Source organism: Lates calcarifer, linkage group LG24 (genome assembly GCF_001640805.2).
Source record: "Lates calcarifer isolate ASB-BC8 linkage group LG24, TLL_Latcal_v3, whole genome shotgun sequence".
Classification (NCBI taxonomy): Eukaryota; Metazoa; Chordata; class Actinopteri; family Centropomidae; genus Lates; species Lates calcarifer.
In genome coordinates, this window is record NC_066856.1 from 19,688,412 (window position 1) to 19,811,778 (window position 123,367).

Here is a 123,367-nt window from a genome sequence, read left to right on the forward strand (position 1 = left end):
TCTGTTCATTAAAGCTGATACCTGCCATGTTTACAGTGGTGATGAAGAGTTTCGAAGTCAGTGTGGACAGACTGTGATCCTTTTTGTCCAATCAGAATCCTCAGTCTGTATCAGTACCAGACTCCATTGACAAAAACAGTAATTTTACTGAGCAGAACACGGGAGCTGCTGGAATACCACTGTTAGTGTGTTTGTGTTGCTGTGTGACTTTCAGTGGTGGAGGAAGTAATCAGATACTTTACTGAAGTAAAAGTACCACACAGTAACACAGACACACTAACAGATGGAGGCAGTGGTATTCCAGCAGCTCTTTATCTTTCTTTATCCTTATTTCTCTTCCGTTTAAGCTGCAGTTCTCTTAGTGGCCACAAGATGGCCGAAAGTAAACTCTTAATTGATGGGAATGGAAAAATCCCAAACTTCTCTCCTGAAATTTAAAGTCTGTGCTTTTTTCCCACAAGAATTTAAATTTTTACTAGGTAATTTTACGTCTTCTGATGCAACTCCGGAAATCTAGGAAAATATCTTTTATTTATGAAGATATTAAGGCTTAGAAAGAAGTATGTTTGGACAAAGGACAGTTTTTATTACATTTTCAAAACTTGGTTGACCGAGATTAGATTATTTTTTCAGCCACATCTTGACCGCCTTTCCCAGCACTCTCCCTCTGTCAGCTCCTGAGCCCCCATCATGCCTTGCTGGAGGGCACGTCAGCATCACTCAGTCGACCAATCACTCCTCTGAAGTTCCCGGTCCTGATTGTGAGCGAACGTCAGGTTGCGGTTCGTCGTCCCGGTCACCGCTCGCAGACACGCTGATTGAATTTGGAAACGTTAGCGACAAGCTTTTAGTGCCACAGGCAGCCGATAAGACGGGAGGACGGGAATCCGATCCTCTCGTTATCAGCGCTCACTGACTCGGCGGATGATGCACTGCAACAAATAACAAGTCAGCGAGTGATCCCATCTGTTTCAGGCTTCATCCAGCTGCTTTCAGACCATCAACATGCTCTGTCTCAAGATATGAAATCAAACATACTGCTGATGTTTAATAAAGACACTGATGGTTTCTCAGGAACAGTGTACAAAGTTCAGTGGTGTACAAGATCTGTGCAGTTTATTAAAGAGGAAGATCCTTTTTGTTCAACCAGAAACAGTTGTTTTATCAGTACCAGACTCCATTGACAAAAACAGAAATTTTACCGAGCAGAACACAGGAGCTGCTGGAATACCACTGTTAGTGTGTTTGTGTTACTGTGCGACTTTCAGTGGTGGAGGAAGTAATCAGATACATTTCTGAAGTAAAAGTACCACACAGTAACACAGACACACTGACAGATGGAGGCAGCAGCTCCTGTGTTCTGCTCGGTAAAATTGCCGTTTTTGTCAGTGGAGTTTGGTGGCTCAAACCAGAGCTAAAAGAGACCTAATACTGGACTGATATTGGTTAGGTAAATGTTTATAAAACAATTATGTTATGTTCCCATCACGCAGCATTTATTTTTCCTTAAATCTAAAGAAAAGCTAAGGGAAATTTGAATGGGGGAAAAAAAGTTTAAGGAGGTTAAATACAGTGTTCGTCCACCTTCTTACAGTAATGTGAATAAAGTAAATATGAATCTGAAGTGAATGGTACAATCTGTTGTAATCATCACTCCATTACACACACACACACACACAGGGAAGAGGAAGCTCAGCATCTGTCAGATAGCCATAAGTTACGCAAGACAACACACACACACACACACACACACACTGTACAGAATACATGTTTTCATGCTGAAAGGCATCTGAACACAAGAAACACACAAATCAACCAACAGGATAGATGGAGCACTTTATGCTCAGGGTCATCCATGTGCGACAACAAAGCAGACATGACATGGCCCTGTGTGTGTGTGTGTGTGTGTGTGTGTGTGGTTGATACCAGTGTGCCCTGGAGCAAGGCACTGGTTGAAACCTACACACGCTCATATTGTTTAACTTCATGCCATCGAGACAAAAGTAGCTGAGGGGAGAAATGAATGGAGGAGGGCTGATAACAGAGGCCTGTACAGTAACAGATAACATGGAATATAAATATAAATAATACGCCTTCAGTTCAACTCTCTCTCTCTGTCTGTGTCTGTGTCTCTCGCCCACAGTCTGCGTCGCCAGGTTTCACTGCTGTGACATCGACACGACGGCGGGACTCGGTCAGATCTGGTGGAGGATGAGGAAGACCTGCTACCAGATCGTAGAGCACAGCTGGTTCGAGTCCTTCATCATCTTCATGATCCTCCTTAGCTCCGGAGCGCTGGTCAGACACAACACTTCAGTTTATTTAATTTATTTCACTCTAATTTATTCAGCGTAAATCACTTAAAACATATAGTTGAACCAGAAACATCTCTATATATCAATACCAGACTCCATTGACAAAAACAGGAATTTTACTGAGCAGAACTCAGGAGTTGCAAATCTACTACTGCCTTGATCTGTTAGTGTGTCTGTGTTACTGTGTGGTACTTTTACTTCAGTAAAGTATCTGATTACTTCTGAAGTCTCACAGTAACACAAACACACTAACAGATGGAGGCAGTGGTATTCCAGCAGCTCCCAGTAAAATCCCTGTTTTTGTCAATGGAGTCTGGTACTGATAGAAAGTGATGTTTCTGGTTTCTCTGTCTCTGTAGGAAATAAAAATAGATAATCATTCTGAAGCTCTATGAACAGAAAAGCTAATTCTAGCGTCAGAGCAGTACGCTGACAGCTGATCGCCGACTCTCTCTGCCGCCCCCTTCAGGCCTTTGAGGACATCTACATCGAGCAGAGGAAGGTGGTGAAGGTGGTGCTGGAGTACGCCGACAAGATCTTCACCTACATCTTCATCCTGGAGATGATGCTCAAGTGGCTCGCCTACGGCTTCAAGAAGTACTTCACCAACTACTGGTGCTGGCTCGACTTCCTCATCGTCGATGTGAGTCATTGATCGGTTTATTGGTTTATTGACCTGATGATTTGTTGTTGGATGATGACAGTGATAACAGAGAAGGTGAAGTTCTTTTTAATGTTGTTATTTAGCAGTGATGATGATGAAGGTGACGTTCAGTGATGAAGATAATGATTACAGCTCGTTTATCATGGGACAGATGAGACTCTTTTTCTTTTGACTCCACTGACAAAAACAGGGATTTTACAGAATTTTACCTTCATCTTTACCTGCAGCTTTAAAACGTTCTGATTCAGTCACAGACAGAGGAACGTCTTGTTATTTTAATCATTGTTTGCTTCTACTTCTCTGTGTTTTTCTTCACTTCCACGCCACAGTGAATGAAACTCATTCTTAAATAGATGTTTCACATTAAAAGGCACAGTACATTGCCTCTCCTAACAGGCTTTTATTTTGAAATTTAAGGTGGAAGTGTTGTGTTTCAGTGGCAGAAGCTTAACGCTGAATAAAACACTGATGAAGTAGAAGTGAATGAGAGTAAACAGAGACAGAACAGTGTTTGTTGATGTAGAGGAGACGTTCATGGAAATGTCAGAGTGGAGTCATGTGATGTGAAAAATGTCCTAACCGCCCCTCCGTAGATGAGAGTTGAACAGTAACTGTGTGACCACCGCCCTGTAGATCTCAGTGGTGGGTCTGCTGGCTCAGTTCGTCTCTGTGGACCAGATCACCACCATGCGGGTGCTGAGGACGCTCAGGGCTCTGCGTCCTCTCCGGGCCGCGTCCCGCTTCGCTGGTATCAGGGTAAGAACCAGCTGAACTCACCCGGAGCTCGACCGGCCGACCACACGTCTGCGGGGCTTAGCTGGGTGGCTGTAGAGGGCTGTAGAGACGCTGCTGTTTCTGTCATTCTGTCTTTGAAGGAAAGGGGACATATTTACTGTTCTGAGAGACAGGAACAGTCTTTAAATCGTTCGTCGTTACAGTCTGATGTATGAACTAAAGACACCCAGGAATAAAACTTCCTCTGCTCTCTCTGTGTCTTCTCCACACAGGACTAAATCTGGTGACGTTAACTCTTCACATCACTCCCACTCTCACAGGCTTCATTCATCCTCTGTTTTTTTTTTTACAGGAATCAGCTGATTATTAAACTAACAGCTCCGTCTGTCCTCAGCTCTGATTGGCCGGTGCAGGATCAGTCCTCTCCCCTTCTCTCTTTGTCTCTCATTAGTCTAGAAGTTAACTCTCCTGCTTCTCTCTTCTGTTTCTCCTCCTTCCTCTTCTATCCTCCCTCCTCTCTCTCTCTCTCCTCCAGGTCTCATTGGTCAGTCTGGTGGCCAACACGTTGGGTTATTCAGACTTTGCAGCCATCAAATCCCTGCGGACGCTCCGGGCGCTGCGTCCCCTCAGAGCCCTCTCCAGATTTGAAGGCATGAGGGTAAGAGTCAGTATTAAAGACACAAACACACCTGGGCACCTGAATGCAGCATCACCTGACACGGGTATCAGCACTGAGCTGTCAGGACAAACAGAAAGTATTTGGAAGTCACTTTAAAACAATATTTATGTGCCCAGGTGTGTTTCCAATAAAACATCTTTTTACCTTTTAACATCTCACCTTTCATTTCATCATCGTCTTCAGTATTTCCTGCTCTCTGATTGGTTCCAGATGTACCAGTATTAGAACCGTGCATGTCCGTAAATGACCTGGTTACGATCCAGTTCCTTCTCTGTGTTTCTGTCCCGTTCATCAGTATTACTGACGCCATCACAGAGTCAGAGTCCTGCAGAACTCTTCACTCTGCACGAGAAAGACAAGGAGACAGGAAAAGACAGAAGATAGAAAGAGATTTTACTTTAGATATTAATATTTTTTAAGTGAAAGTCAGTCTGCACTGCAGATGAAAATGTCTTTAAAAGAAATGAATAACTGATTTACAGCTCAGTCATTGTTGCTCCGTCCGGTCTGGAGCAGCAGTGTTTTGTAATGAAGCTCTTCAGCTCTTCAGAGGTGGAACGTGCAGACTGAGGTTTACAGGACGCTGACTCTGGTTCACATGAAGTTCAGGACCTGTGTGGCATGCTGGGAAAAAAACCATCTGAGCTTTCACTCTCCCACCATCCTCTCCTCTCCTCTTTGTCTGGCTAATAAGATTAGCTCTCATGTCATGCTCTGCGCTCAGCACAACGCTGCTCACTCAGCATGGGATTCTGGGTAGAAGAACTGCATTGTGGGTAGAATGGGGAGGGCTGGAGTGGCAGGTTGAAATTAGTTTTGTGTAGCAGTGACATTAGCTGACTCAGCTCTTATTCTCTGTGTGTGAACACCAACAGGAAGAAGCTGATTTACCTCCAAAAACCTTTCAAAATAAATCCACATTCCAGTCATTTCTTCTCTTTACGCAGAGTCAGTGTGTGTGTGTGTGACGCTGTGTGTGTCTGTGTCGGTCCAGGTGGTGGTAAACGCTCTGATCGGGGCGATTCCCTCCATCATGAACGTGCTGCTCGTCTGTCTCATCTTCTGGCTCATCTTCAGCATCATGGGCGTCAACCTGTTCGCCGGGAAGTTCGGCCGCTGCGTCAACCGCACGGGCCACATCTACGACGCCTCCTTCATCAACAACAAGTCCGAGTGCGAGGCGCTCAACGACACCTCGCTCTACTACTGGACCAAAGTCAAGGTCAACTTCGACAACGTGGGCGCCGGATACCTGGCTCTGCTGCAAGTGGTGAGACTCAGGGTTTTTAGTTAGTTTGGTTTGAGAGTCGTTCTACTTTGTGTTCTCTGACCATTACTGAGGCCTGAAAAAAGAGTTATGGAAATATTACATTTATTAAGATGGAGGTTTCTGCGTTGTGAAGCCCCCAGATTCTCATAATCAAACACATTTAAAACTCATTTTGTCTAAAAGACACTGAAACCTTTTCTTCAGCTGTTGTCGGTGGTGGTTACACAAACAACCTGAGCTCTACGCTCACTAGCTAAACCTCCCTGTTTCAGACTTTAATTCAGAGCTGATGTAGGTTCAGCTTTTCTCGTCCAGTGCCTCGTCTGTAACGTGAGTTTGGGTTTTTGTTGCTGCAGAATTCAAACACAAAGCAAACATCACGTCACACGTTGTTCTCCTGAACACACCTCCTTCATGTTTCCTCCTTTTCCACGTCGTCGTCATTGTCGAGAAGCTGATTGTGTGTCAAACAAACAAAACGAAGCTGCAGATGAAGATGAGGATGAAGGAACTCATCACAGCGTCTGTACGAAACAAAAAGCTTCATCAAGTGAAAAAATCCTGGACGACGACTTCAAATCAAATTAAAGCCGAGTGTCTCCTCCACAAACTGTGGGAGGATTGACTTTTCTGCCCTCCCTCCCCCACTCCTCCCTCCCTCCCTCGATCTCATCTTTTCTTTCGTTCCGTCCATTTGCTGTCTTCGCCTTAATTTTCCTCCCACACCTGTTCTTTATCACTTCTGACTTTTCCACTTGTCCACCCTCCCTCTCTCTCTTTGTCTCCATTTGTCGTGTTAGCTTTAATTTCTTTCCACTGTCTATCTCTCTCTCTCTCTCTCTCTCTCTCTTTAGTTATATTTTAATTCTGTTTTTAAAACTTCAACATGTTCTTTTTAAAACAGAAAATATGAAACAAGTGGCAGGTAGATAAAAGAGGAAAACCAGCACCGATTAGACGCTCCCTCAGGAGATTAACTGTTTATGTTCTGGAGAAATACATAAAAAACACATTGACATTAATGTATTAGCTGAGTTTTAGATGCAGTTGGAAGCAATGACAACATCATGGAGAGGATTCCTACAGAGACAGAGCTTTATATTAAAGAGAAAGATCCAGAAACATCACTTTATATCAGTACCAGACTCCACTGACAAAGAGAGGGATTTTACTGGGAGCTGCTGGTTCATCCATCCCTCCACACATCTTTCATTCTCTCAGATTTACAGCCACCAGTGATGAAACTGAGTTCATTCAATTAAACATAAACACAACGACACAACAAATGATGAAACTAAACTTTAATTTAATGAAGGAATTCATGATGTTTGATATTTTAGCTTGAATAAGTTTTATCCTTCAGAGCTTTCTCACATAAGCTGATAATACATGAAGGAAATAGACTGAAGTTCTTAGATAAAGATAGAAAAATGGACTCTTATTCTCTTCTACTTCATCTTTCTCTTTTACCTTATATCCCTCCATCACTTTTCTTTTCTGAATCTTCTCTCTCTCTCTCTGTCTCTCCATCATCTGTTATCAAACACAACATGGACAAAGCCAATTACATCCACTGCAACTCCACTTTTCCTCTCCTGCCTCCCCCTCTTTCCATCTCTCCATCACCTCGCTTTCGTTTCCATCCTCCCCCTTTTTTCTCTCCTTCTCTCTCTTTTCTTTCTCGCTCTCTGTCGCCCACCACAGGAGTCCTGAGAGCCTCCAATCAATCAGCGTCTGAGAGGCTTTTATTTTTAGAGCGACTCCAGCCAAGTGGGAGGGAAATGGAGAGAGGGAGAGAGAGAGGGAGAGAGGAGGAGGGAGGAAGAAAAAGTACAAGTGGAGTAAGAAAATTAAGGAAAGAAAGAGAGTGGTGAAGGGAGAGAGATGGAGGGATGATTTGAGGGGAGAGAAGATGAAGGGTGAGGAGATGGAGAGATGGGTGAGGTAAAGAGGGGATGAGGGTTTAAACAGGTGGAGATCAGTGAAGGAGAAGAGGGAGAGAAGGAGAGAGAGAGAGAGGGATGAAAACAAGGTAAAGAAGTTCTCCGTCTGCTACTTTAGCCGCTGAGAACTTAAGAGTTGCCAGACTACGGTCGCCCTGGCAACGGGTCGCTCAGCACCTCTCCGCGTTCGGCTGGTCGGCGCAGCAACGGTTGGCGGTGGCAACCCTTCCATTAGCATCTGGAAATAGCTCCACACTGCAAGAAATGATGCAGAGGAGAACAGAGGGAGAGAGTTTACTGAGCTCAGTCGTCAGGATCTGAAAACTGAGTTTGTTCTGTTTTCATCATGTGCTCAGAATATTTGTTCCACCTCTTCTTGTTTAACCTGAAACACTGTTAATTATCTCTACCAGACTCCATTGACAAAAACAGGGATTTAACCAGGAGCTGCTGGAATACCACTGCCTCCATCTGTTAGTGTGTCTGTGTTACTGTGTGGTACTTTTACTTCAGTAAAGTATCTGATTACTTCTTCCACCACTGAAAGTCTCACAGTAACACAGACACACTAACAGATGGAGGCAGTGGTATTCCAGCAGCTCCTGGTTAAATCCCTGTTTTTCTCTATGGAGTCTGGTACTGATATAGAGCTGTTTCTGGTTAAATAAAAGTGAATCCTGCACTAAAATGTGATTGAAAACTAAGTCAGCTCTGAGTTTAAAACCTCAGGGCGAGCTCGGCGTCTTTTACAGCGTGTCCCCCCCTCGCTCACATCCAACAGACCATAATAATAACAGGTGGTAACCTGTGGCGACGAGCTGCTCTCAGGTCTGAGTGACAGGCGCCCACTCAGACCAAAGTATTCTGTTTCTTCACATCTGCACCCCCCATCCCGAGGAAGGAAGCCCATAAAAGGACTTGTTGATGTTTCATTGAGGAAAAACACAGCGGTGGTGTTTCCATGGAGCTCTGACTCTCTCTGCTAATTTCCTTCTAAAACAGGAAGGTTGCTTCAAGATCCTTTTTGTTCAGTTATTCACTCAAGTGCAGGAAATGTGCAGGACGTCGTCTTGGTGACGAAACTCAGAACACACTTGACACAGATAGAAACAGGAAAACAGGAGCTGCAGGTTTCTCTGTCCCTGTGGTTAAAATGCTGCAGGTAAAGATGGAGGATGAGTCGACATTGAGGCCTGAGCATCTGCTGTACGGACAGGACGAGGACCTTTAGTCTGGGTCTTTATACAAAAACCATCGACGCTCGTCATCATCATCTGAGCTTCAGACTGATCTTACACACTCCCTCAGTATGTTATCTCATTTCAGGTTACGAGTCTTTAACTATCTGTTATTTTGTTTTTCAAGGCGACGTTCAAAGGCTGGATGGAGATCATGTACGCAGCGGTGGATTCACGAGCTGTAAGTTAAAGAGAAAAGGCAGATTTTTTTGGTAGGAACAAAAATAAAAAAGATAAAAACACAGACGTCAGTGAAATGAGACGAACCAACATGGACTGAAACAAAAAGCAAACACAGACCTCAGAGTAGGTGACAATAACAATATTAAAATAAAATAAAGTGTAAAATTAAATCATGTCTAATTCAGAGACTTTAACGGTTAAATGACAAGTTTTTCTGAGAAAATCAGAGAAAGGAGGCGACACAGTGACGTCCAGTCAGCTGTGGAGAAAAACATGAACAGAAAATGTAAAACAGACGAACACAGATGAAGAGTTAGAACAGACAAACAGCAAAATTCATGGTGAAACTAGACCGGTACAGATGACGTGGTTTGTTTGTCGCAGGTTGAGGAGCAGCCCATCAAGGAGATCAATCTGTACATGTACCTCTACTTCGTCATCTTCATCATTTTCGGCTCCTTCTTCACCCTCAACCTCTTCATCGGTGTCATCATCGACAACTTCAACCAGCAGAAACGAAAGATAAGTAGAGCGACCGGCGCTGGGTTCGCTGTGACGTCAGAGTGATGCTGATCAGTGAAAATAACAGAGTGTTTCTGTGCTGTGTGTTTACTTAGGAGGACAGGACATCTTCATGACAGAGGAACAGAAGAAATACTACAACGCCATGAAGAAACTGGGCTCCAAGAAACCGCAGAAGCCCATCCCCAGACCTCTGGTACCACCTTCACAATAAAAGCACTGATTCATTTCTGACTCAGATTAATTTAGATTTTAATTCCTGTTTCTTCTACGTTGCTGTTTTTACAGCCATGAGGCTTTTGTAGCTTCAAATATGTCACTTGCTGCCAATTTTTCACATTAAAAGCCTGACAGAAACTGGAGGAAATATGGCCTCCGAGCCCCTGGAAATCTACTTAAAATGTCTGCCTCTAATATTTCAAAGTAAAAGCCTGAAATGAAAGTAAAACCTCTCTCTCTGTCCAGAACGAGCTGCAGGGCTTCTTCTTCGACCTGGTCGGGAAGCAGGCGTTCGACATCATCATCATGGTGCTGATCCTCTTCAACATGATCACCATGATGGTGGAGACGGACGAGCAGTCGCCTCAGATGGAGTACATCCTGAACAACATCAACCTGGCCTTCATCGTCGTCTTCACCACAGAGTGCCTCATCAAGATCGTGGCGCTGCGATGCTACTTCTTCACCGTCGGCTGGAACATCTTCGACTTCGTGGTCGTCATTCTCTCCATCGTCGGTGAGTTGAACTGTGACAGATTATTTATTGGTTGAATAATGAACCTAATTAAAGCCTGACTGATGCTGGATTTCAGAGTTTAGGTCACATGACGTTGACGTCATCTGTGGAGATTATCTGATCAACTAAACCTGAAGGATCAGAAACTTTAGCTGCTCACTGTTTATTTTCTGGAATAATCCAAAACACAATGAAAGAATCCCAGATTGCAGCCTCCTCCTGCAGATCTGGAGAATCATCAGACCCCTGGTTGGCAGCCTCCTGATCAATATAACAGCAGTATTGATTATAGATGTGTTAGATATCAGTCGATGTTTACGTCCTGTGTTCGTGTATGGAAGTGAGTGAAACATCAGCACGAAGCGATGTCCTGTAATGTCGGCCTGACAGTTATCTGTCAACACAGTGACCATCCACACGGCCTTGATGTTTACCCTGCACCAAGGTCCACACACACACACACACACACACACACACACACACACACACACACACACATGATACAACAGTCTGCAGAGGCAGCACACAGCGACCCAAACAGGTAATTTAGCCATCAGTGCTCATATTTCGTGCGCTGCTCCTCCTGTTAGCCTGACAGGATTGTGTGTGTGTGTGTAATTAAGTGCGTCTGTGTGTGTGTGTGTGGGTGTGTGTGTGTGGTACCAGACGAGCCTGCCTGGGGGGGGGAGGGGGGGTGAAGGTAACAGCAGCAATCAGAGCTGCCAGAGGGCGGTCCCTGGAGACAAATCAAACATGATTGACCTGTTACATCAGCTGCTGTGTGTGTGTGTGAGATGGTGGGGAGTGAGTTGATGTATGACGTGATGGTGATTCCTCCTCAGCCCCCCCCCCGCTCATCCCCTCCATCACCTATAACTCAACACAGGGAGACTGGGCTGTGTTGGTGGAGCAGCAGCTCCTCTTTGAGTTTATCATTCCCGGGTAACAAGGAAAAGACGGATGAATCACGGTGTTTTAGAGAGGAAAAGACAGCTCAGCCCTCCACAACCAATTACTCAGGTTGTAATCGCAGCAGACCTGCCACATAAAGACTACAGCATCCAAACTGAGAGCTTTTAGATGATGTAACTCAGGAATGTCCTCACATAAAAGAGAATATTGGTCATCGATTTCAGGTGATATAACTGCTCCTGCAGCACGACTGATTTAATCGAGTGTATGTTTTCTGACCTACATCTTTTTTTCTGTTTCTGTTTTTCAGGAATCGTTCTCGCCGACATCATCGAGAAGTACTTTGTGTCGCCAACCCTGTTCCGAGTGATCCGATTGGCTCGAATCGGACGAATCCTGCGTCTCATCAGAGGTGCCAAGGGCATCCGGACATTACTGTTCGCCCTCATGATGTCGCTCCCCGCTCTCTTCAACATCGGCCTCCTCCTCTTCCTCGTCATGTTCATCTACGCCATCTTCGGCATGGCCAACTTCGCCTACGTGAAGCGGCAGGCGGGGATCGACGACATGTTTAACTTTGAGACGTTCGGGAACAGCATGATCTGCCTGTTCCAGATCACCACCTCGGCCGGGTGGGACAGCCTGCTCAGCCCCATCCTCAACAACTCCCCCGAGGAGTGCAACCCCAACATCCCCCACACCGGCACCACCGTCAGGGGGAACTGCGGGAACCCGTCGGTGGGCATCACCTTCTTCGTCACTTACATCATCATCTCCTTCCTCATCGTGGTGAACATGTACATCGCCATCATCCTGGAGAACTTCAGCGTGGCGACGGAGGAGAGCACCGAGCCGCTGAGCGAGGACGACTTCGAGATGTTCTACGAGGTCTGGGAGAAGTTCGACCCGGAGGCCACGCAGTTCATCGAGTACGCCAAGCTGTCCGACTTCGCCGACTCGCTGTCGGAGCCGCTGCGCATCGCCAAGCCCAACAAGATCAAGCTGATCTCCATGGACCTGCCCATGGTCAGCGGGGACAAGATCCACTGCCTGGACATCCTCTTCGCCTTCACCAAGCGAGTCCTGGGCGAGTCGGGTGAGATGGACGCCCTCAAGCAGCAGATGGAGGAGAAGTTCATGATGGCCAACCCATCCAAGATCTCCTACGAGCCAATCACCACGACTCTGAGGCGCAAACAGGAAGAGGTCTCCGCCACCGTGATCCAGAGGTGTTACCGCAGGCACCTGGTGAGGCGGCAGATGAAGGCCGCCTCCTACCTGTACCGCCAGATCACCACGCCCCGGCACGCAGGAGGCGACGGCGAGGAGGGCGGCGAGGTCATATTCGGGGAAGACGCTCCTGAGAAGGAAGGGCTGATCGCTGCCATGATGAGGGAGAACTATGGCTCGAGCCTGTTGGGGATAGAGCGCTCCGAGACGATTTCCTCCACCTCTTCTCCGCCGTCGTACGACAGCGTGACGCGAGCCACGTCCGAAATCTTTCACCCGCTCGCCGTCAAGACAGAAACAGTCGTTGTCGACACTGCAGGCAGCGAGCCGAGCGAACAGTCGCCATCAGTGCTCGACTCCGACAGACAGCGGGAAACAGGACCATAGCTGGAACCGAAACGCAAAAAAAATAATTTAAACAAATGAGGATTTTCTCATTGTGGGTTAAGCCTGTTTGTTCTTTTGTTTACTGAATGTACCATAGCTGAGGAGGCAGCAGACGGAGGCTATGAGCGAGGAACTGCCGGAGGAGTCGAGCGAAAGAGCGAACAAAGTGGAATATTTACTACCTTTAATGTTACTTCCTGTTCCCCGTGGAGATTCCTGGACCTGAACTCAACAGCGTTTTTGGAGTTTCTTAAAGGGAAGCAGAAAAACTGCAGCGACAGAGAGGGAAACCTCAACTCTGCCAGAAGCGTAGAGAAGAACCACCTCTGGGTGTCTCGTGTCGAGTCGAGCTGAGAGTTCGCAGCGCCGACCGACCTTTGACCTCAGCTACAGGGGCTCGGAGGGGTCAGAACAACTATATCACAGATGTATCCATCATTTATTGGCCTGGTGGGGGGGGGGGGTGTGCCTTCCCACAGATGATCAATATTCTCAGAGTACGCCTGGTTGAGAGAGCGACGGTGTTCCTGGTGGTGTTTCTCGACACCGACTGAGACTCGAGAGAGGAGGGAAAATAATGACAACGTGATTTAAAAAGATGTTTTCGTAGTAAGAGTATAACTTTGTTGATGTTACCAGTCTTTTAATAGCGGTACGATTATTACTATTTTTTATATTTTTTAGAGTAAGTTGAAGAAAAAAAATAAGCAGTCTCTCTCTTTGACTTTGGAGTGGCACTAGCTATGAAAAAGTGGCTAAACTACCACGTTGTAATAGATGAGAGGAGAGAGTGTGGTCAGGAAAAAAAAAATCTCAAAAACCTGAGAAGCAACTTCATCTGTTTTTGTTGGCAGTTTTGCACTTTTGAGTTTACATGTGCTGTCACTTTACTGCAACCAGGGGCAAAGTCACGCTGAAGAGGGAAGGGCTCTGGGATGTTATTTATTTTTGAGATAACACCAAAAACTGATACAAGTGCACAATGAGATTTTCTACACATTTTCTCCCGGACTCTTCCAGCAGGTGATTTGCCCCCGGTGGTGAACATCCTCACGTCCGTCAGTTCTTTGGCCACTGGGTGATTTGTGTAAAGGTCCAGAAACTTTTCCAGCTTCTGCTTCGTGAACAAACCTGAACCAGAGACTCGTACTCTGCTGCATTTCTGCATCAAATCTGTGGTTACTGACTTCTGATAACAGCAGAGAGATCTTTGATTGATAAGATTTGATTTGACAAGAGTTGAAATATTTTGTGTAACAGGTTGAGTTAAAAACCTCTTAAATAAAATGAGTCAAAATCCAAACTGAAATTATTTAGAAGTTAACCACTTTATTAATGAAATAACTCTCATATCATAATAATCTGAAGGCTTGGATTATACAAATATGAACTCACAGAAATCATCTGAACAAATAATCCTACTGTGGATAATGTTTTCAGGGATTGAACGTCGCCGTATGAACTTTGACAAATCACCCACAGTCATTAACTCTCCGTCTGGTCGGAGTCCGGCGCGGCACACAGGAGAAACCAGATCCAGGTTAAAACGGGCGAACGATCCTCGTGGTGTCGGCCGTTTCTGACCAGAGCGCGACAATCAGCTCAGCACATCACAGCGTCAGGATCTCACCACGTTTAGTTTGATGAAAAGCTCCGGCTGGTCTGTCGTCAGTGTCCTGGAAAAACCGTCAACACACCAGGAGAAGAAACACAGCAGCTGATTAGACTGGTCACATTTAAAGAATCAGGACCAGTTGTTTTTTTAACGACAGACTCGTCTGTTGTTGCTGCAGTGAGAAAACTATTCTGCCTGTTCACAGCTGACACCTCTGACCTTTTAAAGGGTAACGCTGTATATTTATCTCACTGTCAACAAAACCCAAACCAACACTGTTAGTCTGTCTGAGCCGGTTCCTACTGAAGATGTAAATCACTCTAAAAAAGCCTCAGTAATTTGATCAAACAAACAGGAGGAGGTGCTACATTTATTTGGGACTATTTTCAGTGGCGGATTAATCTACATCTGTGGCAGTGTTGTTGCTTTTCACAGGATTTGTTAACACACAGAATATCAGCAGGCTAATCCATGTTCAGGAGAGAATGTGGAAAGTTACTGGAAACAGTGTGCAGGTTGATCAGGTTGATTTTTCCGGAGCACTGACGAGACGAAGCTAAAAGCTTTTCTGCTTCCTGTTTCTGCGAAATGATCTGAAGAGTTTCACTTTAAAACACGGGGAAATGAACCTTAATTAAAAAATGATCCTGGTGCAGGTAACCCCAAACCACACGTGTTTGTATTTTGAAAATGTTTTGTACTGAAACTAAAAAAATGATTCCTCAGCAAACTTTATATTCAGCGCATTGAACAGAAAGTAAGTTTGAAAGGAAACTCTTCAAATCAAACGCAGCTTCATTTATTTATTTATTTATTGACTTTGTTTTCTGGTTGATCGCTTTATTTTATCTGTTTTTTTTTATTATTTTTGCACGTTTTAGCTGCGCCCTGGAGGAGGAGCGGAGGCCGAGCGAGACGGCTCTTTATCTATTTTGCACAGAGAAACGAAAAAAAACAAACCGCGTCTAGCAATAACGGTTTGCCGATACCTTTTAAGTGAATTCTTAGGTAACGCTCGACTTCACAGGAGCTTTTTCTCGCTGTGTGAGTCTGAGGATGAACTGGGAAAAAAACCAGAAACGCACAATAACACTGGGAGCGTTTGGTGAAATCTGATGTTGTGGTTTCTCTGACGCAGCACTGACAGTGTTACTGTGGATCACAGCGACATGAAGCTGCTGTGGAGCTGCGTCACCGCTTGTTTTTATTCAGATGAAGTGTCAAAGTGTGTGTGTACAGCGTTTGTTCAGTCTGCTTCGATATCAATATTTCGAACAACCTCTCTCTCTCTGTCTCTGTCGTCGTGGTCACCCGAGGGATCTTTACTAAACGCTTTACTAGACTAATTTAAAAAAGGAAAAAGGAAAAAAAAAGAATTTTACTGGCACCGTCTGGACTCTATTTCTACTAGATTCTATTGAGAATAGATAACCATATAAACTAGGTAAATACTTAAGACACTGCTGAACTCTGCTGCGAGGCGTATTTCAGGTTGCAGTTGTGCTGAAGGGCTGTTTTCAGTAGCAATAGACCCAGAGTGTGCCTGCTACATATGAACCCCAACACTCCAAGCCATGCTTTCCCATTGGTTGATTGATTGATTGATGGACTGGTTGATTATGTGGTAGGTTGATTGACTGACTGATGAATTGATTCTTATGACTTTTCTTTTTTTTTTTTTTTTTGATAATGAACGAGGTTCACGGCCCCCCCCTCCCCCCTCCGTCACTGCTCAGACTCTTCCTCAGAAGCTGTCGAACAAAGAGAGAGTGCAGAGAGCTGATTGGCTGATTGGCTGAGGACACTTTTAAACTGTCACAAAGGTTCAGATTCACTGAGGCCACGCTGGTCCCTGAACACAACACGTTTTTAACTGGAGAGCAGTAACAACACACTGCAACAAGGTTTTTATGTTTCTACATGAGGTCTACTTTAATATCACCACGTTTTCCTGATTTAAAGCAACATTATTGAACTGTTTTACCTTAAAATACAGTGGTTCAGTTCTGGAGCCTCTGTCATTCTCTGGAACTGTGGTTCTTCAGGTTCCATCTCCCTCTGACTGAGTGACAGTCAGCAGATTAAAGTGCTGGATCAGAGCCAGAGAGTTCAGAGTGAAGCTGAACTGTACGATCAGTTAAAAACCAGCGTTCATCTCTGAGATCCAGGAGACTGAGGCAGACATCAAGAGTTAGAAACAGAGTCTGAATTTTTCTCGCAGTGAAACTTTAGTGAATCTGAACCTCCAGTTTACACTGAGCACAAAAACTACACACAGACAGTAAATGTAAAACTGAAGCAAACAAAAACCAAGCAGCTCTGTCAGAAAGAAGAGATGGAAACCTTCAAAATCATCTCCACTGTGTCTGAGCAGGAGAGGAACGAAGGCCTCTCCTGTTCTGACAGACGTTTTATTCTGGAGGGGAACCCACCGTCTTCTGCTCTGAGCTGTGGGTCAGTCCATGTGGTGCTACTGGGGGGGTTGGAAGAGTCCACGTTCAGGTCGGAGGGGGGTGTCAAAACACAAACTCTGAGACGGAGAATCTCTGCTCCTTTATGCCTTCTTCTTCTTCTTCTTCTTCTTTTCCCTGATTCAAAACCAAAAGCTGCTTTGTCATCTTCAAAAAGGAAACGACAAACATCAACACGGAGGAAATGCACAGACAACGAGTGGTTTCATTGTTCATTATTATTACTATTGTTACTATTAACTGTGTGATAAATGCAATACAACAGTTCTGTAAACAGGCAGTGAGTGATGCTGTATCTTATTTACAGTATGAGGTTAATAATAACGATGATGTTTATTTTCTCGTCGTCATGGATTTGGTTTTTCCAGGCATCCTCTCACTGCTTAAACCACCGTCGCCCCGTTTACACCGCAGCTGGTTTCACAGTGGTTGTCGCTGCCAGGCGTCCGGCTTCATATCAGTCCTGTAGAAACCTCATATCTCGAGAAAGTTGCCTTTTTCAGGAGCGGAGGAGAGAACGAGTGTTTCCCCTCCTCACTCACTGATTCTGCTGAAATCAGGAAAGATTTCTCTCACTGTCGATGTCAGTTTTCAGTCTGATGAAGATTCCGTCACTAATACATCAAGTAGTTGGAGATAAGAGGTTTCTTGAAACAAGCAGTTTTAATGTCTCTGCTGGAAAAAGTCACAGATGGAAAACCTTCTAATTTTACTGAAGAAAGATCAGGATCTCAAATATGAGTCAAATCTGAGGGGTTTTCTCACCTCTGCTCGACTTGGTGACATTTTAAAATGTGTAAAGTTTCCATATTTTGTCCAAATTTGATTTAAAAATATCAAAAAGTTACAAGGTTTTCCTCTGACCTCAGTGGTATTCTGCAGCCGGTGAAACCTCGGTGTAAAGGAGGCGAAAGCCGTGCCTCAGTGACCCCACCCTGGTGTTTTAGAGACAATAATAATAACTACAATGATTATAATATGAATATATATATAAATATATATATACTTTTTAGTACTTTGAGTTGAAATACTTTTTAGTATTTTGCAAATACATGTCTCTGTATATAAAACGAAAGCCTCCTCTAATAAACGAGAAAAAAATTTAATACTGAATCTGTTGTGATGGTTTTATTTTTGTTTGTTTAATGTGGAGGTGGAGTGATGGAGTCAGGTAAAGTTTTCCTAACCAGTACAGTGGCCCTGTGTGACGGAAGTATAAATAAATAAATAAATAAATGCAAAATAAAAACATTTGGTAATGTGAAATGCTATTTCTACTTTATTTATTTCCACATGACCTCACAGAGCCCGCCTACTTAATTTGCATGTATATTTGCGAATGCAGAAATAAATAAATGTAGAAATAGCATTTTACATTACTAAATGTCTTTATTTTGCATTTATTTATTTATTTATTTATACTTGTGTCATTTTTTTGTCCTTCATATACAGTAACCTCGCTCAGCTACCAGACTCCTTCTCTCCTTCCGTTTTACTCAGACCTGGAGTGTCGTCACAATCACCACCAATCAGCGTTTCGTCTGCCGACGTCGCTGGCGTCTGTCGTCATCGAGAGTCGTCGCCTGTTGGCAGCAGAACTCATCGGTGGAGAAACAAACTCTGAAAATACACAGAAAAAAACAACCCGCGACTCGTCGCTTTGTTTCCTCGTCTGCTCTGGATTAAAACAACCTCTCCACGTGTTTTTGTCCAAACACACTGACGCTGGACTCACCGCCAAGGTAAGGCTAACGAGCTAGCTACTTAGCAGCGACCGTTAGCATTAGCATTAGCCTTCTCTTCTGATCTTATCTTTTGGCCGTTCACTTTTCACTTTAGCTTCTTCGTGTCATTATTCACGCTCAGCTTTCTGTCTCTGTGTTGTAGCCTGTAGATGATGCTGACATGGAGAATCCAGAGCACGTTACTGAGATATTACATGATAAACAAAGTGTTTGTGTTGTGTTTTAGTTCCTGCAGCTAATCCTGATAATGACAGTCCTATTAAACATCTTATACAGTGAAGAACTCATCAGTAGTTTATTAGTTTGTGACAAGTCAACAGACCCACAGCCGTCACTTCAGGAGGCTACGATACTACTGTTTCAGACAAACAGTCTGTCCCTTCCTCTCACATGACTGCAGACTTTCTGAACTCTGCTCTCTTCCTCATCACTCTGGACCAAAGATACTGTCATTCAATTCATTCAGCCTCAGCAGCTATAGCAGAAATATACTCTGAACACACACTGATTCACATTTAAACTGTCTTTAAATGAACATTTTATGTCTATGGAAAATGTTTTTGCATCACACTGACAGAGTAGCTAAAGTAGCTAAATCGTGTATATTTCTGCAGCTGTTGATGTTGTTGCTCTTCTCTTTTCAACATCAGTAAAATGTCAGCCTGTCTTCACTGCAGTATAAACCCTCCAATCGAGCTGTGGAGTTGTTTCTGGACGCTCAACACCAGGGACAGCTAACAGGCTAATTCATTAACATCATATTACTGTTTGGAGTACTACTATACCATGACTTTTTTTTTTTTTTACACTTTTTGACACTTTACTCTGACGTTTTTTTAAGAGTAGGCTTAAAACTTTCCTCTTTGATAAAGCTTATAGTTAGGGTTGGCTCAGGCTTGAACCATCCCTTAGTTATGCTGCTATAGGCCTAGACTGCCGGGAGATCTCCCATGATGCACTGAGCTTCTCTCTCTCTCTCTTTCTCCATCAGTATGGATTCATATCCCATATTACATGTTACTAACTCTATATCTTCTCTTTCTGCAGGTACTTCCACCTCTGGAGCTGTAGAGTCTGATCTGTGATGACAAGCCTCCTGCTGCTCCTACGACTCGGCACAACACCTGCCTTCTGTCCCGTCCCGTCCCGTTTCGTCCCCCCCATCTCACAACAGATGGCCGCCCACCCACAAGTCCATTCTGCTCGAGGTTTCTGCCTCTTAAAAGGAAGTTTTTCCTTGCCACTGTCGCCTAGTGCTGCTCATGGTGGGATTTGTTGGGTCTCTCTCTGTAAATACATATTTTAAAGAGTACGGTCTAGACCTGCTCTATATGAAAAGCGTCTTGAGATGACTGTTGTTGTGATATGGCGCTATATAAATAAAATTGAATTGAACTGAATTGACATTTCTTTGCACCTTACTATACTATCACATTTTTTAAAGCTGTATTATACTGATAGCGACATTTTTTGACCATTTTAGACATCGTATGTTTTTTCACATTTTTTGACGCCTTTTGACGCCTGTGACATTTTTTCACATTTTTTGACGCCTTATTATACTATGACATTTTTTGTCCATTTTCGACACCTTACTATACTATGACATTTTTTGACTGTTTTTGACGCCTTACTATACTACGACATTTTTTGACCGTTTTTGACGCCTTAATATACTATGACATTTTTTGACACCTTACTATACTATGACATTTTCTGACCATTTTTGACACCTTACATTTTTTGACCGTTTTTGACGCCTTACTATACTATGACATTTTTTGACTGTTTTTGATGCCTTACTATACTATGACATTTTTTGACGCCTTACTATACTATGAAATTTTTTCACATTTTTTGACGTCTTACTATACTATGACATTTTCTGACCATTTTTGACACCTTACTATACTATGACATTTTTTCACATTTTTTGACGCCTTACTATACTATGACATTTTTTCACTTTTTTTGACGCCTTACTATACTATGACTTTTTTTGACCATTTTTGACACCTTACTATACTATGACATTTTTTGACCGTTTTTGACACCTTACTATACTATGACATTTTTTCACATTTTTTGACGTCTTACTATACTATAACATTTTTTGACACCTTACTATACTATGACATTTTCTGACCATTTTTGACACCTTACTATACTATGACATTTTTTCACATTTTTTGACGTCTTACTATACTATGACATTTTCTGACCATTTTTGACGCCTTACTATACTATGAAATTTTTTGACCATTTTTGACGCCTTACTATACTATGACATTTTTTGACCGTTTTTGACACCTTACTATACTATGACATTTTTTGACCATTTTTGACACCTTACTATACTATGACATTTTTTCACTTTTTTTGACACCTTACTATACTATGACATTTTTTGTCCATTTTTGACACCTTACTATACTATGACATTTTTTGACTGTTTTTGACGCCTTACTATACTACGACATTTTTTGACCGTTTTTGACACCTTACTATACTATGACATTTTTTCACATTTTTTGACGTCTTACTATACTATGACATTTTTTGACACCTTACTATACTATGACATTTTCTGACCATTTTTGACGCCTTAATATACTATGACATTTTTTGACACCTTACTATACTATGACATTTTCTGACCATTTTTGACACCTTACATTTTTTGACCGTTTTTGACGCCTTACTATACTATGACATTTTTTGACCATTTTTGACGTCTTACTATACTATGACATTTTTTGACACTTTACTATACTATGACATTTTTTGACCATTTTTGACACCTTACTACACTATGACATTTTCTGACCATTTTTGACACCTTACTATACTATGACATTTTCTGACCATTTTTGACGCCTTACTATACTATGAAATTTTTTGACCATTTTTGACGCCTTACTATACTATGACATTTTTTGACCATTTTTGACACCTTACTACACTATGACAATTTTTGACTGTTTTTGACACCATACTATACTATGACATTTTTTCACATTTTTTGACACCTTACTATACTATGACATTTTTTCACACCTTACTATGACATTTTTTGACCGTTTTTGACGCCTTACTATACTATGACATTTTTTGACCATTTTTGACACCTTACTACACTATGACATTTTTTCACATTTTTTGACGTCTTACTATACTATGACATTTTCTGACCGTTTTTGACACCTTACTATACTATGACATTTTTTGACATTTTTGACACCTTACTATATTATGACATTTTTTGACAGTTTTTCAAACCTTACTATACTATGACATTTTTTCACATTTTTTGACGCCTTTTGACGCCTATGACATTTTTTCACATTTTTTGACACTTACTATACTATGACATTTTTTGACCATTTTTGACACTTTTACTATACTATGACATTTTTGACCATTTTGACACCTTACTATACTATGACATTTTTTCACTTTTTTTGACACTTTACTATACTATGACATTTTTTGTCCATTTTTGACACCTTAATATACTGACATTTTTTGACTATTTTTGACGCCTTACTATACTATGACATTTTTTGACGCCTTACTATACTATGAAATTTTTTCACATTTTTTGACGTCTTACTATACTATGACATTTTCTGACCATTTTTGACACCTTACTATACTATGACATTTTTTCACATTTTTTGACACTTTACTATACTATGACATTTTTTGACCGTTTTTGACGCCTTACTATACTATGACATTTTTTCACATTTTTTGACACTTTACTATACTATGACATTTTTTGACCATTTTTGACACCTTACTATACTATGACATTTTTTCACTTTTTTTGACACTTTACTATGACATTTTTTGTCCATTTTTGACACTTTACTATACTATGACATTTTTTGACCATTTTTGACACCTTACTATACTATGAAATTTTTTCACTTTTTTTGACACTTTACTATACTATGACATTTTTTGACCGTTTTTGACACCTTACTATACTATGACATTTTTTGACACCTTACTATATTATGACATTTTTTGACAGTTTTTCAAACCTTACTATACTATGACATTTTTTCACATTTTTTGACGCCTTACTATACTATGACATTTTTTCACATTTTTTGACACTTTACTATACTATGACATTTTTTGACCATTTTTGACACTTTACTATACTATGACATTTTTTGACCATTTTTGACACCTTAATATACTATGACATTTTTTGACTGTTTTTGACGCCTTACTATACTATGACATTTTTTGACGCCTTACTATACTATGAAATTTTTTCACATTTTTTGACGTCTTACTATACTATGACATTTTCTGAACATTTTTGACACCTTACTATACTATGACATTTTTTCACATTTTTTGACGCCTTACTATACTATGACATTTTTTGACCGTTTTTGACGCCTTACTATACTATGACATTTTTTCACATTTTTTGACACTTTACTATACTATGACATTTTTTGACCATTTTTGACACCTTACTATACTATGACATTTTTTCACTTTTTTTGACACTTTACTATGACATTTTTTGTCCATTTTTGACACTTTACTATACTATGACATTTTTTCACATTTTTTGACGTCTTACTATACTATGACATTTTCTGACCATTTTTGACGCCTTACTATACTATGAAATTTTTTGACCATTTTTGACGCCTTACTATACTATGACATTTTTTGACCGTTTTTGACACCTTACTATACTATGACATTTTTTGACCATTTTTGACACCTTACTATACTATGACATTTTTTCACTTTTTTTGACACCTTACTATACTATGACATTTTTTGTCCATTTTCGACACCTTACTATACTATGACATTTTTTGACTGTTTTTGACGCCTTACTATACTACGACATTTTTTGACCGTTTTTGACGCCTTAATATACTATGACATTTTTTGACACCTTACTATACTATGACATTTTCTGACCATTTTTGACACCTTACATTTTTTGACCGTTTTTGACGCCTTACTATACTATGACATTTTTTCACATTTTTTGACGTCTTACTATACTATGACATTTTCTGACCATTTTTGACACCTTACTATACTATGACATTTTTTCACATTTTTTGACGCCTTACTATACTATGACTTTTTTTGACCATTTTTGACACCTTACTATACTATGACATTTTTTGACCGTTTTTGACACCTTACTATACTATGACATTTTTTCACATTTTTTGACGTCTTACTATACTATAACATTTTTTGACACCTTACTATACTATGACATTTTCTGACCATTTTTGACACCTTACTATACTATGACATTTTTTCACATTTTTTGACGTCTTACTATACTATGACATTTTCTGACCATTTTTGACGCCTTACTATACTATGAAATTTTTTGACCATTTTTGACGCCTTACTATACTATGACATTTTTTGACCGTTTTTGACACCTTACTATACTATGACATTTTTTGACCATTTTTGACACCTTACTATACTATGACATTTTTTCACTTTTTTTGACACCTTACTATACTATGACATTTTTTGTCCATTTTTGACACCTTACTATGACATTTTTTGACTGTTTTTGACGCCTTACTATACTACGACATTTTTTGACCGTTTTTGACACCTTACTATACTATGACATTTTTTCACATTTTTTGACGTCTTACTATACTATGACATTTTTTGACACCTTACTATACTATGACATTTTCTGACCATTTTTGACACCTTACTATACTATGACATTTTTTCACATTTTTTGACGTCTTACTATACTATGACATTTTCTGACCATTTTTGACGCCTTACTATACTATGAAATTTTTTGACCATTTTTGACGCCTTACTATACTATGACATTTTTTGACCGTTTTTGACACCTTACTATACTATGACATTTTTTGACCATTTTTGACACCTTACTATACTATGACATTTTTTCACTTTTTTTTGACACCTTACTATACTATGACATTTTTTGACTGTTTTTGACGCCTTACTATACTACGACATTTTTTGACCGTTTTTGACGCCTTAATATACTATGACATTTTTTGACACCTTACTATACTATGACATTTTCTGACCATTTTTGACACCTTACATTTTTTGACCGTTTTTGACGCCTTACTATACTATGACATTTTTTGACCATTTTTGACGCCTTACTATACTATGACATTTTTTGACAGTTTACTATACTATGACATTTTTTGACCATTTTTGACACCTTACTATGACATTTTCTGACCATTTTTGACACTTTACTATACTATGACATTTTTTGACCATTTTTGACACCTTACTATACTATGACATTTTTTGACCGTTTTTGACGCCTTACTATACTATGACATTTTTTGACCATTTTTGACGCCTTACTATACTATGACATTTTTTGACCGTTTTTGACGCCTTACTATACTATGACATTTTTTGACCATTTTTGACACCTTACTACACTATGACAATTTTTGACTGTTTTTGACACCATACTATACTATGACATTTTTTCACATTTTTTGGCGCCTTACTATAGTGAGATTTTTTGACCATTTTTGACACCTTACTATACTATGACATTTTTTGACTGTTTTTGACACCATACTATACTATGACATTTTTTGACACTTTACTATACTATGACATTTTTTGTCCATTTTTGACACCTTAATATACTATGACATTTTTTGACTGTTTTTGACGTCTTACTATACTATGACATTTTTTGACGCCTTACTATACTATGAAGTTTTTTCACATTTTTTGACGTCTTACTATACTATGACATTTTCTGAACATTTTTGACACCTTACTATACTATGACATTTTTTCACATTTTTTGACGCCTTACTATACTATGACATTTTTTGACCATTTTTGACACCTTACTATACTATGACATTTTTTCACTTTTTTTGACACTTTACTATGACATTTTTTGTCCATTTTTGACACCTTACTATACTATGAAATTTTTTGACCGTTTTTGACGCCTTAATATACTATGACATTTTTTGACACCTTACTATACTATGACATTTCTGACCATTTTTGACACCTTACATTTTTTGACCGTTTTGACGCCTTACTATACTATGACATTTTTGACCATTTTTGACGTCTTACTATACTATGACATTTTTTGACACTTTACTATACTATGACATTTTTTGACCATTTTTGACACCTTACTACACTATGACATTTTTTGACCATTTTTGACACCTTACTACACTATGACATTTTCTGACCATTTTTGACACCTTACTATACTATGACATTTTCTGACCATTTTTGACGCCTTACTATACTATGACATTTTTTGACCATTTTTGACACCTTACTATACTATGACATTTTTTGACCATTTTTGACACCTTACTACACTATGACAATTTTTGACTGTTTTTGACACCATACTATACTATGACATTTTTTCACATTTTTTGACACCTTACTATACTATGACATTTTTTCACACCTTACTATGACATTTTTTGACCGTTTTTGACGCCTTACTATACTATGACATTTTTTGACCATTTTTGACACCTTACTACACTATGACAATTTTTGACTGTTTTTGACACCATACTATACTATGACATTTTTTCACATTTTTTGGCGCCTTACTATAGTGAGATTTTTGACTATTTTTCAAACCTTACTATACTATGACATTTTTTGACCTTTTTTGACACCTTACTATACTATGACATTTTTTCACATTTTTTTGACGCCTTACTATACTATGACATTTTTTCACATTTTTTGACGTCTTACTATACTATGACATTTTTGACCATTTTTGACACCTTACTATACTATGACATTTTTTCACTTTTTTGACACCTTACTATACTATGACATTTTCTGACCATTTTTGACACCTTACTATACTATGACATTTTTTGACCATTTTTGACGCCTTACTACACTATGACAATTTTTGACTGTTTTTGACACCATACTATACTATGACATTTTTTCACATTTTTTGGTGCCTTACTATAGTGAGATTTTTTGACTATTTTTCAAACCTTACTATACTATATTTTTTGACAGTTTTTGACGCCTTACTATACTATGACATTTTTTGACCATTTTTGACACCTTACTATACTATGACATTTTTTCACATTTTTTGACGCCTTACTATACTATGACATTTTTTCATTTTTTGATGCCTTATTATACTATGACATTTTTTGACAGTTTTTCAAACCTTACTATACTATGACATTTTTTCACTTTTTTTGACACCTTACTATACTATGACATTTTTTCACATTTTTTGACACCTTACTATACTATGACATTTTTTCACACCTTACTGTACTATGACATTTTTTCACATTTTTTTGATGCCTTACTATACTATGATATTTTTTGACACCTTACTATACTATGACATTTTTTCACATTTTTTGACACTTGACTATACTATGACATTTTTTGACCATTTTTGACGCCTTACTATACTATGACATTTTTTGACCGTTTTTGACACTTTACTATACTATGACATTTTTTGACCATTTTTGACCATTTTTGACGCCTTAGTATACTATGACATTTTATTGCATGGACCATTTTTCACTAGGTTCTGCACTTTAATTAATCTTAAACAGCTGCTATCAGTCATTTGCTGTGTGATATTCCATTTCATAATGTACAATACCTGTATTTAGTTCTGTCTCTATGTATGAAGTCCTGTGTATATTGCTCTTCTGTTAATATTTTTTATTACATTGTCATGTTTATACTGATCTTATGTGTATATTTTTTATAGCATTATCTTGTTTTTATCTTGTCTTTTATTCATATTTATGTCTTTTTCAATCACTTATGCTGCTGCAACAATGTAAATTTCCACACTGTGGGACTAATAAAGGATTATCTTATGACATTTTTTGAGCGTCCTTTGTATCTTATTTTAAGACAGGGTTAGGGTTATAACCCAGTATAACCCTAAACCTAACCCTACAGTATCAGTATAACCCTAACCCTAACCCTACGCTGTTATTATCAGTATAACCCTAACCCTAACCCTACGCTCTTATTATCAGTATAACCCTAACCCTAACCCTACGCTGTTATTATCAGTATAACCCTAACCCTAACCCTAACCCTACAGTTTCAGTATCAGTATAACCCTAACCCTAACCCTACGCTGTTATTATCAGTATAACCCTAACCCTAACCCTACGCTGTTATTATCAGTATAACCCTAACCCTAACCCTAACCCTACAGTTTCAGTATCAGTATAACCCTAACCCTAACCCTACGCTGTTATTATCAGTATAACCCTAACCCTAACCCTACGCTGTTATTATCAGTATAACCCTAACCCTAACCCTAACCCTACAGTTTCAGTATCAGTATAACCCTAACCCTAACCCTACGCTGTTATTATCAGTATAACCTAACCCTAACCCTACGCTGTTATTATCAGTATAACCCTAACCCTAACCCTAACCCTACAGTTTCAGTATCAGTATAACCCTAACCCTAACCCTACGCTGTTATTATCAGTATAACCCTAACCCTAACCCTACGCTTTTATCAGTATAACCCTAACCCTACGCTGTTATTATCAGTATAACCCTAACCCTAACCCTAACCCTACAGTTTCAGTATCAGTATAACCCTAACCCTAACCCTACGCTGTTATTATCAGATAAAAACCCTAACCCTAACCCTACGCTGTTATTATCAGTATAACCCTAACCCTACGCTGTTATTATCAGTATAACCCTAACCCTAACCCTAACCCTACAGTTTCAGTATCAGTATAACCCTAACCCTAACCCTACGCTGTTATTATCAGTATAACCCTAACCCTAACCCTACGCTGTTATCAGTATAACCCTAACCCTACAGTTTCAATATCAGTATAACCCTAACCCTAACCCTAACCCTACACTGTTATTATCAGTATAACCCTAACCCTACAGTTTCAATATCAGTAAAACCCTAACCCTAGTCAGTTATCAGTATAACCCTAACCCTACTGAAGTAGTCTAGTAAATAATTAGGTTAAGTAAATAGTTAAGTGACACACTGCACACACCAACACACTTCAGAATTCAGAATATCATTTATTGTTTCAGTAGCCATAGTAGTAGCAGTATTTATTGAGCCAAGTCATGATAATAATAACAGAGCAATAGCATTGTATCAATACATTGTGGTTTTAGTGAATTTTATGTTTAGCCTAGGGGCTGAATTCAATCAAAGGTACTGCTGAGTCCAACAGAATAATTTCTTCCGACTTCTAATAAAATGTACTCTTGTGAACATCACACAACACATTGAGCGCTGTTCTTCTTCACAGAGACTGAGAAGAGGGGGAGAAGAGAAGACCTTAAAACCATCACAAGCAGTCCAGCACGCCAAAGTGGGTCTGCAGCATCTACTGTTCTGTGGGCTCAGCATGGCTATGAGAGGGAGAGGACTGATAGATTCTGTGATAGCAGTTATGGAGAATGTAAAGTAGGTCATTGTTCTTTGTTTACAATATAATGATGAAACAAAGCAAGAAAAAGGACAGCACATCTGGATAATAATCCTTAAGTATTCTGACATGATCAATATTTTTGAGCACTAGCTTTGTAGTATATGTAAAGAAGGGTGCTCTCTTGGAGAGATGCTTTTTCACATTTTTTGACATCTTACTATACTGACATTTTTTTTTTTTACCATTTTTGATGCCTTACTATACTATGGCATTTTTTCACATTTTTTGGCGCCTTACTATACTGAGATTTTTTGACTATTTTTCAAACCTTACTATACTATGACATTTTTTCACATTTTTTGATGCCTTACTATACTATGACATTTTTTGACTATTTTTGAAACCTTACTATACTATGACATTTTTTGACTATTTTTGAAACCTTACTATACTATGACATTTTTTGACAGTTTTTGACACCTTACTATACTATGACATTTTTTGACTATTTTTCAAACCTTACTATACTATGACATTTTTTCACATTTTTTGATGCCTTACTATACTGTGATATTTTTTGTAAATTTTTGACGCCTTACTATACTGACATTTTTTGACGCCTTACTATACTATGACATTTTTACACATTTTTTGATGTCTTACTATACTATGACATTTTTTGGCAGTTTTTCAAACCTTACTATACTATGACATTTTTTGACAGTTTTTCAAACCTTACTATACTATGACATTTTTTGACCATTTTTGACACCTTACTATACTATGACATTTTTTGACCGTTTTTGATGCCTTACTATACTATGACATTTTCTGACTGTTTTTGATGCCTTACTATACTATGACATTTTTTGACCGTTTTTGATGCCTTACTATACTATGACATTTTTTGACTATTTTTCAAGCCTTACTATACTATGACATTTTTTGGCAGTTTTTCAAACCTTACTATACTATGACATTTTTTGACAGTTTTTCAAACCTTACTATACTATGACATTTTTTCACATTTTTTGACACCTTACTATACTACGACATTTTTTGACTGTTTTTGACGCCTTACTATACTATGACATTTTTTCACATTTTTTGACATTTTACTATACTATGACATTTTTTGTCCATTTTTGACACTTTACTATACTATGACATTTTTTCACTTTTTTTGACACCTTACTATACTACGACATTTTTTGACTGTTTTTGACGCCTTACTATACTATGACATTTTTTGACGCCTTACTATACTATGACATTTTTTGTCCATTTTTGACACCTTACTATACTATGACATTTTTTGACTGTTTTTGACGCCTTACTATACTATGACATTTTTTGACGCCTTACTATACTATGAAATTTTTTCACATTTTTTGACGCCTTACTATACTATGACATTTTCTGACCATTTTTGACACCTTACTATACTATGACATTTTTTCACATTTTTTGACGCTTACTATACTATGACATTTTTTGACCGTTTTTTGACGCCTTACTATACTATGACATTTTTTCACTTTTTTGACACTTTACTATACTATGACATTTTTTGTCCATTTTTGACACTTTACTATACTATGACATTTTTTGACCATTTTTGACACCTTACTACACTATGACAATTTTTGACTGTTTTTGACACCTTACTATACTATGACATTTTTTGACACCTTACTATGACATTTTTTGACCGTTTTTGACACCTTACTATACTATGACATTTTTGACTATTTTTCAAACCTTACTATACTATGACATTTTTTCACATTTTTTGATGCCTTACTATACTGTGATATTTTTTGTAAATTTTTGACGCCTTACTATACTATGACATTTTTTTGACCGTTTTTGACACCTTACTATACTATGACATTTTTTCACATTTTTTGATGCCTTACTATACTGTGATATTTTTTGTAAATTTTTGACGCCTTACTATACTATGACATTTTTTGACCGTTTTTGACACCTTACTATACTATGACATTTTTTGACCGTTTTTCAAACCTTACTATACTATGACATTTTTTGACAGTTTTTCAAACCTTACTATACTATGACATTTTTTGACCGTTTTTGATGCCTTACTATACTATGACATTTTTTGACCGTTTTTCAAACCTTACTATACTATGACATTTTTTGACAGTTTTTCAAACCTTACTATACTATGACATTTTTTGACCGTTTTTGACACCTTACTATACTATGACATTTTTTGACAGTTTTTCAAGCCTTACTATACTATGACATTTTTTGACAGTTTTTCAAACCTTACTATACTATGACATTTTTTCACATTTTTTGATGCCTTACTATACTCTGACATTTTTTCACATTTTTTGACGCCTTACTATACTATGACATTTTTTGACCGTTTTTGACACCTTACTATACTATGACATTTTTTGGCAGTTTTTCAAACCTTACTATACTATGACATTTTTTGACTATTTTTCAAACCTTACTATACTATGACATTTTTTAACACCTTATTATATTATGACATTTTTTCACTTTTTTTTGACACTTTATTATACTATGACATTTTTTCACTTTTCTTGACACTTTACTATGACATTTTTTGACACCTTAATATACTATGACATTTTATGACCGTTTTTGACACCTTACAATACTGATATTTTTTCACATTTTTTTTTCATGCCTTACTATACTATGACATTACTATACTATGACATTTCTTCACATTTTTTGACACCTTAAGGAGGATTAAGAAGGAGAAAGAGAGAGAGAGAGGGGACAATGTCTCTCTGAACACCGGCAATGCCAACTAATTGGGGACCAAGTCACCACGAGTCATGGACAATGTCTCTGATTGTGGACAATGTCTCCCTCATCCTCAACAATGTCTCTCCGATCGTAGACGACATCGTGGACGAAGTGCTGACACCTGGAGGACAAGGGCAAGGGACAAACATACAAGGGAAAATGATCAATATACTACTACCTATTCCTCATCAACAGTTTAACCATGAAAACAGAGAAATATTGAACATTACAGCTCAACTACATTTCACAAATCATTTTGATGCCTTAATATACTATGACAGATTTTGAGGCCTCACTTCAAGTAAAGCTTTTAATTACCTTAAGGTCTTTGTCCTGGTCTCAAAGAACATCTCCATAGTAGAAAGAGACTGTGATCGTGGACTACGTCGCTGTGATCGTGGACAATGTCTCTGAGATTATGGACAAAGTCTCTGTGATCATGGACAATGTCTGTGTGATTGCAGATAATGTCTCTGAGATCAACGACAACGTCTCCATGATCGCGGTCATGCCGTTGAATCGAGGAACCACAGTGTCTCTACCGATTCGTGCGCAGAGCTCTGCGAAGCATGGGACAATGTCTCTCTCGTCTTTAACAAGGTTTCTACAATCGTGGACAATGTCTCTGATCGTGGACGATGTCTCCCTCATCCTCAACAATGTCTCTCGGATCATGGACCATGTCTCTGCGATCGTGGACGACGTCTCTGTGATCGCGGACAACGTCTCTGAGATTATAGACAAAGTCTCTGCGATCATCGACAATGTCTCCATGAACGCCGGCAATGCCGACTTATCGGGGACCGAGTCACCACGAGTCACGGACAATGTCTCTGATCGAGGACGATGTCTCCCTCATCCTCAACAATGTCTCTCCGATCATGGACGTCGTCTCAGCAATTGTGGACGATATCGTGGACGAAGTGGTGACACCTAGAGGAAATCAAAGAGAAACACACGAAGGAAAATGATCAATATTCTACTACTTTAATACAGTATGACTTTTTTGACTACACACTACACTAAGATGTTTGTGTGGCATTTGTGACCACATGCTACAGTACGACATTTTTATTAAATTACTGACAACATGTTAGACTGTGATTTATTTTGGTTACAATTGTAATGCCTTAATATACTATTACTTTTTTGACATTTTTAAAACCTTAATTTACAATATTATTTGAAATATCTTTATTATGATCATTAATAATTATACTTTTTTACATGTTCAATGCTGATTACCTCTATTATTAAACTTTTCTGATATACTGAACATAAACAGTTTAATGTCAGTGCTCTGTGTTGGACAGTTGATGTAAAGCTGTTTGTGAATTACCTGGAGGCCTCTGTCGTGGTCTCAAAGAACGTCATTGGACGAAGATTCTCTGCGATCGTGGACGACGTCTCTGTGATCATGGACAATGTCTCTGAGATTATAGACAAAGTCTCTGCGATCATCGACAATGTCTCCATGAACGCCGGCAATGCCGACTTATCGGGGACCGAGTCACCACGAGTCACGGACAATGTCTCTGATCGAGGACGATGTCTCCCTCATCCTCAACAATGTCTCTCCGATCGTGGACGTCGTCTCAGCGATCATGGACGATGTCGTGGACGAAGTGGTGACACCTAGTCTTCTGTGATCGTGGACTACGTCTCTGTGATCGCGGACAATGTCTCTGAGATTATGGACAAAGTCTCTGCAATCATTGACAATGTGTCTGTGATCGTGGACCAAGTCTCTGATGATAGACTGTTTCTCTGTGATCATTAACAATGCCAGCTGATCGCGGTCATGCCGTCGAATCGAGGAACCACAGTGTCACTACCGACTCTTGCGCAGAGCTCTGCGAAGCAGAGACAATGTTTCTGACCATGGACAACGTCTCTCTCATCTTTGACAAGGTCTCTGCGATCATGGACAATGTCTCTGATTGTGGACGATGTCTCCCTCATCCTCAACAATGTCTCTCCAATCGTGGACGAAGGCTCAGCGATCGTGGACGATGGCGTGGACGAAGTGGTGACACCTGGTCTTCTGTGATCGTGGACGACGTCTCTGCGATCGTGGACAATGTCTCTGAGATTATAGACAAAGTCTCTGCGATCATCGACAATGTCTCCATGAACGCCGGCAATGCCGACTTATCGGGGACCGAGTCACCACGAGTCACGGACAATGTCTCTGATCGAGGACGATGTCTCCCTCATCCTCAACAATGTCTCTCCGATCGTGGACGTCGTCTCAGCGATCGTGGACGATGTTGTGACACCTGGAGAAAATCAAAGAGAAACATACGAAAGAAAATGATCAATATTCTACTACTTTAATATAGTATGACTTTTTTGACTACACACTACACTAAGATGTTTGTGTGGCATTTGTGACCACATGCTACAGTACGACATTTTTATTAAATTACTGACAGCATGTTAGACTGTGATTTATTTTGGTTACAATTGTAACAGCTTAACATACTATTACATTTTTGACATTTTTAAAACCTTAATTTACGATATCATTAGAAATATCTTTATTATGATTATTAATAAATGTACTTTTTTACATGTTCGATGCTGATTACTTCTATTATGACACTTTTCTGATATACTGAACATAAACAGTTTGAATGTCAGTGCTCTGTGTTGGACAGTTGATGTAAAGCTGTTTGTGAATTACCTGGAGGCCTCTGTCCTGGTCTCAAAGAACTTCACTGTACGAAGACTCTCTGCGATCGTGGACAACGTCTCTGCGATCGAGGACAATGTCTCTGAGATTATAGACAAAGTCTCTGCGATCATCGACAATGTCTCCATGAACGCCGGCAATGCCGACTTATCGGGGACCGAGTCACCACGAGTCACGGACAATGTCTCTGATCGAGGACGATGTCTCCCTCATCCTCAACAATGTCTCGCCGATCGTGGACGAAGGCTCAGCGATCGTGGACGATGGCGTGGACGAAGTGGTGACACCCGGTCTTCTGTGATCGTGGACTACGTCTCTGTGATCGCGGACAATGTCTCTGAGATTATGGACAAAGTCTCTGCAATCATTGACAATGTGTCTGTGATCGTGGACCAAGTCTCTGATGATAGACTGTTTCTCTGTGATCATTAACAATGCCAGCTGATCGCGGTCATGCCGTCGAATCGAGGAACCACAGTGTCACTACCGACTCTTGCGCAGAGCTCTGCGAAGCAGAGACAATGTTTCTGACCATGGACAACGTCTCTCTCATCTTTGACAAGGTCTCTGCGATCATGGACAATGTCTCTGATTGTGGACGATGTCTCCCTCATCCTCAACAATGTCTCTCCAATCGTGGACGAAGGCTCAGCGATCGTGGACGATGGCGTGGACGAAGTGGTGACACCTGGTCTTCTGTGATCGTGGACGACGTCTCTGCGATCGTGGACAATGTCTCTGAGATTATAGACAAAGTCTCTGCGATCATCGACAATGTCTCCATGAACGCCGGCAATGCCGACTTATCGGGGACCGAGTCACCACGAGTCACGGACAATGTCTCTGATCGAGGACGATGTCTCCCTCATCCTCAACAATGTCTCTCCGATCGTGGACGTCGTCTCAGCGATCGTGGACGATGTTGTGACACCTGGAGAAAATCAAAGAGAAACATACGAAAGAAAATGATCAATATTCTACTACTTTAATACAGTATGACTTTTTTGACTACACACTACACTAAGATGTTTGTGTGGCATTTGTGACCACATGCTACAGTACGACATTTTTATTAAATTACTGACAGCATGTTAGACTGTGATTTATTTTGGTTACAATTGTAACAGCTTAACATACTATTACATTCTTGACATTTTTAAAACCTTAATTTACGATATCATTAGAAATATCTTTATTATGATTATTAATAAATGTACTTTTTTACATGTTCGATGCTGATTACTTCTATTATGACACTTTTCTGATATACTGAACATAAACAGTTTAATGTCAGTGCTCTGTGTTGGACAGTTGATGTAAAGCTGTTTGTGAATTACCTGGAGGCCTCTGTCCTGGTCTCAAAGAACTTCACTGTACGAAGACTCTCTGCGATCGTGGACAACGTCTCTGCGATCGAGGACAATGTCTCTGAGATTATAGACAAAGTCTCTGCGATCATCGACAATGTCTCCATGAACGCCGGCAATGCCGACTTATCGGGGACCGAGTCACCACGAGTCACGGACAATGTCTCTGATCGAGGACGATGTCTCCCTCATCCTCAACAATGTCTCGCCGATCGTGGACGAAGGCTCAGCGATCGTGGACGATGGCGTGGACGAAGTGGTGACACCCGGTCTTCTGTGATCGTGGACTACGTCTCTGTGATCGCGGACAATGTCTCTGAGATTATGGACAAAGTCTCTGCAATCATTGACAATGTGTCTGTGATCGTGGACCAAGTCTCTGATGATAGACTGTTTCTCTGTGATCATTAACAATGCCAGCTGATCGCGGTCATGCCGTCGAATCGAGGAACCACAGTGTCACTACCGACTCTTGCGCAGAGCTCTGCGAAGCAGAGACAATGTTTCTGACCATGGACAACGTCTCTCTCATCTTTGACAAGGTCTCTGCGATCATGGACAATGTCTCTGATTGTGGACGATGTCTCCCTCATCCTCAACAATGTCTCTCCAATCGTGGACGAAGGCTCAGCGATCGTGGACGATGGCGTGGACGAAGTGGTGACACCTGGTCTTCTGTGATCGTGGACGACGTCTCTGCGATCGTGGACAATGTCTCTGAGATTATAGACAAAGTCTCTGCGATCATCGACAATGTCTCCATGAACGCCGGCAATGCCGACTTATCGGGGACCGAGTCACCACGAGTCACGGACAATGTCTCTGATCGAGGACGATGTCTCCCTCATCCTCAACAATGTCTCTCCGATCGTGGACGTCGTCTCAGCGATCGTGGACGATGTTGTGACACCTGGAGAAAATCAAAGAGAAACATACGAAAGAAAATGATCAATATTCTACTACTTTAATACAATATGACTTTTTTGACTACACACTACACTAAGATGTTTGTGTGGCATTTGTGACCACATGCTACAGTACGACATTTTTATTAAATTACTGACAGCATGTTAGACTGTGATTTATTTTGGTTACAATTGTAACAGCTTAACATACTATTACATTCTTGACATTTTTAAAACCTTAATTTACGATATCATTAGAAATATCTTTATTATGATTATTAATAAATGTACTTTTTTACATGTTCGATGCTGATTACTTCTATTATGACACTTTTCTGATATACTGAACATAAACAGTTTAATGTCAGTGCTCTGTGTTGGACAGTTGATGTAAAGCTGTTTGTGAATTACCTGGAGGCCTCTGTCCTGGTCTCAAAGAACTTCACTGTACGAAGACTCTCTGCGATCGTGGACAACGTCTCTGCGATCGAGGACAATGTCTCTGAGATTATAGACAAAGTCTCTGCGATCATCGACAATGTCTCCATGAACGCCGGCAATGCCGACTTATCGGGGACCGAGTCACCACGAGTCACGGACAATGTCTCTGATCGAGGACGATGTCTCCCTCATCCTCAACAATGTCTCGCCGATCGTGGACGAAGGCTCAGCGATCGTGGACGATGGCGTGGACGAAGTGGTGACACCCGGTCTTCTGTGATCGTGGACTACGTCTCTGTGATCGCGGACAATGTCTCTGAGATTATGGACAAAGTCTCTGCAATCATTGACAATGTGTCTGTGATCGTGGACCAAGTCTCTGATGATAGACTGTTTCTCTGTGATCATTAACAATGCCAGCTGATCGCGGTCATGCCGTCGAATCGAGGAACCACAGTGTCACTACCGACTCTTGCGCAGAGCTCTGCGAAGCAGAGACAATGTTTCTGACCATGGACAACGTCTCTCTCATCTTTGACAAGGTCTCTGCGATCATGGACAATGTCTCTGATTGTGGACGATGTCTCCCTCATCCTCAACAATGTCTCTCCAATCGTGGACGAAGGCTCAGCGATCGTGGACGATGGCGTGGACGAAGTGGTGACACCTGGTCTTCTGTGATCGTGGACGACGTCTCTGCGATCGTGGACAATGTCTCTGAGATTATAGACAAAGTCTCTGCGATCATCGACAATGTCTCCATGAACGCCGGCAATGCCGACTTATCGGGGACCGAGTCACCACGAGTCACGGACAATGTCTCTGATCGAGGACGATGTCTCCCTCATCCTCAACAATGTCTCTCCGATCGTGGACGTCGTCTCAGCGATCGTGGACGATGTTGTGACACCTGGAGAAAATCAAAGAGAAACATACGAAAGAAAATGATCAATATTCTACTACTTTAATATAGTATGACTTTTTTGACTACACACTACACTAAGATGTTTGTGTGGCATTTGTGACCACATGCTACAGTACGACATTTTTATTAAATTACTGACAGCATGTTAGACTGTGATTTATTTTGGTTACAATTGTAACAGCTTAACATACTATTACATTCTTGACATTTTTAAAACCTTAATTTACGATATCATTAGAAATATCTTTATTATGATTATTAATAAATGTACTTTTTTACATGTTCGATGCTGATTACTTCTATTATGACACTTTTCTGATATACTGAACATAAACAGTTTAATGTCAGTGCTCTGTGTTGGACAGTTGATGTAAAGCTGTTTGTGAATTACCTGGAGGCCTCTGTCCTGGTCTCAAAGAACTTCACTGTACGAAGACTCTCTGCGATCGTGGACAACGTCTCTGCGATCGAGGACAATGTCTCTGAGATTATAGACAAAGTCTCTGCGATCATCGACAATGTCTCCATGAACGCCGGCAATGCCGACTTATCGGGGACCGAGTCACCACGAGTCACGGACAATGTCTCTGATCGAGGACGATGTCTCCCTCATCCTCAACAATGTCTCGCCGATCGTGGACGAAGGCTCAGCGATCGTGGACGATGGCGTGGACGAAGTGGTGACACCCGGTCTTCTGTGATCGTGGACTACGTCTCTGTGATCGCGGACAATGTCTCTGAGATTATGGACAAAGTCTCTGCAATCATTGACAATGTGTCTGTGATCGTGGACCAAGTCTCTGATGATAGACTGTTTCTCTGTGATCATTAACAATGCCAGCTGATCGCGGTCATGCCGTCGAATCGAGGAACCACAGTGTCACTACCGACTCTTGCGCAGAGCTCTGCGAAGCAGAGACAATGTTTCTGACCATGGACAACGTCTCTCTCATCTTTGACAAGGTCTCTGCGATCATGGACAATGTCTCTGATTGTGGACGATGTCTCCCTCATCCTCAACAATGTCTCTCCAATCGTGGACGAAGGCTCAGCGATCGTGGACGATGGCGTGGACGAAGTGGTGACACCTGGTCTTCTGTGATCGTGGACGACGTCTCTGCGATCGTGGACAATGTCTCTGAGATTATAGACAAAGTCTCTGCGATCATCGACAATGTCTCCATGAACGCCGGCAATGCCGACTTATCGGGGACCGAGTCACCACGAGTCACGGACAATGTCTCTGATCGAGGACGATGTCTCCCTCATCCTCAACAATGTCTCTCCGATCGTGGACGTCGTCTCAGCGATCGTGGACGATGTTGTGACACCTGGAGAAAATCAAAGAGAAACATACGAAAGAAAATGATCAATATTCTACTACTTTAATACAGTATGACTTTTTTGACTACACACTACACTAAGATGTTTGTGTGGCATTTGTGACCACATGCTACAGTACGACATTTTTATTAAATTACTGACAGCATGTTAGACTGTGACTTATTTTGGTTACAATTGTAACAGCTTAACATACTATTACATTCTTGACATTTTTAAAACCTTAATTTACGATATCATTAGAAATATCTTTATTATGATTATTAATAAATGTACTTTTTTACATGTTCGATGCTGATTACTTCTATTATGACACTTTTCTGATATACTGAACATAAACAGTTTAATGTCAGTGCTCTGTGTTGGACAGTTGATGTAAAGCTGTTTGTGAATTACCTGGAGGCCTCTGTCCTGGTCTCAAAGAACTTCACTGTACGAAGACTCTCTGCGATCGTGGACAACGTCTCTGCGATCGAGGACAATGTCTCTGAGATTATAGACAAAGTCTCTGCGATCATCGACAATGTCTCCATGAACGCCGGCAATGCCGACTTATCGGGGACCGAGTCACCACGAGTCACGGACAATGTCTCTGATCGAGGACGATGTCTCCCTCATCCTCAACAATGTCTCGCCGATCGTGGACGAAGGCTCAGCGATCGTGGACGATGGCGTGGACGAAGTGGTGACACCTAGTCTTCTGTGATCGTGGACTACGTCTCTGTGATCGCGGACAATGTCTCTGAGATTATGGACAAAGTCTCTGCAATCATTGACAATGTGTCTGTGATCGTGGACCAAGTCTCTGATGATAGACTGTTTCTCTGTGATCATTAACAATGCCAGCTGATCGCGGTCATGCCGTCGAATCGAGGAACCACAGTGTCACTACCGACTCTTGCGCAGAGCTCTGCGAAGCAGAGACAATGTTTCTGACCATGGACAACGTCTCTCTCATCTTTGACAAGGTCTCTGCGATCATGGACAATGTCTCTGATTGTGGACGATGTCTCCCTCATCCTCAACAATGTCTCTCCAATCGTGGACGAAGGCTCAGCGATCGTGGACGATGGCGTGGACGAAGTGGTGACACCTGGTCTTCTGTGATCGTGGACGACGTCTCTGCGATCGTGGACAATGTCTCTGAGATTATAGACAAAGTCTCTGCGATCATCGACAATGTCTCCATGAACGCCGGCAATGCCGACTTATCGGGGACCGAGTCACCACGAGTCACGGACAATGTCTCTGATCGAGGACGATGTCTCCCTCATCCTCAACAATGTCTCTCCGATCGTGGACGTCGTCTCAGCGATCGTGGACGATGTTGTGACACCTGGAGGAAATCAAAGAGAAACATACGAAGGAAAATGATCAATACACTACTACCTATTCCTCAACAGTTTAACCATGAAAACAGAGAAATATCCAACATTACAGCTCAACTACAACATTTAACAAAATATTTTGATGCCTTAATATACTATGACAGTTTTTGAGGGCTTACTATAATCACTCAACAGTTAAAGCTTTTTACTATTATTTTTATTGTTAATATTATTATGCTAATTCTAACTGATGAAGCATTTGCTGTTAGTTCCAGACGACGGGTTTTAAAAAGTCAAAGTGCAGCTGAGATAATGACAGAATGAAAACTATAAACTAACACTGACCTTCTGTCTCTGTGTCTTCTGTCCTTCAGCTCAGTGTTTCCTGGTTCAACACAGAGTCCTGAGGAGAAAAACAACAAACATCAGCAACTGTTTACACCTTCAAAATAAAAGCACAGAGGGATTCTGGGTACTGAAGTTCAAACTGTCAAAAGGAACAGTAAAAGACACTAAACAAAGAACCCTGTGTGAGGACTAACTGGTTCTGGACTCATCAGAACTAGTTCAACAGTTAAATGTGATTTGTCCACAGAGACAGAAGAAGCTGCTCTGACTGGAGAAAATGTCTCCACCTGCAGTTTCTCCAAAGTCTCTTCAAATCTCAACTAAATGATGAAACAAAGAAACTGCAGGAACATGTAGATGGCTTGAAGTGTTACAAACTAATCCAATACTGTTGAAATAAAATAAACTTCTGAACATTCGTGATGATTGATTTAACGTTTTCTGTCTAAAAACTCAAACTTGTATTCAACACAAAACGTTGTTCAACCAATTAACAACTCACCACAAACTAATGATTAATCAGTAATAAACACATCAGGAGATCAGTGGATGAAAACAGACAATAAATTAGTAGAAACAAAAACGACCACAACGAGTCAAAACACAAGACGTTAAAGAATCATGAAAGAGAAAGGGGCCAGAAAACTGCAGACACACAAGAGCACGAAGCAAAATAACAACAACCAAAATAAGACTGCTATACACACACTTGATCAGGCACAAAATGTCCGCGAGGTGACCGCGAAGAGAAGTCAACAGACCAAGAGACAAACAGTGTTCTTATCCGTCCACGTTAGAGACACGAGTGGTCACAGACACACAAACACACTCTTACCCCGGTAATAAACAAGACTAAAACTGGAAATAAGACCAAACTATATAATTAAAAGAGAAGGCGAAGGCAAAGGCTAAGGCTATGACCAAGGCTAAGGCTAAGGCTAAGGCTAAGGCTAAGGCTAATGCTAACGCTAACGATCGCCGCTTATTAGTTAGCTTGTTAGCATTGCCTCCCGCTGCAGGAGTGATTGTCCCTTAGCCTCTGTGTTCGATAAAACAGCCCCACACCTCTTCAGTAGTGATCTCCCTCACGGCGACAAACAGACAGGAGCGAGGATGGTCTTGTACAGCGTTGATTTTACTCTGTATTTTCACTCGATTCTCCGACATGGTTGCTCCGCCATTACGCTCTCCTCACCGGAAGCCAAGGTCAATGTCGTCATACGTCAGGCAACGACACCAACGTCGGCAGACGACACGCTGATTGGTCGGCTCATTCTACTCCGCCCACCTCGCTTCTGATTGGTCGAAACAACTCAGAGTGCAGACTATGAACCGTTAGACGTTTTATTAAAAATCAACTACAAAAATAAAATAAAATCAATATAAAAAGCTACAGTGACGATAATAATAACAACAACAACAACAATAATAATAATAATAATAATAATAATAACAATAAACATTGACTCTTTATGCCTCTTTTTTTAAATTAGCAGTTCCTGTTTGCAGTGTTGCCATGGATTGAACAGTGAAGAAAACCTAAAAACTAAACAACTGAATCACTGGTTACAGTATAAAAATGTCTGCCAAACAAAAACCATAAAATTAAGGAAATTAAAAATTAAAAGACTGTTGTTTTTCCTAAATTATCTTCAGTGCAGGTCACATCAGTCAGTCTCTCTGAGTTTGATTTCAGCAGTAGCACTTTAAACCTCCTGGCTCTGTCTTAAAGCCAAGCTAATAATCTTTAAGGAAACAGTGCACGGGACAATATATCAGTAATCCACCTGTTAGATAAATAATAATGATAGATTTATATTCTGTCAATAAAATAATCAATTAATTGACTGATGGTTCCAGCTGTACTGATGTCATCTGTCTGAACACACAGGAACACAGACTGTCCTCTCTGAGCTGCCCTGCTGCCCTCGAGCAAGGCACTGAACTGAGAGAGGAAAAGACAGTGTGTGTGTGTGTGCTGACTTGTTTACTTGGTTATGTAACCCTGTCTCTGGTCACACACACACACACACACACACACACACACACACTGGGGGTGCCAGAGTTCCTCAGCATATGTTAAATGGAGCTTCCCCATCTGTCTGCCTGCCAACAGTCTGACTCTGCTCTCATTTATATTTATGACAATCACTTCATTAACGCCCTGTTTTTCATTGTACTGTGAAAATAACTGACTTTGTTGTTTTAATTGTTTCTGTAGTGACTTAAAGATCAACCCCAGCAGCTCATTTATGTTCCAGTTTTCCACTCTGAGCAGATATGTTGTGAACAGCGCCCCCTGGCAGCACAGAACTGAACCACACTTTGATGCCTGGGGTCCAGCTGGGAGCCAGTTCAACCCATGTTTTTGTTTTTAACTTTATATTTTAACCAGACGAAGTCGTCAGCTCAGCTCCACCAAACTCCATCAGAAAAACTCTGATTTTTAACATGAAGCTGTTTGACTCAGAGTTTTACTGGTTTGAATCAGCTGCTCTGTTTGTTTTGGAGAGGAGGAGACCTCTGAGGAGGATTCAGCTCCTGGTAAAAAACCTCCTGAAGGAATCCTGACCAGGAAAAGCTGAAGACAACAATTCCTGTTATCACACTGCTTCATAACATCATTAAACTACAGCTTTTGTTGTTGTTTTGACTGAGAGACACTAACAGCAGAAATCTACACACACACTTCACCTTGCACAGGGTCGCTTCCTCCTGTGGGATTGTGGGTGTTATTCCTCCCAGTGGAGCTGTACTGAGCGCGCTCAGAAGAACTGAGGGCTAAACAGCAACAGATTGACTGGTGTGTGTGTGTGTGTGTGTGTGTCTCCCTGTGGTCGAGTCAACTTTTAAAACAAAGTGACAGGTGTCAGCTCAGGTCAGCTGTGTGTGTGTGTGTCTGTTCATATTTGTATAAATGTGTGTGTTCACTGGAGAACTGCAGCTACACTGATATTGATCAGGTGATTTTAATAAAAGGACGTCTCTGCTGATTCCTGCAGGAGAGCTGCTGCTACAAAACCACAAACCATCATTAATTAGTCAATAAAAAGAAGAGAAATCAACAACAGTTCAGCTCACGTTTACTTTCTGACATTTTACAGAACAAAGTTTGTCAGTTTCAGATCAAACAAGCATCTAACTGCTTCTTTCTTTAGTGATAACACTATTACAGCTGGGACAGGCAAAGATAAAACTACAAAACTCAAGCCTGATACTTAGTTAGTTATAGAACAGCCAATAGGAACACTCGCTCTCTGAAAACACCTGTGATTGGTCAAAGTCTCCTGAATATTCACTTCATGCTGTTTCAATTTAAAATTATCCACAAACAATAAACACACGTAGAAGATACTTCCTTGTTTTTCATCTGTGTGTGTGTGTGTGTGTGTGTGTGTTGTGTTTTTCATCTGTGTGTGCCTCTCTCTGCCTGTTAGGATCAAACACTGACACCAGTCAAACACACACACACACAGTATATGCAGACGCAGCATTAAGTCTGTAGTGTCGTGTGTGTGTTTCTTGTCTTAGTCATGACACACACAGACACTGAGTGTGTGTGTGCAGCTGCGTCTTTATTCTACGACTGTCTGGATGGAAACGTCCGTTAAACCGTCTCCTTCCTCTGCTCTAAGTGTCCTGAGGGAAACCTTTACACTGAGTGTGTGTGTGTGTGTGTGTGTGTGTGCGTCTTTGTCGCCATGTGAGCGAGGTGTTGATGAGGTCCCGTGATGGCAAACACACTCCCTGACCTCATCCTCACACATACACTTATAATTTCACTTTGATTTGCAGTAAAATGATTTTACTCTCTGCTCTAAAAACACACGTCTCACTTTCTCACAGTGTCGTCCATCATTTCTATCAGTTGGAATAACACTGGACTCAGCAGTCTATATATATATCAATACCAAACTCCATTAACAAAAACAGTGATTTTACTGGGAGCTGCTGGAATACCACTGCCTCCATCTGTTAGTGTGTCTGTGTTACTGTGTGGTACTTTTACTCATGTAAAGTATCTGATTACTTCTTCAACCACTGAAAGTCTCACAGTAACACAGACACACTAACAGATGGAGGCAGTGGTATTCCAGCAGCTCCTGGTTAAATCCCTGTTTATGTTAATGGAGTCTGGTACTGATATAAAGTGATGTTTCTGGATCCTCCTCTTTAATAAAAAGCTCTGTCTGTAGGAATCCTCTCCATGATGTTGTCAGATGCCTAGAATGAAAATACAGAGTAACATTATTTATATTATTTTGTTCTTTAATTTCTGATGCAGCTGTAAATTCTTTATGTTTTGTCTGTTTTTATTGCCCCTTAAAATATTAGTTAAATATATTTTAATCTATTTATTTACATGTTAATAAATTAATTTGTAAACACATTTATTAACGCTTATTTTTATTGTATTTTTTGTGTCGACTGCATCAAAAATAAATGAGTTAAACAAGCTGACGAGGCAGATTTATGTGATTTTCTTTCCATATAAAAATAAGTATTTGCGGTAGTCTTTCTTGGTGGTAGAGCTCTACATTAATCTACTGTTTAGAAAAAAGTCACAGACTGTAAATGTAGATTTTAAAACATGAACTCTTCCCTGTTGATGTGCGACAGACGACTGCATCAAAAATAAACGAGTTAAAGCTGATGTGTGCTGACGAGGCGTCTGTCTGCAGGCCGAGCTCAGACAGACGGCCTACTTCTACCAAAAATAAAAGAAAGAAAGAAAGACAGGAAAACTAAACGACAAGAGAGAGAGGAAGAAAGGAGGAATGAAAGAGAGAAAGAGTTGAATGTCAAGCCCACACTAATTGTTTCTATTTTAGAGCCGAGCTGCTTTCAGACTGATTTAAGGAGAGTCGGTGTAAAAGTGACCTAAAAACAAAGCAGAGAGCCGGCTGACGCTCACTGATAACACACACACACACACACACACACACACACACACACACACACTGATAACATTCACACACATTTTGTGACGCAAATTAACTAAAATGTTGATGGTTTTGTGTATTAATCTCCATCGTCTTCATCATTATTGTCATTTCCTGATCACAGCAAAAATATCTAAATCAATTATAAACACAGAGAAGAAGAAGAAGAAGAAGAAGAAGAAGAAGAAGAGAGGGAGGAGGAGTTTTAAAAAGAGAGTGATGATGGACGTTACTGACCAGGAGGAGAAACACCACAGAGGCTGATCCTGCTGTGGACTCATACTGCCTCCTGCTGGACGACAGCAGCACTGCATGAGGAAGAGGAGAGGAACAATGTGAGAAACTCAGAGTGAAACAACTTATTTCCGCTGAGTTAAACACTGCACCTGCTCTAAGTGTCAGTCCTCCAACAACACAAACCTCTGACCACCTGGTCCACATCCAGTCCTGCTCCAGTCTGCAACACACACATTATTAATGTTAGTATTAATCACTGAGGATGTTCCCCTGAAAACATCTGTCTGCTGCAGCTGGAAACGGCGCTGTGAGAGCAGAGAGAGAGAACCAGAAGAGTTGAAGCAGTGAGGGGAAAAATAAAATATAAATATAGCTGCAGCCATGTTAGACACTGCATTGGTCTCCATCATAGTTTAACATATGAGCACAATCAGTTCAGTCAAATCTACAAATATGAAGCAGAGGAGGAGAGTCAGGTCTGTGAAGTGTTTCCTCAGATAAATAAAAACCAGTTCCATCAGTAAAGGCAGGACAGAAACATGTCTCTGTACAGCTCAATATAATTCAACAACAGCCTCAGAAATGTTCACACAACCTTCATGAAGGAGGATTTACTGAGAGCAGAGCTCAGACTGAAAAGTCTGGAGAGTTTCACTTCAAAAACTTTATTTTTCCACCAAAAAACCGACTGAACATTAGAGATAGAAAATAAAATAAACTTTCTCTCTGCTCCTGACACTGTTTTATTTGAGTGAATATTTACCTCCCTCCTCCTCCTCCTGTTTACTTCCATCACAATGAACTCACCTGGCCCCTGAACGCAGCACGGGCAGCAGAAAAACACCCAGGAAACAACAAACTAACATGAAGTCAAACTGACAGAACTTCAGTTAAAGTTACTCAGCTCTGTCTGGAGTCACGAAGCCACAAACATGTTGTTTTTATCTCTTTTTTATCGAGTTACAGCTCAGCTGCTGCTGCGTTCACAGCGCACAGGTGTAACAGCGCCACCTGCTGGACCGGAGTGTCAGTGCAGGAGGCGCCATTACACCCGTTTGTTTCTTCAGGTGATACTTTACACTTACAGGGTTATATATTATATAAATATAGATTAGAGAACAGTCAGAAAAAAAATTCCAGATCAGATCTGAAAAACTTTATTGCTTCACACAGAAGCAGAAACAAACACAGTGAAACTGTGTCATTAAAACTGATCGATATTGTGATGCACAGATACAGATTCAATCCCGAGGTGAGATCTCTCCTCTGTAAAAACCTCTGACAAAATCATCATCATTTTGAACCTGACTTGATCCAGTGTTCAGATTCTGTTCTGGAAATGTATTCAATTTAATTAATGACAAAGACTCGTAATAAAATAAATAAAATTTCAGAGAACGTGTAAAACTAAAACGTATCAGTAGTTTTAAAAAATCTGATCAGTAACTTGAAAAGTAAGTGAAGCTGTGAAACAGACGTAGAGCAGTGACAGAATGAAGAAACAAAAAATAAAAATACTAGTAAACGTCAGTACCTGCTTCCCTTTGCCTCCAAACATGGATCAGAGTTTAATCCTGATCTTTAGAAATGAAAACGTCTCTGAAGCTTCAGCTCTGTCTCTGATATAAAACCTGAAGTCAGAGGGTGAGGGTGGTTTACGTCCCCTCTCAGGCTGTCGTCATCACTAAAACCACATCACGTTACATTAACACACACACTGAGCCGGGAGGAGGAATGTGAAGCTTCAGATTCCAGGTGAGATTGTTTCACAATCACCTGAGAGTCAGATATCACCCGTATTGATCTGATTCATGTTTCACCAAATCTAAAATCTAAAACCTACACGCTCTAAAAATACTTTCCAGCTGCTGTGTGTGTGTGTGTGTGTGTGTGTGTGTGTGTGTGTGTCAAACTCATGTTTTCTTCTTCTCGTTTGTTCTTGCTTTTGTTAAATTCAGCCTCTTGTGTATCTTGTATTAATAACTTTTAATGTCTGATGCACAGTAACAGAAAGTAACTAAATACTTTTACTCTACTACTGCACAATTCTCAGGTACCTGTATTTACTCAGGTACTTCCATTTGATGCTCTTGTATTCCACTACATTAGAGAGAAATATTATAGTTTTTTGACTTTAACATAAACTAACAGATAGAGGCAGTGGAAGTCTTCAGCTCCAGACTCCATTGACAAAAACAGTGAGTCTGGTTAAACACTACTTTACTTAGGAACATAAACTATGTTAATACAACACTGATGAGTAAAACATTCACTGATAACCTGTGTTATTTGTTTTAGCGACAACATTCTTCAGCTAACAGCAAACAGAAATCAGTCCAAGCTCCTGAGTAATGTTTGGGACAGACTGTGGACTTGGTTGAACATTAACAAAGGTTGGCAGTGATCAATCTCTCGTGTCTCATGAGTGTTTCCTGAAATACTTTGGTTTTACTGGATGAATTAGAGGAAAAACTCCACTTAAAAATTATTCTAAATCAAAATCAGGATGCAACAGATTCTCACAACAATTTAATGAACTAATTATCGACTCATGCCTGAATTCTGTCAAACAGAATCTCTGAAATAACTCAGTAATGTTGTTGACTGATGAGTGAGGGAGAAAAATCTGATGTTCATCCAGTAAGTTTAAGCTCTTCCCTCCACAGTCCTGCCTCTGAACCAGGTTAAACAGCGAGCATTTACCCTCAGAGTGAACAAACACACAGATCAGTTTCATCAGTTCTTACCTTCTGTAGTAGTTTGGACTTCAGCTTCTCCTCCTTCATCGCAGAGTGAAATCACAAGATTCACGTCCTTTGTTTTTTTGTTTGTTCGTTCAGCTCCACTGGTTAAAAAACTGGTTCTTCGGCTCCTTGAATTTTTTTTGCGAACACCAGATTAGTTTTGTTCCGATGCCACTCCCACAGAGCACCTGCAGAGAGAGGAATGTAAATCTGACTGGAGAACAGCCAAGTTTCCCCCTCACATTAACCACAGTCTGCGCCTCTGATGTTTCCATTTGCTGCTTCAGCCAGAAGGGAAATCATTTATCACATACATCCCAGAAACCATTTTAATATAGTTAAAAGACGTAGTGATGGTTTTATACAGGTGATAAATCATCTGTTAGAAGAGCCAGGATCTGACAAATGTAAATCCTCTTCATGAGTGACTTGTTCATGTCTCAAATTTACAGCTGCAGAACATGTGGATTAAACTCCACTTAATAAAACTTTATTAACATGAACAACTACAGCGCTGCAGTGGAGGAAACTGTAATAGTTATGTCTCCATGTTTGTGGGACAAAAATCCTGGGATTCGGTGCATTATCTGGACAGCCAGAAACATCGCCATATATCAATACCAGACTCCATTGACAAAAACTGTGATTTTACAGAGCAGAACACAGGAGATGCTGGAATACCACTGCCTCCATCTGTTAGTGTGTTTGTGTTACTGTGTGGTACTTTTACTTCAGTAAAGTATCTGATTACTTCTTCCACCACTGAAAGTCTCACAGTAACACAGACACACTAACAGATGGAGGCGGTGGTATTCCAGCAGCTCCCAGTAAAATCCCTGTTTTTGTCAATGGAGTCTGGTAGAGATATATATATAGAGATGTTTCTGCTTAAACATAAAGGATCTGACTCTTTAATAAACAGCTCTGTCTCTGTAGGAATCCTCTCCATAATGTGGTCCGGAATTAAGTTTTAATAACAGGCCCAAATCACAAAACTGCATTAATCTTTTACTAATCACTTGCTAATGGGCTACGGTATCTAAAGTAACCGTAGCTAAAAATGGCGCCAACGCAGACCACAACAACTCTGATTGGTCCGCTCGGTCAGCTCCTCGGTGACCGGACAAACACTGAAAACTCACCCTCCCGTCGAACTCCCCGTCTCCTCCGATGTCTCTTCTCTTTCCTGCGTCGCAATAATTTTAATAAAAGTGACTGTTGTTCAGTATTTATCAGCTCCAACTCCAATAACACAAATCTCTCAGGTTCGGCCGCCATTTTTTGGGGGGGACACACGAAGAAGCCATAAACACAGCGACACAGATACACACAGCGCCACTCAGCGGTCTGGTGGTGTAACTGCAGCGCGACACAGACACCAGGCACAGGCGTTAAAATCATAATAGTCTTTTTTCAGGCATGCGCACAATGTAGAAGAGCAGAGAACTGTATTAGTTTGTTTTTACATTGATTTAAATTTATTCAATGCGCAAAGTCATTTAAAAATTGTGCATTTCTATTAAAATACCAAACTCCCATAATATTAAATGACAGATTATGACTTCACTGTACAGCAGATTTATTTCTGTCACTGAAATGAAAATGAAAACATGTATTTATTTCAATGTGGAAATGGTTTTCTAAACTGATGCCCTTTTCTTTGACCTGTGTAAAATAACAGGCGGTAAAATAAACTAGATCAACCAGGTGTCATCAAAAAACTCTCACCTGAGCACAGTGTACGCACCTGGAACAAACGGAGACACGTTTGTTTACAGTAAATATTTTTCTGTGAATATGCAGAGAATGTAGAGTCACAGGTTACAGCTGTCTATATAAACCCTGTGATCGCAGCATTAAATAACTGTAGTTGTTGTGAAAGTGAAAAATGTCTCGATTTAACAAACGAGCGTTTCAAAGTCCAAAGATATTTAATTTCTGACAAAGAAAAGCAGCGAATCGTCTCATGAGAAACTAAACTCATGTTTGAAAAAAGACAAACACGATTCTGAGGATGTTTTGAGGCTGAAATGATTGAAAAATGATTCACTTTTGAGGAGAATAAAAACACCAGTGAGAGCAGCAGACATACAGCAAATCATCAAAGTTTATTTTCCGGCACATTTAAAAGCAAATAAAAGTATGAGCTTGTATCTTTGAATGTCAGCCCCCATCATTTTAGAAAAACAAAACAAAAAACCAACCAAACCATCAGCTCAGTCCTCTGCGGTAACGAGTGGAGTCAACAGAACCACCGAGCTTTACTGCAGCCTGAGCCAGTGATGCCCCCTAGTGGTGAAATAAAGAAATACAGTATACAAACCCCCCGCCCAGTTTAAGCCCGATCTGTCACTCAAATAAATTAGCTCGGTAATTTAGCGTCCATCAGCCAGTATTTACACCAGTGCTTCGGCCAGTTCAACATCTTTACAGTCCAACGGAAAAAAGAAAACAAATCATCTGTCTGCAGAGTTTTAAACAAACTGCTGGAGGAGGAGGAAAAATCGACGAAACAGAAGCAGAAAACAGAAGCAGACGTCAGGTCAGAGCCCGAGTCTGGACCTGTTCTCTGCTTCACAGCAACATGATTCAACCTTCACATCTGACACCTCCCTCCTCTGAGTCCTGACCTCTGCTCATTTCACACCCACAGATCTGAGGCTTCACAGCTGGACGAGTTTAACTTCTACAGGATGCACCCAGTGATTTTCATCTGCTGCTTATTTCTTACATGGATTTCTCAACAGGAAACAGTTCACAGAAAACGTCTGTTACAGTTTCCCAGAGTCAGAGTTAAGCTCTTCAATCCAAAGTCTGTTACAAGAGGAAGAAAAGCAGCAAATACTCAGTGGTTTCACTTATCGATTGATCAGTTCAGCTGCACTTCTTCATTCTTGACTGTGACAAAAATCACTAAATCTTAAACTTACTGTGCACTTGACTTTCCTTAAATCAGTCTTGCAGCAAAACAAACACACACTGATTTCTAGTGTGTTTATGCAGTTGCTCCCTGACGCAGGACCTGCACAAAAAGTCCTGACAGAGTGTGTGTGAGGGAGTGTGTGAGTCTGTGATCAAACCTTCCTCTGGATCTGTGCAGAGAAACGAGCAAACTCAGGACAGAGACAGAGACAGAGACGCAGCAGCTGTGCAGACAGATTCTATTAATGCAAAACTACACTGAAAAAAACAGCAAAACAAAACAAGAACTGCATGTGTTACCGTCATCGTGGCTCCACAACGCACCGGAGCAACTAACCAGTAATTTCACCATCAACTACTGTGAAGAGTACACGTCTGTTGATCAGTTCTGGTCTGAAAAAAGTAGAAGATAATGATTCAAATGTTGTTTCTTCTTGAACAATGACTAATTTTCTGTGGATGGATTAATCCACTGGTTGTTTCAGCCCTACATGACGTGAGAGGTAAACAAAAACAATCCAACTGTCTCAGAGTGATGATGTCAGCAGGTATCTCACAGAGGCTTTAACAAACAGAACCGACCACCTTTAGAAAAACGTCCTCGTGTTTTAGAAACCCGACACACCTGTTCAAGGACGTCTCTCCGTCAGAAAACAGAAATCGATTAACAAAAAGGGCTCTGTGTGTGTGTGTGTGTGTGTGTGTGTGTGTGTGTGTGTGTGTGTGTTTGACAGTTTTTAAGCTGAAAGTAGAGCCAGCCATCGCTGTGCTTGGCACTGGTCAAAGTTTCTCAGTAGAGGGCAGAGTGGCGCTCACACCTCCACCTCCTCCTCCTCCTCCTCCTCCTCCTCAGGTGGGTGGGTGAAGTTGCGTCGCCGTGGTTTCAGGCGCCCGTCACTCGTCGGAGCCGGCCGAGCGTTTCTGGCTCCTTTTGCGAGGAGATCTTCTTGGAGACGTTTTGTCTGGAGGAGAGAAAACAGAGAGTGACTGACGGAGTCTGACCTGCGACAGGTGACGATTACACCTGGAGATTCTCACTATCAGGTTCCAGTTATTAAACGTTCTTCATCAAACTGAGGCTGTTCAGGTTTCAGGGTAAAACAACGTCAGCAGTTACTTTAGCTGTGATCCTATAAAGTGATGGTAAAGTCTCTGAGTTTCTAACTTCTAACTCCTTTACACAGATGGAGGATAAAATAAATCAATAATCAATAATCAAAGTCCTGGTCAACACTGTGAAACAGAGATGCAGACCACGATTTCAAAGCAGCGAGGGCATCTTCCATTCTAATCTGTTCAGTCGTGCTAGCTGCAGCTGGAGACTGTCTCACACGAGCTTTTCACCTGGATGAAAAATCATCACGTTTTAATCTCACACCCCCACATATCAGCTGATATCAGCTCATCAATGTGTAGTTACTGTCCACTGTATAATCCAGAGAATGAAAGGAGGGAGAACAGACGCTCCTCCTCCACTCGCCTAGCTCGTTAGCTGTTAGCCACGTCAGAAGACGCTACGTCAGCAAACGTCTAAAACCAAATATTTTAAACAGATGAAACAAAGACATCGTTTATTTTATAGTGATCTGAAGTAGAGACGCTCTGATTGCAAAGAGCCGCTGATTATTTTCAGTTAAATTTTCTTCAATAATGTTCAGGCACATGTTCAGTTTACCTGTTGAAATACCTGTGGTGGATCAGAGCGTCTGTACCAGTCAGGAGAGAGAGAATAAACTACACTGCATTTAGACTGAAAGTAAAGAGTCCAGTGACACACACACACACACACACACACACACACCAACACGACATGAAGCAGACCTCACCTCTGCGACTCTGCACTGAAGACGCAGGAAAGCATGACAGCGAGGAAGGAAGAGAGAGAAAAAAACAGAGAAGAAGGTGAGTGACCCTCATGCACAGTGGAGGTTAAAGTTCATTCAGAAACAGGTGAAGCAGGAAGAGAGCAGAGACACAAACAGCTGATTCAGTGAGGACACAGACATCGAAGGACGTGGTCAAAGACTCAAAGCTAACATTGATTTATTGTTATTTTCAGGAGGGATAAGCTTTGCTTTGTCACAAACATCAGTACCAGACTCCATAGAGAAAAACAGGGATTTAACCAGGAGCTGCTGGAATACCACTGCCTCCACCTGTTAGTGTGTTTGTGTTACTGTGTGGTACTTTTACTTCAGTAAAGTATCTGATTACTTCTTCCACCACTGAAAGTCTCACAGTAACACAGACACACTAACAGATGGAGGCAGTGGTATTCCAGCAGCTCCCAGTAAAATCCCTGTTTTTGTCAATGGAGTCTGGTAGTGATATAAAGTGATGTTTCTGGACCTTCCTCTTTAATAAAAAGCTCTGTCTCTGGAGGAATCCTATCCTAGGATGTGAGGTGTACGTACTGATCTGGTTGAGTGTTTCCTGAGGGATCCAGCTCAGGTCGACGTCGTTGTGGCTCGAAGTTCCCATTTCCACCTTTGGAGCTGGACGCCTCCTCTGTACACAATAACACACACACAGAATAAATTCAGTGTTTCTCTCTGAATAAGCAAAGGACTGTGATTCTTTTCCAGATAATAAACCTTTTACATCTGTACCTTTCTGGACTCCAGCAGCTGGTGAAGACCTACGACGACCAGCAGCCCGAGGCCTGACAGGAAGACGTACATGAAGATCCTGGAAGAGAAGAAGAAGAAGAAGAAGAAGAAGAAGAGGAAGGAGAGCAGAGGGAGTTAATGAAAGAGAAAAGGACGACTCATCAGCATCAGAGAAGTAAATGAGCTGACAAGCAGAGTCACTTACGTTTCTCCGTCTAGTCCGTCCTCTTTCTCGGTGATGGTGACGGTCTGGTTGAACACTGCATCCTGGAAAATGTTTCCCTACAGAGGAGAGAGGAGGTTAATCAAAGGGAGGTGAAGGACAAAAAGAAAAGTAGGTTAAGAGAAAGGAAGCAACAACACGGAGAAAGGGATGAGGAAAAAGGGAGAGGACAGCGGACAGTGCTGCTCTTCTTACACTGCTGTCCTTGTAGTTGAGGTTGATGACGAGTCCGAACGGCCGCCCTCCCATCGGCTCAGCGGGGATGAAGGAGTACTCGAAGGTGGCCTGTCTGCTGGGAGGAACCACGGTGCCCAGCTGCAGAGCGGTGAAGTTCTGGATGTAGAACTGGTAATCCTGATCGAGACGAACAGAACCAAGTTAGGACTGTGTGGGAAAGCTCTGCGGCTCGTTTTATTTGTGGAGGCAGACCGGTACCTGTGGGTAACGGAAAGAAGCATCCAGAGACTCCACGATGAAGTTCTCTGATCCCTTGTTGGTGAAGCCGAGCAGGAACTTGACGATGTTGTTGGCTGGGAAGTCTGAGGAGAAACAAGGAAATGGATCAGACACGGTTTCATTCTGCTGCTGTACGAAAGGTAGAAATCAGTCTGTTCTGTCAAGACGAACAGGAAGTTACCTTCTCCTTTGACGAACAGGATGGTGGTGTCAGCGTTGGGCGAAGCCTTCACCTCTCCAACCAACGCCTCCTCCTCTTCGTCTTCTTTTTCCTCCGTCTAAACACAGACGTGAGTAGGTTTAGTTTCTCTCAGCATCCACACGAGCTTCAGCTCAGAGCTGTATCTAAGTCTACTGATAAATCTGTGTTTTTCCTTTTATCATTATTTATCCACAATCAAGCTGCAGTACTCTGTGTAATAAGGCATGAAGAAGACATTTATTATTTAGTGATATTTTGACCCTGATGTAATCACTCAGTCACTCACCAACTCTGCATTATCGTCGTCTTCCACCTCCGCCTCGTCGTCCTCGTCCTCAGCTGTCACATCATCCACAACGTCTTCATCCACAGCCTCGGCCTCCTCATCCTCAGTCAGATCCTGAGCGCTCACCACCGGCCCTGACGGGTCATTAAAACACAAACTAATCAAAACCACGCAGCAGGTACAAAACTCTCACCTCCTGTTCTGTCCTTCACTCACAAAAACCACAGCGTCTGAGGAAAAGGTCCAGAATCAACATCTGGCTCATTAATATGTGGTTCGTTTAAAACTTTGTCATGTAGGTTGTAGGTAAATGTTTTTGCAGCAACACTCCTTAGTATCAAAGAATACAAGACTAACTGTTAAAAACATTTAACACGTGGAGAAACTGAATGATTAGATGCCTTTAAATCGTTTTAATGAAAACAAACAGTTAATGCTTTATAAAACATTTCAAAAGCTGCAGGGACTCATCACTACGTCCGAAATAAACAACACTGAATCCAGACATTTCTGCTTTCTAAACAGGTTTAATTCAAATTAAACATTTTTAGCGCCTGCAATTTAAATTTCTCAGTTTCATGAATTTAAAACAAATCAGCCACTGAGACTTCTGTAGCTGCTATGAGAGCTAGCCTAACAAAAGAGCCATTATCCAGTTTACTGTGATTATTATGAACAAGTTCTGATTATTAATTATATTAAACTTGATTATCAGACAGTTCAGACTTCATTTAAAGGGATTTTAACCTGTAATATGTCCAGGAAGCTGCTCGTTGACAGTTAGCAGAGCCACTTAGCTTCTCGGCTAACAGCTAACAGGCAGACTGTAAGGACACGTCAGTCTAAGCAGGCGGACAAACTGCACACATGCAGCTAACAATAAACCACATATGATAAACATGAGGCATTCAACTGAAACAAACGCTTCAGGGAGTCAGTGACAAATTCCCACTGATTATAAAGAAGAAACTCATTTTTATACTTTCAGCTAGCACATGTCAAAAGGGGAACGGCCTTATTTCACAGCGGCTAGTTAGCTGCTAACGCTAGCATGTTAACGCTAACTAGCTAATTAAATGCTTTTCTTTTGACTTCGTCGCCGTGACTAAGCCGTATTACAGACTTACCTTTAATGAGGATAGTCGCCGGGAAAGCTAACAGCGCTAGCAGCAGCAGTTTGGGTAGAAATTTCATCATTTTGGAGTCGAAATCAGTGCGCTCTCATTCAGTGTCCGTCAGACAGCCAGGCTGTGTGCGCCGCCGTGCCCGCTTCCGTTACAATTCCTACGACGCATGCGCAAGAGACTCTGACCAGTCGGTGCTATGGCGGAGTTTGTCCCCCAGCGAACTATGTCTTTTCTAGCGCCATGTGTCGCGGTTCGCTTGGTGACAGTTAGACGCCGTACAGAGGACTAGATGTGGCTAACATGAGGTTAGGTTGAGGTTAACCATCACGTGAGAAGACTCGTTTAGGTTGGGATAAGTTTAGGTTCAGGTTAAGGTTAAAAGGAAACACAATCGATGGGGAAACAGATTTCGACACAACACCGGAAGTGAAGGCTGCGTCGGAGAAGTAGAATAAAATTTATTTATTTTGGCGCCTAAATCATTAAATTATTACATTTGTTAACTAAATTCTGGTTACACTTACTTAGTAATAGTGATATAGTAAAAGTAATAATTCACATATTGACTTTAGATAAATAGAATCAGTTAGTTTCTGAATAAACAGAGGAAACGGTGACACCTACTGGCAGAGAGCAGCTACTGCAGGAGACACAGGACATGAAGCTGGAGGTAACAGCTGCTTCAGCACTGATCTCTGCGGAGAAAAACCTCCACAGGTGACTGTGTTTGTGTTGAGCCTAAGTGTTTTCTCCAGATGTAAAACTTTACTTTAATGATCCCAGCAGATGTGGAGAAAATTCACTGTGTGTCTCTTAAAGGAGGTTTTTATTACATTGTGATAAAGTCAACATTTTTAAAATCTTAGTTTACTTGTCATTTTATAAACATGAATAATGAATATATAGTCTATATATTAAAGAGCTATTTGTTTTTACATCAAATATCATAAACAAAATAAACATTAAGACACTGATTTTACACCAAATCCAAACATAAATCCAAATAATATCCATCAATGAGGCTGTGAAACTCAGACCTTCACCTCAGAGCTTCACTTCTTCAGGGTTTTGAACTTTTTCCTTTAGATACACACCTTTACTTCAATGTCATTGTAGTGAGCATCACAACAATCAAACCCTGCAGCACTGAGAGTCATCTCCACTTCCTCTGATTCCTCTGTCAGTCACTACTGGATGAAGCTCTCCTCTCCGCTCTACCTCCCAGTAACACACACACACACACACAGAGAGAGAGAGAGAGAGAGAGACTCTTATGGATCCCACCGCTCCCACCTGCAGAGAGAGTCAGAACAGAGAGGAGGTGGATCAGTGTTTACAGACTCTTCATCAGTCAGTCAGTGATGCAGCACATCCAGTATAAAGAGCAGCAGGGACTTCAGTCCTGTTCAGAGCAGCAGTGGAGCAGCTGTGGAGCGGAGCCAGCTTCCTTTCAGCTCTCATGTTAACAGATTGGAGTGAACACAGTCACAGCTTTACAGGAAACACTGGATCTCTGCTCTGATACTAACTGTGTTTAGGACAATACTGATCAAACTACTGACCTCACAGTCTTCAGTCTGTAGTCTGGACTCTGTGCAAGATCTAACAGCTCCTTCACTCCTGAATCCTGCAGGTTGTTGTTACTCAGCTTCAGTTCTGTCAGATGGGAGGGGTTGGACTTCAGAGCTGAGACCAGAGAAGAACAGCTGATCTCTGACAAACTGCACTCACTCAACCTGAATAAAGAATAAAAGATGTGAGTTTAGGAGACAAAGTTCCTGCTTGAAACCATTCAGTGTTTCATCATCTGTTCAGAGCTGAAGAAGGTTTAGAATGAACAAGTTTAGAAACTGGAAACTCCAAACACCTGAACCAACAGGATGCAGGTTAAAAACAGTCAGAGAAACAAAGAGAAAAACAGCTCTCATTAATATTAATGACAACATGCTGCTGCTTCAATAAAGACGTAGTGACTTCAGCTCTTAAACTCTGCAGCTCCACCACAGGCTCCATCTATACAAACTCAGGCTGTGCAGACACATTTATCTGAGATTCAACTCAGTTCCAACCAATCTGCCCTCTCAATGTTGAAGGAAAACTCTTTTTCAGTATGGTGGCACAGAGGCTGTCTACGTACCTGGAGAAAAACAAGTACATCGATACATCACTACAGAAGGCAGGCATTTCCGGATTCTCAGGTTGTTTAGAGCATACAAGCATGATATGGTATCAGATCCAAGCTGCAAAAAAGGACAAAAGAGACCTACATGTTGTCTTCATTGATCTGGCCAATGCATTTGGTTCAGTTCTATATGAACTCCTCTGGAAGTCCTTTAACTTCTTCCAGGTACCAGGTGCATTTACTACACTGGTCAAGTCCTACTTCGAAAGACCCGGGTTGTGCAATCTCATCCCTGGCTTTCACAATGGCCATGGAAGTCATCATCAGGGCCTCAGGATGGGTGGTGGGCAGGGAGCGAACTAGGAATGGACTCCGCCTTCCACCAATCTGGGCACACATGCACATACAACCACTGCAGCATGCACCAGGGGGCTACTTGAGAAGCTGCAGGAGAACATCAAGCAGGCCCAGATGAAGATCAAGCCAAACAACTCTCAAAGCATCTCAGTACTCAAAGGAGAGCCCAAAGAAGAAAAGTTCTTCATCTGTGACATTCCAATACCAACGGTATCTGAACAACTGGTCAAAAGCCTGGGCAGATGCTACGATTCAACAGACAAAACCCATGTGCAGCAGAAATGGATACCATCTGACGCAGTGCAGAAAGCCACTTCAGCCCTGAGGCACAAAGACATCATGGGACATGTCCAACAAAGAAGAGGAGGTTTTGGTCTGGTGGAAGGAGAACTGACTTGGCGCAAGGCCCCAACATCAGAGCAGAAGAAAATGGTGATCAGAAGCAGGACAACTATACATTGCCCGAGACTAGAAAATGCAAGCTGACCTCAGCCAGTAACAAATTTTTAAACATGAGATCGCATCCATCAACCTTAGTCGGACCTGCTCCTCTAGTCCCCTTAACTGAAGTCTGTGTACATCATTGAGCTAACAGTACTGTGGGAAAAATAAATGGAGGGGGCCTATGAACATAAAAAGCTCTGCTACGCATACCTGGCAGCAGATGCGAAATAGCAGTTCCAGTTGAAGGGGGATACCGAGGATTTGTGGCTTCCTCCGTCATCAGACTACTGAAAGAACTGGGAAGTCATGAGCAGGCCCTGCAGCAAACCATCAAGGCACTATCAAAGGCAGCCGAAAGAAGTAGCCAGTGAATATGGTGCAAGCGGAAGGACCCTTGCTGGGCCTCAGGACGTCTGTCAGAGTTTACCTCAGTTTCTGTCGCTATGTCTCTGTAGGAAAGACCTACATTTTAAAGTGTTATGATGGTCGGTCTCTCTTCCATTGTTAGCAGCACAGTAGTACAATACTAAAACAGATTCAGAACTTGTTATTATGACGTCTTTGGTTTGAATATTTCAGTCAGTTAAAACATTACAAAGCCTTACAAAGGGCTCAGATATGGATTATAGATTGTGATTGATTCAATGTGTTTTGTTATAAACAGTCACTGGACTAAACCAGAAAAGAACAAAACAGACTTTACCATTAAGATCCTCAGTGTGGATCAGTATAATATGAGCCTGATGTCTGCAGGTTAGAGTCAACACAACTTTCACATCAGATTCATCTCAGCACAGAAAGAAAATATGGAGTCTGACCTCAGAGTCTCCAGTCTACAGTCTGGACTCTGTAGAAAACCACACAGCTCCTTCACTCCTGAATCCTTCAGGTTGTTGAGACTCAGGTCCAGATCTCTCAGATGGGAGGGGTTGGACTTCAGAGCTGAGACCAGAGAAGAACAGCTGATCTCTGTCAAATTGCAGTTTCTCAACCTGAATAAAGAATAAAAGATGTGGATCAAATCATTGATAATCAATCAGATCTGTCCTGATCAATGATGTTTAGTCTAAAATGAGTAGAAAGACTTTGTCCTTCGGTTATTGTGGATCATCATAATGTCAGCCTTCTACAGACATCATTCAAATGTCAGCTCAACATTCAGACACCTGTTCATGTCAACACTGATTCAGAACCTGCTGCTGACCTCAGTCAGTCTCTAACTACAGGATCAATATCACATCAGACATGTTGACATAAAAATCTATCCAACTTCAAATACACAGTTGTGATTCAGTAACAAATGTCTTGGGCCCTGGTATCTGTGTTAGTTGTGACGATCTTTTATTTGTTGTTGTGATAAAAACTTACTCTGAATAACGACCACTGGACATTTTCTACAGTGTATTTAGAAAACATTAGTCCTCTGACTGGGAGAAATACGAGTGTGTGAGTTGTGAAGGTTTGATTGAAGTGAACAGACATTATTGATGACAACTGACTGAAATGAACTGAAGCTGAAGGAATAATTCTCAGTGTGAGATCAGAACAACTGACAATATGGAACAACCACTATTTAACATGTCATTTATTCTAAATGAATGGATTCAAGTTCTGTGTGAAGATAAATGAGGTTCAGTTGTGTATTAAAGATCTAAGATCTCCAACAGTAACAGACAGTGAACTGACCTCAGAGTCTCCAGTCTACAGTCTGGACTCTGCAGAAAACCACACAGATCCTTCACTCCTGAATCCTGCAGCTGTCGTTGAAGCTCAGGATCCAGTTCTCTCAGATGGGAGGGGTTGGACTTCAGAGCTGAGACCAGAGAAGAACAGCTGATCTCTGTCAAAGTGCAGTCCCACAACCTGAATAAAGAATAAAAGATGTGGATCAAATCATTGATAATCAATCAGATCTGTCCTGATCAATGATGTTTAGTCTAAAATGAGTAGAGTGACTTTGTCTTCTGTTATTGTGGATCATAATGTCAGCTTCTACAGACATCATCCAATGTCAGCTCAACATTCAGACACTGTTCACACATCCGACACATTGGAAAAACTGTTCATTATTTATTTATTACATGAATTATTCTTCTTGTATTGTGTAGTTTGTGTAATTAAATAATGTTAAAGTAGAGATAAGCTATGTCAGCCCATTTGGATCCAGTTATGAGGTCAACAACCAATTGAGTTGTTCATTCAAATCCTCAGTTTAGTTTATTTATGTTAAGGTCTGGTAACTGGTCCATGAATCAAAATTAAAATGACCAACTGTTAACTTGAGTAGAAGAGCTCTGTAAGAGGAATCTTCACCTGATATAAATCCAAAACTGTTGAACCAATGAAAAACTGAAACTTCAAAGATTTGAAATGAATATAAACTCCAACAGCTCTAGTCAGTGAACTGACCTCAGAGTCTCCAGTCTACAGTTTGGACTCTTTAGTCCATCAGACAGGATCTTCACTCCTGAATCCTTCAGACTCCAGTTGTGACTCAGGTCCAGTTCTGTCAGATGGGAGGGGTTGGACTTCAGAGCTGAGGCCAGGACTTCACAGTGAGTCTCTGAGAGTCCACAGTGAGCTGAGTCTGTGATCAGAGAAAATATCAAATCTGTTACAATAAAATCAGACAAGTTGTAACTAAAAACAAACTCAATGAATCTGATGATAAAACATGTTATAATGTGATGAACATCTGTGGTTCAGTTCATCTTATTGTGTTTGACATGAGACAAACAAAATAAGATGAATATCTGAAGAACTAAACTACTAATCTCCACTGACTGATGATGTTAATGATGCATGTCTGGACTCACCGAGCCTTCCTGCAGTTCCTCACAGCTGGGATCAGTCTCCGTTGTCCCTCCTCTGATGTGTTGTATGTCTCCAGGTCCAACTCATCCAGAACCTCCTCTGACATCTGCAGCATGTAGGCCAGAGCTGAGCACTGGATCTCAGAGAGTCTCTGCTCTGATCTGTTCTCTGACTTCAGGAACTCTTGGATCTCCTGATGAACTGAGTGGTCGTTCATCTCCATCAGACAGTGGAAGATGTTGATGCTTCTGTCAGGAGAGATTTTATCTTCTGTTCATCTTCTTCAGGTTGTTGATGGCTCTCTGGATGATTTCTGGACTGTTCTCTGTCTGACCCAGCAGACCTCCTAAGAGTCTCTGGTTGGACTCCAGAGAGAGGCCATGAAGGAAGCGAACAAACAGGTCCAGGTGACCATTTTTACTTGTCAAGAGATTTCTCCATGACTCTCCTCAGGAAGACATCCAGAGATGGATCACTGTTATCACTGTTCAAACCTTGGAATCTTCCCAAGAAAGTCTTGGTTTGAATCCAGTCTTCTCCCAGGAACCTCTCCAGTACCTGTGTCTTCCTGTTGGTGAAACAGTGGAACATGTAGACTGCAGCCAGAAACTCCTGAACACTCAGATGAACAAAGCAGTAGACTGTTTTCTGGAAGATCACACTCTCTCTTTTGAAGATCTCTGTACAAACTCCTGAGTACACCAAGGCCTCTGTCACATCAAGACCACACTGCTCCAGGTCTTCTTGGTAGAACATGATGTTTCCTTTCTGCAGATGTTCAAACGCCAGCCTGCCCAGCTTCAGAAGAACTTCCCTGTCAGCCTCCTGTCAGCTCCTGTGGACTCGTCTCATGTCCCTCATGGTACTTGTTCTTCTTCCTCTTTGTCTGAACCAGCAGGAAGTGTGAGTACAGGTCAGTCAGGGTCTTGGGCAGCTCTCCTCTCTGCTCTGTAGTCAACATGTGCTCCAGAACTGTAGCAGTGATCCAGCAGAAGACTGGGACTCCACACATGATGTGGAGGACTCCTGGAGGTCTTGATGTGTGAGATGGTTCTGTTGGACAGCTCTTCATCACTGGATCTCCTCCTGAAGTACTCCTCCTTCTGTGGGTCAGTGAAGCCTCGTACTTCTGTTACCCTGTCAACACATGAAGGAGGGATCTGATTGGCCGCTGCAGGTCTGGAAGTTATCCAGACCAGAGCCGAGGGAAGCAGATTCCCCTGGATGAGGTTTGTCAGCAGCTCGTTGACTGATGACTTCTGTGTGACGTCAGACACAACCTTCCTGTTGTTGAAATCCAGTGAAAGTCTGCTTTCATCCAGGCCGTCAAAGATGAACAGAACTTTACAGACAGCCAGCTTCTCTGCTGTGACCTTCTGTAATGTTGGATGGAAAACATGGAGCAGCGTGAGAAGACTGTACTGCTCATCTCTGATCCAGGTTCAGCTCCCTGAACGAAAGCAGAACCAGCAGACTGACATCTTGGTTTTCCGAGCCCTCTGCCCAGTCCAGAGTGAACTTCTGCACTGAGAAGGTTTTTCCAACACCAGCGACGCCGTTGGTCAGAACCACTCTGATGTGTCTCTGTTGGTCAGGTAAAGCTTTAAAGATGTCCTGGCACCTGATTGGAGTGTCATGGAGGGTCTTCTTCTTGGACGCTGTCTCCAGCTGCCTCACCTCATGTTGGGTATTAACCTCTTCATCTCTGTCCCTCCTGTGATGTAGAGCTCAGTGTAGATCCTGTTGAGGAGGGTTCTACTTCCTGTTCCATCAGTTCCTTCAGTCACATGTTCACATCTCCTCCTCAGACTGATCTGATGTTCATCTAAAACCTCCTGTCAGACCACTATCTGCTCAAAGACAACAGATATCCATTCAGTAAGTCAAGAATTATTAGGTATTGTAACAAAGAGAAATGGACGTATCCCCAGTCTTACTTTGTACAGTGCTGGTCTGACTGGCTGTCTGCAGTCCAGGTCCTGGTCTGGATCTTTGTCCACACTGGGGACAGGAGGAGTCTCCTGATGAACCAGACTGGTCCCAGTCTGAGGTGATGCACTGTCTGCAGAACCAGTGTCCACAGCTGGTAGAGACTGGATCCTTCAGGACGTCCTGACACAAAGAACAGCAGGACAGCTGCTGCTCCTCACAAACACCACTCCTCCTCTTCCTCTTTCTGTGGAAGACATTTCTTTAGAACTAAACTGATTTGTTGAAACCATCAATAATTTCAGGTTAGAAAACCCAGAAGATCCATCTTAGTTTGAAACAGTATCTGCATCAATATGAATATAAATCTTTTAACAGATCATTTAGTCGCAGTCTCTCACTTTGTCTCTGAGGGTCCAGGTTCATTACTGAACTCTGGAGGAGGATCTTTGGACCAGTCACTCTTCATAGACAGACAGCTGGATCCTGGAGACTCTGCTCTGTCCTCCTCTTCCTCCACACAATCACTCATCTTCTGGACTTCAGTCAGTCTGAGAGGGAAACAGTAACACTGACTGAGACACTCACACACACAAGAACCAGGACAAACAGGTCTGATCAGGAGTCACACCCAAAAAATGCAAAGCAAACAACACGCACAAAGCTTTCAGCTTTCTCTCAGTGTTTTTGTTCAGACAGAAGTTCACTCTGTCTCTTCTTCTCTGGGAGAAACTGACTCAGAGACTTTGACAGTAAAATAATAATAATGTTGTATTAACACTCACCCTGACTCAGCCTTCAGTTTCTCTCCTTCTGCTCTGCGCAGTTAAAATGGAGTCTGAACTCACTGAATACTTTCACTTTTTCCTTCCTCCTCCCAGGTACCTGGATCACCTGGTAAGTTTTGCTCCTCCCCTCTCCATTTACAGGAAAACAATCCTGGCTCAGAAATGGAAGGACTCAAAAGCATGACTCAAGAGACACAGATAAAAAGGTGGAAATAATTCACCTGTATTTAGACTTGGCAGATAGGAGAGGGCAGTCTTTTCCTCTAGTGCCACCATGAGGTTTACATTTTTTTTCATTACACATGACTTGACAACTATCAGATGAATTGCCATGAAAATTTGTTGCAGATATCTGTGGTGCCCAGACCAGAGACTTTCACAGCACTCTGTATAATCCTAATTCAAAAATCTTTCCCAGTTGTTTTTCTGGTTTCCAGTTGTGGCTGAAGTCACAGTTCCAGCTTTGTTAATCACTGATGTTCTGTCTCCATCTAGTGGCCAAAACAAGGAGCAACACTCTGACCTGTTGAAATTCATCTTTTCTTTTTTCCTCATCTCTTCTTCTCCTCGTCCTTTTCCCATTTGAGATTTGACCACATTGTCTTCAGTTTGGGTAAATCCAGAGTAAGTTCCTGTAAATCTACTGTACAGATGTTTTTGGTCTGTTGTGAATGTCCACACTAGAAGGTAAGTGAAGTCTGCTGTCAGAGCCAACAAATGTGGAAACATCTCCCATTTTCAGTCTTTAAAGTTTCTCATGAAGACGAAAATGTCAGCTCGTTAGCGAAAATTAGTTAGCTAACTAATGTAGCTAACTAATGTTAGCTAACGAGCGCTCCGTCAGTTCAGGCGCCACACTCACAGTAAAGAACCGCTGTTAACAGTGAAATGTGAACACGAAGCTGAGACTCACTGTGTGGAGGATCAGGATCTGAGGTCCAGATCCTCTCTGCGGTGACACACGTTCAAACCGCCGCTGAAACGACATCTTTACTTAGAAGTCCTGTAGTGTGCTCCGTTAGCGTTAGCTAAACAATCCTGAACATACAGACAGGTTAATGAGTCAAACGGTTATCAGAACACAGGAGGAGCTGACTGGAGTCCTGGTGTATTTGGCCTGTTGATGCTAACGAGCAAAACAAAAACGCTCTTACCTTGTAATCTGCAGGATGAAGGTGGTGAAAAATTCGTCCAGTCAAAATGTGAGCTCACGTGTTTGTCTTCCTAAAATGCAACTCAAAAATACAGTAAAGTAATTTTCTTTCCTCCAAGAGATTATACTGTAAAATACCCTAAAATCATACAGTAATGTACTGCAATTACAGATTCCGTTGAATTTTTTCATAAATTTACAGCAGTTTCTTGTATATTATTGTATTTATTGTGTATTTTTTTTAAAAGCTGTGTAAGGATCGGACGGTGTTCCATCAAACTGGATCTGTGTTTCCTGGATCACCTGCAGAACTAATCCACTGCTCTGAGTGTGTGTGTGTGTGTGTGTGTGTGTACTTGTAAATGCTACACAGTGAGGACAAAAAATGAGTGTCCTCGAAAAGACAGTACAAGAACGTGTGTGTGAACAAATATCAAAGCCAACAATGCGTAATTCCACTGATGACGTCATACAGACATTACTCATAGACATTACTGATGTGATGACGTCAGAGCAGAGGTTTTAAATAGACCCCAGACCGTGTTTTATCAAATTTATCAAATTTATCAAAAAATCAAAATTACGGTGAAGATATTTCAAAAACCGACTCTCTCATACGAGAAACTTTCCTTAAAAACGGCCGCTAGACAAACAAGGAGATGGAGTGCAATGAACAGCAGCAGATTGTTAAACTTCAGAACAAGGTGTTTCAGGATTTACAAGACACCAAAAACCAGTTGGCCAAAAAGGAGCTGGAGCTGCAGGCTGAAAAAGACAAATATGTGGCTCTCCAGAACAGGTCAGCATCTGATATCTGGCTGGAGAAGCAGGCCCTCCATGAACAGCAGAAGCTCAATCACAACCTGATTGCAGAGCTTGCAAGTGAGAGAAAGATGACCGCACATTTAAAAGAACAACTGAGGATCTGCGAAGAGAGGTCTGCAGCCGAGCTTCAGGAGAAGAAACAAACGATTGCAGATCTTGGAGATAAAGTGAAGTCCCTGCTCCAAAAGTTGATAGATGATCAGGATACTTTATGTGAGACAACTATGGAGTTTCAACTCTATAAGCAAACAGCTGCTCAAAAGAAACTGGCCCTGAATACAAAGCTGCAGATGTTGAAGGCTCAGCTTACTGCCCAGCCCTCACCCAACCAGGGGATGGGTGCAGTGGGAACGCCAGCCTTCAACAGACTTCGCCACTTTATGGGCTTAACACCCCAACGGAACCAGACTCAGCAGGAGATTCCTGAAGGTCCGAGTGAAACTCCACAGCCGGACCAGACCGAGCGGGAAAATCATGGTCCCACTGAAACACACCAGCAGGACCAGATCGAGCGGGAAATCCTGAGGAGGGTCCCACTGAAACACACCAGCCGGACCAGACCGAGCAGGGAAATGCTGAGGAGGGTCCCACTGAAACACCCCAGCCGGACCAGACCGAGCGGGAAAATCATGAGGAGGGTTCCACTGAAACACCCCAGCCGGACCAGACCGAGCGGGGAAATCCTGAGGAGGGTCTGAGTGAAACACCCCAGACTGAAACACCTGGAACTTCAGCAGCACCAAGGAAATCAGCTTTCAAGAGATTCCGCCATTTTCTATGTTTAAGAAAACCTCAGAGGTGGAAGAGAACAGCGGTGCCAGCATCCACCAGTGGCCACCACCAGAATCCTGAGAAGGGTCCGAGTGAAACTCCACAACCAAACCAGACCGAGCAGGAGAATCCCGAGGGACCCACTGAAACACCCCAGACCGAGGACCAGACCGAGCAGAATCCTGAGGAGGGTCTGAGTGAAACTCCCCAAACTGAAACACCTGGAACTTCAGCAGCACCAAGGAAATCAGCGTTCAAGAGTTTCCGCCATTCTCTAGGTTTAAGAAAACCTCAGAGGTGGAAGAGACCAGCGGTGCCAGCATCCACCAGCAGCAACTAAGCTGCCTCCCCCTCCCTCACCCACTGTAAGGAAATACATCTTATTCATGGCAGACATGAGACCCGGCCAAGGCAGATGGCCGCCCAACATGAGCCTGGTTCTGCTCAAGGAATTTTTCCTTGCCACCGACGCCAAGTTGCATGCTCATGGGGGACCCCTGGTTCTAAAAACCACCAAAAAGTCTGCTATGAAAACAATTTAATTCAATAATATCCTTCAGGGGTGAATGGAGGGATTACAAGAACAACAAAACAAAGCAAAAAAAACATTAAAAAAAACAAATACAAAAACAACAAAAAAACACCCCAATAAAAACAAACAACCCCCCCCAAAAAAAAAAACAAAAAAAAAAAAAAAAAACTAAAATAAAATAACAAAAAAAATCCTACATCTTCTCTGTATTAATAGTATAAATGTACAGTCAAGTGTTAGATGTAAGACTTCTATTAAAGTCACAAATATAGAAAAATACAGTTGTTCATTAGACTGTTACACGTAGCCATGACATGTAGAAAAAAATTATTAAAAACTTCTTTTTTTTCACCTTTGTGGGCAAATCAAGACCAACACATGGATACATACTTTTCAAAATCAGGTCTCATTTACTAGTACATTTTTAGTATTGTACATTTTTTGATGGCAGCAAAAACTAATAACACCTGTGGTACAAATGAACCTGTGACACTGACACTGTGCTTTCCACAAAACTTGTCTGTCATAGATTGCTTCCAAAGAAAGCTGCTGTGTGCCAGTTATCTTGGTGGCACTGTGCATCTTGGTGGTTTTTGTTCTGCATTGTGATGTTCCCATATAGTCCATGCACACCCGCACTGCTGATACTGAATGATTAGAGAATTAATACAGTAGCAAACAGAGTGCTGAGAAGAGAAGTATGCTTTAACTGGAAGTCCTAATCAACTAGTTACAAAGCTCAGTGTCCTCAACAGTCTTATATATTATTAATTTAGTAGTAATTTAATAATCTTTTCCTAAAATCTTTTTATTTAATTAACAGTACACTTTTCAATGTATATGCACTGAGCCCTGTATGTGATTAAAGGTCTGTTTTGTCATTCATTCTGTCATTTACATTAAAAACTACTCTTGTAGGCCTGGCTTTTACCAATAAAGTTTATTAAAATTTAAATTAGAATAAGTATTGATCCCCGCCCCAGATGTTTTAAAACTCCTCTTCCTCGTCTGCCACGTTTTTGCTCCTTTCCAAAGAGAAGGAGGACACTGGGAAGCTGCACGGGAATGTGATTGGTCCAAACTCACTAGAGCCCGCCTTTAGTCCCGCCCACGCGCTGATTCGACGGCTCTGATTGGTGGAATACAAAGTCTATCACGGTTACCATGGACTTTGGCATTGCTGGTATCCAAGTGAAGACGTGATTTTGGTCAACTCGTAGTTTTCATCAATGAGAGCGGAGAGCGACCGGAGCGTCCGCTTCGTTCATGTTTTTCACTTAGTTACAGCTAAATCAGCTTCTTACTTCACAGCCGCATAAGTGAAAACACACATTGGGGAATATACGAAACAATGGCCCAGAGAAAGAATTCCAAAAGCCCACTCTAAAAAAGGTCAGTAACGTTACTCTTTTCTTACTAGACTTCGCGACGGGCTTGTATGTCTTACATACGAATTTCCATTTAGTTTTCAGCAGTTTTAAGTCGTCCTCCGTATCCGCAGAGGTGCATGTACAGAATAACAAAGCCGAAGATGTTCCGTGAATAGTTAAGATAAATTCCTCATTGCGGCTAACATACCGACACTGTACACAACACGAGCTACAGTTTTCACAGCTGGCTCGCCCGTGGTTCCCACGGTCTTCCTCTGGCAAAAGCGCGTCCTACAAGGGTCAGGCAGCGGTGTTAACCAGCATTCAAACTTAAAATTTAATTTAAGTAAATATAGTTTGTGTATTATACCTATGCCGAGCTGAGTAGCTGCATTTATATGTTCGTGTTAATGCCCTAACTCGTGTTTTCTCGGGTGTTTGTGCCGCCTGTGAATAATAGCATGTATAATTGGCAGAATTTTGAATGGAGTCTGGTTTGACGCTCTGGGCCAGTTTAGCTATTCTTTGCTAGCTGTCAGAATATCCAGAATAGAGATGACCTAAACTGTCCAACACAGCTAAATGATCACGTCTAAAGCAATGAGTGCTCTGTATTATTACAAGCATACTTGTCCGAGCGTTATCATGGAAGTGGCCCTGTAAATGATGCTAAGCTAGCCTAGCTTGAATAAGTGATAGCCTGCTAACAGTAGCTAACAAATTAAATATTTAACAGACAGCTGGTAGTGGTTGATAATCCTGTGATGATTGTGTATTTTTTCAACAGGTTCAGGACTGGAGTCCAGAACAGACTCTGATAAACCTACTTTCCTCATCTTATTTACACCTTTACAAACCTGGCATAAGGATTGTAGGTTATCCCATAATATTAACACAACTTAATGAAGATAATTTATTATTATAACGCGGAAAAATCAGCCCTGGTATCCAGAGTATGTCTGTGGTAGTCTTGAGTTCAGTGACCTTTCACACTGTGCATTAACATCAGATGTGTTGTAATATTTGCACAGAATCCGAATAAAGTTAAACGATGACAGTCACACAAAAAAACAGGAAAACTCTTTTTAAAATGATGAGGAACAATAGTTAACAGAACTTTTTATTCAGTGCTTCACTGCTGAATATGGATGATCTTCATGTGTCAGGCGTCCAGAGATTTGAAATGCAAATAAGGAAGGAGGATAGTGTTGTTCTTATTCAAAATGTAAAAAAGACAAACAGAGTCAGAGACAGATTCATGTCGTGTTTGAGCTCCTTCAAGCTGTCATGTATAAAAACTAAACTGAAACTTCCTCATCACAGGTGTGTTTTACTCTGTGTATTCACACAGACTCTGTTTTTAAAAAACACAGAGGAATAATATCAGGGTTTAAACTGAGAAACTATGAAGGTAATGTTATCCCTCCACCTTACTCTTGTATTTTCAGACAGGTGTAAATGTTTCCCTGTTGTTATTGTGCTCATTGTTTGGACTTCAGTTCATAGGAGGCGACAAGAAGCAGCCTTGCTTTGACCTGTGGAGTGAAACGTGTTATAATGAGGTTGTTCTGTCTCTGACACAGGCCACAGTAAATGTTTCTCTTAACACACTGTTGATGCATGTCGGTGATGATGACGATCGTCTCTGGTCTGTTGACGGAGATCCTCGCAGCTGCTGCTTCTGCTCTGTGGTAAAATGTGCACTTTAATACAGATCTGCAGGGATGATGTGTTTCTGTCGTCCAGCCCTGAAGTTAGCATCAACCTGATTCCCTCCACAAAAAGACAATGAGATTATTTCATGGTGTTTTGGATTATTCCAGAAAATAAACTTAATTTGATCAGATCATCTTCACAGATGAACACCACTGTTCTGATGTTTGAAGTAAGAAGCTAATGTTAGGCTATAAACCAACTACACCACGGTCACATGACGTCAACGTCTCCACCACTAAGCTTCCAACTGGTCATTTCATTTAGCTCTGAGCTCTTCTACAAAAGCCTTTCTTCTTAGAAAGTTAGTGAGAGTTTGAAAGAGCGTGAGTAGAAACACAACGAGGCTGTAAAGGTGGACTGGTGAGTAGATGGGTTTTCATGTTAACGTCCCCGACAACCTCTGTAGTCTCATTTAGACACTCGTTAGCAACCGCCTTTTTTAAGACACGGAAAAGCTTCAAACATCAGGAGTGGGGGATTTACTGACCCATTTTATGTCGGAGAATCAAACCTGAAAATGTCTTGAGCTTGTGTTAAAACCACAGACCTTATTTCAGACATTTAACCAACAGGAAGAGCTAACATGATAACATGATAACTTACTTCCTGGTTTCAGGACTCAATCCTGCAGGACCCTAAGAGACAACACCACACACTGCAGGTCTGTGTGTGTGTGTGTGTGTGTGAACAAACAGTGTCAAGGTTATTTGGAGGGTTATTCTGTCCTCTCTGGCATCTGACACACACACTGAGCGTCCCCGGGTTTGTCAGCTCTAATAATAGTGTGGATCAGGTTCTGAATGGCCAGTAGACTTCAACAGCCCGTCACAATCACTGGGAGGAAGAGGAGGAGGAGGAGAAGCTCTGTCTTTCTCCTGCTTTAGCTCAGTAGTTCACTCCTTTTCTTTATGCTGTTATCTGTCTTTGGATCATCAGTCATTTGGAATATTTGTTCTTTCAGATTGTTTTTATCACTTTTCATTGCTTCACTGATGTTTTACTTTTACTTCTTCTTTGTGTTGTTTTCTTAAAGTTCCTGTAACTTCTTGAAAAGTTTTTTTTGTCCTTTCATTTCCTAAAACAAATATTTGTATTTATTTTCTCTGTGGTTTTTGTGTGACCCGCCAGCTGAGACGGTTTGTCCCGGCCTCGCTGGGTCCTGTTTTTGGGCTCGGCTGAGACCAGAGAAGGTCCATGCAGCGCTACCGCCAATATGGTTCCTCCTCCTACTCCTCCTCGCCCTCCTCAGCTCCTGTAGAGGAGGTCCGCGCCGAGGAGGAGGTGTTTGAGGAGGAGCTGGTAGAGCAGGGAGAGCAGGAGACAGGTAGGATCGGTGTGTAAATCAGTTTGGTTCAGTTTGGGTTTGGTTCTTATCTGGCCTGGTTTGGCTCGGTTAGGAGGTGCTAATGAGGAGGAGGTACCACAGACGAAAGGAGGAGGTAACACCTGCTGTCTCTGAGACAGGTAGGGAGGCTTTATGAGCTTGGTTTGGCATGGATTGGTTTGGCTTGGCATGGTTAGTGGCTGTGTTTGTGACGAGTAAAGCTTGTAGCTGGATATCTGTCAGAGTTAGCTCGGTTTGGTTTGGTTTGGTTTGGTTTGACCTTGTACGGTGTGTGGCATGCTTTAAAACTTAATACATCCTGTAGCTGATTTTCAGAGTAAAAGCCCTCCAGTGAAGAGGCTTTTGCTTATTAAAGTGACCACAGGAAACATCTGGATCTGGGGAGAATCCTGGTTTTGCGTGGCATGGTTTCTGTTTGGCCTGGTTCAGCCTGTTTGGTTTATTTGACCAAATGTCATCAAAACATTTTAGGTTTGGTTTTTTGAATGTGATTCCTCAAAACCGCCTCGAAGGAATTTCCTCAGATTGAACACAGACGTTCACCTGGACTCGAGGATTAACTGATTAGAGTTTGGTGGTCAAAGGTCAAAGGTCACTGTGGCCAGGACTCAAGAATTCATGCACTAATTAACAACTGCAAGGTGGTGATTGTAGTTATGTCTGCAGACCCAGAACCAAGAATGAAAGGCTCCAGCTGTGACTCACCTCACACTGTCTCCTCACTCCTTTACTGTGCATTAACAGCACTTTAACCCCGCCCCACACACACACACACACAGTTATCAGTTGTGTAACAGACATTAAAACCTTTGTAGACGATGCTCCAGTCCTTTTAGAGACACTTGAAGTGCTAAGAGTCTCATGAAGGATCAGGCTATTTGTGGAGTCCATCTTGAGCCATTAATTAGATGCAGTGGTGACACAAAAGCAGACAGCTGTTGTCATTAACTGCAGCCATTTCAGGCCTGAACAGTTGTTGTCATCTCTCTCTCTCTCTCTCTCTGTGTCAGGGTCATGTTGACTCCATGTCTCTATTCCTGGGTTCAGCCTGCTCTCTGCAGCTCCTGCCATGTTGTTATTTTCTACCCAAGTCTGTTTCTCAAGCGTTTTAATGTGTTTGTAAAACATGTTAACAGTCTGAGCTGGTGCAGTGTTGTTAGTCTGTGTCTGACAACATGATGACAGGATTCCTACAGGAGACAGAGCTTTTTATTAAAGAGGAAGATCCTTTAGTTAACCAGAAACATCTCTATATATCTCTACCAGACTCCATTAGAGAAAAACAGGGATTTAACCAGGAGCTGCTGGAATACCACTGCCTCCATCTGTTAGTGTGTCTGTGTTACTGTGTAGACTTTCCAGTGGTGGAAGAAGTAATCAGATACTTTACTGAAGTAAAAGTACCACACAGTAACACAGACACACTAACAGATGGAGGCAGTGGTATTCCAGCAGCTCCTGGTTAAATCCTGTTTTCTCTATGGAGTCTGGTGGCTTTGAACAGAGCGATTAAAGTTTGTGCAGTAAACATACTGAGCAGCATGAATAGAAAAAAGAATAAAAACATGAACAGGCTGTAGATATTTGTGCAGGAATGTGCAGAATATTCACATGCACAGTATGAAGTATAAAGAATATATTAAAGGTAACACAAATCCAATATTACCATAAAACAGTTGTGTAGGAGTTCAGTTTACTCTTGTGTGAGTTGAGAAATAAAGACATAAAGTGGTGTCACAGGTTTCACTGTGTCTCCTCTATCACACATTGTTTTCATTCCTGTGTTTCATTCTCACAATGACTCACATCTGTCAGTGTCTCTAACCATGAACCACTATCACAGGACTCCAGGAACAGATACTGAACTGTGGGCAGTGACCGCAGCAGTCCTCCTGCTTCACTCACAGTTAAACTAACCTCATCATGGACTCGTCTGTAGCCTGGGACTGACTCTAACTCCCCCTGTGTTCCATGTCCTCAGAGGCCAAGACGCCGCCAGTGGAGAGCAAGAATGGAAAGAGGACAGAAGGAGGAGGAGGGAGGAGGGGGAGGAGGAGATGCAGGAGGAGGTCCTAAATACTCCTGGTTTACCTGGTTCGTGGTCCTGGCTCTGCTGGGGGTCTGGAGCTCCTTGGCCGTGGTCTACTTCGACATCGTGGACTACGACAGTGTCATCGGTGAGTGAGGAGATGAGTTTAACAACCAGCACCTGTTTTAACATGATGCTCCTGCTCTTCACTCGTGTTCATGTTGTTTCTTCATTGATTTCACATTAGATAAACCGAGCGCTGCGTTCACTCCTGCTAACGTCAGACGGCTCCTCGAAGCAAAATATAAATAAAACTGGATAAAAATGTTTTACCCAGAATGGAAAGCAACAGAGCAGCTGTCCCTCAGTGTTAACTGGACACACACCTGTGGTCAAATGAATGGATTTTTTCAGTCAGGTGACGTTAGTGACGTTGTTCTTCATTCGTCCTGCTGCAGTTTGTGGTGTTTTTTCTGGTGGTTGAACAGGTTAGCTGCAGTCTTTCTTTTTGTTTTGTTCTTGTTTAACATCACTCGTTCTGAATCTCAACAACAAGCAGAAGCTTTAAAAAGGAACTAGTAAAATGCAAAATCCAAATTTTTGACCAGGGTTTATTCTTTATAATTTATAATTTATAATTTATTCTTTATCTGGCACTGAAAAAAAAACCAAGTACTGTCGGTCTAATTCAGACCCAGTGTTGTCGTGACCGGCGTTCAGGCTCCAACATGAACTACAGGAGTTCAGATTCAGATGTTAATGTCTGAGCTGCAGTGAAGAGATGAGTAAATTTGTCGAATGCAGCAGCAAAACCGTTCACTGGCCCAGTTTCTGGTTCACACCGACACAGTCTGGTTTTCAAACAGGAACCTGCCTCCATCTTCATGTGGTTTAAACAGTCACACAACCTCTTCCTCTCAGACACACAGACACCAGTAGCTGTGTTTTCCAGATGACATATTTATCTTACCTCAAACTCTTCTGCTTTACAAGCTGCTTCACCTCTCACACCAGTTAATATGAGGTGAAAGAGAAAATAAGAACCAGCATGAACCAGACTGAGTTGTGAACTTTGTGCATCTGCTCTAAAAATAATAAGAAAACTAGGAAGTCTGATTCTACACAGACACTGAAGTGACAGCTTTCAACTTCTCACTGTGGAGTAAATATTGATCATGCACTGTAATGGCTGCAGGATAATGACACCATTGTGGTTAAGCTTGGTTCCCTATGAGCCTCTCTTTCACTCTGCAGCTCTGTCTGACACTCGGCTTCACCAGAGTAACAGTGAAGGAAAAAGAGTAGGAGACAAAGAAGGTGAAGAAGGAGAGAGATGAGTGTGAACCTCAGTGTGAGTTAGCAGGCGGCCATGTTGCTAACGCTAGAAAGTTTAAGAACAAACCAGTTTGAAATGTGATGGAAGAAAAACTGTTTTATTTATCTGATATTTTCCTGATTCCAGCTGTGTTTTATTTGTTGTGTTAGAAGCCTGGACACAGAAACAGAAGAATCTCTGGTATCAGTTTACGTTGTTTACGTAGTTTTTGGACGTAAGAAACAAAAGAAGTTAAAGAGAGTTTAAGAGCGTTTCATGAATAAGGCTCGTTGTCTCTGGAAATCATCAGACTGTGTCAGCTTGAACACTGTAGAGACAATGTTTATCACACGTTTAATGATATCCTGTTCTGATTTCGTGCTTTTCTTGGCAGCAAATGTCTCAGGAAATTCTGTTTTATGTCATGCAGACCCTTCAGAGTAAAAGCCTCCTAACTTTCACACGGGAGGACTTTTACTGTGCAGCTCTGTGTCTCCTCTGTAACTGCTTTGTACTAATCCAGTCTTCACCCCTTCATCCTTCTCTTCCTCTTCTCTGTCTGTGTGTTATCTCTGCATGCAGCCAGAGCTAAGGAGTTTCACATGAACTTTTCTGAAGTTTTACAAGGTACGGTGTCAAGATCATTCAGTAATGTCACTATTCCACCATTTTACACTGTGAATCCATCAGAGTGAATGTTGTCACCAGCAATAAGAAGATGTGTGATTAATAAGGAAGCAGTGTGGGATCATGGGAGTTGTTGTCTTCAGGATTTCATGTTAAAAATCTGTGTTTTTCTGATGCGGTTTCTCTGATAACGTCATATACACACGTCTGACGACTAAAAATGTATCCTGTAAAGATATAAAGTTAAAAACCAACAAGGATCTAAAAAGTGTTTGTTAAGAATCAGACTTAAAACTAGATAAAGAATCAGTTTCGACACTTCTGGCGACCACAACGTTGACACATGCACGAAGAGGATATGACACCATTGACAGATTAAATTACAGATTTCTCTGCTCTACAACAGGACTAATGATGTCTGTCTGATCACTGAGTGGAAACGACACCAGTGCACTAAACTAAGAACAAACTGACAGCAGTCTAATGATAGCTCTTCAAATTAAGACCATGTTTCCCATCAGCCCTGTTCCTTCCTCTCCTTCTTCTTTCATCTTTTTTGTGAAAGTACCACTTTCCACATCAGCAGTTCTGCAACTAGTTTATGGCTTTTTAGTCTAATATATAAAAACACATTTACTGAAGTCTCAAAACTGTTTAAATAACATGTATGTATCTGAGTACAGACCAGGAAAAGACAGAGAGTAAGAGAACAAGACAGAACCTGAAACCTTGTTCCATTGTGGTTTCTGTCTGAGGTCAAAATATGCAACGATGAATTTCCCTATCCCTTCCTGCTGTTAGACGAAATTCTATTTTTATAATATATCATTACAAACATGCTGCATTTCCTGCAGACTCCTGTGCATCCTCCTAAACATTAACCCAGCTGTAAAACTCAGAAGCTAAGCTTTCGTCTGGATTCACATTCAGTTTTGTGGCTCCGGCGTCCATGTTACCGCCTGACAGATCGTCACGATCGTCCACCACATCCTTCCTCATTCTGCAGCTTCACAGCTTTAAATGAAGACTTCATGCACTCTGATATAATGCTGTGTGCTATTAATAAGCAGTGTGCTGTGTTCAATGCTCTTATCACTCTCTCTCTTAACCTGAACCATATTGTTCAACCATTTTGCAAAATGACAGCTTTTACTGGGTCTTGAAGCTGCTTTGTTGTCCTTTCTGAGTAATTCCCTCAGTATAATAAAGTCTTCTTACAATCCCTTGTATACGTACAGTATATTTTGAGTATGGCTCAGATAATTCACCATATTTCAGCCATCAATTAAGCTTCTCCTCTTCGTCCTGCAGGTAAACTGACGGCCTACGACACAGACGGAGACGGAGACTTCGATGTGGAAGATGCTAAAGTTCTGCTCGGCAAGTCCACTTCTAATTCCTCCATTACTCTGCCTGTTTTCTTTATGAGAGGCCTGAAAGATGTGGTTTGCAGTCGTGTCCCAGTGCCTCAGTTTTAAACAGCAATCGGTAACTTTTGATCACCTGTTTTGTGTGAAAACAGAAGTGGTAGTGGGAGTGAACGTTGAGGAGAGAGCGACATTTTTTGTCAATGTTTGTATTTGTTTAAATCTAGTAAAAGCTAATAAGCTTACTTCATTTTTAGTGCCTGATAAAATCAGATACAAGAGTGCAGGTATAACATATTGTAGTCTTGTTTCAGGCTGCCAACATGAGACTTAACTCTCTCAAATTAACTGCAAGTACACATTAACACTGAGTTGGTACTGCAAAAAAGCAGTTACAGTCCCTTGTCATAGAAATGTGTTTCATATATAAACTGTTAGGTGCCTTTTTTCCTCAAGAATTGGGCAGAAAACTTTGTTGACGTTTGTGATAAGCACTTACAAACTTGACTCAGCGGACGCTCCTGGGTGGCGAATAACGAATGAGTGTTTAGCAACTCCAATCCACTAGGTGGCAGTAATGCACATCTGAGCTGGTTTGTCAACTGCCAATAAACTAAAGAAGAAGATGGAAGCAGCTCCACGGTCAACAGGAGAACTGTGCAACAACCAAACAAGCTAAACTTTGCAGTAGTTGTGTTGAAGTAGAAGGCAGAGAGGACTGTCCTCCTTTCTTTGTGGGTCCGTCTGTCGCCATCTTGGCTCAGTTGTAGGCTCGTGTTGTCTCCCCAAACAAACATGAACTTTCTAGTAAACAGACACAATGTGCGCTGTTCACATCTTCCCTCCTCCCTCTGTGGGATTGATCTCTTTCATGTTGTCGGCTCGATGGACACTCGTTGCTCCGTTTATTATTATCCGTTAATTACACTTATTATTATTAATGCAATACAAGCTGGATTTAGCACCGTGATAAGTTACTACTTCTACTTCTTCAGTTCATATCTTTTTTTTGCTCAGCAGTGATTAATCCTTAATAATGTTTTTAGATTAATAATCAACCAATCATGTAATAGATCTTCCTGTAAGTGAGAGTTGTGGTGTGAAAACATCAGCTGATAAAATCTTGCAGCAAACACAGATGTGGGCTTTTGTTAAAGCTTGAAGAACAGCAGCAAATTATGTAACAACAAAAAAGATGGCCGCCTCTGTTTGCTGTTGTAAAGCAGAGACAGGAAGTCAGAGGTCGCCTGACGAGACAGAGACAGGAAGTTGTTTATTTAATGTCTATGGTTCATCTGCGACTTTAACTCACTTTCTCTCTCTTTGTCCTGCTCCATCATTCTTTATTTTTTTGCCCTATTTTCGTTGCGGTCATTCTCCACTCCTTCCTTCCTTCCTTCCTTCCTTCATTCCTTCATTCCTTCACTTTCCTTTTGATTTCTTTTTCTTTCACCTCTTTTTTTCTTTTTTTCAACCTTCTTCCCCTTTGTGCTTCACCCTTGTTTCTGCCTCCCTTTCCTCCCTTTCTCTCATTTTCATCACCTCCTCTCCCCTCCCGTCTGTTTTTCTCCCTCCCTCCTTTTCTCTCCCTCTCTCTCTTTCGTCAGGCTTGACCAAAGATGGCGGTGGTAGTGCGAATGCCGAGTCGCTTGAGGAGGTTCTTGATATTTTAGCTGAGGAGGGCTCTGATTGGATCTATGGCTTCTTCACCTTCCTCTATGACGTAGTGTCCTCGCCCATAGAGCGGGGTGAGGAGGAGGAGGAGGGGAAGGAGGCGGCGGCGGTGGCTAAGAGGCGGGAGGAGGAGGGCGGGGCGACCTCCTCTGATGACGAGGAGGTCAAAGGGGTCATACTGGACCTCCAGAACCAATAGGAGGACAGGAAGCAGAGCCACAGCCAATAGCACGGCTCCCTGGTCCCGCTCCCGACCAATGAGGACCAGGCTGGGACGTACTGTAGCCCAGTCCAGCTGGAGGAGGATGAAGTGTTTATGCTGTGGTGCAGGGACCTGATGTCTGGTTCCCACTGTAGGACCAAACTGGGCGGACCGGCCGCACAGTCCTTTAACCCCAAAATCACAAAACTCATCCCATACTCTCTGAAAAGGAATTTAAACATCCTGAAACTACTGATTTATTTCCACACATTAATCAGATTGATCAGCTAAGTATCATCACATCAGCCTGTATTGACATCTGTGTGAATTTCATGAACCCTGGGATGTCTGAATGACCATAGACAAGAACCTAATTTCACATATTTCAGCTCATTGACTACAAATATCCCAGAGCTCATTTAATCAGTTTTCAGATTTCTTCCAGCTGTCGTTGGTTTCCATGAAAAATCAACATTCATCAGCGTGAAACTGAAACATTAGACACTCATGCATATTTAGTTGTTATGTTGTTGTATGGTGGTACAGTTTTTAAAACAAAGTCAAACAAGTAAAACTTTAGAGGAAACAAACATGGCGGACGACGACGTCTCTTGTTTGTTGTGCTTCCGTCGTCAGTCAGCTGCTTCCTGATTGGCTATCGTTTCGTTCCATGTGACAATCCACAGAGAGCGCGCTCGGCTCTCCTCCGTGTCTGTCCGTCAGTCTGAACACACCTCACACCACAGGAAAATCTGCCAAGATTATTTAAAACCATCAGATCATCAGACCTGATGACTTTGATCAGGAGGGGGGACTGCGGCTGAAAATCACCCTGAGTATCTTGTAGTGTGAACAAAGCTCCAGACGGCTGCTTGAATAATATTTTTAAGGCTTCAAAGTGATTATTAAAAGCTTCAACCGGGGAGGAGGGGCGAGGACAACTTTAACTTTAAACTGTATTAGCATGCAGGTCGCACCGACATCAGCCAGTTAGAGATTATAAATTCATTTTAGCAGTTGTAGACGTCGCCGCTGTTTTAGAGTTTTTTTAGAGTTTCCTTTGATGCTTGACTTTTTCTACATCTTACTGCTAACGTGACTGCCCTACGATTAAAAGACAGATTAGCCTCGACCTCTAAACAAACACAAACAGATCGATCGCAGATGTTTTTCTCCGGCAGATTAACAGCCTCTTTCCTGTTTCATTTAATCCGCCATCAATTGGTAAAGGAAATCCTCCAAATTCAGTGTTGATAACGGTAAAAAAAAAGTTGTATTAGTTGTGTTTGATGACGCTGCGTTGATATAATGTCTTTTTCTGTTCTGCTGTGTTCTGTAACTTTAATATGACTCGCTGTATATTAACAACAATCACTCTTTTCTTCCTGTAAACCGCTGATAGTCACACTGACACATTATATTCTGCTTTGTTCTGGTTTATGTCCTTATTTATGGGCTTTAAGCTACAGTCGATATTGAAGTGCACAGTAAAGCTTTAAAAGTACAGAATAAAATTAACAGCTCAGTTTACAGTTGCACTCATTGTATTTTTTCTCACACACCTTGGTTATGTCGGTCATCAACAGTAATTAATAGTCCCAGATAGACAGATAGTCCCTTTCCACCAACGCAAACTTAACTTAGATCGCTGGACTGGTTCTAGTGCAGGTTCGGAGTTGGCCGGCTACATCGTCGCTTTGCAAGTGTTGCTCATGGTTTTCCAAGCATCCTCCAAATTTAACTTTAGTTCATATAATATCAGTAATTTAAGCTCAGAGACTTCATGTGTTTGAACCCTGACCCTCTGCGTTTGGATCAAGAAGCTCATACAAATAAAGTGTGTGAGATTAACTGGATCTACAGCTGTTATTTATCAGCAGACGTCCAATGGATCAGTAGTTTTCATTAACCGTCTTTGCTGTCTGTTGGTTCAGATGAGAAGAAGTTAAAAGGTCCTGTTCTCAGGAGAGACAGACTAAGAAAAGGTACAGTACAACGAGAGTCTCTGTTTGTACTGATCTCTGCATCTGTTTTATCGCCGATAGATCTAACGACAGATCTGTTTGTCTCTAGAGGACAAGAAAGAGGTGAAGAAGAAAGGTAAAACTAAAGGTATTGTCCCGGTTCCTGGTGTTCCTGCATGGCTGTAGAGTTTTGCACATGCATGCAGGTGACAACGATTCATTCAACATGTGTGTTAGACACAGATACACGCTGTGTTTTGGTGACACTGATGGTAAACATGACATCTAACGCACAAAACTGCATCTGAAGCCGTACATTATTCTAATTAATGTTCTAGTGACTTAAACTGGACGTGTCTCTGAGCGTTGGCTTTAGACTGAATCATGATGATGAGTAGATTTTTACAGAGATACCTGGGATTCAGTTTGTAGCAGCTGATGATAATCACCAGTTGAGTTCCTCTAATCTTCAGGCAGTTAAACAACCTGCACGCACGCAAAATAAAGTCAGTTTCATCTGTTTTTCTAGTCTTTCCCATATTATTTCTACCAGTGAATCTGTCCCTTCAGTATATCTAGCTGTATTACAGAAATATATAAAGTCTTAGATCCTGTTTTGTCTCAGTTTAGGAAAACATTTCTGATTTTTGGTGTTACAGAAACACAGGAATTTAGTTATCACAGAACCGTCCAAACTAAGTTAGGAATCCTAAATCAGCTTCTCGACCCTGAGAGCTGAAATCTAACGAACAGTCAAAGCTACTCACAGCTCTACAGGTCCTGGTACAGCTCACTCGGCTGCCTGGAAGTCGTAATGCGGAGTAAAGTGTTGTGTGGAGTTGATTATCTTTTGCTGTGGAGAGTTCTGTGATTTACCTGGTGTGATGGTTTGACCGTTGTTGATTTTCAGTAACAAACACTGTGTGTTACTGTGTGTGTTTGTGTGTGTGTCGTCCTAGAAGAGAAGAAATTAGAGACTGAAACCTGAAGAGATTAAACTCCCCAAAGGTAGAGTTCTAGAGTTCTACAGGTTAGTTTAACCTCTCTGTTACCGAGCTGTTTGTTAAAGATGAATCTGACAGGCTGTTTGTTCCCTTCTGTGACAGAGGAGGGAGCAGCTGTTAGAGAGAACACAACCCGAGGTATTAAAATCCACCGTCTGCACGTCCAAAATAAAGGTTTAATGGCTGTATATAAAGATGGACGATGTGACAGCTCCCCAGAAGTGAAGCAAAATGATCTGGTTGTTGGCTTCAGTACAAACGGTTTCTGTCATTTTAAGGTCGTTCCTTTAATGCTGATTTATGTTTGATGCTATAAAGCATCATGATTGTTAGCTGTGATTGGTCAGGTGAGTGTACGGGATATGTGTCGGCCATCTTTATTTACAGTCACTAGTTTGACTGGATATGTGTAAATATATTTTGATCTCAGTCCAGTGATCTCACCCATTGATTTTAATGATAAATTACAACCTGTGTTTTACCATATTTGCACACATGTTTTTTTTGGCACCTTGCAGACACATTAATCATTAATCATTAATTTTACTAAACATTAACAGGACAGGTCAATATGACAGTATATACTGTGAACCCTAAAATTAATTTAATCACAATACATACTGATATTGTGATATATAATAACAGATCTAGTTGTGTAAACCAAGTACGTTAATCAATACCAGGACTCCACCAAATTTTACTGAGCAGAAGACAGGAGCTGCTGGAATCTGTTAGTTACTTTTACTTCCAGTAAAGTATCTGATTACTCTCCACCACTGAAAGTCACACAGTAACACAGACAGACTAACAGATGGAGGCAGTGGTATTCCAGCAGCTCCTGTCTCCTGCTCAGTAAAATTGCTGCTTTTCTCAATGGAGTCTGGTACTGATATATAGCTTAAATGATTTATCAGTTTCTGGCTTTTGCCCAAATAATATAACAATGTCAAAGTTGCATGGACTTTTTGTGGACAAGGGACAGAAGAGATCCCAGTTTTCTCTAACGCTGATAACATTTGGGTTTTGACGGCACGGTACGACGTCTCAAGGATCTGATCTGTGAAAATGTGGTGCATTTTTAACACTTCCTTGGCTGCTGTGTGTCAGTGCTTTAACCAGTTGCTGCAAGCTTTCACTCAAGCCTGTGGATGATGATTTTTTTAAATTAAAAATCCCACCTTCAACCTCAAACTTCAGACCGTCCTGTCCGAGGCCTCAGTCTGCGCTCGGCCCTGAAAGAGGAGCTGAGGATGATCCACGAGAAGATGGAGGCTAAGAGGATCGCTCGCATCGCTCTGGCCGAGATCAGGGCCTTCCTCGCCGAAGAGGAGGAGGAGAAGGAGGCGACCTGGGCGCTGAAGATGAAGGCGCTGGAGGCCGCCGAGGAGCAACTGAGGGAGGAGAGGAGGAGAGAGGCAGAGAGAGAGGAGAGGGAGAGGATGGAGAGGGAGCGAGAGGAAAAGGAGAGGATGGAGAGGGAGAAGGCGGAGAAGGAAAAGATGGAGAAGGAAAGGATGGAGAAGGAGAAGGCAGAGAAGGAAAGGATGGAGAAGGAGAAGGCGGAGAAGGAAAGGATGGAGAAGGAGAAGGCGGAGAAGGAAAGGATGGAGAAGGAGAAGGAAAGGATGGAGAAGGAGAAGGCGGAGAAGGAAAGGATGGAGAAGGAGAAGGCGGAGAAAGAGAGAGCAGAAAGGGAGAGACTGGCTCGAGAAAGGGCAGAAAAAGAAAGACAAGAGATGGAGAGACTCGCCAAAGAAAAGGAGGAGAGGGAACGATTGGAGAAAGAAAGACTGGCGAGGGAGAGGGCTGAAAAGGAGAGGATAGAGAGGGAACGCATCACCAAAGAAAGGGAGAGAATAGTGAAGGAGAAGGAAAGGATGGCGAGAGAGAAGGCGGAGAAGGAGAGACTTGAGAAAGAAAGGATGGCCAAAGAGAAAGCGGAGAAGGAAAGGATGGAGAGGGAACGCATCGCCAAGGAAAGAGAGCGAATTGCCAGAGAGAAGGAGCGGCAAGAAAAAGAAAGAGCAGAAAAAGAAAGGCTGGAGAGGGAACACATCGCCAAAGAGAAGGAAAGACTCGAGAAAGAAAGGATCGCCAAGGAGAAAGCAGAGAAAGAGAGGATGGAGAGAGAAAGAATTGCCAAAGAAAGAGCAGAAAAAGAAAGGCTGGAACGAGAACGCATCGCTAACGAAAGAGAGAGAATTGCAAGGGCAGAAAAGGAGAGACTGGAGAAAGAAAGACTAGCCAAAGAGAAGGAAAGGATGGAGAGAGCAGCGAAAGAGAAGGAGGAGAGGGAAAGGATGGAAAGGGAGCGCATAGCCAGGGAGAGAGCAAGAATCGCTCAGGAGAAGGAGAGATTAGAGAGAGAAAAGGCGGCAAAAGAGAGAGCAGAAAAAGAAGAGAGGGAGAGGATGGAGAGAGAACGAGTGGCAAAGGAAAGGGAGAGAATCGCCCGGGAGAAGAAGGAGAGGATCGAAAAGGAGAGACTAGAGAGAGAGAAAGCAGCGAGGGAAAAGTTGGAGCGAGAGAAGGCAGAAAAGGAGAAAGCGGCGAAGGAGAAGGAGCTGATGGAGGGACAGAGGCTCGCCAGAGAGAAAGCTCTGAGGGAGAAGATGGAGGCCGAGAGGCTGGCGAAGGAGAGAGCAGACCGAGAACGAAACGCTGCAAAGACTGATGTGAAGAGGCAAGAAATTCTGGAGAGGAAATCAAACACTTCCCAGCCAAAAGCTCAGAAGGTAGAGGAGAAAACAGAGAGAGCGACGGCGGTCAGGAGAGAAAGGAGTGTGATGGAGGAGAAGACGACTGTGGGCGGGAAGAAGAAATGAACAGATTCAAAGTTCCTGTCTCATAAATGGTGCTAGAACTATAATTTACATGTAAAGACGAAAAATAACATGAAAAATATCTAAACTGTGAGTTATTTTTATTACAGAGCAGATGAATCCTTACTTCATGCAGTAAGGTTTAACAGATTTAAGGAATTTTAAAGAGTAGTTTAGTGTTTCCTTGACTTCTCTGGTTCAAAGAGGTCAGAAGTTTTCCACCTGTGGTTAATTTGCTCACACCTGAGTGAAGGTTTTGCTCATTTACATGACACAGCAGGAGGTTTTCTGGCTGTAATCACAGAAATCATCTGTGAAAATGCAGCTGCAAGAGACATATTCAGAAAAAATCATTGTTTATTTTACATTTTTGACATAAAGGAGCTTTATGCAGGTTTTTGCTGTTGCTACATAGCCAACGTTAGCATTAACTTACCAGTCAGAGTTGTCTTCAGTGGTGGAAAGCAAGCAAGCAAGTTAGCATGCTAACCAGCTAACCCCGGCCCATCCTGTCTCATCACTTTCCGATAGCGACTCACTGTAGCATCAATCTGCCCTGAAGAAGTAGCGCAGCTCAGATTCTGCCCATTTCAGTGTTGACGTTCTGATGCTTGTTATTCTAACCGTGGTTCTTTGATAATCTGCTGGTGCAGTGATTTGAACATTTTCTACTTTTGCACTCTTTAAAATGTTGGAAAAAATAAAACTGATCTGTGGTGGGGCAGGTGGAAACAGGTGCCCAGGCTGGAAAACTGTTTGTTGGAAGCGTCTTGCTTCAGTTTGCGTGTCGGCTTGACGTGACTGCAGAGATTTAGTTTTTAGTTCAGTTAGTTTGATATTGATGAAGAAAATATGAGAAGCATTAAGTGAAGTAAGTTCCCATCCTTTGTTTTCTGTGCTGTTGATAAAATGATGTGAGTGAAAACATGAGAGGACTGAAGAAAACCTAGTGAACCTAGTGCTCGTTCTGGGCTGATTGGACTACATCGTCTTTTTCCAAGTCTTTGATTTCACATCAATGAAGCTCAGTTTTTCCTTCCTCCTCTTCTCTGGATTACAGAGACTAGACACTACTCTAGCTTTGTGTTTAAAAAAATAGTTTTAGTTGGTCTGGTTGATTGAACCAGGACGGTTCTTTGGCTGTCGAAATACGAAGAATTGGTTCTTGGTGCCTTGGTGAAAAAGGGAACATAAAGGCATCATGTTATACACCACAGATGCTGCAGATGTGTTGGACTTTAACGTTGAATTCTGGTGATATTTAAAACCACATTGGGATGAAAAGAACAAGAGTTAGAGTTATTCTTGACGTGTACTGTGAGTTTTTGCTGCTGATCTGTCGCTGCCTTTTTTGGTCAGATCTTGTCTTGCAGACATTTACTTTAATATTAAACAACGGCTTTACACGCTAAGAAACCTGGAAACCAAATCTGTTTACTTGACAGGAGTTGTTTGAATTAATTAATCATCAGTTTAGTTCTTCTCAGCCCAGAGTACGTCCCACCAACACTGAAATAATCCTTAAAATGTGAGAACAGCTTTTAAATAAATCTTGGTTTTCAAACGTAGATGTGTTCGTCTTCCTTGTTGGTGTAACAGAAAAATGAGATTGTTCTTGTTTAATCTCTGTATCTGTAAGAACGAGTAATGAACATCACATCCCCTCTTCCTCTGTTCAGTCCTATCTCTGTTCACCACAGTTTCCTCCTCCGTTCACTCAAACTCTGGTCTTATTTCCTTCCTCAGAAATGTGACCTCCTCACAGAGTTTGTTCTGCTGCTTAACACCAGAGAAGTAAATGTTGAAGAAGAAAATTGAGGCACTGAGGCATTTAACTGTAAACCAACATCAGTTTTGCTTAGTTTTTTCCCTTGTTGTAATTTCCTTCTCATGCTGTTTTTCTGTGTCCGCTCTTTTAAAACTAAAAAACATGTTCCCATGGAGCCACATCCTTGTTTTTATTAAGTATTTCTTAGCTTATCTTGTGCTTTAGTTTAGGTCTTCAATACATCAGCTAGTCGAATTGTGTCTGTGTCGTATTCTGTATTCTTTCTGACTTTAGGTTCAGATCATAAATAAATAAATTAAGGTTATCAAGGTAGAGGAGAGTAAAACAGAAGTCAGTTAGCATGTTAGCATGTTAGCTCTTCTGTTGTCAGTGTGTTTCTGTTAAATGTCTGAAATAAGGTCTGTGGTTTTAACACAAGCTCAAGACATTTTCAGGTTTTGATTCTCCGACATAAAATGGGTCAGTAAATCCCCCACTCCTGATGTTTGAAGCTTTTACGTGTCTTAAAAAAGGCGGTTGCTAACGAGTGTCTAAATGAGACTACAGAGGTTGTCGGGGACGTTAACATGAAAACCCATCTACTCACCAGTCCACCTTTACAGCCTCGTTGTGTTTCTACTCACGCTCTTTCAAACTCTCACTAACTTTCTAAGAAGAAAGGCTTTTGTAGAAGAGCTCAGAGCTAAATGAAATGACCAGTTGGAAGCTTAGTGGTGGAGACGTTGACGTCATGTGACCGTGGTGTAGTTGGTTTATAGCCTAACGTTAGCTTGGATTTCAGTTTTGTAGAAACAAACACGTCTGTTCTCTAAATGTTATTAAACCAAAATATCTGGAAATCGTTGTGTGTTTAACCTGACGCCTGATTTTTACACTTGAACTTTTTAACCACTGAACAGGCCTGAAGGAGGCAGGAAGAGCAGCTGTGAGAGACTCACCTGAGGAGACAACAGGTGAGGACACACACACATTGTGACAGTCGTCCTCTGGGTCTTCGCCCTGACACCTGAGAAAACTGGCCGACAGGTGTGAGACCTCGTTCCCGCTCCTCGAGGGCGTGTCTGCCTCACCTGAACGTAACACTGATCCCAGCTCCATGTTACACCAACAAAGACTTTCAATCAGCTCCACCCTGATTCACTTTCACACACACACCCAGTATGAAGCTGTTTGGGATTTGAACGTGTGATCTTTAAGTTACAGTAGCGCTGAAATAATTAGCTGTTATTTATCAAGTAAAAATACCAAACATTAACTGAAACAGTTGCTGCTTCTCTCTCTTTTATATGGATTTAAACATCAGATGTAAATTTTATTGGTTGATTTCAGCAGTTTTAGACTCAGTACAAATTAATTTCACTATTTTAAGGAAAACAAAAATACAAGTTAAAAGGATTCAGAGTTACAGACTAGAAATCCACATGGGTCTGGACAGGCTTGGTTGATTCTTTTTCATTTTTCTATTTTCTGGTGTTTTACAGACAACATTTGAATTAAAAACAGACTCAGGAATCAGTTGATAGTTATAATAATTATTTATGACAGCTGTGGGTCTCTGCTCTGCTTCTTAAACCTCAGTTTTTTAAGTAAATACATCGTTTACATTAATTTTTTTCTAAAGTAATTTACAGTTATTCCTGCACATAAACACATCAGGAGCAGCTTGTGCTCCTGCTCATATGACCGTGTAGATAGTTTAGTAAAATTACTAAAATTATGAAAGAAAAAAAGGTAAAATCGTCATGTGTTATTGCTTTTCTTCGTCCTCCAGCTCCCCAAGTTTTAAAGAGCGAAGAAACCAGTGAACCTGTGGCTGAAACACCAGAGCTGCAGGAGAACGAGCCGACGTCACCTGAGCCTCCGACTGCAGAGACTGTGTCAGGTGTGTGTGGTGTACACTTCAGTTTATTCTTATTAGAAATGAACAGGAGCAGGTTTGTGTTTCAGTAACAGAACGACTAATTAAACTGTGAAATTCGCTGTAAAAACAAAGATATGTTTGCGTCTTTTCTCCTCTGAGGTGAAGCAGATTTGTTTTGATTCTCCGACATTTTGAACGCAGCACTTTGTCTCCCCCTTCTGGCAGCAAGAGTAATTACAATCCAGAGGGTTTTTTTGGTTTTTGTTGTGTTCGTCCTTGTTTACATAATATCTCAGTAACAACTCGAGGGAATTTCTTCAGATTTGGTACAAACGTTCACTTGGACTCAGATGACTGAGTAGAATTTAGTGGTCAAAGGTCAAAGGTCAAGGTTACTGTGACCTCTCAAAACATGCAACTTTGACTGTAATCCATCCTCTGTTCTCTGAGTATCAGAAACTTTTCTTAGAGGATGAGTTTGATGACAGAACCTTTTCTTTTTTGATGTTACAGAGCTGATAACAGATCAAACTCAAAAATAAGCCATAGAAATGTTTGAAACTTGACAGAGAACAGTGAAAACAGTGATATTATCCAGAAGTGAAGCCTGATTTCCTCTGTTTGTCGTTTGTAGAGAGCGACCTCCGACCTGCCCGCGATGATGAAGGTATGTAGATTATAACATGATAACACAGAGCGAGTGAATGGATCAGTAAGTGACTGTATATTTCATATTTAAAGCTTCTCCTCTGTTTGTGCTCTGTAACTGAAGAAGCATAATCACAGCAGCTGAACAGTTGACACTGATGCTAAACTTGTGGCCTGTGATGTCTGAATGCACACGTTACCTTGTTTTGATCGCCCTCACTGCGATCGAACGCTGTGATCAGCTGATTGCCTGACATGTTGTTGAGGTCATGAGGGTAACGTTAACGGCTTCTGTCTGTGTCTGATCCAGTCTCTGGATCTCACGATGTGGAGTCTGAAATCCAAGGTTGGTGCTGCCTTTCACTGTGGCTGAGAAGCTGCTGCATGTGTCCTTCACCTTGTAAATTAACACGCTGCTGCATGTTCACTGTTTCAATGTTTCCACATCTCTCTGTCACCATTTATTTGTTTGTTCTGTATGTTTCCGTGCATTCTAATTCCAGGAAAATTGAATGAATCAGACAGTTGTTGTGAAGGTGGAGCAGTATCGTGGGCGAGAATAAACAAAACCAGAATCATACAGAGACAAAAAATACATTAGGATAAGTCTGAACAAGTTCTGGTGTAAATGATTATAGAGACAAAAATCTTTGTGGATCAGTGCAGTATTGATCAAAAACATCATACAGGCACAGCCAGAAACATCTCTATATATCACTACCAGACTCCATAGAGAAAAACAGGGATTTAACCAGGAGCTGCTGGAATACCACTGCCTCCATCTGTTAGTGTGTCTGTGTTACTGTGAGACTTTCAGTGGTGAAGAAGTAATCAGATACTTTACTGAAGTAAAGTACCACACAGTAACACAGACACACTAACAGATGGAGGCAGTGGTATTCCAGCAGCTCCTGGTTAAATCCCTGTTTTTGTCAATGGAGTCTGGTTAAACTAAAAGGATCTTCCTCTTTAATAAACTTAAAATAAAATGATTGTTGCTTCAGGCCTCCATCATATCAGAGTCTGTCCTCCTCATCCTCACCTTCCACCTGCTCCCTCACTTCCTGTTTACCTGCTGCAGGGTGTGTGTGTGTGTGTGTGCAGGTTTTAACTTGTGTGTGTTTCGGTGTCTCCAGCTGCCGTCCCTCTCCCTCCTGCGGTGGAAGACGACTTTGTACCAGGTCAGTTTCACCCTCAGTATGAGTTTGTTTTTAGTGATTTCAGATGCTTTTTAATGTCAAATCCTTTATTTTTCCCCATGACATGTTAGTATCTGACGTCTGTGTGATCAGATTATTGATCTGTGTTTGTTTCAGATGATCCTCGAGGCAGCGTTCATCCATACGGTCCGTAAATCTTCTCCCTTTACTAAATGTTTACTGTTTTCAGAATCATTCGCTGATGTGTTTTCTCTGTGTTTCAGAGGATGAAGCCAACACGATCGACACCACTGGAGGTGAGACTGTGTTTCATGAAGCAGCAGAGATCGCAGCAGGATCAGAGTTGTTATGTTTGATACAGAGATGTTGATGTTTTGTGTGTTTCCTGTCGTAGTGTTGGTGGAGGAGCCGCCGCCTCAGGAGAGTGTAGGTGAGTCAAACACTGTCGAGGGTTTGTAGTTTGAGTTGTAGTGATTTAGATTGAATCTTTAACCTTCATGTTTTCTTTCTGTTTTAGTGGAGGCTGGACAATATTTGGCAAGCTCCAAACTGTCTCAGGAAGCAGGTACAGTCGCTTTACCTGAACACACACCTGCTTTAAAAACCTTAAAGGTGTTTTTTCAGATGTATTCGAGACGGAGCAATTTGATAAATTACTTTGGAATTACTGTGAAAATTATACTTAGAATCTTTATTGAAGTGTTGTTTATTTCCTGTCAGAGCCGGGTGTAGAAGCAGAGAAACAGCCAGAACCAGAACCAGAACCAGAACCAGAACCTCAGACTGAGACGCCTAAAGAGGCAGAGAGCGTCCCAGAGTCTGACGGTGAGAACACACCTGCTTCCTCTGATGTTCTGTGTTTGTAGGATGTTTAAGATTAAAAACAGCTGTTAAATACTGAGTGTGAAGATGCAGGTGACTCTGTACGAAGGACAGTTTGACTTTAGTTTAGTTTAATCAGCAGAAAACTTTGACAGATATTCAGAGAACGACAGATATCTGTGAGTTTACTGATCATGTTTCTCTCACCTAAGTTGACTCATTTCCTCCAGGTGTCACTGTAAAGGACTGACAGTTCAGTGTTTCGCTGAGAGACGAGAGACTGAGAAGAGAAATCGTTCTTCATCTACATTTAAACTCACAAAAAAAGCAGTTTGGCCCGTACGGGGGATCGAACCCCGCGACCTTGGCGTTATTAGCACCACGCTCTAACCAGCTGAGCTAACCGGCCACACTTAGTGTTTAAGTATTCATCCATAGCAGTGTGGATCTACGTGGCTGCAGCATCTGTGATGATATAAATGTGAAATCAGTTTTTCCTCCGTCTTCGATGATCATCTTTCCTTTTTCTCTCTCCTCCATCTTTGACGCTGTGAATATTAACTGTTTGTCTTTTCATGTGTCGCAGGAACAGCAGAGAAACAGGCCGAGGAGAAGCTCAAAGAAAAAGGTAAAACCAAACAAACCAACATTTTCACCAACACAACGCTCTGTATTTTATTCATATATATTAAAAGTCTCTTCCTCTTTTTCTCCCTCTACTCCAGCGAAGAAGAAGAAACCAAAACTGTTCAATAAGTTTGATAAAACTATTAAAGCAGAGATCGATGCAGCAGAAAAACTTCGAAAGAAGGTAGAGACGTGACACTGAGACCTGTCTGCAGATTTATGTACAAAGGAAACTGATGCATTTATTACTTTATTAATTTCTTCATGTGTCTGTCCTCCCTCTGTGCGTCAGGGTAAAGTGGAGGAGGCGTTAAGAGCCTTTGAGACGCTGGTGCAGAAGTATCCACAGAGCCCCCGCGCTCGCTACGGAAAAGCCCAGGTGCAGCACAGTACTCCTGCTCAATACTGCAGTACAGTGAAGTAATACTGCATCAGAATGTCGATGCAGTAATGACGATATGTCGGTTTGCAGGCGGAGGACGACATGGCGGAGAAGATGCGGAGTAACGACATGCTGCAGAGGGCGATCAACACGTACAGAGAGGCAGCCGAGCTTCCTGACGTGACCCCTGACCTCCTGAAAGCTACGCTGAAGAGACGAGCCGAGAGGCAGCAGTTCCTGGGTAACACTGATACTGATACTACAGCTGATAAATACTCAGTTTGAAGATACTTTGGTGGCACCTCTCCCTCCCTAGACTAAGTTTAGTGTTTTATGACTTAAAAGCTGTATGTGGCCCTGTACGGGGATCGAACCCGCGACCTTGGCGTTATTAGCACCACGCTCTAACCAGCTGAGCTAACCGGCCATGTTGAGCTTTAGCGCCTCCTCTACAACAGACAGGGTGTCGCCTGCTGATCGTCTGGACTTTGGTCTTTAGTGTTTGAGTGATTTTACTGTTTGTTCTTCAGCTTTTCTCAGAGTTTGATTCGTGTTTGTTGTTTTCTGATCAGTAAAGGATTTCAGCCTCTTATTCTTTATTCTACATGTTTGATTTTCTGCATATCTCTGCTTTCTCAGTCTCGTCTGGGTTTTGGTACATTTGCTGAGTTCTTTTCTTTTCACAGATTCACATAAATCTTGATCAGGTTTTGTCGTCTGCAGAGTTCAGATCTTTTGTCTGGTTTGTTTCTTCAGGTTTTCTGCCTCTGAGCAGATGATTGGTCAGTTCTTTCAGATTTGAGATCAGACTCCAAACTTCACAGTAGAATAACTAAACAGTTTTCTTTGGTAGCGAGTGGTGGAGTTAAAAGCTGTGTGGCCCGTACGGGGATCGAACCCGCGACCTTGGCGTTATTAGCACCACGCTCTAACCAGCTGAGCTAACCGGCCATGAGCTGGAGGTTTCACCTTAAAGCTTGCGGCCGTATCTGTGTGCTGTATTTGTAAAGACAGAAGAATGAACAACAGGCCAGAGAAATTTAGTTTCTTCGTCTGATTCCTTTATAAGTTGTTTATTCTGTCACACTGTGTCAAAAGTTTTGATCTGGATATTGGTGGTTTTGAATCTGTTGTCCAGGTCAGGATCAGTTGACGAGTTCTCGTCCGTCAACAAAGTTCTCTGTCTTTACATGTTTGATTATAGAAAGGTTTGTTTATACATCAGAAGATAAACTTTTCGTTACGTTTAAAGTAGTGAGTTTTTACAGTTGTTTGGCCCGTACGGGGATCGAACCCGCGACCTTGGCGTTATTAGCACCACGCTCTAACCAGCTGAGCTAACCGGCCATGAGGTTGAAGCCATACATGACTGTTTATACTCGAGTATTATTTCCTCTCAGGTCGGATGCGAGGGTCTCTGGCGACTCTGGAGAAGTTGGTCCAGCTCTTTCCAGACGACATCAGTCTGAAGAACGACCTGGGCGTCGCCCACCTGTTACTAGGAGACAACAAGGGCGCCAAGAAGGTCTACGAAGAGGTGAGTGTGCGCTGTCTGCTTTGTTAACCTCACACGCCCCTTCATGTTTGTTTGACTCTTTCTCTGATTGGCTGTCGTCTGTCGTCAGGTTCTGGCGGTTTCCCCCGGTAACGGCTTCGCTAAAGTTCACTACGGCTTCATCCTGAAGTCAGAGAACAAGATTGCAGAGAGTATACCATACCTGAGGGTAAAAACACATCTTTATGTTGTCATTCTGACTACCCTGCTGCTCGTATTCACATCACAAAAAAACACGATTACAATCCTGGAAACACCTGCCCTGTTCCTCTGCAGGAGGGTTTGGAGTCCGGTGAACCAGGAACGGACGACGGCCGTTTTTATTTCCACCTGGGAGACGCTCTGCAGAGGGTCGGAGACAACAGCGTGAGTAACAGAGTACAAACACAGATGTGGAATAATCTCTGAAAATGTGTGTAGTCCTGCAGTGTTACCCTCTGGCCACAAGGTGGTGCCAAAGAGTTTGATTAGGAGAAACAGTTATATCCAGTTTTTCTGTCTCTCCAGGCGTACGATTGGTACGAGTTGGGTCACAAACGTGGCCACTTCGCCTCAGTGTGGCAGAGATCTCTGTACAACGTGAACGGACTGAAGGCTCAGCCCTGGTGGACGCCTAAAGAGACCGGATACACCGACCTGGTCAAGGTGCGCTGTCAGACTGTGTGTTTGCTTGTGTACAAGGAAGGTTTATGAGTATAATGTATTTTGTTTGATGTGCAGACGTTGGAGAGGAACTGGAAGACGATCAGGGACGAGGCTCTGGCTATGATGGACCAGAACACCGGAGTGTTCATACCTGAGGAGGAAAACCTGAGAGAGAAGGGAGAGTGGGGCCAGTACACACTGTGGCAACAAGGTACACCCTCACAGTCTGGTGCAGTTGGAGACCTTCAGGTGAAGAAGTCCACAGTTAGAGCTAGTTCAGCAGAGCTTGTTGAAGACAGAGATGGACGCTCCTGCTCTGACAGGATCTGGGAAACCAAACCAGAACAGTCTGGACTGAGAACGCCTCGTATGCAGGGATGTTGTTGTTGCAGAAGCCTGAAGGACTGAGTTCAGACCCAGAAGTCTCTCTGATTATAGTGTTAGAGCGGTGGATTAGATTCAGGCAGCCATGTTTAGTCCAGTAGAGGTCAATGATCAGAGCAGTACGGTATAAAACAGAGCTTTGGTTCCACTGGGGATTGAACCCAGGACCTTCTGCGTGTAAAGCAGACGTGATGACCACTACACTATAGAACCACCTGTCTCTTAAAGCTGATTTTGTTTCTGATGTGTTCAGGGAGGAAAGTTGGAAATGCCTGTGAGGGCGTCCCAAAGACCTGCTCACTGCTGGAGAAGTATCCTGAAGCTACAGGCTGCAAGAGAGGACAGGTGAACACACACTCACACATATTCTATTTCTGGAAAATGTTTTATTTGTGATGAGCCTCACTTTTGCCAGACTTTTCGAGTCAGTCAGTAGTGAGTCTGTGGATGTTGGTTAACGCCTCGTTTTGTGTCCATAATTCTAATATAACAAGTTCACCCCCTAGTGGTCAATTCAAGGAAATGCATGCCATCAAATCTCAGTCTAATACGTCAAATGAAACGAGGCGTATGAAGGTCAGTTTGAGGAGTTCCTGGCGAATAAAATCAAGTCCCCTTTTCAATCCAGACTGGACAGATGCTGTGCAGTATTCTACTGTAACAAGTGTCAGTATTTGGAGGATTTCAGAGATAAAAATATCCCATAACTCTCCCCTGAAACCCAAATCTGGGCTTTTACCCTCTGAACCTTTCAAACTAAAAGTCTTAAAATAACTTATCTGATCTGATTATGGGGTCGTTTTATAAGAAGCAGGGAGCTCCAGATAAGCAGTAATCTGACTGTGTGAGTTCAGATGGTTTTAATCTGCCTCTGTTTCCCTCTGTTATATGTTCATGTTTACATGTGTGTCTGTGTGTTCAGATTAAGTTCTCAGTGATGCAGCCTGGGACTCATGTGTGGCCTCACACTGGTCCCACCAACTGCAGACTGAGGATGCACCTCGGCCTCGTCATCCCCAAACAGGGCTGCAAGATCCGCTGCACCAACCAGACCAGGTACTGCACTCATCTCCACCTTCATCCTCCTCCTCACTTCTTTAAATTATTTTCTCCTCCTCTCTCGTCTTTAATTCTTCTGTAATTAAAGGTTTTTTTTGCACAGTTGTTGGAAGCAAAGGATTAAGAACTTAGTTATGAGTGTTGCTTGAAAAACTTGTGTGGCCCGTACGGGGATCGAACCCGCGACCTTGGCGTTATTAGCACCACGCTCTAACCAGCTGAGCTAACCGGCCATGATGAGCTTTAGCTCCTCCTCTACAACAGACAGGGTGTCGCCTGCTGATCGTCTGGACTTTGGTCTTTAGTGTTTGAGTGATTTTACTGTTTGTTCTTCAGCTTTTCTCAGAGTTTGATTCGTGTTTGTTGTTTTCTGATCAGTAAAGGATTTCAGCCTCTTATTCTTTATTCTACATGTTTGATTTTCTACATATCTCTGCTTTCTCAGTCTCATCTGGTTTTGGTACATTTGCTGAGTTCTTTTCTTTTCACAGATTCACATAAATCTTGATCAGGTTTTGTCGTCTGCAGAGTTCAGATCTTTTGTCTGGTTTGTTTCTTCAGGTTTCTGCCCTGAGCAGATGATTGGTCAGTTCTTTCAGATTTGAGATCAGACTCCAAACTTCACAGTAGAATAACTAAACAGTTTTCTTTGGTAGCGGAGTGGTGGAGTTAAAAGCTGTGTGGCCCGTACGGGGATCGAACCCGCGACCTTGGCGTTATTAGCACCACGCTCTAACCAAGCTGAGCTAACCGGCCATGAGCTGGAGGTTTCACCTTAAAGCTTGCGGCCGTATCTGTGTGCTGTATTTGTAAAGACAGAAGAATGAACAACAGGCCAGAGAAATTTAGTTTCTTCATCTGATTCCTTTATAAGTTGTTTTTTCTGTCACACTGTGTCAAAAGTTTCATCTGGATATTGGTGGTTTTGAATCTGTTGTCCAGGTCAGGATCAGTTGACGAGTTCTCGTTGTCAACAAAGTTCTCTGTCTTTACATGTTTGATTATAGAAAGGTTTGTTTATACATCAGAAGATAAACTTTGCAGTTACGTTTAAAGTGTGAGTTTTTACAGTTGTTTGGCCCGTACGGGGATCGAACCCGCGACCTTGGCGTTATTAGCACCACGCTCTAACCAACTGAGCTAACCGGCCATGAGAGTGAAATGCTTGCTTGATCACACTGGACCAGAAAAACAGGACTGTAACCCTGTTTACATGAGCATCACAGAGGTCGGTCTGTAGGTCTGTAGGTCTGTAGGTCTTCAGGTCTGTAGGTCTTCAGGTCTGTAGGTCTTCAGGTCTTCAGGTCTTCAGGTCGGTCAGGTGCAGGAGAATCCTTCATCACTGCTAACTTCTCCTTCCTCTTTATTTTGTGTCTCAGGGAGTGGGAGGAGGGTAAAGTCCTCATCTTCGACGACTCCTTCGAGCACGAGGTTTGGCAGGACGCCGACAGCTACCGCCTCATCTTCATCGTGGATGTCTGGCACCCGGAGTTAACGCAGTACCAGCGCCAGACTCTGAGCCCGATTTAGCCTCAGACCAAGGACAAACCGGGACGCAGACGGACGAATGTGGACCACAAAAACCTGGTGAGGATCTTGAATGATTCCTCCTCTGTGGATCAAACAGCTAAAAACACTGACTGCCTGAATCTGGGAGGAGTTTGACCAACAGACTGTTTTTGTTTGTTTTTTGCCTTTTTTGTGGATAAACTACTAAAACTGCAGAGGATTGTCAAAGGACTGAAAATTAAAAAAACAAAATATCTGTTTTTTCTGGGTAATACTACTGACCTGACAGCCACCAAAAACCAACATACGGTACTTGTTTTAGCCCAGTTTACAGCTCCTCCTGTCATGGAACCCTTGAGAGTATTATGGTGTTTTCTAGCTCTGGAAAACTTGGGTGTCATTTCCAGGTGTGTTTAATTTTTCCCAAAGGTACAGAATAGTTACTGAGTCTCTGGTGTTACCCATCAAGTTACGAAGATAAATTGTTAAATGAAAGTTGAAACACTAAAACAGAACAGAAAAAAGCTCATTTACATTTTTGATAATGTTGCAGGAGTGTTGTTTTTCTCTGAAATATCCAACGTGTATGAACGATGAGAGAAGAAGAAGTTTAGCTCAACCACTATGCATTGTTTCAGTTTAACCAGCCGGGTTTTCAGTTTCACTCTTTCATCACTTTTGCACAGTAACAAGGAAATGTAAGATGCTATAAAAGATGATTTATATTTATATAAAAAATACACAAAAAACTGCAACCACAAAAACAAAGTGTGTGTTTGTTTCTTTGGTATCAGGCTCAGTTCTTGTCCAAGATTTTATCACATAACGTCCAGTGGTGAAATCTTGGCAATTAAAGTTTCATTGTGTACTTAAATTTGTAGGAAAATATACAGCAATGCTCAACATTTCATTAAAACGATTCACTGTGTAAGTTTTCATGGCAGAGCAGGGTCAAATATCCACAATACCAGACTCCATTAACAAAACAGGAGCCTGGTATTGATATGTAGAGATGTTTCTGGATCATCCTCTTTAATAAAAAGCTCTGTCTCTGTAGGAATAAAGTCAGACACTTAAAGGACACACAACACGTTCGCGTTGGTGTAAATGTTTACTTCTATACATTCATTGAAAGGAAATACATTACAGTCGAGTGGAGATCAGATCACTGCTGAGTGTAGCCCTGATGATGAGTCAAACACACTGCAAAAAAATAGCACAAACTTGCCAAGTCACCAAAAATAATCCACATAATGTTGAGATATTTCTGAGTGGAAATTATCAACCTGCAGCTTTTATTATTTTCTCTAATCTGATTTATTTGTTGCAGGACGTGAAGATAATTTAACTTTAAATATCTCAGGATACGACTGGCCAAGTGCGTCACTTTTTTTTGCAGTGTAATAATACTAATAACAATAATATACAATCTTCAAATAAGTTAGATTCAATAAAAACAATCTTTCCCTTCACAGCAGGAGAGGTTAAAGGTGATAGTTTGGCATCCTGTGGTTCAGTCACAGCACAATACTCTGTTTCAGAAAGAACGTTTCACCCTGGTAGAGCAGTGTTTAAAGTCTTCATGCACCCGGGTTCAGTGTCAGTGCCTGGTGTTTGTGGAGACATATGCAGAACTTTTATTTTGAAATGCTTGTGCAAAGTTTTCCTACCATGAAAGGAAAAAAAAGTGTGGATGATTCTACCAAAGTGAAGTTTCTCTCACATCTTCTCTTCCTTTAATAACTGATTTCTGTTTTTATAACTAGATCTTTCTTAAAGTTACAAAAACATTTGGCTGAAATCAAAGAGTGTAGATTCATGTGTTGGGTGAAAGACTCCAGCATGAGGATGAATCATTTTGATTTTTTAAGTTAAACTCATAAAGATAAATGCTGGGTTTCACCAACAAGGATTATCTTTACACCTGGATTAAATCATGAACCTTTTCTTTAAAGCTTCTGGCTGTTTAGCTGCTAAATGCTCCACTGTGACTTTTTAAAATGTCAATGAACAGTTCAAACCTCAAAGATATTCAGTCGATAATGATGTGAAACACTGGAGAAAAGGCTCTGTGTATTTTCTGTGTCCTCCTTCTCTGAGTCAAATCTTAACACACAAACATGACACAGATATTTTAAGATTCAGTGTGACTCACACTTTCTGAGGATATATCATCTCTGCTGTCCACTGTGATTAGACATCCAAGAATCCACACATAAATCATAGGGGAAAACATGATGCACAACTGCAGAACCTGCCTGAGAATCCTCCTGTTTTTAAGTTTCCTTCAGTATCACAGTGATTCAGTGATAGTTGTCTGCACATCCATGGCTACACTACAAACAGGAGCTGATCATAGATAATTCTGCTAATGAACGGACTCTGTGGCGTCATTATACTTCCTGTTTACATGCCCTGAAGCATTATGGGAGCTGTAGTTTTGAACTTCTAGCACGATTATTCCCCAAATAGGAGTAAAAGTCATTTTAAAATTATAGTTTTTTAAATTAATCTTAGTTTAGATGAATCCTTGTTGGTGAAACCAGCTCTGAATGTTTTTAAATTAAAGATTTGATTGTTATTGTTTTATCTCATGTTCTTCTTCTTCTGTAAAATGGCGGCCTGACGTGAATCTGCTCGTGTTTCATCACAAATTAACGAAAGTAGAAGCACATGGTCGTGCAGGAGACGACACACAAACACACTTCAGGGTGTTGTTGTTGTCGTTGTTGTTGATGTTGTGGACATCAGGACAGACGCTAGGAGAGAGGCTCAGCTGGGAGGCATTAGACGGCTCAGAGACAGGACAAACTGTGTGTGTGTCTGTGTGTGTGTGTGTGTGTGTGTGTGTGTCCTGTTCAGGAAGAAGTCACCATCAGGTCAAGAGGACGCACAAAAGGACACAAGTTCAAATCCACCAGCTGGTGCTGAGTGTGTGTCTGTGTGATGTGAAGAGGAAACAAAAAGATGTGTGTGGATGTTGTGGTAAATCTGTGCATGTTTGTGTTGATGGATCTTTGTGTGTGTGTGTGTGTGTGTGTGTTTTACTCTGTGTGTGTGTGTGTGTTCAGTCCAGGGCCAGTAGTGGTGTGCTGGTCTCTCTGTCGGTCTGTCGGAGAGTTCCTGGTTCGACCGCCGACTGAGACCTGAAACACAAACAGACTGTTATTCTAAGTGTCTGACAACATTATGGATATGATTTCTACAGAGACCAGAAACATCACTATATATCTCAATACCAGACTCCATTGACAAAAACAGGAATTTTACAGGAGCAGAACACAGGAGCTGCTGGAATACCACTGCCTCCATCTGTTAGTGTGTCTGTGTTACTGTGAGACTTTCTGGTGTATGAGAAGTATTCAGAGCTCTTTACTAAAAAAAATATGACACAATAACACAAACAAACTAACAGATTTGTCCTGTGTTCTGCTCCGTAAAATTCCTGTTTTTGTCAATGGAGTCTGGTATTAATATATCGTGATGTTTCTGGTTAAACAAAAAGGATCTTTTTCCTGGTTTAAGACTTAGGATGCTAGAATTAGTTCACATGCACTGAGTAGAGAGTTTTTCTACTTCCTCCTCACCTCTTCATCATCTCCTTGTCTCCTCCTCCTCCTCCACAGTTCTCCCTGACGTGCAGGGCGTCGTACGTCAGCGTGTACTCGGTCTCGTCGTTGTAGTCGGGTCCCAGCAGCGTTCGGGCCCAGATGCCCATGTCGTACGGCGGCAACGTCCCGCCAAACTCTGATGGCAAACACTCGGGCTGGATGAGCTGGTGGAGCGAGTTCAGGTTGTTACCGTGGAGGAAGATCTGAGGAGGAAAAGGAGAGGAGGAGGAGAGAGGGAAGAAGAGGAGACGACAGGAGAAGAGGAAACGAGAGAGAAGGAGAGGAGAGGAAGCGAGGAGGGGAAGAGGTGGAAAGAAAAAGACAAGAAAGAGATTAAGAATCAAAACAGATGAATGAAAGACAAAAAAGAGAAAAGAGGAGGAAAAGAAATGAAGGAGAGAAGAATAAGAAAGAAAAGGAAAATGAAGGGAGAAAGAGAAAACAAAGAAAACAGAGGATGATGTGAAGAGGAGAAGAAAAATAAGAAAGAAGAGAAGGACGTCGGGTTTGAACTGAAAAGAGGCGACGGAGGAGAAGAAGAAGAGATAAAAAGTGTTTGTGTGTTTTCACCCTTTTCCTGGTCTTGTCTTTGAGGAAAGGTTTGATGATGGTGTACATGGCGTGAATGTACCACGGCTGATTCACAAAGTGGATTCCTCCAAAACGAGCGGGAAAACTGTCCTGAGGAGGAGACGAGACGAGACAGACGTTTTATTCTCTGACATAAAATCCCCCACTCCTGATGTCTGAAGCTTTTACATGTCTTAAAACTACGTCCTGGAGGACGTTCTTGAGTCACATCTTGTGGATTAACCAACGCTGAATCAACAAACAGCTGCTGGAGGAACAGTCAAGTTGTTTTTATTTACCTGCAGGCCTTCAATGGCCAGTTTGAGGATGTTGGGCGTGAGCTTCGAGGCCTGTTTGAAGGAGAAGTTGCTCCAGTCGATGATGAGGATGAAGCCGTTGATCTGGAGCTCTGGGTTTTCTATCAGCACCTCCAGAGAGAGGAGGATCGCCCGCAGGATGTCCGTGAACAAGTTCCTGATGGAGGGAGGAGGCGGAGGAGGAGGGAAAGATGCAGGAGTGTCAGTATTTATCAGAAGGTAATCAATAGTTAAAGAGAGTGTGACGGTTCCTCGTGCTTTAGGTCTTAACTACAACACTGGATTCAATAATCTGCTCTTGTATTTTTAGTCGTAAGCACAGATATGACTCATTAGGCTCTTTGTGTTTTCAATCAATACAGAGTGTGTGTGTTTGTGTGTGTGTTACCTGCTCTGGTCCCAGTTGGAGGCGAACAGGATGAGGATTTTTCGGCCATGTTGATCCGGAGTCTCCAGCACGCCTGGAAAACCGTCCATCAGCGCTCGTTTGATACCAGGGTCATCCACCTGGAACAATCACACAAAGACCCTGAAGGACTTAAATTCACCTTCAATACAGGAGAAAACATTCAAACGTACGTGGACACTTGAACATTACACCCATATGTTCAGAGTAAAGCCGTCTGACATCATTTTCCACCATGTTAAAGGTCACTAAGAAGAGTTTCTACCATTCGTTTAGTTTGTATTTTCAACATTTTCCACATCGTTTGAGCAAATCTAAGGCTGAAAGGTTAGAGCTAACAAGGTCCACAATAATAAAAACCATGTCCAGGCTGCTAACAAGAACAAACTGTGGTGTCTGTTTACGTCTTGTATCTTTTATTTTCACCTCAGAGACTGCTTAAAAATTTACAAGCAAATATAAATACAACACGATCGTATATTTTACAAGTTTATCTTTACAAGTTGGCAAAGATTGACAGTGGACTGAATTTCTGGTCCCGGCTTCATCAATCTCCTGAAAATCTGCATCTTCTTATGTTCAAAGTGTAAAAGTCGTGAACAGGAACAGACCTTGAAGCTCTGGAACATGTCGAGGTTCTGCTGTCTGAACTGGAAGTACTGGGCCAGCAGTCTGAAGGTTTCCACCTGGTCGAACTTTCTGGCTCTCAGGAAGCGAAGGATGAAGTCGTCGTCCGTTCGCAGGAAGCCGATGTCCGGCCGCGTCACGATCATGTCCCGCACCTGGATTCAAGACATGCATTCGGTTCAGTTCTGACATTAAGAGACTGGTAACAGCATGGATGACTAAGTTAATCAGGGCTTGGATGGAGGATGTTAAGTTCTAAAGGTCCTCTAGGAGTTTCTAGGTGTCTTTTGGAAGTAGTCCTTTAAGGGGAGGCAGTCCTTTAGGAGGTTCTAGAGGTCTTTAAGAGGTTGTACTGGTCAGTGACCAGGTTCTAGAGGTCCTCTAGGAGTTTCTTATTAAGGTTTTAATGGTCACTGAGAAGATTCTAGATGTAGTTCTGGAAATTTTAGTGATCAATTGCAAGGTTTTCCAAGTCCTTCAGAAGGTTCAGGGATGAATTCAGCAGATTGTAATGGTCATTGAGAAGGTTCTACTAGTTTTGATGATCAATGGCAAGATTCAGGAGGTCTAGAAGGTTCAGGGGATGTTGTGGCTTGCAGTGGTCATTGGGAGTTTCTACGAGACCTCAGGAGTTTCTATGGGTCTTGGGAGGGTGTAGGGGTTTTTAAGAAGTCCTAGTAGTGCTTCAGGAGGTTTCTAGTGGGCTTTTAGGGGATTTTAAGGGTCCTCTGGCTAAAAACTGTTTTCAAACTGTCAGACAGGTGTGTGGTGCAGCTGTGTACCTGCTGGATGTCCTGGTGCAGAGTGTCCGGGTTTTCATTCAGCTCTAAACGAGCTTTCTCTGTCGTCTCTGAGCTTAGGCCGGCGTGGAGGTGAGTCATCTTCACGTCTCTGGTTTGGTTCTTAGAGTCCAAAGCGAGCTCCTGTAGCACCTGTAGTCCGTCAGATCAGCAGGTGAATCTGTTTTTCCTGGACTCTCCTGTTTTATTCAGATTCAAAGACGTAGTTCCAGTTGTCAGGAGTCTTTGTTGTTGAGTCTGTTGTGGCTCAGATCAGTTAGAAAATTGAGTCTTTGCCCTTTTTTGACTGAAACACAATCTTATTTGCTGTCTGTGTTTGTAACGTCTTTGATTTCACATTTACAAAAGGAAACTGTTTGATCTCCTACAAAATTTACAGATTTTGTGTCAGTAAGAGACAATCACGGTCGTCTTAATTTACGCTGTACAGTTTGAGAAATCTTGATTTGCCTATGAATCGACAATCGTCAGCGCTGTCTTCTTCTACATCATCGGCTCTTAGGAAGCTGAAAGTCTTTTTGGTTATTGATGCTGGATTGAAATATTGAGTCTTTCAAAGAGCCATTCACATCCTTTTTGTCCTAATCGTCTTCCTGTTCAGCATCTCACAGCTCCCTCCTCCTCCTCAGCTCGGTCATGATGTTTGGTAGTTTCAGGATCATCAGTTGGTGTCGTTGACTCTCTGCTTCATCGTGCTGGAGCTGGAGGCTTGATTACAATGAGTCCTGTTGGTTGAGTCCGCCTCGGTCAGATGTCAGAGGTCAGTTAAGGCAACTCGGTCTGATTCCTCAACCTACGAGAAAAATGAGAAGGAACTTTTAAAACCATATTTTCATGTTGTTCCTTAAGTAAAAGTACCAATACCACACTATAAAACAAACTCTACAAAAGTAGAAGAGAGAGTAAAAGAGGTTCGAGCCAGTTATTAAATCCAAGGGCTCAGTCATTTTCCACCCCTAAAGACATGAAAGATTATAACTGTTCATGTGTTATTAGCTGAAGCACATCAGGTCACATTTTATCACCAATTAATCCAGAAAACCAGGTCAGACCAAAGAGTTCACCACTGAAGTGTCAGTATAAAGTAGCATGAAAGGGAAATGCTAAAATACAAATACCTCCAGAGTGGTATTAAAGAGAAACATCAGGGAGGAAAGCAGCATTTGACTGTACATCAAGGTGAGAAACACTACAGGTCAGATTTGACCAGAGTCTCTGTTTGAAATATATCACAGAGCTCAGTGTAAAGCATGACCAAAAAGAGACTTAAAACAACCACAGAGAGATGTAAATGACCAAAAACAGATGAAAACAATTAAAAACAGACACAATATGACCAGAAACAGATGCAAAGCGACCAAAAAGGACATGAAATAATCATGAAAATACAAAAATGACCATAAAAAGACACATAACAAACAAAAATGGATGCAAAATGACCAAAAACAGAAGAAAAACAATTACAAAAACACAAAAAATGACCATTAAAAGACAGAAAACTGACGAAAAGACCTCAAACTACTCAAGTGGACGCTTGTCAGATTTCGTGCAGATGTTCGTGTTCCCGTCAGGATGAACTGCAGAAACTTCTAGCGCCATCATCAGGTCACAATTTTAATTTGTCCAACACCTGCAGAATTAATGATGCTCTCATGTTAGCATTTAGCTCAGAGCTGCTAACATGGCTGCAGACTGTCTGTAATCACGTCTGATTTATTTTAATTATTATATGTTTAATTTTAGATAGTAATCTATTACTATTCCTGTAAAGTTACTTATTTATAGCTACTACACATTTGTTGTTGTGCCTCTGATGCTCGTTCAGTTTCCTGCCTGAACCAGATGAGTAGAGTTTATCTTTATTTTATCTCTTATGGGGGTTGGTCAGACCATCAGTTGACCCCCCAGCCCCCACCCCCACCCTGTCCCCATCTGCCGTTCACATTAATTGTGTCAGATGTGGCCCAATCTGTCCGTCCACTGAGACAGCATAATGAAAAGAGAGACCCCCCCACACACACACCCTGAGATGAACCATACAGGAGAAATGAGCCTGGACGTTGCTCTCACTGTAAAACACAGACAGGTTTAAACTGTCTGTAAACAGTCAGATCGCAGTGACCCCTGTGGTGTGTGGGCAGACCCAGTGTCCTCACAGGGAGCCAAAGATTTCAGAGCATCCTCCAGGAGCGAGCGCGCCCAGCTCGGGTATTTATTCTGATTCAGTGGGAATCAAACCAGAGGACTCACAGTGGAGCGACCTGCTAGGTGTGCTGGTTGAATCCCGGCCGTCCTGGCTGGCTCGACGGCCCTCCGGCGGTGGTGGTGCTGATGCTGGGGACGGTGGTGGTGGTGGTGGCCATCGGTATCCCGCGGACAAAAGAGACCTCCGTCCGAATTAAAAACCAAAAGGAGGGAGGAAAAAATAAAAACCCCAAATAAAATAAAGGTCCCTGAAGGCGTCAGAGGAGGATTAAAGTCTGTCCTTGTGGAGCATCGTAACGTGTGAGGAGGAGGAGGAAGAGGAGGAGGAAGGCGCAGGATCTGACTGAGATGCGTTTTCACTTTGTGCTCCGAGAAGACGTCAGGATGCTCCAACGCTGTCAAGATTTCAAAATAAACGGCTCCGCTTCCTGTCTGCGCTTCCAAAATAAAATATAAATGATCTGATTGGAATCAGCTGAAAACAAGACAAACAAACCAGGACGAGAGGAGAAGAACGGATTCACTATTTTAGCTCTCATGTAAACCTTCTAAATTAATAACACACCTGTTTAAACCATATTCAATATGACGATCCACGAATCACGTCTTTCGTCTATGGTTTTATTTTGAAGCCAGGCTCCTCGGGTTTCCGGTCTGTTCGTGTAAACACCGTCTGACTTTACTCACCTGGACTCTCCTGCCTGTGTGACAGCAGCTGACGGCCGTGCGCGTCCACGAGACAACCTGGACAGACTGTAGGTTGTACGCGTGCACGCCGTAGCTGCTGCGGATACGCGCATATATACATATTTAGGCTATGAGGTCGAAGACTCTGCACAGTATGTGAGTTTATTATTATTATTATTTTACATGTTTACATCACATTTATTCTACATTATTAGTTTATGCTTATTTATGTTACATTTATACTTAAATATATGCATGAATATTTTTGTTTAATCTAAAATATTATTATTATTATTATTCAATATAGATTTCTATTATTAACATATAGTGCAACCAATTTTTTTATTGTTTAATTTCAGTTTTATTGTTGATTTTCTTGATTAAACAATTCGTCGTTTTGTTGTTAAAATGTCAGAGCCCCATGAAATGTTTTTAAATCTTGCGTTTATTTTGTATCCAAAAGCTAAAAATATGAATTTTTGGTAATAATAAATAAAGAAAAGCTGCAAACTCCTCTTTTTTCAGGGAAAATTTTTCAAATTATTTATTATCTAAATCGTTGCGTGGAGGCTTTTATTTTGAATGCGTACAGTGACGTACTTCCTGTTGTGCCAAGGTTCACTTCGTTGGGAAACTCCTAAAAGACGGCCGCATTACCTCGATTAAAATCAGCCTTACTGTAGAAAAACCTTTGTTACTGACTTGGAAATTGTATTTTTATATCAACTGAAGTTTGTACAACAGTTTTCTGTACGTGTCACATCGCTGGACGTCGTTATTTGTCTCATTTTCAGCACTTTATCGTCGCTAAATCTGCCCATCCCGGCGCTTGCTAACGTTAGCTCATCGGCTAGCCACCATTCACTCTTCGAAGAAAGAATCGATTAATCGTTATCACAGTCATGGATCGAACAGGAGTCACTACAGAAACACCAAAGGTAAGAAGCTCTGTGGTTCAGTTGTCTTCTCCTGTCGTGTCTTGTTCGTTTTGTCAAAGAAAACGATGAAGTGTTAGCTGCTAATGCTAGCCGCTGTCCAATATGGCCATGTCCGAATGAAGACTGTGTTTCTATTTTTGTAAATAGAATCAGTTTCCACTCATGTCTTTAATGCTCTGGAAATTTCTATAAACATGTAGCACAGAGGGAATTATTGTGGCGACTGTCTAACGCCTTATATCTTTATTTTAGTGAAGTTTGAATGGTAAAATGTCAGTTTACAAACAGCAGCTGTGAGTTTTTTAACACATATTTTAATCATTATATTGTTATTTAACGAGTCCATCAGCACATTTACATCTAAAACAAACCAGATAAATGTCGTTATTCCAAATAAGTTAGTTTTAATAATGTGGGTGGATCCTAAACACGTCAGGACCCTGGAGGAGGGAGCTCAGCTCAGACATGTCTGAACTAGTCTTTTTATTATTGGTCACTGGTTCATTTACTACAAACTTTCACTGTACATATAGCAAGCTACAACTCAGTACATGTGTTGATGGTTTTTGAAGTGAAAAGAAGGAAATCCAACCTCTTACAGCAAAGCCTCTAAAGATGTTAACATGCAGCTAATTGTTATTCTGTGATCTCACATGAAGAACAAAGTTATTCTGGTGTGTGGTAAAAGTTTGAGCAACCAGAGAGTCAGCATTACAAGAAGAGGAACTAAAGTTCAGACCAGAAGTATGTGGATAGTTACTTAATTCAGAAATAAAATGATATATTCTACATTACAGAGTGAAGTCTCAGCTTAAATGTGAGTCTGTTAAATCGATGTAGAACCAACTGTGTGGGAGACGTAGCTCTTTAAACACATACAACATGTCGAAAAGTAACTGGACACTGAGCAGCTGAGTGTTGAGTCAGTGTTAGTTCATGAACACATGAGCTCAGACGTGACTCAGAGCTGACTGAGAGTTCCCATTTAGACCGAGGTGGAGTCAGTGAGAGCAGGAAGGATGAAGAAGATAATTACGAAGCTAAAACACAGGATGAGTAGAGAATGATAAACGAGCTGTTTCCCCGTCATCCATCAACAGAAGACGTCATGAAACAACAACAGTATGTTTGTTATTTTAGTGGCTGTCAGTATTTATTAGCTCACAGCTCACAAGTTAGAAATCTGACCTCAGGGGACGTTCCAGTTGAAACTTCTGACTAGGAACTTGGAAATTCCGACTTCGGTGTTCAACTTGAAGGCACCATAATAACAGTGTGTGTTGCTGCAGAGCCCGTGGGGTTCGGTGGCCCCGGCCACTCCGGCCTGCTCTCTGGTTGATGTGATGAGCGAGCAGCTGGCCCGACAGCTGGACGAGGAGAACAACGCCTTCCCTGCGCTCGCAGAGTAAGTTCTCACCTGCTTCACCTGCAGTCTGTGTATTCACTTTTTTTATCGTTTACTCTCACCATCGTCTTCCCTCTTCTCCTCTCAGGCCCGGAGCAGATCTGTTGCTGTCGGACGAGGCTCCAGACACGACCAGCGACCTGATGCTCGCCCAGATGTTACAGATGCAGTTCGACCGAGAGTTTGATGATCAGCTCCGCCGCGAGGAGAAGAAGTTCAACGGAGACAGCAAAGGTAGAAACACGAGAAAACACACGTTGTTGAGACAGTGAGTGAAGAGTTTAGGTTTAATCAGTGACGGTGTGTGTTAATGTTTTGTGTCCAGTGTCCATCTCCTTTGAGAACTACAGAATGGTCCATCCATATGAAGACAGCGACAGCTCGGAGGACGAAGTCGACTGGCAGGACACAAGACACGACCCCTACAGAGCCGGTACCACACTTACACACCTCACTTTATACCAAGTCACTTCACTGTGATTTGGATAAAATGTGGCACAAGTTACAGGAAATTAGTGACTGAACTCTGTGTGTGATGTTTCAGAAAAGCCTCAGACGACGCCCCGGAGAGGTTTCACCGGGAAAGGAAAGAACATCACCACCAAACACGACGAGGAGACGTGTGGTCGCAAGAACACGGCTCGTATGGACAACGTAAGACAACTGCATACTGTGTTCTCCACAAAAGCAAGTCACGTTTATATTTAATAATAAATACACCAATCAGCCACAACATGAAACCACTGACAGGTGAAGACACCAACCTAAACACTGGCTGATCAGCAAGTTCACTCTTAAAGTGTTTTAATTAGAAACCTGCAGGTTGACTTCCTCCTTCATTCATGGACGTAATAACTGGAAAACAAAATAAAATATTTAAGTCTTAGAACCCACAAGGACGGAGAGAGGGAGAGTATGAAAAGGAACAGGTTGTATTTTTCATCAGGAGTCGTCTTTATTATCACAAATACATCCTCTTTAGACACTCAAAGCAAATTATAAACTGGCTCTGAGTGAATCAGACTCATACCAACTGTTTTAAAATGTCTTACATTCAGTTTACAAACATTAATTCTTTTAAAGTCTGAATTTCTAACGTCACAAACATTTTATTTAGTTACATTTATCCAGGTTTCAATTTCTTTTTGTCAAAATGAGACAAATCTTTAAACCTAACGATGTCTTTTCACACCTAAATGTTAAACACAGAATAACCTGACTCTTGTTTCTACGTAAAACCACGTGTACTGTTCACCTTCATATCTGATAATACCTGATTTACCTCCTCCTCCTCCTCCTCATCCTCCACCTCCTCCTCCAGTTTGCCCCTGGAGGTCCATGTCGGTGACGGGCTGGGGATGGACCTGAAGTTGTCCAATCAGGTGTTTAACTCTCTGAAGCAGCACTGCTACAGCGAGCAGAGACGCAGCGCCAGGCTGCACGAGAAGAAGGAGCACTCCACCGCCGTACGTACAGACGCCTCCACCCACGCAGACCAGGAGTGACGATACACAAACATCCTGGTTTCAAACTCTTTCCTCTCTCCTCAGGAACAAGCGGTGGACCCTCGCACTCGTCTGCTCATGTATAAGATGGTGAACTCTGGCGTGCTGGAAAACATCAACGGCTGCATCAGCACTGGGAAAGAGTCCGTCGTCTTCCACGCTGACGGAGGGAGGTGAGTGGACGGAGAGGGAGGAGGCTCCCGACTGTTTTTAACCTTTAATGAAATAAAATAAACAGAAACAGCTGCTAAAAACTCCAGGTGTGTGTTTGTGTGTTTCAGTCTGGAGGAGCAGCCGGTCCCGGACGAGGTGGTGCTGAAGGTTTTTAAAACGACGCTCAATGAGTTCAAGAACAGAGACCGCTACATCAAAGACGACTATCGCTTCAAGGAGCGATTCAGCAAACTGAACCCGCGCAAAGTCATCAGGCTGTGGGCCGAGAAGGAGATGCACAACCTGTCCAGGTAACTGCTGATAATTACTGCTCATGCTCATCATTTCAGATTATTACAACTTATTAAAACTCTCTATATATCTCTATCAGTCTCTATCAATACCAGACTCCACTGACAAAAACAGAGATTTAACCAGGAGCTGCTGGAATACCACTGCCTCCATCTGTTAGTGTGTCTGTGTTACTGTGTGGTACTTTTACTTCAGTAAAGTATCTGATTACTTCTTCCACCACTGAAAGTCACACAGTAACACAGACACACTAACAGATGGAGGCAGTGGTATTCCAGCAGCTCCTGGTTAAATCACTGTTTTTCTCTATGGAGTCTGGTAGAGATATATAGAGATGTTTCTGGTTGAACTAAAAGGATCTGACTCTTTAATAACGTCATGATGTGATGCCACTGTTTGTGTTCAGGATGAAGAAGGCGGAGATCCCCTGCCCGGAGGTGGTGCTGTTGAAGAAACACATCCTGGTGATGTCGTTCATCGGTAAAGACCACGTCCCCGCTCCCAAGCTCAAAGACGCCATGTTGGGCTCAGAGGACATGAAGAACGCCTACTACCAGGTCCTACATGTACGTACGCTGACAGAGAGCTCTGTTTATTCTGCACAGTCACTGAGGCCGACGGTTTTTTAGTTTAAGAGTAAGAAACAGCTTCTTCTTCTTGTGCAGATGATGCAGCAGCTGTATCAGGAGTGTAATCTGGTCCACGCTGATCTCAGTGAATACAACATGCTGTGGCACGAAGGGAAGGTAAGACTGTGTCTGTTCGTCCTTCATCACCTCTGTCTCTCTCTCTCTCTCCGCTGACGTGACTCGCTCTCTCGTCGCAGGTGTGGTTGATCGACGTCAGTCAGTCCGTCGAGCCGACCCATCCTCACGGCCTAGAGTTCCTCTTCAGAGACTGCAGGAACGTTTCCACGGTAACGCCACATTGTCACACACTCGCCAGTTTAGTCTGATGGGAGATCTCAGAGCTCTGTTGTCCGTCGAGCTCCGAGAGAGAGATGAAAAACATATTTCATCATTGGTTGCTGATATCTGGATCGATCTGATTTGTGTGTGTGTGTGTTCGGGTGTTTATCAGTTTTTCCAGAAGAGAGGAGTGAGCGAGGCGATGAGTGTGTACGACCTTTTCAACGCCGTGACCGGACTGAACATCCCCGTCGGAGCAGAAGACGAAGCTGAGTTTATAGCTGAGGTAAAAAAAAAAAAAAAAGATGAGCACAGACTTAGCAGCCAAAAAGAAACATCATTATATATCAGTACCAGACTCCATTGACAAAAACGGGCGTTTTACCGAGCAGAACACAGGAGCTGCTGCAACTACTGGTTGGTGTGTTTGTGTTACTGTGTGACTGTAAGTGGTGGAAGAAGTAATCAGATACTTTACTGGAGTAAAAGTACCACACAGTAACACAGACACACTAACAGATGGAGGCAGTGGTATTCCAGCAGCTCCCAATAAAATCCCTGTTTTTGTCAATGGAGTCTGGTATTGATTTGTGATGATGATCCATCCTCTCTCTGCAGTAGTCAGTGTTTAAAGTTCTGGGTCAGGTGTTTACTCACCTCTCCTCTGTCTGACAGATCGTGGCGTTGGAGAAGAGGAACGAGGATCACGTGCAGAAGCGAGGGAAGAAAACGTTCCCCGTCACCTCTGAAGACGACCACCCTCCTTTAAAACCCGACGCTGACGACTAACGCTCGCCCGGCTCGCTCTCTCTTCACGATCCCGCCGTGTTGAAAACGCTGTTAAAGAGGAGATGAACGGAGGAGGACCCGGCGCTCTCCCCCCTCCACCACCCACCGACCCTCCCACCCTGCCTCCTGTGGACGGGTGGGGCGGAGCGCCTCCTCCTGGCTGCAGGAGGAACGATTTCACCCAGTTGGACGTTGAAGTCTGAGCGTCCGGGCTGAGAGGCTCCAGCAGGGTTTTCTGAATATCAGCCCATACTGGTATTTATCACAGTATGTGTTTCTGTACGAACTGTAGTAAAAATACAAAAGCTTTTCACGCAGGAGCCGAAGCTTTGTTCCAACTCTCAGAGAAAAATCTGTTTTCAATTCTAGTGTAAAACCTGAAGTCGTCAGGATGACGAAATAAAATAAGATTCAACTATTTTCTTCAGATAATGTTACAACAACGACTGTAGCTGCAGTGAGAGCAGTAACTGATCTGATGAAGTGAAAAAATCCTAAAAATGTCAAAATTGGGTAAATATCCGCAGTAAATATGAAATTCAGATGCTGCTTTTTAAAGCCAAAAAGGCACGAACTCAGTTTCTTTATTCGTCTTTTCTTTTTGGTTTTGCTTCTTTGCTTCTTCAGCTTCATCCTTTCATTATTTACTCTGGTGTTTTCTGTTTAACTGAAAAACCCAAATATCTAATCATGTAACAGCCTGAAGCAAAATTAAAAGTTAAATCATTTCTCCTGAGAAAAAACCCAAGATTTCTAAGATCAGAGTCGGAATTTTTTTTCAACCTACAGTCGCCATAATACACAGAAGAAATGATGAAGAAGTTAAATTATAAATCAGACAGAATCTATCATCAGGAACTATAAGTTTATTATTTTCTTTAAAGTGAAACGATGCACTCAGTCTCTGACGTGGAATATTTTATTAACTATTCAAATTAAAGTGCAGAAAAAAACTTTTATTCTAATCAAACAAATGCAAGTAAACTAGTTCTTCTAGCTTGGTGCCGTTAACTGTAACTGACGGCGGCTGGTTTAATAAGAGGATGGAGTGTGTGAAGTTTGTCTCTGCCTCTGAGGCCTCACATTGTATGGTGATAAACTAATGAAATGCTTCATTATGTGAAACTGCCTTCAAACCAGTGGTGACATTAAAAATCAACAATAAAAACAATAAAAACTGTTTCTGTCGGAGTTTTATTCCATAAAAACATAAATACTGATGTTAATGATCTGAGAAACAGCTGGAGGTTCGATCGTTGATTCATTTCATTTTCTGCAAATTATCTTCAGTCTATCACATGACTCTCAACGGGACTTCCTGCCAGATTCTTTCAAAGTAAAATGATGATCATAAATATACGCTGGCACCAAGTCAAAATTTTGACAAAGAAGATGAAATTCTGGACCTAATAATGTCGTGTTTCAAAAACTTTATATTGAAAGCAACACAGAAATATGATGGCGACATGTGTGTCAAAAATAATAATGAAAAAAGCACAGAAATAAAAATACCCTCTTTTATTTTGAAGGATGCAACCGGAAGCGTCGTCGCCTTCTCCGGCTCTGCTGCTAACGGGACGTCAAACTGAGCTAAACTGAACCAAACTGAGCTAAACTCGGGATAAAGGTGTGAGTACCTGGCGGGCAGGTGTGTGAGGATGAGTGAGGAACATTACCTGGAGCTGTGTGAGAACCCGGTGCAGTTTGAACACGCGTCCAGCGTCAACAACGTCTTCTTCGATGAGGCTAACAAACAGGTGAGCTAGTTAGCATCGGTGTGGCTAACGAGGTTAGCTTGACAGTTTGTTAGTTTAAAGAGAATTAAAAACAAAACGTGTCATCAAAAGTCTGTAGTTTTATTTAAAGTAGTTTTATTGTGCTTTCTGTGAAGTGTGGCTTCACGTGGTGTCATATTAATAAAGTTATCGATAACTAAAATAATTTGAACAGTGACAGTAAACAGCTTCTTTCATATTTTTAACCATGTTTACACTCACAATATCAGTGGCAGTGTAAACAGCAGAAGATGTAAACTATTGGCTGGTGGACAGAAGAGAGTCTGAGTTATGACTTCAGACTTTAAGTTATTAATGAGACAGGGGTGTTTTTATTCATGTCAGATGTTTTCTGTTTTGTTTTTTGGCTGCAGGTGTTCGCGGTGCGTTCAGGTGGAGCCACAGGTGTGGTGGTCAAAGGCCCAGATGACAAGAGTAGTGTTGCCTTCAGGTACTTTCACAGTTTACAGGAATCTTTTTTCTTTTGTAAAACATCACAATAGAAAAACTTATTCATATTCAGTATTTTATAAATGTGTCATGAGTAAAGTGTGAAGCTGAAAAGTAGCAGGTAAGAAATGTAGTGGAGTAAAAAAACATTGCTGTAAAATGCAGTTGTCGTAGCATGAAACTGAAATACTCAGGTAAAGTACAGGTACCTCCAAACTGTACCTCCCACCTCTGACAGTACCTGTGTGTATTAATCTGTGTTTCCCTCCACAGGATGGACGATAAAGGAGAAGTGAAGTGCATCAAGTTCTCCATTGGAAATAAGATCTTGGCTGTTCAGAGAACTTCAAAATCTGTGGTGAGTTCTGATCAGTTTAGATTCGATTCGTTCGATTTGATTTGACATTTTCTCACCTCGTGTTTCTAAATGAAAAAGTCTGTGGATGTTGATTTATTATGAAATATTTGATGCACAGACAGGAGTCCTTTAGCTACTGATTTTGCTTTGTTTGTAGGATTTTATCAACTTTATCCCTGATTATCCGCACACAGAGTTCACCCAGGAATGTAAGGTACGTGATGTGCTGTTTTTATTTCCTGTTGAGTTCAGTTTTCAGTTGTGAGGAGGAATCAGGAGTTTTAGACCTTCACACCAGAGAACTGAAGCTTGTTTCAGACTTTGAGGTGTGAAAACATCTGAAGAAGAATCTGTGGAAACACGAAGACGCAGCAGCTTCAGTGATTTTTTTGTGTTGTTTTGAAAATAAACTTTGTGTTTTTGTGCAGACGAAGAACGCCAGCGTTCTGGGTTTCTGTTGGACCAACTGGAACGAGATCGTCTTCATCACCGACCAGGGAATAGAGTTTTACCAGGTGCTCTGACTCTGACGTTCAGTCCTCACATGTGAACACACTCGGTGGGAGTTCAGTCATGTAGTTGTGTGTCTGTGTGTGTTTGTGTGTTCAGGTGTTTCCAGACAAGCGCAGCCTGAAGCTGCTGAAGAGTCAGAGTATTAACGTGAACTGGTATCAGTACTGTCCGGAGACCGCCGTCATCCTGCTGTCCACCACCGTGCAGGGAAACATCCTGCAGCCGTTCGCCTTCAGGGTGAGGAGCGCCGCCGCTCGCCTCAACTCGACAACTTTTATTTTGACGGTCTCTGATCATTCTGTTTACTTCCTGTTTCAGAGCGGGACCATGTCCAAGATGTCCAAGTTTGAGATCGAGCTGCCAGTCGTTCCCAAACCCGCCAAACTCAGCCTGTCGGAGAGGGACATCGCCATGGCAACAATGTGAGACAGACCGCAGACGTCCTCTCTCTGATCAATTGAACTGATTGAAACTGTCTAAATGCCCCCCCCCACCCTGTCTGTAGATATGGTCAGCTGCATGTGATGTACCTGAAGCATCACTCCAGAACAGCAAACAGTACGAGTGCTGAGGTCGTGCTGTATCACTTACCCAGGTACACACACACACACACACGCACACACACACACGTCGGCCAAAACATGTAAAACAGATAAAAACTGGAATCAGTAAATCATCAGTTAGTTATTGATTTTCACGATTATCATGATCATTTCTGTGAATATTCTGGAACAAAAAGAAAACTGAAATTTAAAACAGATGCAGAGAATTTTAGTTCTTTGGACTGTTTGACAGCAGAGGAGTATTTACCTGTGTGTGTGTGTGTGTTTTTGTTTGTCGTGTGTGTGTGTGTGTGTGTGTTTTTGTGTGTTCAGAGAGGGCGCCTGTAAAAAGAGCCACGTGTTGAAGCTGAACACGACGGGGAAGTTTGCTCTGAACATCGTGGACAACCTGGTGGTGGTTCATCACCAGAGCTCCCAGGTCAGTGTGTGTGTCTGTGTGTGTGTGTGTGTGTGTGTGTATTCATGTTGTAACTGTAGTGTAGCTGTGTGGTTGTAGGACGATGTTATTAATTCTTGATGTTTGTGTGTTTTTGTCTCAGACGTCTCTGATCTTCGACATCAAGCTGAAAGAGCCGGACTGTGCCGTCAACACACACCAGCCTGTCCTACCTGCCCGCTCCATACACCCCTACAGGATACCACTGTCAGGTAAACACACACACACACAACTGTTTGACTGGGGCAAGAAGAAACCACTATATATCACTACCAGACTCCATAGAGAAAAACAGGGATTTAACCAGGAGCTGCTGGAATACCACTGCCTCCATCTGTTAGTGTGTACTGTGTTACTGTGTGACTTTCAGTGGTGGAAGAAGTAATCAGATACTTTACTGAAGTAAAAGTACCACACAGTAACAGAAACACACTAACAGATGGAGGCAGTGGTATTCCAGCAGCTCCTGGTTAAATCACTGTTTTTGTCAATGGAGTCTGGTAGAGATATATAGAGATGTCCTGGTTAACTAAGGATCTTCCTCTTTAATAAAAAGCTCTGTCTCTGTAGGAATCCTGCTCTATGATGTTGTCAGACACTGAGAAGAACAATCTGAGTCTGTCAGTGGTAAAAATCAGACCTTTACTCTGAGTTTCGTTTCTTCTTTTTTCTCTGCAGGTCCAGCAGTCGTTCCCTCTCAGCCTCCAGTTCCCTGTCAGCTCTGTATCCTTTACCTCTGTCAGTCTCCAGTTAGGTTGTGTTTTACTGCTTTTTCTGTTTCAGCTCCGTCAATTAAAATCATTAAACGTCACCATTTCTGACCTTGACCGTCTCTGCAGACTCGTCCTCCTGGAGCGTCTTCCAGCCCGACATCATCATCAGCGCCAGTGAAGGTGACTGCTCAGTTACTGTGTTAGAGATAAACAGACCTGGTGTAATCAAACGCTCACAGCTAACATCATCTGTCTGTCAGGTTACCTGTGGTACCTGCAGGTGAAGCTGCCTCCGACTGTGAACCTGCTGCAGGACAAAGGCAAACTGATGGACTTCCTGTTACGACGGAGGGACTGCAAGATGGTCATCCTGTCCGTCTGCTCACAGAGTACGTCTTTGTTTTTACAGAATCTGTCGTCTGTTGTGTGAAAATCACCGTCTCACTGGTTTAAACTCACCTCTCCTCAGTCCTGGAGGGCGGGGAGAAGGGGAGTCCTTCCTGTCGTGGCGACCGTCTTCGACAAACTCAACCAGGTGTACAAAGAATACCTGGAGGCCGAGCAGAGCTACACTGTGGTGAGCGACGACTGCTCGACACACACACACAAACACACCTCAGCTGTTTCCAGCTGTTAAAGCTCTCTGTCGTCGTTGTTGGCAGGCGATGGAGTCCGGTCCGAGTCGAGGCAGCGCGGCGCAGAAACGTCCGGTCAGAACTCAGGCGGTCATCGACCAATCAGACATGTACACACACGTCCTGTCGTCTTTCACAGAGAGGAAGGTACAAGCACAAACACACAGAGACGTGTGTTATGGGTTGTTTAAACCAGAGAGTCTGAGCACTGAATGTGTGTGTGTTTTGTGCAGGGTGTGTCCCATAAGTTCATCATCGCGGTGTTGATGGAGTACATCCGCTCTCTGAACCAGTTCCAGATCACCGTCCAGGTAAAAGCCAGCAGAGTGACGCCTCTCTCTGACAGTTAAACATCTGTTCCTCTGATTCTCTGACTGACCAGCTCTACATGTTATTTCTCTGTAGCATTACCTGTACGAGCTGGTGATTAAAACGCTGGTGCAGCACAACCTGTTCTACATGCTGCATCAGTTCCTGCAGTATCACGTCCTCAGTGACTCCAAACCTCTGGTGAGTTCAAACTGAACCTGGATCAGGCTTCTTAAAGGAGCAGTCTGCTGATTTTACACATGATACATTCACTCAGATACAGTTGAGATGCATAATGGAAATGTAGGATTCAGTGTCTGCACTCGACCCAGGTCAGGGACAATGAGTCTTCATGGAAGTGGAGAACACGCTGAATTTCATCTGTCAAATGTCAAAATATAAAATAAAAAAACCCAAAGCTCAGGACGACTCAGTGGAACTAACCAGCAACAACATGTTCTTTACATAGCACCTTTTTAAATCAGCAAATAAAATAAAACAGTTCAAAGTTCTGATAAAATAAAGGATAAAAGTAATGGAAAATAAATTACAGATAAAATATCTGTTACAGTGAAGTTTCTAATCTCATGTCAGAATCTGGAAACAGACACATGTTGGTTAAAAATATTAAAAACTGAATTATTACTGCAGGTTGATTTTCTTCATGTGATGTAGTTCCTGTGTATTTATTTACCTGTGTATTTACCTGTGCTTCCTCCTGTGCCTCATGTTGTTTTCAGGCCTGTTTGCTTCTGTCTCTGGAGAGCACGTATCCTCCTGCTCACCAGCTGTCTCTGGACATGTTGAAGGTATCACTCGCTCGGTGCTCATCACAGATCACGGTGCCGTCGTTACTTTAACGTTCACTGACTGAATGTTTGTGTGTTTTCAGCGTCTGTCCACGGCCAACGATGAGATCGTTGAGGTTCTGTTGTCGAAGCAGCAGGTTCTGGGCGCGCTCAGATTCATCCGCAGCGTCGGTATGCAAAAACTTTAGTGATGATATCATCAGACAGTGGAGTCTTAAAACTGCTTTTAACTAAACAGTAACTTCAGGTGTGTTCACATTTTGAAGTCCAGACTTCAGACTGATCCTGCACCTGCTCCCTCTGGTTCTCTGGTTTTATTCAGGTGGACACGACAACGTGTCAGCGAGGAAGTTCCTGGATGCGGCACGGCAGACTGGAGACCAGATGTTGTTCTACACGGTGTTCAGGTCGTTCCAGCAGAGAAACCAGCGGCTGAGAGGAAGCCCCGGGTTCAACCCCGGTGAGAACACACTGCAGGTTTGATTCATGTGTCAGAAAACACACAGGTATTAACCCGAACATGTGACCTGTGTGTGTGTGTGTTACCAGGAGAGCACTGTGAGGAGCATGTGGTTCACTTTAAACAGCTGTTTGGGGAGCAGGCGCTGATGAAACCCTCCACCGTCTGAACCACAGACGGTAAACTCGCCTGGAGGAGGAGGATCTGAAATACTGAAGAACTCGTAAAAACCTGATGATGATCAGTTCCTCCTCCATCAGTCTGTTGTACATTATCTCATAATTATTTCATAAAAGAGAGTAATAATACTGTATAATATTGTATATTGAAATAAAGTTGTAAATTATGAGAAAGTGTTGTAACATGTTCAGAATATTGTTGATTATTTTATGTTATTATAATTTTCAACTTCCTCTGCTGCCACTACTTTTTTAATGTCCTGTGATAATAAGGTGCTCTGTGGCTGAAACTTTTCCTCATCTCTTCCTTTTTTTCTTGTAATTTGTTTATTCTGAAAATCTTCATTTCACCCGCTCTGTAGAAACATAATCAGAAGAAGATAATATATTGTGTAACGAGCAGGATTTGAAGCAGCGACTCCATCACAGAAACGTCCTTAAATATGGGTAACAAACACCACTGGACCGAAGTCTTTACTCAGTCTGAGCTTCTTCCATCAGTCGCTGTTCAGTCCTCACTTGGAGTGAACAACTTCTGCGAATTTGGCCAATCAGAAGCAAGTAGGTGGAGCAGAATCAGTCGACCAATCAGAGGTTTGTCTGCCAATATTGACTGGTGTGTGACGTCATTGGTCTGGACCTCCGGGGCGGGAGCAGAGCAACGGAGGAACAATGGCAGAAGATTGAGTGAAAATACGGAAGAAAATCACGGTTTACGCGGTCATCTTCACTTCAGCTTGTTGTCGCTGTGAGAAACTTCATCACTGAAGGAAGTGTGGATGTTGAAATGAGCTGTTTCTGTCGAGCACTGAGGCTGGACGCTGAGCACACCTACAGCGGGAGGTAAGGCTAGCAAGCTAACTAATTAGTGGCTATCGTTAGCTCTAGCGGTGGGTGCATTAGCATTAGCATTAGCCTTAGCCAGCTGGTAGGTCTCAGGCAGGTTTCTGTGTGTAGTGTTTTATGTTTGAATGTGTGTGTGACACCTGCACGGCCTCAGGTTCATCAGCACATCCTGTTGTGGAAAATTTCTGATGATTTTTTTTTTTCTATGACATTTTTTCACATTTTTTGACACCTTACTATACTATGACATTTTTTGACCATTTTTGACACCTTACTATACTATGACATTTTTTCACATTTTTTGACGCCTTACTATACTATGACATTTTCTGACCATTTTTGACACCTTACTATACTATGACATTTTTTCACATTTTTTGACGCCTCACTATACTATAAAATTTTTTGACCGTTTTTGACACCTTACTATACTACGACATTTTTTCACATTTTTTGACATCTTACTATACTATGACATTTTTTCACATTTTTTGACGCCTCACTATACTATAAAATTTTTTGACCGTTTTTGACACCTTACTATACTACGACATTTTTTCACATTTTTTGACACCTTACTATACTATGACATTTTTTCACATTTTTTGACGCCTCACTATACTATAAAATTTTTTGACCGTTTTTGACACCTTACTATACTATGACATTTTTTCACATTTTTTGACACCTTACTATACTACGACATTTTTTCACATTTTTTGACGCTTTACTATACTATGACATTTTTTCACATTTTTTGACGCCTTACTATACTAAGACATTTTTTGACCATTTTTGACACCTTACTATACTATGACATTTTTTCACATTTTTTGACGCCTTACTATACTATGAAATTTTTTGACCGTTTTTGACACCTTACTATACTATGACATTTTTTCACATTTTTTGACCTTACTATACTATGACATTTTTTCACATTTTTTGACGCCTCACTATACTATAAAATTTTTTGACCGTTTTTGACACCTTACTATACTATGACATTTTTTGACCATTTTTGACCGTTTTTTGACACCTTACTATACTATGACATTTTTTGACCGTTTTTGACACCTTACTATACTATGACATTTTTTGACCATTTTTTGACGCCTTACTATACTATGACATTTTTTCACATTTTTTGACACCTTACTATACTATGACATTTTCTGACCATTTTTGACACCTTACTATACTATGACATTTTTTGACCGTTTTTTGATGCCTTACTATACTGACATTTTTTCAAATTTTTTGACGTCTTACTATACTATGAACATTTTTTTGACCGTTTTTTGACCACAGCCTTACTATACTATGACATTTTTTCCAACATTTTTTGACGTCTTACTATACTACTACGACATTTTTTGACCGTTTTTGACGCCTTACTATACTATGACATTTTTTCACATTTTTTGATGCCTTACTATACTATGAC

At 41.7% G+C, this 123,367-nt stretch overlaps 7 protein-coding genes, 3 long non-coding RNA genes and 8 other non-coding genes across 55 annotated transcripts in view; 4 read left to right on the forward strand and 14 right to left on the reverse strand.

Annotated features, from left to right (window-relative positions):
* Positions 1-14,186, forward strand: part of LOC108884986 (sodium channel protein type 5 subunit alpha-like) — an 88,790-nt gene extending 74,604 nt beyond the window's left edge. The window contains 9 exon segments of the mRNA XM_051067003.1: positions 2,144-2,298; positions 2,785-2,958; positions 4,250-4,372; positions 5,388-5,663; positions 8,972-9,025; positions 9,412-9,553; positions 9,645-9,745; positions 10,015-10,285; positions 11,508-14,186. Of these exon segments, the coding sequence (XP_050922960.1) occupies positions 2,144-2,298; positions 2,785-2,958; positions 4,250-4,372; positions 5,388-5,663; positions 8,972-9,025; positions 9,412-9,553; positions 9,645-9,745; positions 10,015-10,285; positions 11,508-12,814 (2,603 nt within the window). The 3' untranslated portion in view covers positions 12,815-14,186.
* Positions 2,971-5,119, reverse strand: LOC108884987 (uncharacterized). The gene is made up of 3 exons (XR_001961146.2): positions 4,874-5,119; positions 4,553-4,735; positions 2,971-3,846 (listed from the first exon to the last, which is right to left on the reverse strand). It is a non-coding gene; the product is annotated as an uncharacterized LOC108884987 (long non-coding RNA).
* A 6,195-nt stretch (positions 14,187-20,381) lies between the features above and the next one.
* On the reverse strand, positions 20,382-31,822 carry LOC127139245 (uncharacterized). 33 transcript variants are annotated; one of them, XR_007809333.1, is made up of 6 exons: positions 31,412-31,822; positions 30,994-31,145; positions 29,852-30,117; positions 24,955-25,106; positions 22,330-22,367; positions 20,759-21,031 (listed from the first exon to the last, which is right to left on the reverse strand). It is a non-coding gene; the product is annotated as an uncharacterized LOC127139245 (long non-coding RNA). The 33 variants fall into 33 exon arrangements; XR_007809344.1 differs by lacking the exon at positions 30,994-31,145 and adding an exon at positions 30,879-30,954 and having other exon boundaries at positions 31,298-31,822; XR_007809346.1 differs by having other exon boundaries at positions 30,994-31,069; positions 31,298-31,822.
* A 13,560-nt stretch (positions 31,823-45,382) lies between these two features.
* LOC127139244 (uncharacterized) lies at positions 45,383-50,514 on the reverse strand. Its single transcript, XR_007809325.1, has 5 exons — positions 50,348-50,514; positions 49,209-49,393; positions 46,645-46,681; positions 46,462-46,532; positions 45,383-45,505 (listed from the first exon to the last, which is right to left on the reverse strand). It is a non-coding gene; the product is annotated as an uncharacterized LOC127139244 (long non-coding RNA).
* A 780-nt stretch (positions 50,515-51,294) lies between these two features.
* On the reverse strand, positions 51,295-57,199 carry LOC108884985 (translocon-associated protein subunit alpha). Of its 2 annotated transcripts, XM_018679146.2 has the most exons (10): positions 57,031-57,199; positions 55,904-56,037; positions 55,597-55,693; positions 55,395-55,498; positions 55,155-55,313; positions 54,942-55,018; positions 54,737-54,815; positions 54,542-54,635; positions 53,954-53,968; positions 51,295-53,089 (listed from the first exon to the last, which is right to left on the reverse strand). In XM_018679146.2, the coding sequence occupies exons 1-10, from the start codon at positions 57,098-57,100 to the stop codon at positions 53,022-53,024; spliced, it is 897 nt and encodes a 298-aa protein (XP_018534662.1). In that variant the 5' UTR covers positions 57,101-57,199; the 3' UTR covers positions 51,295-53,021. The 2 variants fall into 2 exon arrangements, with proteins under 2 accessions (XP_018534662.1, XP_018534663.1); XM_018679147.2 differs by lacking the exon at positions 53,954-53,968.
* Positions 57,200-57,828: 629 nt separating this feature from the next.
* On the reverse strand, positions 57,829-65,763 carry LOC108884983 (ribonuclease inhibitor). Its single transcript, XM_018679145.2, has 9 exons — positions 65,482-65,763; positions 65,098-65,247; positions 64,705-64,943; positions 64,612-64,617; positions 62,770-62,866; positions 62,363-62,593; positions 60,772-60,945; positions 58,593-58,766; positions 57,829-58,323 (listed from the first exon to the last, which is right to left on the reverse strand). The coding sequence occupies exons 2-9, from the start codon at positions 65,226-65,228 to the stop codon at positions 58,302-58,304; spliced, it is 1,074 nt and encodes a 357-aa protein (XP_018534661.2). The 5' UTR covers positions 65,229-65,247; positions 65,482-65,763; the 3' UTR covers positions 57,829-58,301.
* A 4,187-nt stretch (positions 65,764-69,950) lies between these two features.
* On the forward strand, positions 69,951-99,409 carry unm_hu7910 (un-named hu7910). Of its 5 annotated transcripts, XM_018679139.2 has the most exons (28): positions 72,695-72,739; positions 72,980-73,175; positions 73,249-73,315; positions 75,178-75,373; positions 77,123-77,167; positions 78,479-78,547; positions 88,889-88,942; positions 89,761-89,871; positions 90,485-90,517; positions 90,809-90,844; positions 91,635-91,679; positions 91,815-91,844; positions 91,922-91,954; positions 92,053-92,088; positions 92,176-92,223; positions 92,379-92,483; positions 93,067-93,108; positions 93,206-93,291; positions 93,400-93,486; positions 93,580-93,730; positions 94,890-95,026; positions 95,115-95,213; positions 95,321-95,410; positions 95,552-95,689; positions 95,765-95,900; positions 96,327-96,418; positions 96,996-97,129; positions 98,512-99,409. In XM_018679139.2, the coding sequence occupies exons 4-28, from the start codon at positions 75,208-75,210 to the stop codon at positions 98,660-98,662; spliced, it is 2,154 nt and encodes a 717-aa protein (XP_018534655.1). In that variant the 5' UTR covers positions 72,695-72,739; positions 72,980-73,175; positions 73,249-73,315; positions 75,178-75,207; the 3' UTR covers positions 98,663-99,409. The 5 variants fall into 5 exon arrangements, with proteins under 5 accessions (XP_018534656.1, XP_018534654.1, XP_018534657.1 ...); XM_051066629.1 differs by having other exon boundaries at positions 72,702-73,175; XM_018679138.2 differs by lacking the exons at positions 72,695-72,739; positions 72,980-73,175; positions 73,249-73,315 and adding an exon at positions 69,952-70,157.
* Positions 92,814-92,889, reverse strand: trnai-aau (transfer RNA isoleucine (anticodon AAU)). The gene has a single exon. It is a non-coding gene; the product is annotated as a tRNA-Ile (tRNA).
* trnai-aau (transfer RNA isoleucine (anticodon AAU)) lies at positions 93,842-93,916 on the reverse strand. Its single transcript has one exon. It is a non-coding gene; the product is annotated as a tRNA-Ile (tRNA).
* On the reverse strand, positions 94,367-94,440 carry trnai-aau (transfer RNA isoleucine (anticodon AAU)). Its single transcript has one exon. It is a non-coding gene; the product is annotated as a tRNA-Ile (tRNA).
* Positions 94,763-94,836, reverse strand: trnai-aau (transfer RNA isoleucine (anticodon AAU)). Its single transcript has one exon. It is a non-coding gene; the product is annotated as a tRNA-Ile (tRNA).
* On the reverse strand, positions 96,214-96,286 carry trnav-uac (transfer RNA valine (anticodon UAC)). Its single transcript has one exon. It is a non-coding gene; the product is annotated as a tRNA-Val (tRNA).
* Positions 97,292-97,365, reverse strand: trnai-aau (transfer RNA isoleucine (anticodon AAU)). Its single transcript has one exon. It is a non-coding gene; the product is annotated as a tRNA-Ile (tRNA).
* On the reverse strand, positions 97,814-97,888 carry trnai-aau (transfer RNA isoleucine (anticodon AAU)). Its single transcript has one exon. It is a non-coding gene; the product is annotated as a tRNA-Ile (tRNA).
* Positions 98,209-98,282, reverse strand: trnai-aau (transfer RNA isoleucine (anticodon AAU)). The gene has a single exon. It is a non-coding gene; the product is annotated as a tRNA-Ile (tRNA).
* Positions 99,410-99,733: 324 nt separating the features above from the next.
* On the reverse strand, positions 99,734-107,716 carry LOC108884979 (clavesin-1). Its single transcript, XM_018679137.2, has 8 exons — positions 107,223-107,716; positions 104,955-105,765; positions 104,157-104,327; positions 103,528-103,646; positions 103,122-103,296; positions 102,823-102,933; positions 102,229-102,455; positions 99,734-101,787 (listed from the first exon to the last, which is right to left on the reverse strand). Exons 2-8 carry the CDS (start codon positions 105,051-105,053, stop codon positions 101,709-101,711), a joined length of 981 nt encoding a protein of 326 aa, XP_018534653.1. The 5' UTR covers positions 105,054-105,765; positions 107,223-107,716; the 3' UTR covers positions 99,734-101,708.
* A 752-nt stretch (positions 107,717-108,468) lies between these two features.
* On the forward strand, positions 108,469-115,054 carry riok3 (RIO kinase 3 (yeast)). Its single transcript, XM_051066756.1, is given in 15 exon segments — positions 108,469-108,802; positions 110,092-110,207; positions 110,296-110,441; positions 110,533-110,640; positions 110,752-110,861; positions 111,529-111,537; positions 111,539-111,673; positions 111,758-111,885; positions 111,994-112,176; positions 112,584-112,743; positions 112,843-112,923; positions 113,004-113,093; positions 113,258-113,371; positions 113,761-114,165; positions 114,202-115,054. Coding segments are annotated over 14 exon segments (1,530 nt in total). The 5' UTR covers positions 108,469-108,766; the 3' UTR covers positions 113,875-114,165; positions 114,202-115,054.
* Positions 115,055-115,407: 353 nt separating this feature from the next.
* rmc1 (regulator of MON1-CCZ1) lies at positions 115,408-121,307 on the forward strand. Its single transcript, XM_018679135.2, is given in 22 exon segments — positions 115,408-115,631; positions 116,024-116,100; positions 116,373-116,457; positions 116,615-116,671; positions 116,886-116,972; positions 117,067-117,207; positions 117,289-117,392; positions 117,476-117,565; positions 117,846-117,951; positions 118,073-118,181; positions 118,648-118,692; positions 118,809-118,862; positions 118,943-119,071; positions 119,152-119,177; positions 119,179-119,259; positions 119,345-119,464; positions 119,551-119,628; positions 119,723-119,827; positions 120,367-120,435; positions 120,519-120,606; positions 120,758-120,895; positions 120,985-121,307. Coding segments are annotated over 22 exon segments (1,968 nt in total). The 5' UTR covers positions 115,408-115,532; the 3' UTR covers positions 121,065-121,307.
* Positions 121,308-123,367: the final 2,060 nt, after the last annotated feature.

Excerpts from the sequence above, each read along its gene's own strand:
- LOC108884985 (XM_018679146.2), bottom strand. The coding sequence starts at position 57,100 with ATGATGAAATTTCTACCCAAACTGCTGCTGCTAGCGCTGTTAGCTTTC. Across the intron at positions 54,816-54,941 it reads GACGGACTAGACGGAGAAAC|GATCTTCATGTACGTCTTCC; the intron begins GTAAGTGACTCT and ends CTTCTCTTCCAG. Across the intron at positions 54,636-54,736 it reads AGCTGCTGGAGTCCAGAAAG|AGGAGGCGTCCAGCTCCAAA; the intron begins GTACAGATGTAA and ends TATTGTGTACAG.
- LOC108884983 (XM_018679145.2), bottom strand. The coding sequence starts at position 65,228 with ATGAGTGATTGTGTGGAGGAAGAGGAGGACAGAGCAGAGTCTCCAGGA. Across the intron at positions 62,594-62,769 it reads AGGAACTGCAGGAAGGCTCG|TTACAACTTGTCTGATTTTA; the intron begins GTGAGTCCAGAC and ends GTTTGTTTTTAG. Across the intron at positions 58,324-58,592 it reads TACAGACTGAAGACTGTGAG|GTGGGAGCGGTGGGATCCAT; the intron begins GTCAGTAGTTTG and ends CTCTCTCTGCAG.
- unm_hu7910 (XM_018679138.2), top strand. The coding sequence starts at position 75,208 with ATGGAAAGAGGACAGAAGGAGGAGGAGGGAGGAGGGGGAGGAGGAGAT. Across the intron at positions 92,089-92,175 it reads GCCGCCTCAGGAGAGTGTAG|TGGAGGCTGGACAATATTTG; the intron begins GTGAGTCAAACA and ends TTTCTGTTTTAG. Across the intron at positions 96,419-96,995 it reads CAGGCTGCAAGAGAGGACAG|ATTAAGTTCTCAGTGATGCA; the intron begins GTGAACACACAC and ends CTGTGTGTTCAG.
- LOC108884979 (XM_018679137.2), bottom strand. The coding sequence starts at position 105,053 with ATGACTCACCTCCACGCCGGCCTAAGCTCAGAGACGACAGAGAAAGCT. Across the intron at positions 103,647-104,156 it reads ACATGTTCCAGAGCTTCAAG|GTGGATGACCCTGGTATCAA; the intron begins GTCTGTTCCTGT and ends TGATTGTTCCAG. Across the intron at positions 102,456-102,822 it reads AAGACAAGACCAGGAAAAGG|ATCTTCCTCCACGGTAACAA; the intron begins GTGAAAACACAC and ends TTTCCTCCTCAG.